This window comes from Pezoporus occidentalis, unplaced genomic scaffold (assembly GCF_034315485.1).
Source record: "Pezoporus occidentalis ecotype Australia unplaced genomic scaffold, CSIRO_AGI_Poc_V1 ctg99, whole genome shotgun sequence".
Lineage (NCBI taxonomy): Eukaryota > Metazoa > Chordata > Aves > Psittaciformes > Psittacidae > Pezoporus > Pezoporus occidentalis.
Window position 1 is genome coordinate 2,074,616 of NW_026916358.1, and position 140,644 is coordinate 2,215,259.

General features: G+C 42.2%; 2 protein-coding genes across 5 annotated transcripts; one reads left to right on the plus strand and one right to left on the minus strand.

Annotated features, from left to right (window-relative positions):
- The first annotated feature begins 5,455 nt into the window (after positions 1 to 5,455).
- On the plus strand, positions 5,456 to 66,007 carry UXS1 (UDP-glucuronate decarboxylase 1). 3 transcript variants are annotated; one of them, XM_062606989.1, is made up of 15 exons: positions 5,457 to 5,630; positions 19,574 to 19,601; positions 22,376 to 22,424; positions 23,888 to 23,931; positions 28,500 to 28,560; positions 33,453 to 33,633; positions 41,653 to 41,757; positions 43,104 to 43,163; positions 45,211 to 45,332; positions 55,007 to 55,126; positions 57,090 to 57,133; positions 58,483 to 58,543; positions 59,868 to 59,925; positions 63,565 to 63,668; positions 65,694 to 66,007. In XM_062606989.1, the coding sequence occupies exons 1-15, from the start codon at positions 5,534 to 5,536 to the stop codon at positions 65,823 to 65,825; spliced, it is 1,266 nt and encodes a 421-aa protein (XP_062462973.1). In that variant the 5' UTR covers positions 5,457 to 5,533; the 3' UTR covers positions 65,826 to 66,007. The 3 variants fall into 3 exon arrangements, with proteins under 3 accessions (XP_062462974.1, XP_062462973.1, XP_062462975.1); XM_062606990.1 differs by lacking the exon at positions 28,500 to 28,560 and having other exon boundaries at positions 5,456 to 5,630; positions 33,551 to 33,633; XM_062606991.1 differs by lacking the exons at positions 5,457 to 5,630; positions 19,574 to 19,601; positions 22,376 to 22,424; positions 23,888 to 23,931 and having other exon boundaries at positions 28,527 to 28,560; positions 33,394 to 33,633.
- Positions 66,008 to 72,580: 6,573 nt separating this feature from the next.
- On the minus strand, positions 72,581 to 91,390 carry ECRG4 (ECRG4 augurin precursor). 2 transcript variants are annotated; one of them, XM_062606993.1, is made up of 5 exons: positions 91,188 to 91,390; positions 78,905 to 79,010; positions 78,151 to 78,198; positions 75,207 to 75,364; positions 72,581 to 72,954 (listed from the first exon to the last, which is right to left on the minus strand). In XM_062606993.1, exons 2-5 carry the CDS (start codon positions 78,987 to 78,989, stop codon positions 72,793 to 72,795), a joined length of 453 nt encoding a protein of 150 aa, XP_062462977.1. In that variant the 5' UTR covers positions 78,990 to 79,010; positions 91,188 to 91,390; the 3' UTR covers positions 72,581 to 72,792. The 2 variants fall into 2 exon arrangements, with proteins under 2 accessions (XP_062462977.1, XP_062462976.1); XM_062606992.1 differs by lacking the exon at positions 91,188 to 91,390 and having other exon boundaries at positions 78,905 to 79,325.
- Positions 91,391 to 140,644: the final 49,254 nt, after the last annotated feature.

Genomic DNA, 140,644 nt, shown 5'->3' on the forward strand with positions numbered 1-140,644 from the left:
TGGGTGATAAGCAAACTTCTACTTTATTTGTGATGCAGTTCACATATATATAGGAGTGGTATTCAGCCACTCCTCCTTCTTGGCACAACAGTATTGCTTAGCCCCACACAGCTTCCTCCACGTTCTCCTCCCATGTCCGGTCTCCAGTTACCTGTGGGGGCCACCCCCTGCCTTGCTCGCACAGTCCTCCAGGGCTCTATGGTCCTGCTCTTAGAGTCATTCTGCAACACAAACCCAAAACAGTTCCATTCAAAGTCACTGTTTCCCAAGTGCTATATAGTGGCACAATGCCAATTAAAAATTTCCAAGGGGTTTGGAGAAATTATGAAATGTAAAACAGCAGTGAAAAAACAACTTGCTCACCTAGCCTAAAAACCCCCAAAACAGTTCCATTCAAAGTCACTGCTTCCCAAGTGCTGTATGGTGGCACGATGCCAATTAAAAATTTCCAAGGGGGTTGGAGAAATTATGAAATGTAAAACAGCAGTGAAAAAACAACTTGCTCACCTAGCCTAAAAAACCCCCTCTAGATTCTGTGATGGATGATAAAAGAACTTTGAGGAACTCACTGTTCACAAGTTTTGATAATCAGTAATTTAGCCACTATCTCTGCTATTTCATTCTGACCTATTACCAGAGGATCTTGCACATGGACTTCTGTGCTTTCAGAATAGGTGGAGCATCTACTGAGAGATAAGTAGAGCATCTCTTCTGAACTTTGAAAATGTACAAGGCAGTCTTCAGCTACTGCAGCAAAAAAATGCCTCATGAAGAACAAGTACTTTATGTAGGTAATGCTACCTACCAGTCAGTTTAGAAATGTTGTTTGACATTTTTTTAACCTAGTCAGTATATCAATTTCAAGCCTGGAGCCTGAATCAACTTAGTTCTAAGTAGCATTCTATGTTCTATGTTGTGTTTCTATGTGCCTGACGTAAAAAGAAACCCTGACTTTTACAGAATTAAATCTTGGGACTACTCCCACATGATACTTCATGAAACTGGCTAACAGAATAGATGGATTCCACTGTAGTTTATAATACAATCATTTTATTATATGTTATAATTTATTCTTTGCAAATATCTATGTAAATCATTAAATGATTCAGCTAATTTCTGAAAATCTGTATTTAAGTGGTTGTTTTTCATACTATGCTTTGACACCTGCTTGTTCGTTTGTTCACATTCCCTGGGTGATCTGTCTCTTAATTTGTATGTTTTCAAGGTCTGGGATTGTCTCAATTTTGCATTCATATAATAGGACAGTTGTGATCCAGTTGTACTTGACACTGTTTATTGCCACCACCATCCAAATAATAAATAATAACTGTCTGAGGCACTTAGCAGCTTTCTTTTTCTTTTGAGACGCTAATATTAAAATAATTGACTCTGTTCCCAGAACTGCATGTTCTCTTTTCATTAGTATTATAAAACAAAACACACAACCCTTCAAAATTCTAACTTTCCCTGAAAAGAAACACTGCTAGTTTTAACTCATTTTTGTCTGAGTTCCCTTTCCTCACGATGATCTGTCCTGAAAAGTAGAATTAACAGCAACAACAAAAAAGATCCACATTCCAATGTTTTTAGAACATTTTTACTATCCGTGCATATGTGCATACATGAATGCCCTTAGTTTTTCAAGATTAGCTAGGGCTTTGTATGACTGAGTTGCTGTGCCTAGGCAGCACAACAGTGTTACTCCACAGAATCACCTGTAGATTTACTAAAGGAGAATGGTATCAGAACAGTTCCTCCCAGGTAAGCATCACTAGCTGTAAAGTGCAGGAGGAGTGGCCACCGAACGGAGGAAGGGCATGTGTACAACTCTTGGTTACATCCAAACTTAACTAACTTAGAGACGAAAGTTACAACAGATGATAGTAATGGTAATGGCTTGGGTTTACTTTTGCATTTTTTTCAGTGCTTTTCAACTCATTTCCTTCTTTCATACACAGCAGTTGTCTCTGGTTGGGTCTCAGTGTTCAGGATCTACAGCCTCCCATATGATACAGTGGAGTGTCATCTCTGCGGATAAGATCATCCCTGTATTTTTCCACTTGCAGAAAAGTCTCCCTCATGCAGGATCAGGTTGAATTCATGCAAGTTGTGGCAGTTGTTTGTTGGGGGATTTTTTCCCGGTTTTGGAACAACAGTTAGGTAATTGCGTGGTTCCAATACAGTATCAAGGAAAAGTACACTGCAGGGGTGCTGTGAATTCTAAGTTTATAGTGATTGTTCAGGTAGATACACCTGCACATTCATATTTTTAATAATTAAAAAGAGTCATTAAAAAAGTCCGTAATTTAAAAACTTCCATCTTTTTACAGGCTGTGGTTCAGTGAAAAAAAAAAATAAAATATCAAAATGATCTCATAAAGCATTTTGAGAACTAAAGATGAAAACTGTAGTACAGGAGACACGGTATATTGCCTGCAAACTAGCCCAGAGAGGATTACATTAGCTGAGGTCACACAGTCTGATTAAGATAATGACCCGAAGGCAGACAGATGTTAGCTTCCTGATCTATAGCACACTCCTAAAAGTCAGCACTCAAAACTGTATCATTCCTCAGTCTCTCTCTTGGCACATTTAGCAGCCACTACATACCAGAACCTCTGCTCTTGGTGCCATAGCATAAGGTTGTGAATGTGACCAGATATATCTTGAAATGTGTCCCTGCTGTTGGCCACCATGTGACAACATAGTACTTACAAGATACATGCCTATAGTTACAGTTCAGATATAATGGGGGACTTACACTTACCCCCCATTAAGTTAAATTAGATAGGTTCCATCTCACTTGGAGAGATACATTAACACAGCTGGCCCCAGTGTCATGCATGACAAACAGCTGGCCCTGCAGAGAGCATGGTCAGGCTGCTTCCCACAGGGTTCGAGTCTTCACCCTAAAGTTCCATATAGGATCGTGCTCCTTTGCTCTCATCTTCATGGATTACAGCCTGTGTCAACAAGTTTCTGCAGCAAAATTGGCCTCAACACTCAGCATGGAGCCAAGCAAGGTGTCTTATGTGGGCAACTTGCTAAAGTCATGGATTGTGCAGCCTAGCTTAGGGCAGGGCAACTGTTAAAAGTGTCTTGCCTACCCCTAAAGGCTTGTGGAATTAGTATTGTGCATGCAGATACCAGTATGGAAAATCCTAACTGAAAACAATGGGAGTTAGAGGTGCAGGGTGGGGATAATACTCTTGTAATACTGTCTAGCTTTCCTGCAATGCTGTTCAGCTATAGATTTTTGAAGGCCAAATTTACTCCTTCTATAAAAACTCTTACTATTTGAGTGATTACTACGCAGATAAATTTGGTGCTAGATTGTGTTTTAGATGGTGATATGTTTATTCCCTTTTCTCCACATAGCTACAAGCAGTGGAATTAACAGGCAAGTAAAGTATATCGGATACAAAGCAGAGGAAACAAAAGTCAAGAGGAAAGGAGTGGCCTTATAATCAAAGCACAGGGTTAGGCATGAGGAAACTTCAATTATTAAGGCTTCCTGAATAAAGTCACTTCACCTTGCTGGGCCACAGGGGGATATTCTTAATCACTCTGTACAGCACCTTCCTGCACTTACCCTTCTAAGACTCACACATTTGACTGACTTTACCCCTCCTAAGAAGGGTGGGTTAACTCTTATCAACTGGATGAGTCTCTGTTTGGCCAAGGTCACAGTTTCTGTGGTGTAAACAAGCTGTGTTTCTATACTGAAATTAAATGATTGAATCTAGTCATTTAATTCAAGAACCCTTGTTCTTGCAGTCTTCTCCTGTGGAAGATGAGTATGAGAAAGAATACCCCTTAGAAATTGTGTGAAGGCCATACGACTCAGAGGGAAGGTTGTGTTGTGGAAGAAAGAGCTCTCTTCAGATTAAGTGGGTGTATTTTTCTGGCAGGGGAACATGCTTTGGCATGTGAGCAAGGTGCCTACCGTTCCAGGCAAATATGAGCCTGCAGTTTGCAACAGGCCACAGGAACTTTGGGTGGAAGTTACAGTAGAAATTTAAATCATTTTAAAGTAACTGCAATCTTGTTATCCTAAACAGAGGCAAATTCATGAACTTTAGGGCAAAAAAAAATAAATCTCCAATTCTTCATTTAAAATTCAAGATTTTCATTTCATTAGGGCCACACAGATGATTACAGGTCTGGAGCACCTCTCTTATGAGGAGAGACGGTGGGAGCTGTCTCCTAGTCTAGAGAAGAGAAGACTGAGAGGGGATCTCATTAACGCATATAAATATCTCAAAGGTGGGTGCCAGGAGGCTGGTGCCCAGCGACAGGACAAGGAGAAACAGCCATCAACTAAAATGCAAGAAGTGTGAGGAAGAACTTCTTTACACTGAGGATGGCAGAGCACTGGAACAGGTGGACAAGGGGGGTTGTGGAGCCTCCCTCGTTGGAGACATTCAAAACCGACCTGGATACATTCCTGTGTAACCTGCTCTAGGTAGCCCTGCCTTGCTACTGCTACTGGATACTACCTTGCTTCCTCGGACTGGATGATCGGCAGAGGTCTCTTTCAACCCTAACGATTATAAGTCATTTGAAAGTAACTGCAATCTTGTTATACTAAACACACGCAAATTCATGAACTTCAGCGGACAAAATAACCCTGTTCTTCATTTATCATGGCAAAGAACCGCGTGCAGCATGGAAAGCACATTTAGGATGTGGCAAACGGCGCTTTCAACATACCGAGCACAGAAGGTGACACCGTGACACACACTGTACCCACACGTGTGCCCCTGCCTGCGTCTCGGTCCCGGTAGGTCACCACCCTAGGAGTGGTGAGCACGCCGGGAGGCAACAGGTGACCAAGCCCTCCGAAGCACCCTGAAAGACGAGGCCAGGGTTAGGGAGCGGCAGCGGCTCCGCTTCCCGCTCCTCAGACACACTCTGTGGGAAGAGGCCTCCAACCAAAACCCCAGCAAAACAGACAGACACACAGACACACACACAGACACACAGACACAGACACACACACACACACACACAGACACACACACACACAGACACACACAGACACACACAGACACACACAGACACACACACACACACACACACACCCACACCCACACACACCCACACACCCACACACACACACACACCCACACACCCACACACCCACACCCACACACACACACACACACACACACACACACACACACACACCCACACCCACACCCACACACACACACACACACACACACACACCCCCCTAACGCCTCACCCCCCCCCGGGCACCGCCCCCTGGTGGCGCTCACACCACTCCCCATATCGCCCCGCGCATGCGTCGTCGGCCGCATCGACGGCGTGGGGGAAGGCGGTGGAGGAGGAGGAGAAGAGAGGGAGAGCGGGCGGACGAGCGAGCGGGCGCTGTTGCGCCTGCGCGGGTTGTTCCCGGGCAACCCGGGCCGGGGGAGGCGAGCGGAGCCGAGCCGAGCGGTGGGTGGCCTCCCGCGTGCGCGAGCCCGGTGGCGCGTCCGACGGGCGGTGCGTGCCGCTGCGGCGGGGCATGGTGAGCAAGGGGCCGGTGCTGCGCCTGTTGACCGCCATCAACCGCAGGAGGATGAAGCTGCTCATGGGGATCGCCTTCATCGCCTATGTCGCTTGTGAGTGAGCACCGGGGGCTGGGGACGGGTATGGCCCCGCCATTCATTGCCCATTGGCCCGGTACCCTCCGCTCCCCGTGTCCTCTGCCGCTCGCGGGGAAGAGGAGGAGGAGATTGTGGTGGATCCCCGTTGAGTTGCCCGGTTGCGAGGCGCCGCAGCGTGGCTGCTCTGACCCGGGCGGGGAAGGGGGCTCCCCGCGCCCCGGGCTGCCGGCTCCGTTCCTCCCGTCGCCTCCCCGCCCTGCTGAAACTTTCCCGAGTGTGGCGAGCAGGCGGCTAGGCCGTGGCGGAGGGCGCCCGGGGCAGCCGGGTCGGCCGGGCACCCTGCCAGGCATCTTTCCCCTGCCCCGGCCCGATGGCTTGTGAGGGGAAGACCTGCCTCCCCCTCCTGCCCCCTCAGCGGCCGTTGCGGGAAGCGGTGGCTTTCGCTCTGCGGGCGGCCTCCTCCGGCTTCCCCTCTGTGCCTCACGGGCAGGGGCGACCGGGGCCCGCCGGCGCCTTGCGGCAGGCAGCCGGCCTTTGGGCCGAGCCCCGGGCGGTGAGGCCGGGGGGAGCCGTGTGAGCGAGACGTGGCTCAAGGAGTCAGCGTTTCCGTAGCCGCTCCCCAGAGCACGCGTAGCCCGCGTTAATCGTAACCAGGTAGCTGCGTGAGGTGAGCCGGCGAGGAAGTTTTCCAGGGCAGGCCTCGTGTCTGGTTATTGCAAAGAAAAAAAGATATCCTTCGGTGTCCTTTGGAGGCTAAATAAATAGGGGTTTGTTTTGTTTATTATCTCAGCACGTAGCTGGAGTCTTAAAGAGGCTGAAGAGAGGCACAAAGGTGTTTGTGAAGAATAACCACTGACAGGGATGTTTATGGCTTCAATTATTAGGAATGAGTCAGATGGAGTCTAGGATTTATAATGCCATTCTGTCACCTCTCTTCCCTTTCTTGTCCAGGTTTTTCTGTTACATTTTTTCATATTTAGTTTACGTTAGCCTGGCTTATTTTTAGACTTGGATAGATTTTATGTAGATGACACATCATGAGGAAGGATCTTGGATGCTTTGTCAGCTTAGCTAGGGACAAGTGATTCTCTTGATGCTTCACAACACATATAGGTGAGCTAGCTTTGGTGATGGGTGCGTGCATTGGATTTAGGATCCTCCCTTTGCGTTTGGGAGGTACAGCTGAAGTAATCGGCAGAAGGGGTGGTGTTTCCTACCCCACAAACACAACATAGGAATTCCCTTTACTACCATATTTACTGCGTTTGCAGGACCTCATTACTAAGTACTGCTGTTATCACTGAAGTTGTGTGCCAGCTCTGACTCTTAGGACAGTTTGTCCAGGTGACTTCAGGTTCCATGTGTACTGAAGCAGGGACAGCTTAATGTATTTTCTTATTTTTAAAGATTTTGCTGTTTTGCCAAAAATAATACTTAATTTTGAAAATAAAGTTAATAGGCTGCTGTGGAAATACGGGAATTGAGTGGCAGTTGACATGGTCATTAGGACCTGGCTATTTATTACATTCTGTGTACGGTAGTTGGTGCTTGCTTTCTAGCTTTATGAGTAAAAGCCTTAAGAAAGAAAAAAAAAAGCACCATGTGATTTTTGTTGTTTGCGCTGTAAGTCATAGAAGTCTTCTCACTGCTTGTTCCTGGTTGTTCTTTGGGATTCAGGAAAGAAAAATGGAGGAGAGGGACTGCAGAGCAATGTGGCAAAAAGTAGCTTGAAAAGGGAAGAGGTTGGTGTCTGATGTGAGTAAGGTTTTTGCAAATCTAATGTGTCAGATTGAAAACCACAGCAATCTTTTGACTAGTGGGCAAAAGTAATGGAATCATTAGTTATGGCTCTGGCATCTTCAATAAAGTATGTTAGCAGATGCTGATGATATAATAGATTCTAGAGAGACTGGTTTTTGTTTTCTGTGGAAGAGATTATGATCCATCCCCCTATCCTAAAAGTGTACTCCTTGCAATATTACTGAATCATCCCTCTGCTCTGGTTGCAGTCAGATAATGCCAGACTAAAATAGCACAGCATCTGAGAAAACTGAGCTGCTGGTGTAGGTGTATGTGCTGGCACTTCTTACATTCCTTCTATCTCAAATACTCTCCAAGTGACTAAGTGTTTTTAGGCTGTGCACCTTCTTGCCATGAATTTCCATTCAGTGTTAGTGCAGGGGGAATTGGGTTTGGAGCACATTATGTTACGGGGAATGAAATAGTTGGCAAGTACATTACTTTTTTATGAACTGGAAGACAGGACTTTTTTGATAGTGCCATTTTGTCAGGTTATCTGTGAAACCCTGAGAGAATGTTTAGGGAACATCTTTTTAGAAAAAGTGTTTTATTTCATAAAAAGCTTCTGCCTTTGAATACAAATTTGTTACAAATGTGCCTAAAGAATCTCTCTGTGAGAGTCTGCAAACTAAAGGAAGAGCTTACAGTCAATTGAAAGGCACTCAGCTGTCTTGCTCTTAAGACTCATTGAGTGACTCTCTTGGTAGTTTCACAGTGCATGGTGTTAGATGGCCAGGCTGGTTTAGGTATCCCTGCTTCACATCCTCCATTTCCCACCAGCATCCGGCATGTACAAAGACTTAAATTTCTGTGATATGTAAAGGAACTGGTGTGGACTAAGGTTGTAATTTAGGTTATAACCATTTGACAGTGTGGGCATTCAGAAAGCTGTTTTGGTGCAACTGAGGAGGTGGTGCAGTGATGAAATGGTCAGCTGTGAGTGCTATTGGCAACATTGCTGTCATGTGCTTTGCAGGTCTACAGTGCTTGTCTCTCACCTAAGGAGTCTTGTTGACTTGGGTTAAAGTACCACCCTGACATGAGGTGCACAGTCAGGTTCGTGGTACTTAGAACTCTTTTTATGGATTTGCTGGTTTCTTTAGGGAATAAGAAGGATCCTTACTTTACATTTGGGTTTGAGATAAAGTAATATTTCTTATTTCTTTAAGTATTATTATTAATAATATTTACTTAATTATTAAGTAAAAAAAATTGTTCACTTGAAACTGTGTACTATGCATAGTTTGTGTATATAAAAATAGAACTCAAAATGAGCATTTCTATGCAGGAGGAAGTTAAAAGCAGTTGTAACTTTAGCAGTTGTTCGCTGGCAGAATTGAAGTGACAGAGTTTATCTGTAGGCCCTGAGTGAAAGGGGTGATTTTGTTCCCCATCACCCAGATCAGTGAGTCTAGAGATAATGCAGCTAGCAAGCTGTCTGAATTGCTCTGAATCTAGTGTGGTAGAATGCTACTTTATTTTATTCTCAGGATGAGCTTGGTTGATTCACTTGCATTGCTATATCCTTCTGTAGATGTTACAAGGCTATACTGTGCCACCTATACTGGGAAGCCCTGGCCAAAGGTTGAATTTTTGTTGCACTTTTTAAAGGGACAGAGTCTTCTGCCACAGTGTTTTTTCTGATTTAACCACCAGCAAGATACTGCAGGAGTGCTAGTGCTTTAAAAAGGAGGTGGGGGTTATGTGGAGGTGGATTGAAACAAATCCTTTCAGTCATGGGCTGCACTTGCATCATCTGGAAGCCGTTGTGAAACCACAGCTTAAGAACGTGAGGTGATTATAAATACAAGTGAAGTAGATTTAATTGATTTTTGTTGTCTGTAGTGAGAAATGTGGACATATCATAACAGCAATCAATTAAATAGATATTGTTAAAAAAAATCAGTGTCACTGCAGTATGAGTAACAGAGATGCAGGCTGAAAGTTTTTTTTTTTTTAAAACCCACCTGTTTGTGGGTTTGTATAACAGATACCTTAAACTCATTCCCTTTGAAGATTTAAATGTTTATTCAGCTTTATATGGATATACTGAGATGCTTTGGTGCAGCTGGCATTGTAGAATCAGGACTTTATTGAAGTTGGAAGTAACACTGTAAAATCTTCTAGCTGGGATTTAAAAACCAGAGCTCATCAATCTGCATAGTTTGTTTTAATCTTGATGCTACTGTAAATAGTCTACTGATGTCCTGGTATAACAAGGGAGTTGCATGCTCTTAATGAAAATAAAGAGCTAGTAAAGTAGAACAGTTCTGTTCGCTCGTATGTAGATCCCAGCATTGAACCATTGAATGATTTTGATTGGAAAGGACCTTAAGATCAACTAGTTCCAGCCCATCTGCCACGGGCAGGGACACCTACTAGATGAGGTTGCTCAAAGCCCTGTCCAACCCGGCCTTGAAACACTGCCAGGGATGGAACATTTAGCACTTGTTTGGGCAACCTGTTCCAGTGTCTCACTACCCTCACAGTAAAGAACTTCTTCCTTATATCTAACCTGAACTTCCCCTGTTTAACTTTTAACCCATTACCCCTTGTCCTATCACTGCAGTCCCTGATGAGGAGACCCTCTTGAGCATCCTTGTTGGCCCCCTTCAGATACTGGAAGGCTGCTGTGAGGTCTCCACACAGCCTTCTCTTCTCCAAGCTGAACAGCCACAATTTTCTCAGCCTTTGTATGGGAGGTACTCCAGTCCCTTGATCATCCTTGTGGCCTCCTCTGGACTTGCTCCAACAGCACCATGTCCTTTTTATGTTGAGGACACCAGAACTGTATGCAGTACTCCAAATGGGGTCTCGGCAGAGTAGAGGGGCAGGATCACCTCCTTTGACCTGCTGGTCACGTTCCTTTTGATGCAGCTCAGGATACAGTTGGCTTTCTGGGCTGTGCGCACACACTGAAGCAGGCTCATGTTCAGTTTCTCATTGACCAACACTCCCAAGTCCTTCTCCACAGGGCTGCTCTGAATCTCTTCTCTGCCCAACCTGTAGATGTGCCTGGGATTTCCCTGATGCAGGTGTAGGACCTTGCACTTGGCATGGTTAAACTTCCTGAGGCTGGCATCAGCCCACCTCACAAGAGTGTCAAGGTCCCTCTGGATGGCATTCCTTCCCTCCAGCGTATCAACCGAACCACACAGCTTGGTATCATTGGCAAACTTGCTGAGGGTGCACTCAATCCCACTGTCCATGTGACAAAGATTTTGAACAGGATTGGTCCCAAGACTGACCCATTAGGGACACTGCTTGTCACTGGCGTCCACATTGACATTGAGCCATTGACTGCAACTCTTTGTGGGCAGCCACCCAGCCAATTTTTTATCCACTGGGAGGTCTATCCATCAAGTGTATGTGTCTCCAGTTTAGAGACAAGGGTGTCATGTGGGACAGTGTCAAATGCCTTGCACAAATCCAGGTCGATGATGTCGGCTGCTCTTCCTCTATCCCTCAGTTCTGTAGTCCCATCATAGAAGGCCGACAAATTAGCCAGGCATGATTTGCACTTAGTGAAGCCATGCTGGCTGTCACCAATCACCTCATTTTTCATAGTTCTCTGGAAGTATGTCAGTAGTCTTGTGCCTTTTCCAAGGCAAGAAAGAAGGAATAATAGGGTGTTGTCATGAGATCTGGGATTAAGACCTTGGTACCTTGTTATGATAAACTGCAGCACAGCTACTGAAACAACTTAAAATGTCAAAATAATGTGAGGGAAATACTTCCTGCAGTGTACTGGTTTGATTTATCCCAGCATTATTGGTTTCCATGGCTTTTATCCTTTGTTTTACAAGGTTAGCCATTTTTTTTTTGTCAAATTTCCATCAGGCAGGAACAATGTAATGTGTTCTTCTCAGTATGTGTAGGTGTGAGTAAGCTTTTCAGTTTGAATCTTACCAGCCCCTTGCATGTTGCTTGTCTTGCATGTGCTCAAAGGCTAAATGCTACTTAAAGTTGTGTTCTGATAAGCTTTTACTTTCACTTTTCATAATAGAAAAATAAATGCAAATTTGGTCCTGTCCTATTGATTCAGGCTAGCTGTCTGAAAGTTATTCAGCACTGTTGTGGAGGATACCAGAAATCTTTCTTCCGCTGTTTTTTTCCAACTTGACAGAAGGATTGACTGACCATGGAAGAGTTAGAAGTGGTCTGATGTGACATCAGGGTTGCCTGCTTTTTGTGTTAACATGCCATGAATTCTCCACAAAAAAAAAAAAAAACAAACCAAAAATATTTGCTTGCTGTCTTCATGTCCTGCAGAGCTGCCTTTCATCTGTGGGTTTATGCAGATAGGTTTGCTGTCTTCAACAGCTTCCAGTTCTCTGCTTGTCAGACTTCCAACTTGCCAAAGCCTTGTAGCTTAGGAAAATTTGTTCAGGATTCAGTTGAGTTTGTCAGGAATAGATGGACTCCAGCTCTGCTTTGCTAGCCATTTCCACCCTTACAGTTCCCAGCTTATCTCCATTTAATATTTGTCTTTGGTATTTGTCTTTAATATTTTATATCCACTTAGTATTTGTATTCTCTGTTGCATGTGCAGGAGCTGATGCTGTCATCATTCTACTCAAGCACAAAGAGACTCTTAGAGCTTTCATCTTCTTTCCCCTCTGTTTTTACAAAGTGGGAAATGCTTCTCCATCATTTCTATTTTTGTTGCTTTTCTGTAAAAAAAGAGTTCAACTAACTCTGCCGAAGTAGAGTTTAGTTGCAGCTGGTGGTTTTCAACTTATCATTTGTGTATCCTGGGGAGAGAGGAGTGGATTGCATTCTGTTTTTTTTTTTTGTGTTGTAAATACTGGATTTTTTTTGTTTTGTTTGTAGTAATTAACAATTGGAGTGCATTACTTATATGTGGCAAAATATGATGAATCGAGAAAAAATGGATGAGTAGTGGTAAAGGATGATGTGCTAAAGATATGAGATGTGAAGGAGTAGAAACACTGAACAGAGAACTGGAAAAAGTACTTCACAGTAGATTTGGAAAAAATTCGCCATTTGGGAAACGAAGAACAGAGTTCAGTCATGAAGTGATGATGCTGTCTGAAATTTTAGAGTAAGTATTCATGATTAGCTTCCCATCCAGTATGAAGGTCCATTAACTCTTGTAAAGAAAGAAAATTTGCATAATGTTATATCTCACAGCTGTAGGAGTGTATCAGCTTGCCAAAGCTTAAGTGTTCCTTCTTCAGAGAAGGTATAAAAGCATGCTGGTAACTATACTGCCTCTGCTTTGCTAGGTGATGACTAGCTGAGGACTTGACATAGAGTGATGTTCTCCAAGTTGAAGAGAGAGCATCTTCACCTTCAGAAAGCCATGTATCCTTGTATCTAGGGTACTTTTCATGTAGGAAAAGCTACAGTTCTTATCTGTTGTTTTTGATTTGGAGCAGGAACTTTACTTTTGAAGACATCAGTTCCGGAAATACAACAGGAAGAACTGCTTGCCATACAGAAATCTATATAGACATAGCAAAGGAGTAGATTTTTTTTTTAATATTCAAGTTATTGTACATTCCCCAAAGGCATAATCATAAGCTTCACCCAGGAAGGTGACAGTCTGTAATGTAAAGTCATGATTAGTAGTTGTATGTTTTTATTTCCATTAATATTGCAACATGCTGTCATCAGTATAATAATTTTCTAAAGCAAATTAACAAATTACTGGAAGTACAGATAGGATACAGTTGTTTTTTTTTTTTATTATTATGGAATCTAGACTACAAAATGCAGTTTGAAATGCATTGGCCAAGTCATAGAATGGATTGGATTGTAAGGGACCTTTAATGATCATCTAGTTCCAGTGCCCTGCTGTGGACAGGGACATCTTTCACTAGATGAGGTTGCTCCTTGAACACTCCCAGGGATGGGGCATCCAAAACTTCTCTGGGCAACCTGTGCCGTGTCTCACCACCCTCATAGTAAAGAATTGCTTTCTTGTGTATAATTTAAGTCTGCTGTCTTCCAACATCGTTACTCCTTGTGCTATCCCTACAGGCCGTGGTAAAAAGTTTCTCTTTCTTGTTCTTATAAACCCCCTTTAAGTACTGAAAGGCTCCAGTAAGTCTCCTCAGAGCCTTGTCTTCTCCAGGCTGATCAACCCCAACTCTCTCAGCCTGTCTCCGTAGCAGAGATGATCCAGCCATCTGACCATCTTTGTGGCCTCCCTTTGGACCCACTCCAACAGGTCCATGTTCTTGTACTGGGTTCCTCAGAGCTGAAGACAGTACTGCAGGTAGGGTCTCACAAGAGTGGAGTGGCAGAATCACTTCCCTTGGTCAGGTGGCCATGCTTCTGTTGATGCAGCCCAGGCTGTGGTTGGCTTTCTAGGCTATAAACTCACATTGCCACTTCATGTTTAATTTTTCCTCCACCGGTATCTTCAGGCCCTTCTCTGCAGGGTGCCCTCAGTCCATTTGTAACCTAGTCTGTACTGATATGATTGCCCTCCTGATGCAGGTGCAGAATCTTGTGCTTGGCCTCATTGAACTTCATGAGGTTCATATTTGCCCACTCAGCTCAGTATCATCTGCAGATTTGCTGAGGGTGTACTTAATCCCACTGGGTCATTAATAAAGATACTGAACAGTACCAGTCATGGTACAGACTCCTGAGGGATGCCACTTATGATTGATATGCCTTTGGACATTGAACCACTGACTGCAACTCTTTTCATGCAGCCAACTCAGCAACAAGGATGTTGTTTGGGAAATAATAGCTTCTTAAAGAAAACTGTTTTTTTTCTTTAATTACAGATCTGATTGAGATCTGCAAATCAAATTAAGAATTTAATGCATCTGTAGTAATAAACGTTCTGAGTTCCCTTCGCCTACTTTTCTTTTGTCAAGTTTTCCTCTGGAAGCTTATTTCTACGAGGAGATTGAAGCTGCTGAGTGACAGTGGAGAGTCAGATTTAAGGAAAAAGCCCTGTTTTGAATGATACTGCATCCCTCTGAAATAGGAAGTTTGGCTGAAGCAATTCACTTTGGACATTCAGAGCTTACAATTTTACTCTAGAAATTCAGGTTACAGCTGCATTTCAGTTCATGCTGTTTCTGTTGATAGTAAGCTCTGTTTGAAATGAGTATCATTTTGTATTCTTTTTATTCTTATGATCAGCAGAGTAAGGAGGGTGATACAAGGAAAAAATCCTGTGTTTTCAGCTATATCTACTTAGATAAAAGTTTGTATAAAAATTTCTTTAACCGACTGTCTTGAAAATGCAAACAACAAAGCCATTGGGAAAGAAAATTAGTTTAAAAGAGATTGCATTGATGTTTTGGTACAGTTGTATTTCAGTGGGCATCATGAGCTCTCTTTTTAACACATCTGTTTTAAAATGTATGTGATGATGAAACGAATATTGTCACTAATAATTTCAGATCATGACTGTTTATTATTGTCGCTGCCATAAAGTCTGTGACTTTATCTTAATGTCATTTAAAGAGACCTAGAGAAAAAAGACTTATCCTTTGAGATTCTCTTTTTTTTTTTTTTTTTTCCTCTACAGATTGCAATAGTGTTATTTTTCTGGTTCCCCAGTCCATTGTGGATTACTTAATTAGAGCATGCAAGGTTCTCAGAGTAGTAATCTGTGTTTTATAGAAAACTCTGCAGTAAGTATTATTGCAGATTACAGACTCAAAAGACATCCAGGTAAAAGCATACATCTTGTCCTTATATTCTGAAGAAGAATAACCCTTGCCTGCAATTAAGTGCAGCTGGTCAGAGCTAAAGGTCTGGCTGTGATAGATAGGGAAGTGTCCATTTAATAGTGCATCCTCAACAGCAAACTGCTTGGGATTTCTGTTGTACCTTTTTGAGTATGACTTAACAGATGGGGGTCAGTGTTTGGGTTCTTTTTTTAGACTTCATGTAGGCAGGGTTGACTTGTGTCCAAAGGATAACTCTTGGGATATTCCTTTCCTGAAAACAGCCTATCACTGTACTGCTCTGCATCCAGCATGATCTCAGAAAGGGTCTTCTCTAGAAAAACTGAACAGACCTTTCTGTTTCTAGGAATAGAAATGTATTCATTAGAAAGAAATCCATTCATCACCTGGCTGTGACTGACTGGCTCTTGTTTAAGGTTGTTCTGAGAAGTCTGGGAAGTCTTCAGCAATTCTGCTGTAGGGTTGTGCTTGCCAAATAGTTACAGCTTTATCTCTCAGAGGCTGGAGGGGAAAGAAAACAAGCAACAAACCAAACAAAAAAGAGGATTGGGGTTTTCTGAAAACATGGGTGATTAATGTTAGTTGGCAAAATGTAAATACCTCTTTAATAACAATACTTTGATTAAGGCTTTAAGAAATAAATCTCCTCTTCTAAAAGTACAGCTCTTTATTGCTTCATCCAAGGCATGTCATTCTTCTCTGGAAGCTGTCACTTTAAAGTGTAACATCTGTGGGAGTGATTAATGTCTCTGATGTATCTTCACTGTACTTGAAATTAATCCTTGCAAAAATGTGGCAATAAAAATGATTGCTCCCAGTATTTTATGGAAGGGATGCAGAGGGAAAAACCCAACCCAGAACATAGAGTCAAAATAGGACTATACCTTTTCTTACAGGTTATTAAACCAGGCTTTCATGTGTCTTAAAACAACCCAGATAATTCTGATATCTTATCTAATGGCAATTTACCACTGCCTTAATCAGTCATTGGGTAAGGTTTGCAAATAGTCTTTGAGGGAATAAAGAGAACTTCTGTTTCTTCTCTCTTGTTAGGTGAGTGTCTTAATTGTTTGGTTACAGGTCATGCTTCTGCCTCTCTAGTCCCAGTAAATCATGGATTATTCCCTTGCAGTAGATGGCAGGAAGATGCTCTGCCCAGGAATGCTCTCTAGTTGAATGAATAGAAAGTTCTTCATGGACTATGTACTGTGTGTGGCCGTGGAAGATGAGGGTTTTAAATCTCTACTGTTTGAGAATTGGCATAGAGCTGTTAATCCTGGATGAATACCTTTTGCTTACAAGATTTGGCCTTAGAGTTGGATTTTTTTTTTAAATTGTATTTTTTTTTTGTTTTTTTGTTTTGTTTGAGACTGGCTTTTGCATTGAGGTGCTCAGTTATATTAGTATTTGCTCAAACTGGATTTATGAAGAGTCTGATGCTTTTAAAACCTGGGTTTATGTGTAGTGCCTGATCATTGACCTCGCTGATATGGAAGCTTTATTTAACCATTCACGTCTGCAGCTTTTGGTGCCGAACTTGGTGCCTGTGAGGGTTTTCAGGTCGGATTTAGGCTTGTAATTCTCATCATTCTGCTTGTGGGTTTGGGCCCGCTTGCTTTAATGTGTTTTCATCATTCTGGCTGAAATGTCACAGTGGCCTTGGCATAACCTTTGGGGCAAGGAAGTGACAAATGAAGGAAATCCTCTTTAAGCCATAGAGTCATGTACTGCTGGTTCTGCAGCTGTGTAAGCCCATTATATAAACAATTGTGATGTGCATTTAGGGAAAAAAAACACAAAGCAAACCAACAAAAACTTAATTACACCTCGCCTTAGGGCAAGGTGCAAAACTTTGCCTCATCCCTTCAACCTTGACATAAGCTGTATGTGAACACAAAGTAATATTAGAGATCCTCCTTAGCATTGTGCGTTCAGAATCCTTTGTGAGGGCAGTATGTTCAAGAGAGTTTCTGCAGCATCTCTGGATGTGAGAGATACTTTGGGGTTCTTCAGATTCCTCCATGTGGTATTTCCTATGTACTTCATTTTGCAGTTTCATTCTTTTTTTGCAATGGTACAAAAAGATGCTTCCTGGAAGCTTAATGGAAGGTCATTTACTCCCGTAGAACTGGAATATCAAGCACAGTGTTTCTGGAAGTACACAGATGCCTTTCTTACCTCCCCTACTCTGCTGTGAACGCTAGGCACACACAATTAACATGTTTCCTTAGGAAGCCAGTTTCCTGTATGAAATGTAGCTGCACTGTCTCTGCAACAAAACTGTCAGGGTGGTATATGTGGTGCAGCTGGCAGCACATTTTTCATCAATTCCTGTTTCACCACCTAAGCCCAGATGTTTCCTGCCACCGTGTAACTAATACACTGCTCTTTGTAGGGGTTTCTGCAGCCCTGAAAAATAACTGATTTTAAGGATTGCTGAGTAATGTTTAACTTAAGAATTCTGTACCTGTAGTTGCCAGATGGTCATCATTGCCTGGAAAAAAAAATTAAAATTATTTCCATTAATGTTATCAGAAATAATTCTAGTATCCTACCCAGAGGGTAAATAACTTGAATTCAGTTCAGTGCTCAACTCTGTATCCTTTCTTCCTAAAGAATTTATCTATTTAACATAAAATCCACAGTGTTCTTTAAATTCAGTTGGATTTTATTTATCATCCGTTCTAATATAAAACCTCCTTATCTTGTCCCAGAAGATCACAGAAGTTTTATGGTACACCCACAAATACCACAGTGCCCTCCACAGTTTGTTTAATAGTCTGTCATGGGTTCATTTAAGTAACTATTTGAATAACTCAGTAGTTAAAGACAGTTCAGTAGCTTTGCCATCCCCTAAAGAGTGGGACAGTGACTGCATTACTGCATCATCGCTTGTCTTCCCTGGATATGTTTCCTTTCTTGTCTTGCCTGGGAGGTGCCAGTGGCTGTAGCAGCATTTTTTTGTTCTCTTGTTTCTGCAACGCCTCATCTGTCTGCTTGAGATCAATAATAATCATGAAAGGGTATGTGCAAAGCCTAAATCTAGGCACAATACTTCATTAGCTGCTACTTGAGACCTGAAGCACAGCTTACCAAAACTGAGAACACTTCAGAATTTTTCTATATGTATGTTAGTACTGCGTATAAGCTACTCATCCTCCTTAAGACTCAGAGTACTTTGGATCCTTAGGTTGGGTCTTATCTCTTAAAAAGCAATTACAGAATGATTTTTCTGGAGATATTTGGGGTATATTTCCTGTATCAGTTACTGTTGCAGAGTCCCTTATGTAACTGTTCCAATATTAACCTTGTTCGTCTTCACAGTCTGAAGTTGTCAACTCTGTAGTGTAGCTTGTTTGTCTTATTTTTCCACTTTAAACCATGTTCTGTGTCCTAGTTGAAAGTTAAAAGGAAAATCGGTGTTCTAATGGTCTGTGTAATCACTTAACTCCTGAACAGTTTCAAAAGTTTGTTTTTTTTTCCTAGTAGAAAATAAATTATAGAGTCAGAGAATACCAGATTGGAAGGGACCTCAAGGATCATCTGTTCCAACATTTCAGGCAAAGTATGACCTAGACTAGACGTTCTAGCAGCCCGTTCAGCTGAATCTTAAAAGTGTCTACGTGGATCTTATAAGTATCCAGAATTGGGCAGATGAAGTTTTTTCATAAACACACATAAACCAATGATACATGTTTGCTGCTTAAAATTTTATACTGCAGTTTGTCTTCCTTAACATTCTTTTCCTATGCAAGCAGTTTAGTAAGTGAGCTTGTCTTACTTAGTGAGGCATTTGGTTATATTGCTTAGGTACCTTTTGTGTCTGCATCACAATACATATTTAGAGAGAGAATGCATATGCACACAAACCTTTGCTACTTTTAGTGCAGGACTCTTGTGGCACCTCTTGAGACTATTGCCTGTAGCATGCAGTTCTTTACTGCTGTCAGTCTGTAGTTTCCAGCTTGTGTAGTTCAGGTCTATGGGACTCTCTTCTTGCTCTTGCCAGTTTTTGGGTGGTTTTGGGTGTTTGTTTTTTTTTTTCAATAGCCCTAATAAACAAATTCAAAGTTCTGTTTTCTTTAATCTGTGTGCAATGGCAAATTATATTTCAGAGAAGTCTTGTGTGTTTTGTGTATGTAATATACTGTGGGGGTAATGATCAGAGAAGTGTATCTGCTGTTTTACTGTGGTCAGATAATTCCCGGTGTGTACTAGAATAGTCTAGTTTTTTTTTATTTAATTATTGTATGTTCCTACGATTTTATAATCTCACATAATTTCATCAGAATTCCTCCTATACTCTTAAACTGTGTTCTAGTCACTTCGTGTCTGTACATAGATATCTAACTTGCTTAGATAATTTGTGATTAGCATGCTTAATATTGTTTTAAATTCCTTCTAATGATGATAGAAAAAAACGACCTCATGTACTGTTTTATGATATTCTAATGTTCTTTCTCTTCTTATTTCCAGCTGTATGGGGAAACTTTGTCAATATGAGGTAATGTATATCACTTTTGTATTGTATTTCCTTGTGTGAAAAAAAAAAACAAAACCTCGAACAACTAACTTACCTTTCCCATCAATACGTATTGCTGTATATCAAATAGGGAAAACAGAACATCAGCTCACAGTGTTGTTTGGATGGTTGCTAAGCAGCTGATACCATTTTTAAAATATAAGGTGTTCAGTCTCAAAAAGGGCTTGTATATCTGCTGCAAATATTGACCAGGATCTTACTTGCACTTCAGCATCTGCCCTTCTTTACACAAATTCATCTTCTGATCTTTTGATTTTTCAGACAGGGTGGTTGGCATAGCTGGGCCACATAGGTTTGGATTCTGCTTTTCCTCAGTACAGATCTGGCCATGTCTCAGTGACAATACAGGCTTAAATACTAAACAGCAGCAGATTCTCCGCTGCTTGTCATAACTGTGTTTCTGTATCTAGATTTAGAAATGCGGTTTTGAGGGTTTTTCCTCCTCCACAATTAATTGGGAAAGAATCTGATAGTTTAACTGCCAAAAAGCAAAAATATTCTGAAATGTCCCCTAGAATTTTGCCTTTAGAAATAGAAGGGCATAACATATGCATGCAAACCATGCAGATTTTCACAGCATTTCTTTTTGCATGTGAGTGTTTGTCTTGTGGGAAAATTCATCAGGAAGGCACAACTAAAAAGAAAGTGAAGAGAAAACTGGGACAGTCTGTTCCCTACAACGGAGTCTTTGTGCATAGAAGACAAAATATTTCATGCTGTTTTGCTGGTAAAGGGTTTTGCTAATGTGTTGTTATGCTTAGCAGCACAGAGTAAAGAAAGTTTGAAGCAAAGTAAGAAAAATAATGCGTCTTCTGTGAGTTCTGATTCATCCAGGACTGCTTACCCTGGAATCTGTTCTTGTCCAAGGCTGACCACTTTAGTCCTCTTGGAGTTTCCCATCCTTGCTACAGAGTGTGTTCAGCTGTTAGCTGCAGCAGCTCAACAGCTGTTTATCTTGCAGATGGAGGTATCATTTAGATTGTGTTACTGTGACCAGCAGGCTATGGCAGCTTAACATCTGTTATGTGAGCAGCTGAGCACATCCAAAGGAAGGATGAGAAACTCGGAGATGAGTTTGGGCAGCATGTTCATTCCCTCATAAGCTGTCCTTCCAAAACCTGCCATTAGCTGTATCTGATGTCTTGTTTGAGATGCTCTGTATAGAGCTATCAAGAGGGAAAACTGTTTCTGAAAGTCTGATGTTGCAAGCCATTAAGATTGTTAGGAGGAAGAAAGAGCTTATGAAAAACTAGACTACAGAGTGCCAGTTCTTAAGTTTCCCAGATTTGTGAATAAACAATAGTAGGAACTATTTCTGAGGAGACTTTTTAATATTCTGAGGGGTTTTCCAAATTCTTTGCTCATTTAACAGAGAGGAAAGTCTATGTATTCCACAGATTGTTCAAGTAGCTTCTTGTAAAGTTCTGTTACTTGGGAAAACCTTTTCAAAATTCACATGAATTATTTCATATTGTTTCCTTGTAGTATACTGTATAAACTGGAGGGGTTTTGTTTGCCACTGTTACAATCAATTACAGTTTGTTTTGAAGAGATAGTTCAGGATCTGTATGTTTTAGTGTAGGAATTTACTGCACTCTACTGATACAACAAGGTGAATCTGTTCAATAAGGTTTTTGTCCCAGTAGTAGACTGAACTGACTTTTTAGTAAGAGAGCTTTACAGAGGAATATGAAGGGAATCATTGCTCTAACTTCTACTAGTATGACATATATATATATATATCTGCTGAACAAAGGATCTTCTGTTTCCTTAGGTGTAATGACTTTAGATCCCAAGTAAAGGAGCTCTGTTTTATTTGAACAAGCTCCATTTTATGTTGGATACCGTTGAATCCTCTAGTATGCAAAAACTTACTTCTGTAAGAGAAATAATTCCCCTTTCAGGAGTTTTATAAAAAAAAAAAAAGGCAAATTGAAGGAAAATTGTGTAGATTAGATGTAAGAGGTAAAATTTAAAAGTATATATATTCTACACTTTTAGAAGTTAAAAAATGAACAGAACTAATAGAGGTAATTTACACAATTAAGTGATAAGTAAGACCAAGATTTGTGCAAAACACCACCTTCTTGAGACAGTGCTATATTTTCACCTTCATCCTTTGCTTCATTTCAAATGAGTAACATTTGTGTGAGAAGTCAGTATTGCCCATCAGATGGTCACTTAGGACAAGTTTTAGGTTTTGGTTTGGGTTTTTTTTTTTTCTTTCTGTTTTTTTTTCCTTGGGTTTGGAAAAGTTCAAATTCAAAGCTAGCTACTACATATGCCTTTCTCTCTTTTTGATGGATACTACAGGTACAGTTGTGGCATTAAGGGAAAATGTTTTGTTAGCATACTTGTAGCATACAGTAAACAGAGACCCTCAAAGAGGCATCTTAGGCATTTGCATAGTAAAGATGCACTCAAAAACATTTCTGCTGACCGTACTTTAGTGCAGTGATTAGACAATTTTCTGCAGTTAATTTTCTCTGTTAAATGAATGTCAATTTATTACTCTTTCCTGTGGCTTTTGTTCAGCTTCTGCCAAATTCGGTGACAAGACCAGTTGATTTCAGTGGAAACTGGGACATCTGCTTTCATTTGCTCTGTATGTCTTTGAAATAATACCAGCTGGGGATGCTTGGAAGACAGTGTTTTAGCAGGAAAAGCATGATGCAAGTGCAGTGGAACAGCTGTTGCTTAGGTGTGGATTATGTTTTTTCTTTTCTTGCCAACAGGTCTCTTCAAGAAAACGGGGATCAAAAGGTGGAAAGTAAAATAGAGGAGGTTAGTTTGCTAATAGTTGCAGTCTGTCTTGTTTTGAGGACCCCGTTTCACTTATGTTTAATAAAAAATTTAGTCCTATTTTATTATTCTCAATTCTACTAAAACCATTCAAAGCACCGGATTTGTGCCTGGTCACAAGTTTTTGAACTGTCCTTCACAAAAGGTGGAGTCTAACATAGATCTGTAAGATGGTTTTTTTGTTTTATCTTTTCCCCTCTAAATCTTTCTTGAAAGTAATAGCTCTACCATCTCATTTGCTGCAGAGGTTATGGCAGAGTTATCCTGAGAACTGCTTTTTGTTACAGAATGAAGGAGATACACAGGTTCTTCCCCCGTCACCCTTACAAAATGTTAAATGTATGTATGTTTAGTAGAAATTCAAACCCTTCCAAAAATGCTTTGTTCTTAACTAATAAACAAAGGTAGTGGTGTCTGTGATCCAGGATGGTGTGCAGTAGAATGCTTTAAGCACAAGTCCCGCAATTTCTGAATATGTTCAATATGTATTGAACACACTGGTGGTACTGTACTTCTGTACCCATACCTCTGAATTTCCATTTCAGCCTCAGTTTGTGAAATATCAAGAATGTGTACAACGGATCTTTCTCCAAGTGTTTTTAGACTTCCAGTCTAATAACAGTAAAACTAATAATTTAATGATACAAAAGTCTTTGCGGTCCGTACAATTTCAAGTGGTAACTATGATTGTATATGGTGACAGAGTTTTAGTGAACTATAAAAACGAGTTCAGGGACTTGTTGAAATCTGGCACAACTGTTAGAAATTTGGGTCCTCTGATAAAGTACCTGAAACTGATGCAGACTTCAGTGATTCTCTCCTTCAAAACAGTGAAAATGCAAACAGAAGTCTTGGTAGGTGAATTATGTTTTCTAACAAAACTTTCATTATTTTTAAAAAGCTTAATAAATACCCTCAAATTATGATGTAAAACATATCTTGGATTTTTTAACATGTTTCTTTAAATTTACATACCATGTTCTGAGGGAATTGTAGCCTTTGCACTGGAGCCAATGCCTCTGTGTAGTCTTAGGTATGTGTTTCTACTTTAAATAGGTTTTACTGATTGTCCTATTGTGCTGTTGCTCAATATAGATTGCCTTTGACAACCTCAGACAAGTCACTTGTGACTTCACTTTGCCAAATAGAAATTATAAGATTGGGTATTCTTATCACCAAGGCTATGGTACTCAGCCTTGAAGTGTTTTCAGTGGTAAGGGATTTCCCATTGTAATGGGTGATATGGTTTTTGGTGAAAAAGGTTCAAGGATTTTTTGACATAAAATATGCTTTAAGATGCAAGTTTCTTGGAGTATCTTCAATGAAACTTTTCACAGGAGACTATTTACCATGATTTTTGCTCTAAAATAACTTCCTACATGCATGTTTTGTGATAAGAATCTAGTTCTATTCTTCAGAGATTAAAAGTTATTCCTTTATTTCAGGCTGTTGCACCTCTAAGGGAGAAAATCAAAGACCTAGAAAAAAGGTACGTCTTGCTAAATTTGGGAAACAGTTGAAAAGCACAGTCTCTGCTCTGTGGTGGTCAATTCTGTAGTTGTAAGTTTGAGAAATGTTTTGTGTATACCCTCAGTACCCTTGAATTTTTATCATATCTAGGTGAGGATGGGACCTTGGATGCTGTAAAACATTAACCCATTAAGGTGTTTAGGTTGATTAATCGTTCTAAAGTAAACCAGGAGTGCTGGATTTTTGTGAAGTTCAAATCACTTGGAGGAATTTGCCAGTTTGAGTTCAAGCTGGTGATGAGATTAGTTGGAACAGACCATGGTTTACTAAGTCCAGCGCAGGTGTGTGCTAAAACATATTGGTTTCAACTTCAAGACTGAAAATACATTTTCCCACATTTCCCACCTGTCATGGTTTAAATCCAGTCAGGCAACTCGTTCGCTCACTCCCCCCCCCCTTCTTTCCCTCCCCCTACTCCTGGAGGGACGGAGAGGAGAATCGAAAAGAATGCAACTCCCACGGGTTGAGATAAGAACAGTTCAGTAACTAAGGTATAACACAAATCACTACTGCTACCACCAATAATAACAACAATAAAGGAAATAACAAGGGAAGAGACTACAACACCTCAGCACCAGCCAACCGATAACTCGCCCCCCCCCCAGCTCGACCAAGCTCCGACCCATACCTCCTCCAGCCCTGCAGTCCCCCAGCCCTTCCAGGGCACTCCCAGTTACCCCCCCACCCTGGGCATGACGTGCTGTGGTATGGAATACCTCTTTGGCTAGCTTGGGTCAGGTGTCCTGTCTCTCCTTCCTCCCGGCTTCCCCTCCTCCCTGGCAGAGCATGAGGCTCACAAACTCCTTGGCCAAACCAAAACATCCTTGTTATCAGCTCTGTTACCAGGCCGAAAGTCAAAACACTGCACTGCACCAGCTACCAAGAAGGAGAAAAATGACTGCTACTGCTGAACCCAGGACACCACCCTTTTCATCAGTTACCGTAATTCAGCTAATGTACAGATTTGCTTGTGAATCTTTGTGCATGTGTTTTGGATGGGCCTGACTGACTTGCTCCTCTCAGTATTTGTGAGTGAACGTGTTACTGTGGATTAAACTAGATGATGCAATTGAGGAAAAGCAGACAACCTTTTGATGAGCTGCAGATACTGAATATCTACTGTAGTTCCACAAGCACCTTAAATTGACGTAGTTGCTTAAAAATAAAAATCCAAGCCTGTTCCATTTCTCCCTGGCTGCTTGTGTCCTCCCTGCAACATGTTTTCCTCACTTTTATGCCAGCAGAATCATGTGAGTGCTGATAGTAAGCTAGCTGGGAAAACCAGACATTTCATTCTCTTTGTTTTTCCTCCCTTCCCAGCTTGGTTACCTTTCCACCAGATCAGTTCTCCCATCTGAGTGTCCTCATGGGCAAGTGCTTTTCATTACAGAATAAGCTCTGGAATAGGGGTGGGAATTTTCCATACGGGCAAGGACACTTGCTTTTAACAGTGACGCTTTCACAGGTGGCACTGTTGATGTCCCAGGCAAACAGCTAGCCAACAAAGCCACAGTACAAAGAGCTGAGTTTGGACTTATACAGGCAGTACCAGTAAGCTTGGATGGTTATGTATGCCATACTGGTGGTTGTATGTTGACCCAGTGGATGGGGGGCAGAATCCCATTGCTCTTAGAGGTATGCTCAGTGCCCACAGTGTTTTGAGTTTTGTTTGTCAGCGAGCAGTTGCCCCTCTTCCTCCCACCTCCTATGCTATAAAAAAAAAGAAAGAGGAAAAACACAGTTGTGAATTCTGTGGGGGTTTTTTGGTGGTTTTTTTTTCGGTGTTTTTTTCCAATTGATTTGAATGATTCAGTGACCTGCCACATGCAATTCATTGCAGTGAGAATACCGATCTGATTGTTCATCCCTTTATAAGCACGCAGACTTCATGGGTTGAACTAGGTGATGTGTTTGCAACACAAACCAAATTGCAGACTGCGTCACCTGTAGTAGTTGCATGTGATGCTACCATACAGATTATAGCAGTCAAATTATAAAGAGTTTATGTGCAAATGAAAGTTTTTATGTACTGTCTGTTCAGTTGACTGACTTAATCTTTTTTGACAGGCCAGTATGTTTTCAGCTTAAGTTGTTAGTAATTCGGGTTATTTCCTTCTGCCATTCACAAAGGACCTTTGTGGAAGGGTATCCTGACTGGCTCTTTTATTTTTTACAGCTGTTATTTTTTTCCAAACGAGCAGTGAGTTGTTGGGTGGAACCACTAAGTTGAAACTTCTCCCAGGAGCCATCTAACTGCTCTTTTCTTTTTGAGTCGTGTTTGCACTGCATTGACGAGTCTTGTTTCAGGTATCTGTTAATAAAGAGAAAGAATGAGAATATTTTTCTGCCTCTGTGTGAGCCAATCTGGGAATTATGCTTTCACAAAATGTAGGCTTTGGGCTCTTTTGGTCCATATCAAAATACAGGCTCTTGTTGTTGGTTGTTTTTTTTTTTTCCAAATAGTGTAGGCATTCACCTGTGCTGGCTCAACTGCATATGGGTTGTTGCAGTTAGTAATTTTTTTAATTTATATCTGAGTAAAGTGACAAAAAATATCTACTCACTATCAGGTGCCTGAAGTCTGATCCAGCTTGCAAAGCTTATTCTCTTGTGTCAGTATGTGTTTGTTTTTTTTTTTACCTCGTAAGATGATAAAACCTGAAAGAAAGCCATCATTATGCTTTTGGGAAACAAGAAAGACAAGGATTCCTTAATGCGAGTCTCATGATGAGATTGATTAACTGAAGCTGAAGTTGGGAAGTTCTTATTAATAATTTGCATAGCAAAAGCATTGTGGTGTAGTTGTCAAAGCAAGCGTTAGGTCAAGATAAACTCAGTGTTGTTGCCAGATGAACATTCAGCTGCATCAGTTCCAGACTCCTACCCAAGCTCTAAGCTAGTACTGGTGAAATGGTAGGAGCAAAAATGGTGTCTCTTTGGCTGCAGGATGATACCATGCTGGGCTAATGTGACCTTAAAATAGTGGTCTTAAAAATGGAAAAGACTGACTTTTACCTTGCATCAAATTATTTGGCGCTTAATTATTTTTTTTCTCCCATAACTCCATAAACCTCATTATTGGTGGATTTGCCTTTCTCTCATTGGAAGGTGGTTTGTTGCATGTCTGCATTACACTTGCACACTGCTGTTTCTCATTGGTTTACCTTAAGTCAAAGAAATAGGGTTACCACTGGTGACCCATGTAGCTATACAAGGCAAATGTAGGTAAATTCTTATTTCAGTCTTCCTGCATGGGTAACATTGGGAGATTCTGTTGCCATATTTCTCCTGTCCAGGAAACTAAAAACAGCTTTTGCTCTGGAATTAAAAGTTGACACAAGTAGAGAAGCATTTGTGCTTTGCCTCTGAAGAATTTCTGTTGAGCCAGTACTGCAAGTTAGAAGCAGAGGAGGTGCTTCAAGGTCAGAAGTGATGGGGTCAGTTTTGTCAGTTTGTGTAAATCAAAAAGTAATCTCAGTGTGAACTCTTGGCATGTATGCCTCCAGCATGCTACCTCCAATTGCATCTCTGGCATGTGGACTTACTGGAGGAGAAGAACAACCATAGTTTGATTTCTGTCCAGTGTTACACTGATATTTAGTTAAGAAAAACTTGAGCTATTAAAATATCACAAAGACTGCAGTGTTACACGCTGAGATGAATAAAACTAAGTTCACACCTTTCACATCTTCCTTTGAAGGAGTTTGTTGCTTTACACAGAATGCATGCCAGTAGGGGGAGAAAGAAGTGATAGAGGCCGTGTCCATGAAATCATCTAAGGTTCTCAGCATCAAGAGCTTAGGAGGGCACCTGAGATCCATGTATCACAGTTTTGTTTTAGAATGTTTTAGTTTTTAAGTTCCTGTAAAGAATAAAGGGCAAAAAAATTAAAGTGACCATCAAAACAATGGTAGTCTAGCTATTTCTGAGAAGAAAATTAAGATTAGCTTTCATACTGAATAAGCTTTCTGGTAAAAGTTGTTGAATATCTTAAGAGTTTCTTCAACATTCTGATTGTAAACTTTCCAATTACTGATTGCTGTGAAACTTTGAGGAGAATTTAAGCTTTATATTGTAAACTTCACATTGAAACGTTGAAAAGTGTTTGAAGTCAATGTGGTAAGTCAACACAAGCTGCTTTCTTTTCTAGTACTTTTAAGAAGGTGGTTTACTTTTTTAAAACATAAAAGAAAAAATAAATAATCCCAGTGACTTGTGATGCCATTCCTGCTCTCAGAATATAGAAGTCAGTTGATCCATTCTGGAAAATCTGTTAAGCAGAAATACTCAAAGCACTTTTTACAGATCAATTTTGATATTTCTCACAGAGCTTTTACTAAACATAGACAATTTCTCATGTTGGCCCAGATCCTTCTTTATTAAAAAAGACTAAACATACCTGTAGCAGAACTTTAAGAATGGGAAGTTGTCAGAGCAGATTTTCGTATTTTGAAGACAGATATGTGAAAGAAGCAGCAAGGCTGAAACTTACATAGTTCCTCTTCTTTGTCTTTAAATGTTCTGTAGTTTCACCCAGAAATACCCACCGGTGAAATTTTTATCAGAAAAGGATCGTAAAAGAATCCTGGTAAGTTGGTATTTATTCAAGGGTTGTTTTGGGGAAATAAAAAGTAAAAGTCTGTGGAATATAATTAGTCTTGTAGGATTAATTAAAGACATGAGTAAATAAGTAAATTACCTTGAATATTGTATGTTGCCCAGGGTTAAGAGTAGTGCTTCACTTAATCTGTGTTGATGCTCTCAAACTCAGCATTTGGATAATAGACTTGGCGCTGGTTTGGTGATTTGACATGCCAATTAAGCTACTGCTCTCTGCTTGCAACATCTCAGGATTGTGTTGCCAAAAGGCCTTTGTGTGTGCTCCCAGATGACTTAAACTTGCAGAGAAACTGGGAAACTTTTTAGGCACTTCTTGACCCAAAGCTTGGGCAAAATCAGGTCATAAGGCTAGAAGAGCAGCTGCTCTGCAGCCCTGTTAAGAAGGACCAGTTAATTAGACCGAGGAAGTGTTCATCTCTTCTCTTCTTTGTTGGTTTTGATATTTTGAAACTTCATAGGTTTTTGGGGTGGAAGAGGAGGGCTGGTTAAGTCAATACAAGTACTTATCCAAGGCATTCTTATATTCAGCAAATTGTGCTGTAACGTCAGCTTCACAGTTTTGTCTACAAACACTTTTGAAATTAGTTGTGTCCTAAATTCTCCCTTGTTTCTGTCTGTCCTGGGGGAAGAAACACGTCTCCCTGATGTTGAAGAAGCAGAGAAAGTATAGCTACTTGAGATGTGCAAATACAGATTATGAACTTCTGCCTCTGTAGTAGAAGGCAAAGACTGGGACAAATCGCTGCTAAAGTGCCTTTCTTGTCTGGTGTTCTTGTTTGCTCTGATTTCAAAATTTTGAAGAAAACCACTGAAAAGATGCAAATAAAAACAAATTTTGTTTCTACTGCTTTATTAAACAGTAGTCTTTATTGCTATTGCAAAACTTCATAAAGAATGTGCTGTCGAATGAATTTAGTTCTGCAATGTTATTCTGTTGTGACAGTCTGAAGGAGATAGACCTCCTGTTCCCTTGTTGAGTTCCTGTTCCCTGCTACTCTGTTCCCTTGTTGAGTATGGAAGATACACTGAGGAAAATAGCAGAGAGAAGCTTAAGTCTAAAAATTCCTAAATTATGTGCTCAGGTGTGCAAGGGTAATGAAGTTACCTTAGTGTTACGTTTTCTGTGTAAGCGAGAAGGTGCTTTCAAGTAAAGTATCATGCAAGCTGTTAATAGGCTATTGAGCTCTTAATGCTAAGTTTTAGGCTTTGCCTCTGAAAAATACTGGATATTTTGTGGAAATCTATTGCTTCAACAGTGATGGCAAGTAGTTGGAGTATTTTCTGCTGACCTGTAGGTCTATAGGGTTTTTTGTGTCCATGTGTTTTGTAGAGTCTAAATTACTAAAAGGAAAGCTGGCCAAAAGGATGAGGGAGTTGTTCAGTTATTTCTTCTCTGTCATGGCTGGGGACTAGTTCAGTGTGAACTCAGATGAGCATTCACGAGCCTCCTGCCAATGTGGGCAAGTCATGATATGACGGTGTTGCTGTCATAATCCTACAGGAAATAACAATCCATGTTCTTTTCAGTAGCTGAAGACAGCATATAAAGAACTCCTGTAGACCTTTCGTGACACTTGGAAATGTCTCAAGAATTGGCAAGCCAAGTGAGCTTTGGTAGATAATGAACTCCATATTTTGTTGATATTGCATCTTTTCCTAGAATCCATTCTATATTCTGACATTTTTTCCTCTGTGTACAGTCTCCAGCTAAAACCCAGAGATACCCACAGCATTGACCTGACCAGTGACAGTTTTAGAAATTATTTTTCATTACACTGCATCTGTTTTGAGGTGACTGCTAGTAGGGGTGGTGTTTCAGCTGAGACTAGATGCTCTGGTACTCTCATTAGAAGAGCTCAGGTTTTCAGCCTGTTGTGCATGATTTCTCTATTTTATCAGTTCTCTGAAGTGGCTAGGCCACAGGCTTTTGTATGCAAGAGAAGAAATTCTGTTAATATTATGGACGATAGTGTTGATATTGGTTCAGTCTGTGGGTTTTTTTTTCCTGAATTCAATATGGTAGACAGGTGAAACCATAAAATAAAATATTTCCTTATTAGACAATAGTTATCTTGAATCTGACTGCAGACAGCAAAAATCAATCTGTGTAATGAATACACAAACTTTTCAGTGCTTCTAGCTGAGGAAATGATCAGTAGTCATACTTGCAACTTTTAGTAGATGATAAAGTTACCATGCATATTGGCACTACTAAGTAATTAAATATTTTTATTAGCGATGTCTTATCAAAGAATGCCTAGTTAAACCTCAGGTGCTGGTGCTTCAATTCTGATACGAAAATGATTCATGTATATGATTTTGTAGATTAATATGTCTTTGTGATTTGCAGGAAGTCATTTAGAAATGAAGTATATTGACCTTGCTTTGAGTGATTACAGGAAGGTTATACAGAGAGCTTCAGTGATAAATCATCTTTTCTTTTTTAATGTAGCCTCAAGTAATGATAAAAACATAATTTACATTTGTTTACTATTCCAGGGGAAATTCAGCTCCTTTTCCAAATAGATCTTTATGTAATACCTGTGGAAGTGATATGTTAATAAAGCTAGATCTATCATAAAACTATTTATGGTTTTAAAGTAATTAGAAACTTCTTTCCAAACAGAATTGGTTTGTGCTTTTTTCTGCATTTTTTTGCTTGCATATAGCATAGCAGTGTGCTGTAAGCAGTGCTTGGTTTTGTTTGGCATTTTCCAAAAGGGAGATCAGGAAGAAGAAACTTTCTTACACTGCAGCAAAGACATATCACAAGCATTGAGCTTCTCTTCTCTGGAATCTTGGAAATAGAAGTAGCAGCAAGAGATTTCCTTGGGCCTCAGCTGAAGGAATAGGTTCGAAAAAAATTTTGTCCTGGTTACCACAGAAAAGCAAACCCCTTGTACCATTCTGCAAGGCTGCAGCTTGCTTCCAGGTCAGAATAAGCTTATGGTGGTAGGTTTTCCATGCATGTTATTTTTCCCTTGGTAAGTGGTGGCACCTGGCAGAGGGCTGTGCTCCCTCAGTTACTGCTCTTCTTTCCTTGTTCACAGCATTCTGTCAGAAACCTGTTCTTCTCTCCTTTCTGTTCCAGGGTAGTAGGAGCCATGAAATTCTTTCTGTCTTTCAAAGAGAGTTCTCCTAAGCCCTCTTTCTCCTTCAGGTTTGTCAAGGAACTGAATCACATACTAAATCTGTTACAAGGAAGTCCTGACAAATCCAGAAGAATACTAAATAGGCCAACTAAATTGTTCTTTTATTAACTGGTAGTTACAGCGTCTTTGACACAGTGGTGACCCTGAATTTTAAATAAGAAAAGCAAGTGTGAGAATGCAAGATGTGGGCATTCAAGTTTTTACAGAAGAAAACAGATGGGGTTTTTTTGGTTGTTTTTTTTTGTTTTTTTTTTTTCCATTTTCTGATAGCTTTTGCTTTGACTTTGTATCTTTTCTAGGCCTGATTGGTTTTGGGTTTGTTTTTGTTGGTGGGTTTTTGTTTGTTTGAGTTTTTTAATCTACTAATCTGACTTTTTTTCAGTAGTAGATGATGGAGGGGTGGACAGGATAAATGTTTAGGGTTTGGCTAGCCCAAAGTGCATCTTCAGGCATCCACATCCTTTTCAACACAGTACTTTGTCATTGTAGCACACCATCTATTCTTGCTTGACAATCATACCTTGTCCTTTTGTTGCTTAGTTAGTTGTCACTGCATGTTACTGCAGTTGAATGGAGATCAAGAGCTGAATCACTTTCAAAATGTGAATTTGATCATGCAGTCATGTAATGTAACTAATGCCACACAGGGCTTTTACAAGTCCATTTATTCTTTGCGAGTGGTGATCTGTTATGAGTGCGTTCTTGAAAACAGCTTGTGAAATGCAGAGAAAATAATTGCTTCCTTGGGTATGTCTGGCTAGATGTGTCGCACAGCTTTCAGTTCTGCTTACTTTGTTGACTGCTTCAATACAGAGTTAGTGATTTATGGTTTTTTTTTAGTTTGCTGTTAAAGTCTGAGGTCCAGAAAGGGAAAAGCGTAATGAACTTCCTCACTGCTTCTGCATTTGCAATGGGACAAGAGTACAAGGTTTTAAATATTTAATTTCTGCTTATTTTTTTGCAGTAAAGCATCCTAAAGCTCCAAGATAGGCAAATGCTGGATAGCAGAGCCAGTGGTGTAGCATAGAATATTTTCAGTTGGAGAGGACCTACTACGATCATCTAGACCAACTGCCTGACCACTTCAGGCCAGAATGATGTGGGATATGGATGCATTAAAGCACAAAAAGAGGAATTTTGGTTTTAGCAGATACCTCAAATGAGAGGTCTTCAAAGAATATACTTCCTTTCATCTTTTTTCCTGAAGGGTGAATGTAGCACTTGGAACAACCAATGTTCTTCCATTTAAACTGGATAAAAGCTGGATTTGACATGTTTGATACTATAAATCTTGCATGAAAATAATGTGGCATTCTGTCATCTTTCTTCTGAGAAATAAGAATTGCAGAAAATTCTCCTCTTACCTTTTTGGGTCTTTTTAGGCCTTGATCCTGCATAAAAGGGCACAATCCAATTTGTAGGGAAAAAAAAAAAAGAAAATAATCTAATCTGAAAAAGGGATAGGCTTTTTTTAGGTGAATGGTTAGCTGAACTTCTAGCCCAACAGTGATGAAACATGTCAAGCATGTCTCTTGAAATTTTAAATGCTGTAAATATCAGGGAAAAAAAATGAGCATGGAAATGGAGTTATTTCCCCTGGAGTAAGCAAAGATCTGAAAGCTACTGTTCTTCTGTCTTCATGTTTGTAGACTTTGTCTGGTGTTTCTGTAAAAAGAAAAAGAAATTTATACCAACTGTCCTAACGCAGATAACTGGAGGAGCAGGGTTTGTGGGTTCTCATCTTACTGACAAACTAATGATGGATGGCCATGAGGTTACAGTTGTGGACAACTTCTTTACGGGCAGGAAAAGAAATGTGGAGCACTGGATTGGTCATGAGAACTTCGAACTGATAAATCATGATGTTGTTGAGCCCCTGTACATTGAGGGTGAGTAGTCTCTGTTTGGTATCTGCACTTTATGGTGCTTTATCCTCCTAAGTATGTATGTCTATAAAGGAATGAAATTTATGAGCTGACTTTGGAATTCATCTAATACCAATATGCTTTGGGTTTTGTTAGCCTATTTTCTGTGACCAGTGTGGAGTGGGAGGTTCAGACAAATTTTGTCTTTGAAATCAGTTCTTTTCTGAGCAGACAGGAGGAAGAGAATCTTAAAAACTTCCTAATGTGACTGGTTCTGAGAAGGCAAAATGACAATCAGTCAGTCTGTCTATCCCATCCATTGTGCCGTGTCCCTGTGTGCCTGCATGAGCTTATGCACACTGTCTGTGGTCTGGATACATCATGAACTGAGAAATTTTAATTCAGGGCTGCAGCTGTGTGTGGTCAGTTGAGAGGAGACTAAGCTCTTTCAGAAGGCAAATCATCTCACTTTGCTTAGTTGCCTTAAGTGTCTTCTGTGAGAAACATTGCTCCTACTTTAGGTACAGGCATTGCACAGCCTCTAGAATAGGAAAAGAGCAGCATTGAATTTCCCCAATTTTCAACCAAAAAAAAACCCAAGAACTCAGACTGTTATGCCAGATTGTAAAACAGCATAACATAGCTGCATTTGAAAGAGACATGCATTTATAAACTTCTTTGAGAGTATGTAAGTGTATAGTGAATCAATAAAGATGTTACTCAAATTACACTGCAGTTCTGGTGGGTTTGCTCCATCCCTTTAAAACTTTGTTGCGATATAGGTGTTGGATTTTTTTAAACAAACAGTAAAGTATCTGGGGTTGTATTTTGGGGGGATTTTATTTTTTTTTTTAAATTCTTGCTGAATTCTAGTAGGTGGAATTTCACAGGGAAAACCTCTAGCAATTGCATCTCTTGTATTATAGTGCTTGTGATGAATTGCTGACACCAGTACTGAAACAGTCCTGCAAATACATCCTCCTCTGCTCTGACAGTGCACTGGTTCAGTTATTGCATGTTATTTTGCTAAAGACTTGTTCCTTCACTGACAGGATAATGGGGCTAGGATCTTATTAATTGCCTCCAGGTGCTGGTAGCTTATACCTCAGCCAGTTCATTTTGTCAGCTTTCCTAATCTTTCCCGTGTTACCTTCTTGCTGACTGATCACATTTGGGACCTTCTCAGGGAATTATCATCATTGCTAATTCTGTTGCCCAGTTATTAGGCACTAATGAATGGGAATTCTGACATCCTTCAGCTACCTCTCCCATGTTCTATGTAATTAAGACACCACTTCCCCATTTTCTACTGACAATTTATAACATGTTATTCAGTGGGTAGTTTATTGAATATCTTCTCATCCTCCAACAGTGTAGATTAAAGCTGGTGCAGCTAAATGTTAAAAAAAAAATAACTCTGATATACTAGTGTATATATATGTACATGATAAAACTTCATTTTGTTGCAGAGTTTATAGTCCATCTGGGGGGGTGGCAGAAATTAGGCAGTGAAACATAGTTATTGTAACAGATTAAGAAGTTGGCATATGCATCAATACATTTTAGTTCTAGTTTCTCCTTTTTACTTGTAAATAGAAGTTGGAATGACTGTTATGACAAAAGGAGGTTTGTATCTAAAGAATTCCTGTTTATTTGCTGTCCTTTTAAAACAAGGTCATATAAGGTTGTTTGACACTTAAATTTCAGAGAGAATAATTGGTGCTTTAGTTGTGAGAGACTTCATTCCTGATTTAGAAAAAACAATGCTTGCACTTCTGATATGGAAAGTGAGTTTAGTCTCAAGACACATAGCTTCCACTAAATCTCTCGATGTATTTTTCTTTTTAGCTTCACAGTGGTGCCTACGCACAATCTGCCATGTCTGAGTCATTATCTTTGATCCATTACATGACATGGCACTCAGCATTCTTGGATCTTAATCTAGATTGGCCAGAGACAGTAATAAATCACCTAAACACACATTTATTATTCCTGCGATAACTGTAGTTGACTATAGTGCTGAATGACTTTCTCCTCCACCACCAGGATTTCCTTTGCTTCAGCATTCGTAGATGATGTCAGTAGAAAATGCACAAGAGCATAGCTTTCACTTAAGTTTTTTCAAGTGGAAAAACAAAGGTCGCGAATTCTTTAATGGAATGAAAGTAATTTAGGAGTCTTGAAAGACAGAAAAGGGGGGGGGGGGAGGGATTAGTTTGCATAATAGTCATATTAACCCTATTAAACCTAGTGGTGTATAAAAGAATCTTTTATTACTCTATATTATCAATGAAAAAGTATGGAAGTCCACCTTACCTTATTCTCGGCCCCATTCTCTACATTCAAGATTACAAGCTCCTTAAGATGGTTACTTCAGAACACTGTGGCTCGTGTTCCTGCAAACCGTAGTATAAAGACACAAAGGTGCTAGTCGGAGAACAAATGAGAATGAATACTTGATCTGGTGTTACTGTGATTTACCCCACTTCAGGGTAATAGATATGATTACAACTGAATTTTAAAGCCACCAAATTATGAATTTCTTTTGTGAAATATGTTTATAATATGTTTATGCTTGAATATGTGTGGATATAAAAAAATCCCCAAAACAACAAAAAAAAACCCTGAACAAAACCCAACACCAACCCCCATCCCAAAAAAAACTTTTCTTTTTTTTTTTCCTCCTACTGCTTTCACAAATTTGAAAAAAAACAGGCCTGAAGATGCTGCAGAGGAAATGAACAAGGAAAACAGTTGGCTCAGTTGTACTGACTTAATTTTCCTAATCAGAAATGCACAGGATGTTCTGAATGCTTTTGTCATTGTATAAAAAATGTAGTTTAAAGATTTTCTTCTCCTGGAAAGATGTTCATTGTAGTCCTCAAGAAATAGCTTTTAGACATAAGGCTTCTAGAGCCTTATCCTTATCTAGAGATTATCCTTTTTCTTTCCAGTTTAATTGGATCACACTGTCCACTTTGGTTTTGAACCAAAGGAGCACAGTTGCAGGAATTTTGTTGATAGCCTCCAATGTTTCACTTTTTAAAGAGGAGCTCTTGGTAAAATATCAGTACAGTATTTCTAAACCTGCAGTCAGTGGCAGCTGGAGGCAAAATAGGTAATTTCTTTTTGTAAAGAACAGTTCCTTTCTCATGCTCAAAGACTGACTTGTTAAAAGCAAGTACACTGCTGAACTAATGTAACATGATGTGAAAGAAGAAGTGTTTGTTAGTAGTAGGTAAGGTTGACCCTTCCATCACTTATGTCCTGAGATTAATTGTAATAATTGATGTGAAGGTCAGTCAAAGCTGTTTGGTTTTGGTCTTGTTTTTTTGTTTTTCTTTATTAATACTAGCAGTCCAGTTTCTGGCAAAACATTCCTTAAATGCTGGCTTTATTTCCAGTGGCTGTTGTGAATGCAAAGGTAGTTTAGGATTTCCTGACTTTCACTGAAAAGCTTACAAAATGGTAGAATAAAACATATTTTGTGAATTGAGAGAAGTGCTGTGAGCATGTGGCATACATAGTCACAAGGAGATGGGCTTTCAGTTTTCAAAAGGTATGAAGCTGTTAGTAACAGGCACATAGGTATATGAAATAACATTATTTATAGAACTTTTAGTAGATCATTGGCTTGACTGGGACTGAAAATGCTTTTTTTTCTTAAGGATTTTGCTGGATTTGGGTCTGAGTTGCCTTTAAGGCTAAAACCAACAGTCTGACAAAATTGGCCAAAAGAATAAGCTATAGCCTTCTTGTGTGTAACAGCCTTCCAGAAGTCAAAATTATAACATTTTAGTAAACACTGTTTTACAGCATCACAGAATTGTTCAGTCTCCAAGTCATTTCACAGGTAACTTAAGGCACGTACAAATACAGCTTCTAATTTTTTATGTGAATGCCTTCAGTACATTGCTTTTCTTTTGCTTCAGTACCTCCATCCCAGATTTTTATTTCCCTAGTCTTCATTCCCTCTGACAGATACTTAATACATTCAACTTGAAGGATTTAAACTGTACGTTTAGGCAAAGTCATGGCAAGGCAGAAGATATGCTACTTAATTTTGTTTTTCTGGAGCCAAGTGCAGTGGTGCCTAGGTCTCTTCTGAAGCTCTTCAAAACTGCTCCAGTACAATCAATATGGTAAACCTTCATGATTTTTTTCTAGTTTGCCTTAAGTTATAGGCAACACTTTTAACATAAGGAAATTAATTTGGATTTGTAGTCTTTTTTCTTTTTTTTTAGCTCAGTGCAATAGAAATGTCTTGCTTCACTGTGTCACCTTCTCTGGCCTGACCTACAGTAATGGAATTGGCATAGCTATTCGTCACAAGAAAAGTCCATATTTTTAAGCCATAGAAACTTGTTCGTATGCTTCTGATCAAAGCTTTTCTGCTTGGTACTTCCTGACTAGTAAGTACAATGATGGATGCAGGTGGTTAGTGGACTTAGTGACCTGTTTAGTCTTTTGTGGTACCATGACACATGTTAAAGGCAGAAATTGAAGACTAAGGCCATTTCTTCACAGAAAGGAATGCAATTTCCTGTTGTAGGAAAGGTGATAGACTCTGCCTCTATTATTCACTTAGGAAGCATTCAGAACCCATGCAGTGATATAGTTGAAAATCAGAGATGAATGACATGAAGGAAGGTAGTTTTATTGCAATGTTTTGTAAAAGTGAGGTGTTACACTGAACGTATTTGTTTAGCATTAAGGAAAACACAAGACCTAACATTTGTGTCTGGATTTGGGTATTACACATTCCATTACAGGGATTTTTGGTTTTGGGGGTTTTTGTTTGATTGGGGTTTTTTTAGCTTTTCACATAGAAAAGGGTACAACTGACAAATTCTAGTTGCTCTTGATCCTGCAATATGTTACTAAAACTTTATGTTAATAATAGATTTCCTGATGGCTTGAATGCTCATGCCATGTCTGTGCTATTTTGAAACTAATTACTTTTCTTCTTTCAGCAAAATTGTAACCTGAAAAAATTATTTCATATTTATCACTAATCTGCCGTCCTGTGCTTGATAAACTACTTGCTGCTGCATTCACAGTGGCTTATAAAGTTCTAGCCCCTGATATGCGTTACATGCAGAACTTGCAGAATTTTATTGTTTGTTCTTTTCTGGTCCTTACATATCTACTTTGCACAACCTTCCACACAGTTATTTTCAACTAATTGCACGCAAGGTTGTCAGCCAGACAAGGTGGGTGGCTTTGTCTGGCATGTCTGGTTGGCCTGCTGAAATCTTGAGACAAAAAAAAAAAAAGGGATTTTTTAGACCTTACAGTTAAAAGAGGGAAGATGCAAGGAGAAATAATTGTACTTCCCTTGACATCTTCAGCTTGATGGCTCAAATGTGACCAGTCTGGGGCAGAAACTTAGTCTTTCCACCCTTCTGAAATGTCCGGTGTTCCCTAAATATTTTGGAAAGCTAGTGATGTTTTTAGTTGGTCTGACGCTTGATACCCTAAAGATTCCTGCCTGGGCAAGAGGGTAAGGTCCTGGAGCTGCCTGGCTCCCTGTCCTTTTGACCCAGAAGACGTCTGTCTGACACTTGCCAAATGCCCCGTCTTCTGTCTATCTGATAGTTCTGCTCTGGCTGAACCTTTTATCACATAGAATCATAGAATAGTTAGGGTTGGAAAGGACCTTAAGATCATCTAGTTCCAACCCCCCTGCCATGGGCAGGGACACCTCACACTAAACCATATCACCCAAGGCCTCATCCAACCTGGTCTTGAACACTGCCAGGGATGGAGCATTCACAACCTCCTGGGCAACCCATTCCAGTGCCTCACCACCCTAACAGGAAAGAATTTCCTCCTTATATCCAATCTAAACTTTCCCTGTTTAAGTTTGAACCCATTACCCCTTGTCCTGTCACTACAGTCCCTAATGCAGAGTCCCTCCCCACCATCCCTATAGGCCCCCTTCAGATACTAGAAGGCTGCTATGAGGTCTCCATGCAGCCTTCTCTTCTTCAGGCTGAACAACCCCAACTTTCTCAGTCCGTCTTCATACGGGAGGTGCTCCAGTCCCCTCATCATCCTCGTGGCCCTTCCCTGGACTTGTTCCAGCAGTTCCATGTCCTTTTTATGTTGAGGACACCAGAACTGCACACAATACTCCAGGTGAGGTTTCACAAGAGCAGAGTGGAGGGGCAGGATCACCTCCTTCGACCTGCAGGGGTCCATTTTTGCCTTTGTGCATATGAGAAAAAGTACATTGAGGCAAACCACAAAGGCAAGACTGTAGTCCTTGCTTACAGACAAGGAAAACCATCTTCTTCACCCAGCTCCTTCTCTTTGCTTCATTTAAAAGCAGTTGCCAGGTGGTAAACAAAAGGAGGAAGAATGACTTGGAGGAGGAGAGTGCTTCCTGTTTGTGTTTTTGCTTTCTTTTTTTTTTTTTTTTGAGGACTCTTCATTACACTTGGTTTCTTATTTAAAGATAAATAAATAAATTTGAAGGTCATAAGGAACCTTTGGTGTTTTGTTTGCCTTTGTTTCTAGCTAACAATTATATCACCACTTGAATAAACACAGGCCTAACTGTATTCAACAAAAATGGAAGATTTTTTGTGTGTATGCCATGTGCCATTAGGGGAGCTGCTGCTGTAGGAGCTGCTGTGTGTAAAATACAGCAGATACTTAAAATGCAACAAAAACCAAGTGCATGGATGGGGAGGAAGGAAAGTGTTCACTTTGCTTTGACAGGCTAGGTTTGGGCAACGAATTACTGACAGGCCACAGTGCTTTTGAAGCGACATTTTTCACTCTGCAAAAATTGCACCACAGCTTGTTGAAAATGAGATTTAGAAAGGGTTGTGTAGGAATAGGTAGAAAGAAATGGCATAAAGCTCAGGTCAGAGTTCAACTCTTGAGTTGGCTGCAGGTGACTTCAGGTATTGCTTTGTTCATTTTTTTGAGCCACTGTGCTTAAATTACCTGTTACCTGCAAGCAGCAGTCAGCAGCTTCTCTGAATGTTTCTTTTATCAGCTTCCAGTCTACCCCTTTTCTTTGATTTCATGACAGTATCATGCTATGAGAAGGGGCCTCTCATGTTCAGAGGCATAATATGAGGCAGTCGGGGCTTATCTGTAAGAGGCATGTCAAAGTTCAGTAGCCAAATTAAACTGTACTCCATGCTGTGTCCTTTGCATTATTGCCCCAACGCAAGAAATCCTATAAAATAATGTGTTAAATTTTATTCACTGCTTAAGTCTACAGTGTCAACAATGACCAAAGTAAGGACAAATTATTCCATGTCACACATAACAATTAACTATCTTCATGTTGCAGACAAAATCCTAAAAGTTTCAGTTGCATTAGCAATGCAGGCAGGGCTTTGGATCGAGCCTGAGCTGGGAGCTCACTTCCTCCAGCACTTGCTGTGTGAGGCTGTTACAACACCCAACAGAGAACTGTTATTGCTGTCATTTGCAACTGCTTGTTAGTTAAAAAAACACCTCAGAAGATAGTTGAAAATGTTTGAGTGTACCACTTGAACAATGGTGTCCTGTTCTAGGCAAGACAGCCTTGTGCCATGCAGTATTGTTTTCTGTCAGAATAGCAGCTAGCCTTGACTTCTCCAGGTTCTTTCAGGTTTTGGTGTCAAGTCTTTTTAAAAAAACAAACTTCCTTTTGTAACACAAAGAAGGAATTTCCCTTTCTTCCATCCTGTAATTCTAATTCTTACCTCACCTTTTCACTAATTTTCTTGGGTTGACCTTGGTGCAGGGGATTTGTTCTTTCTTAAGCATCACGCTCTTTCATTGGATCTTAGCTGTAAATTTTTTTGGCATTTGCTTATGCATGGTTTGGGGTTCATCTGGTGTTTTTTGTTTGGGTTTTGTTTTTTTTTTAGTAGTTCTTGCTAACTTTGATTCATGTTACATCCATAGGTAGCAAGTTCTGAGTTCTGATGCTTGGAAATGCAGAAGGAAGTACTTGTTTCTCGATTATAATACTCTCTCATTTAATATATTACATGGGAAAATAACAACACTTTCTTCCCCCCCGGTTTTCTGTAGTGGACCAGATCTATCATCTAGCATCTCCTGCTTCTCCTCCAAATTACATGTATAATCCTATAAAAACATTGAAGACCAACACTATTGGAACATTAAACATGTTGGGTAAGTAGAAATCTTTTTTTCTTACTTAACTTGGTTAGACATAATATAACCTGGACAGAGTTACTGAGGAGTGGGGAGGATGGCACATGTGAGTTGTACATTTCAAAAAAATGGTTCTTTAAGAAATATAAGGCAGGGGGTGTCCCTCTTTGTAGACTTTTGTACTTCTTTAAATATATCTACAGATGAACTCTGACAACATGCAAGCTTGGCTGTCAAAGAAAAAGAAATTCCTGCCTGTAACTTGGCTATGGAGTGTGCTGTAATTATAGAAGTCATAGGAACAGGTAAAAGCATGGGATTTTTATAGCAAAGTTGTGTTCAGGACAGCACTTCTCACTTCGATAAAGTGGAACATTCCCACATATACCATGAGTGACTCTTTCTGTCCATCACAGCAAACACTGAACTAGGTCAAACATCATTGGCTCTGTAAACCCTGAACATCAAGAGTACTGTACGCTCTTGTTCATGCCTTGGCTAGCAAATTCTGCAAGAATGTTTAATGTCTGGCTTTGTGCTAGGTAAATTCAAGGCAGCATTTTCAGCTTTGTCTGTTGGTTTGAATGCTGGGGATGGGCCTACTAGTCTTCCTTACTTTTATTTCCTATCTTTTCTCCTATCCGTTTGGCATATCCTGAAACTTGAACTGGTTGTCAGTGATCCTAAGAGTTGTTATGAGGCAAAAAAATGCCTAGACATTAGGTCAGCTGAGTTTCTCGTTTGAGTGGTACTCAACTGAATACAATTCAGAGAATTAAGTGAGTTAGAAGCTACTGAGGTACCAGACAGTTGTACAGCGTAGGTGAGAGATTTCTTTGGTTGGCCATGCCAACTTGAAGGCCAGAAATGGAGTGCAGAATAATCTTGAGTAATGGGTAGGATTATCCAGGCAGTTTAAAGGGGCATAAGAAAGGGAAAATGATTGATTTTTGTCCTATAACGTGTTATTCTGTATGATTTTCTTTATGTAGCTTATCTTTAAGCGTTGGTTATCATAATATATTGTGATGATTTTAAGATCTGGATTTCCTAACTGGAATGATTTATGCTTCCTTGGCCTTTATTTAGGGTGTAATATATTAAGTCCTTGGATCTTGGTTCACTGTAATTTAGTCCCAGAAGTAAACACATCTTATTCTGGGTGCTGCTCCGCTGTTTCTCAAGTTTCCTAGCTTTTGAGTGGGAGCTATGGATGTGATTTACAGGTAGATTTATCTAGTGAGAGAAATTAAATTATCTTTAAAAATATGTAAAATAGAATTGCACTGAAGCAGTTAACATGACTGAAAAATACCTGCACTTGTTCTAATTATGTTGTTCTTTCCCTGGTGCCCAAAATTTAGGGTTAGCTAAACGTGTTGGAGCACGGTTGCTGCTGGCCTCTACATCAGAGGTATATGGAGGTAAGAAGGATAAAAGAGTGTTTAGAGCTCCTGAAATGTGGCTGTGTGAAAGAGTATTTACAAACCATTTGTCAGATGATAGAATGATGAATTTTCATCACTGTCTTAGCCTGATTTCTTTATCAGGTGTACTTCTGTTTAAAATGTAGGCATTAGTACTTGCATTAAATTTCTAGTCAGAGTGGTGGAAGTAGACTTGGACTGTTGTATATAACTTTCCTATGTCTTTCTTTATTTTTTCCAAAGGTCTTGTGCGGGACTTTGAGTGTTGAACTCTTAATTAAAATCAGGATGCCATAATTAAAACCTGTGAAGAAAGAGAATTTCATTAGTAAATCTGCATCTCTCTTTCCATTCATTTATGAACTGTATTGTTACGATTTAGCAATCACTCTGGTGTGTAAAGAGATAAGGACATAACCTCCAAGCCAAGAAAACAGTCATTGTGCTTGCAGGCTCCTGTAGTGTCTTTTAAAATGTAATATTCAGCAATACTACCATATCTTTACATCTTTTACTGTTAGTAAGAAGTTAATTAGTGAGAAAATGACTGATAGAACTGCTAGCTGGGTGCAGGAAGAATCTGAAGAACTTCCTTTGGGCATGTAACAGACTGTGTGCCTACTAGAGAAACTTCCTGCTGTTGTGAACTCTTGCCTAATTGATAACAACAGTGTTGCAAGATTAATGAAGGTATGCAGGCAGAGTCCCCCAGCTCAGCATCAGTAGTTGCAAGAGTCTAGTCTTTAAACCGCATCCAATCAAACAAAAAAATACTGATCTTTGTAACAAAACACAAAGCTTTGTGAGGAGAAAGTGGGGAAGGGCAAAGAACATACCTCAAGGAATGTACTTGCTGTGGATTAAGTTCAGTCAAGAAGATTGAAAGCAAATACCTAAGCAAGAGATCACCAAGATGACCAGCCAACCAAATAAGCAGCTTGAGCCTGTGCAGCATTCCTACTGCCTTCTTTGCCTTTGATTGTCTATAGTCAGCCTACACAGAATAAAATGGTATACCCAAGGACTGCTCTATGAGCAGACTCCATTCTGGAACAGAGCACCAACAGGCAAAAAAGAGCTTGAGTTTTGGAGTCTCTTTGCTCTGCTGCAATCTGTCTGCTGAAGTGGAAACCTGGAAATTTCCGTTATCGGGCTTTGTTGTGTCAATAAATTCAGTGTAGCAGGGGAAGTCTACTTACATTATACTCTGACTAAAAGGGCAAAGTAATTTTGCTGAGAAATGAAGGACAGAAAATACAGTCAGAAAATACGTTAGCTGTTTCCACAGGAGTTCTCAAAGCAGTATTGTATAGAGAGTTTCCATGTGCTTTGTAGAGCTGCCTTTGCCAGAAAGGAGAGAGAAACTGAAGTGGCTTCCAGATTACAACACCTTTTGGGGCCCTATTAAGAATGTTGTATGCTTTTATAATCACATAAAACTTCTCTGCATTTACCATTGCTCTGTGGCTCTCAGCCAGAATTCATCTGTAATCATGTCTCTAAGCAGCGTATGCTTAGGATAAACCAGAAGAGATATAGCAAGTACATTGTGGTACATTTCTTCATTCTTTAAGAAATGCAATACTTCTTTTTTTCCATTTTTATTTCCTTGTTTCTTGTTTTATAAAACTTGAAAATGCTTTACAGTTTTTTCCAAATACAGTAAAAAATGCTGCCTGCATTATCTGTAATATTTCTTCTGGATTACGTTAGATAAGAGTCGTGTTTGTGTCCTTGAAATTGTCTGGTTTTGCAGAGGAGTTAAATTTAATCGTCTGTTCACACACAGACGATTTTTTTTTAGGGGAAAGCAGGTGATGGCTGTTGTTTGCTTGTATTCAGTTATCTCGCTTGCCATGTCTTCTTTAAGTGTCACTTTCATGCTTCCAGTGCTTTAAAGGAATAGTGTTGAAACATATTTTTTTTAAATACATAGTTCAGAGAGAAGCTGTTGAATTATATAGCATTGATGATCTACTGGAAGATTATATATAGTCACCTTTTTGCTAGAAGGTCATTTAAGGTGTTTTATTTTTTCCCATAGATCCTGAAGTTCACCCTCAAAATGAGGATTACTGGGGCCATGTAAATCCAATAGGTCCAAGAGCTTGCTATGACGAAGGAAAGAGGGTTGCAGAGACCATGTGCTATGCATACATGAAGCAGGTATTAAAATTGTATGAGATTCAATGGGTTCTCTGTAATTAATGAAGGTTAAATGTATGGTAAAACTGGAATATGTGCATTTTAGGTGGAAGAGGAGAAATGAGAATGTCTTCACTAGGAAAACTCATACTGTAGTTGCAAAATCCATTTTCTTTAATACAAAAGTTTTATAGCATCCATCTATTGTGTTTTTTTCAGATGAGCAGTGTTCTACAAGAAAATGTGCTTTATTCTTCTTATTAGATGTGTCTTTCAGTATCATAGTTTTTAGACAGGTTAAACTGAGGTGACCTTCCTAGTTTTGGGAGCTAGAGAAGAGTTGTTTCAAGTTGGACCTGTACGGAGAAGGGCTTTGCTGAATAGGGCTATTACTGATAAATGTAGAATGCTTAATGGCATAATTGAAATCAGAATATACAGATAACAATTAGGAACTTCTTCTGTGAGTACCTACATAAGAGCAAAATATTTTAAATCACCTTAGAAATGTTTTTAAATTATGTAAGGATAAATACAGACCTTAATAGAAGATACGATGAATTCTTAGCTATATAATGCACTTTTTCAGACAAATACAATAACCTAAGGTAGAAATACAATTTAAAATATTTGTAAAATTATACATGCCACTTTCTCTGGGTTTCATAATTAACAAGTAGAATCTCATCACTTATTAACCTGGCATCCACTCTTTACCTGTATGTGAGTCATATTTAATTGCTGTCTCTGTGTGTCAAACTAAAGTCATATCACTGTTTCTCAGTGTTTGTAACCTTAATGTACAAAGATACTAATCAAATGTAGTATATTCTGTAGAATAGAAATGATGAAATACTAAGTGCTTTTAAAAACCTTGAATATAGAATTAAATTTAATTGTTAAGACTGTAGGGATAGTGCTTTAGTACAGAGGTGGTAGTAAATTTTCTCTTCTCTTCTGCCAGACAGAGAAGGCAGAGGTTTGTGTCTCCTTTGCTCTCTCTTAAATCGTTTAAGGTCCAGCATGGTGGCACTGCTTTTGTTCAGGATGATCTTCTGTACTTCACTGTAGCAAAATATTCATCATAGGCCTGAATATTGTATTTTTTATGAGACATTATTGTCCTGTAGGGTGTATTTTTTTTGCAAGTTAATGGTACACACTACAGTATTATTTTAGAAAGGCAAGACTGTAGGTCATTTTGAAAATCGTGGACTGTATCTTAAAGCCACAAGATGAGTCATGATACTATACCATAAATTTTATGCAGGATTTACAGGGGACAGTAAAGGTTTGTAAGGTGGAACTGTGGTGCACACATGCATTAAGTGAAAACTCATGATGCAAATGAGCTATGTGTCTTAGAGGCAGCTCTAAGAGTCATTTCTTGTACTTCATTATAGGTTAGTGAAGTTTGCCCAAACATGTCCCGTATTCATATATATTCTGAAACACTGTTGAGCTGGTTTGGGGGGGGTTCTTTTTTTTTTTTTTTTTTTTTTCAGTTTAGATGTTACACTGTTATTAACGGAGGAAACTTTAGGAGGAAAGGTCTGACTTCTATGAAAATAAGTATTACATTTTTAAGAGGATTTTCAGATCGGAGTGACTTGGCCCAAACTAATTGGATTTACATGATTTCAGGCTAAAATATTTCCAGGGTCTTCTCAGCTTCAAAAAGAGAAGAAACAAACAAACTTCTCTCTGTGTTTTGTTGTTGTCGTTTCTTCAAAAGATTTCAATCATCACACACATTCCTATGTACTTTAAATACCTAATCATCTTCCCAAAAAATATAAAATAAAATTTGACTTCTGTATTATAGTTCCAGGCAGGCTGTTTGAATCAGAACAGTTCTTGAATCTAGTCAAAGATGACTCCTTATTCACAGCTGTTAGAATTCCTCAGTAGCTTTTCCGACCAAGACCTTTCTGGTGCACTCTTTTTTGCTGGCAACATTGTTCTTTTCACTTATTTTGACCCTGTGAATTAAGTATTTCTTGACTTCATCTCCTCTTTACACTGCTCTCTCTAAACAAGCCCAGCAGTACTTCCTTATCAAAGAGTCCAAGGGCAGTAGTAGCATTCAGTGCTATGTAGGCATCTGCTTGAAATGAGAGCTGGGGAGTGAAATATTTGCTGAAGAAAAGCAGGGCTCATAAATTCAAAGCACGTACACAAGTTCACCTCATCCCACGTGAGGCACCTGAGTGTGTGGGTTGAGAGAGATATTTGCCATAGGCTGTTGGGAACAGCTCTTCCTCCATAAATTCACAGGAGAGCATAGGTGAGCATGTTCCTTAATGTGAATGGAAGTACCTCCTTCTGGAACTTTTCTCAAGCTACAGGCCGCTTTAGTTCCTTGCCCTTTTCATCGAGGAACAGACTTGCATCCTCTGGTTCAGACCTATTCATAATTCCCTTCTCTTCGTCTCTTTTTCAGTGCTTGCTAAGCACTCTCTCCTGGAAAGCCATTTCCAGTTCACTAAGTGCCTTAATTCAAATGCAAAACTTTGCCACTCAATGCAAAACTATATTTTAACAAGATGCAAGGCATAGTTTTGAAACTCTTATAATAACAGCTTGTCAATCTGTTTGCTTGCTTCTTTCAGTACTCTTATCTTTATTACTATTCTGCCTATCTTTTTCCCTGTCCTCCTGAAGGACATTTTTTGCATAAACTTCATATACAGATGTGTGACTTGCTAAAGATGTGATACCATCACACAGCTAGTAATTTTTCTCCTTCATAGAACTTCTGTTTTACTAGATAAGGTAATACCATCATTTTCCAAAATGAACAGCATTTTCCAAATGTAAGTAAAGTCTTCCTGGGCATGTCCAGGTGGAGAAAATGGGGTGTGTGTGGTAGAGAGATTAAAAGGTAGGAGGGGAGTTTCAGCACATAGTTCTGCAGTGTGAATTTTGTGCCTTGTTCATGAGTTGCCATTCAGTATACATTTAACTTTTTTTAAAATATTGGTTGGAATTATAGAGCTACCTGGAAATCAGAATATTCATGTACCCTCCGTCTCTGGCTTGATTTAAATACTAGTCAGAATCTGACACTTCCTTCATGGCAGGGATCTGGTACTTTTACTTAGGTGTGTTGTAAATACAAATACACAGCACTTTAAACACATAGCATATAAAGGGTGTTTTGTGAACTAGTTTTAATTTCTTATACCATTGATCTGTAAGGAAATTCCCCAGAGCTGAAGCAACAGTTCAGGTCACTGTGGAATGTTGCAGTCAAATCGTTCATCTCCTTCCACTTTCTTCATCTTTTTTTCATATCATCCGTGTGACTGCAAGTGTCAGGGGGAGCAAATGGGCTTAGTCGTACATGTGCTAGTTTTCAAATTGTCTTAGAATGGCTTAGATCTTCCAATTAAGTGTCCACTGGATACAAGCATATAGAAGTGACTCGAGCTATCACAATCAAACATTAATTATAACCTTCTTTTAGTGGAAAAGTGTTATGGTCTGCATTATAGAATGTTTTGTAACCAGGACTGTGGAGGTTCAAGGTGCCAAAAAATTTTAATAGGCAAGAACCTCTAACATGTTAGAATTGAAGTATATTATATTAATGTGAGAGATTAACACATGCAAACTGAAGCTGAATTTTGTTAAATATTGAAGTGCATTGCAACTGCAACAGAAGGGTGATTTTCTGTTCTATATTAACTTGTACTTTCCCCCTAATCTTTAATTCACAAATTGAGTTGGTTGCAGCAATCATAAAAAGCCTTGATGTAAATGTAAGGGTAATGAAAGCTGTTGATTAAATTGCAACTGAAAAGGCATTGAGTAGTGAATGAGATAGATACTGAGTAATAAGATAGAAAGCATATAGCTATGTTGAATTAAAGCAGTTTGCTTTAACGTCTTGCAGGAGTTTATCCTGTATTTCCTAATCATTGCTTGTTGTTTTCTTTCCTTAATATTCAACATAGAGTATATTTAAGCACACAGCACTATTTTTTGGTGTTGTCACATGAAGTTTGCTAGCACTTTGCTTAAGAAAAGCTGCAGAATTGATGTTTTTTGTGGAAAAATGAAATTGAATTGTTTGTGGGTTTGACAGCACAGGAGGAGAAGAGGAAGCATTGCACCTCCTCAGGGCAATGGTCAAAAGCCTAGACAACAGTCCTTTAATGACACAGATGGTAGCTACTGTTGGATGTGTACCAGGCCACAGCTAAATTACAGTGATAAGAGCTGTCATGGAACCCTCTAGCTTTTTAGAAGCCATGAAGAGGGTTTTCATATCCAGAAGCATTATTGAACAAAGGGTGGAGAGGGGAGTCTATAAGATGCTGCAGGCAGTCAGCAACCATGGGCACTGCCTGTGTTGAGTTGAGGTGCTGCAGACCCTCTCACTGCTGACTGAGAGGGCATTGACACCCCTGAAGTGCAGCACCACAACCAGTGTCCCATCCGAGTTGTTACATACAAAGTCGGGGAAATTTAGAAAGGAGTTGTCCACAGTTCCATTCTGCTGCAGTCTGAGATCACACACTCATAATTATATTAGTGTTCTCAATAAATGTGGCAGTTCCATTGAAAATTTCAAGTACTGTTTGTGGTTAGTTGCTTTTATCTTCCTGATTAGCTGGCTCCACTTTGAAAGGGGAAACAGTGCTGCTTTCAACCATTGTAAGTGCATGGTTCACAAATAGGCTTTTATACTTTGGAAAAAAAGAAACCACAGATAAAAATCCTTCATCATAGTTCAATAAAGTTAAATAATTTAGGAATTAAAATCTAGGCTTGTTCCGGTTATGCTTGTACAGTCCTTCTGGTAGTCCTCCCTTTTTCTAAAATCTGCTGCTGTTTTCTCTGCACTATTGGACTAATAGTTCTGCACTCTTTCTAATGAATAATTAGAGCTGTTAAAATTTATTTTGCTGTGTAGGAGCTCTGTGTGTGAACCAGAACATTGTGTTTAGTCCTGTACAAATGCAGAAGTAGCATAGTTTTCCAAAGCTACCTGTGGTAACATTCAGTTGGAGTAATTGAGGTGAAAAGCAGAGAACACTGCAGTAACTGAGACAGTATTCTGAAAATGCAAACTGATGTTTTACTGGGGCATTAGTAATAGGAGTCATTCTCTAAGTGGAGTTTCATTATTTAAGTATCTGTTTCTAAATAGTATTGTTTTACCTGAGTTGTCAGAACTTGCTAATACAGACATAGCATGGATATAATTTAAGGCTTTTTTTTCTGGCAGTGAAACAACACTTTCTAAATTATATGAAAATAAAGCAGGACAAAAGTGTTGGATCCTCAGACCCGTACTCAGACACAGTGGTGTTGCTAGTGCTTTAGTATCTTTGCTGTTTCTATATGCTCTGTACTGTTAACAATTGAAAAGTAACCTTCAACCCCAGATGAGGTGGGAAGATTGTATTGCAGTGATTATCAAAGCTGTGGACTGAACAAATACAGGCAGTCAGCGTGCTGGTGGAAGAGGCCTGTGGCTGTTTACATTGGCCATGTACAGTACATACAAGAGGTCTGTGAACTGAGGCAAGTGTTAGAAATAGGATGTATTTTTAGCAGGGAGGTATAAATAATGGTATGAAGAGACCTCAAAGAGAAGGTGTAGCTTCTCTAATCTGGAAAGCATTGAACTTATAAGCATAGTAGTATTTCAGCCATAAGGTGAGAGTACGGGAGGTATGCCTTGTTTGTGTTCAGAGACTTGCATTATGCCACAATAAGAGTTCAGGTCACTGTGTTTGTCCTTCCTAGCTTGTTTAGGGGCTTTACTGCTTATGAAATTCAGATCTCAGCCTTACTGTTTTTGCAAAACAGTTTTAAAAATCTATTGGTAACCAAAATCTTATTTTGCTAATACAATAGGCAGTACATATGTACTTTGGACCAAGCCTCAGTGTGGAGTATTGTAGCTTAACCACATCGCAGATGGATATTGCTGAATACTGTGCTAGTATGTCTGCTGTGGTTACAATTCAGGGTTTTGGGAACAATCTTGCAAGTTAATTGATGATCTCAGAAGCATGGGAAAGTATGTGAATCAGTAAAAAAGTGACTAAGAAGGCAAGAGATGGCAGCAATCGTAGTAATTCAATAGATTTTTAGCAGGTCAAGGTGATATCCATGCAACTGTCTGGGCTTTCCCTGCTAGGTATTTTGAACCCAGTTGTCTGCTGTAGAAGAGACATTTGCAGCTTTCCCTTTCCTGATATTTTTATGCAGGGCAATCTAGTTCATTCTTGCTGTTCAGATAGGTCCATAGACTTTACAAAAAGTATGGTTAATTAGCAAGAGACTCTTGCCTGATATCCTTATGAATTACAGCTGCAGCTATGTTTGAGCTGTTGCAGTTAAAAGAGCCTCTTGATATTTGAGTTGTAGTCTGTATTGGTATGTTTTCTGGGACAGTCAACATGAGGAGATACCTTTTCTTAAAAGGCTCATAAAATTAAAATGTCTTTTCCAATTAAGGTGATGTTACAGCATCCGTGATGCTTCTGGAGCAGGGACCTGTAGAGCTAAGTGGCAAAGAATCATGCTGAAGACCAGGGGAGACTGGATAATTAATGCTAGTTTTTGACTGACAGCTGTAGAATAGTATTATTCAGAGGAGCTATCTGTGTAAGATATTCTGTAAGTATTCCTTGCATCTTTTCTGTCTTCTCTCTCCATCGCTACAGGTACAGTGTCTGTGAACATGTCCATATTTTAAATGATAGTGAGCTGAAGCATTTTGCTATCCCACAGTGCTGCATTTTATTAACATGTTTTCGGGCTCTTTTTTTGATTGCTCAAGGAATTGCTGTAATTAATTTGCTATAAGAAGGCATAGCCTTAAACCATGGGGACAAAAACCAGTTGATCACTTTTGATCTTAGTGTCAGGGATTACTCACGCTGTCTTTTGTTTAGCAGTATAAATGTGGGACAAAGAAGTTTTTCTTTCTCATATTGTATGTGAATTACTGCTGCAAATCTGAGGAAGTAACTGGCTTCACTAGTGGGACTATGGTGGAGGTGTTCAGTCATGATTAACGTCTTCTTGATATACAGAATGACAGGACATAGGTAAGAGTGTGCCATAAGTATTTGTAGGCAGTTAATACAAAAAGGGGTAAAGTTAATTAGCATGAAAAAAGGATCACTTCAAAAGAGATATTCACAAAATGGTGAAAGAAAACTTAGGGCAATTTTCAAGTTGTTATCTCCAAAGTCTGTCCGTAGAAGAGGGGTTTTGGTTGGGTTTTGTTTTTGTTTTTTTTTAATAAGTAGACAGATCCCACTTTGGCAAGCACAAGTGAAAATTCAGCTGCACAGAAAATAGATTTTTCCAAGCAGTAGGATGCAGAGAAAAGCTTTGCTAGATGACACTATAAATAAAAAGTTCTTCATTTTAAAAGACAACATTACAGTGGGGGAAGGGGAATAAATAGAAGGGAGAAGAAATGCTGGATTCACTGTGGCTGTGAGTAAGTGCCTGTAGAGAATGTGTTGTTTCTCTTTTCTAGATCCCTTGCTAGTTTCCAGCCAGTACTGGAAAACAAGGCTGCTGCTGTAGCTTCTGTAGTACCAGAGAGGCTTTTTTGTCAGCATTGTTTAATGAGCTATTTTTAACTTGAGTACTAGCTTCCAAATGCCTCATTTTCTGTACTTGTTATTAATGGCAGTATCTGGAAAACCCACATGGAACACATTCCCTCCCTGAAGGAGCCAGTGTCCTTTTTAAGATAGAATGCTGGGCAAAAGGAAAAAAGCAGCAACTCTGTCAGAGTATGTATTTCCAGGTACTTGGAAGGCATTGGGAATGGCTCTGCTTCATGCTGCTGGAATTATGTTTGACATGTTACATTGCTGTGCTTTTTTAGCTAACAGGAAATAAAGAATATGTTCACAGCTGATGAATTTTGTGTGGGAAGGGACTCCTGCTCCTTTCAGGGCCTCTCAGCAGGGCCAGGTGGATGTTGTGAGGTGATTTTTTTTGGCTATGTTGTGGACACAAGTTGCTTGTGTAATAAAGACCCAAGACTGTAGCGTTTCCTATGGCACAATAGTTACCTTTCTGGTTACTGTTAGCTTACAATTTAGTTGCAAATATAAACATTTGAAAGCGGCAACTAAAACCTTACCTGCAGTTAAACAGAACTGGATGTTGTTTGGCCTTCTGCATACTAGGAAGTGTTGGGCTTTAAGTATACTACTTGGTATTTCCCATTTCTCAACACCAGTAGCCAAAGTGTTAATGTGCCTTTTGCTTCTCTTTCTCTCATTTGTAAAAAGCTAATGATATTGCTTTCACAAAACTTCTTTGAGGTTTCATGTGTTCATGAATCACTTAGAGACCCAAGAGAGAAGATCAGATTTTCCTGCAGGTTTCTTTTGTACTTCTGAAGTGTGTTTACTTTGAAGAAAAATATGTTTCCAGATTTCTCTTGAATGAAGTGCACGAGCTGCAGCCTTCAGGCACAGATGGACAAACAGTACACTTCTTCCACACACACTCTTGTTGTCCAAGAAAATGGCAAGCATTGGTCTAAGCCTTATTAAAATACCTTAGTAAAAGGCATTGAAAATACAAGATGTTCTGTGAATCCTCCAAAGGAGTAACTGGCTGTTTGCAACTCCAGAGCATTGTGTTTTATGACTTCAGTTTCCTCAGTTGAATCAGAAGCACAAAGTTTGCTTCAGATAAAAAGTGTTTCCTGCGACTGATGCAAAGATGGCTTTTTCTGAGAGGGTGGAGGACGGGGAGTATGAGGAAGATGCATAGGCCTGAGCTGAGGTTGACACCTTTCTCCCTGCCTTGTGGTTATCACTCTTGGATGATAGCATCTATCTGTTTATAGCATACCACACTGCTCTGAACTCATTGGGAGCCAAATGCATGCTTCAGCACACAAAGGCCAAACATCCTTCTTGGAGGCTTTATTGTGAGCTGCGGCTTGTCCAAATGAGTGTTAGTAAACAGAAAATGCCTAGAGAGATTACTTCAGTCCGCAGTCTCTCAGTGTTAAAATGTTTTGACCAGTCAAGTTTTCCAGTTTCACGTATTTGTTGTATTTTGCTTTGAAAAATTGCAGAATATTCTGCAGGAAGGGCTTCTGGAGTGATAGATATGTTTCTTGGAAAAAACTAAGCCATTGAAGAGACCTGGACTGTAATGTGTGCATTTATACAGCCTACGAAGTATCAGGGAGCTAAGAAACATTGTAGCAGTGGTCACAAAGCCCCTTATTTTATGGCACTCATGAAGATACTTATCTGACATGGTCAACTTTTCTGATCTTCAGAAGTGCTACCTTGGTCTGGTGATTGTGAGACTTCACTTATGTGCAAAATATATAGATAAGTACCAGGTGAAATAAGCTGTTGGAAGGGTACTATTGGAAAGTCTTTACGTTCTTGCTGGCTGGAAGAAAATGCACATGCTGAGATCATCAGCTGTTCTAGCACAGATTTAGAATTTGCATTACAAATACTGAGAACCAGTATAAATTACCTTGCTGTACCCACTACTACAACCAGTAGCATTGAGGGGAGTTTAGAAGTTGAAAACAGGTGAGAAAACAATGCTTGTTAAAGCTGTAAGAGGGATTCTTAAGAAGGCTTTTGGAGAGGGAGAATTAATTTGCACTTTTAGGACAAAAAGCACTTTCATTAAGGTAATAACAATTCTGTTTTCTTTGCCTGCAGGAAGGAGTTGAAGTGAGGGTTGCCAGAATATTCAATACCTTTGGTCCTCGAATGCATATGAATGATGGTAGAGTTGTCAGTAATTTTATCCTACAAGCTCTGCAGGGAGAACCACTAACAGTAAGTAATGGCCATTCAGTGATATGAAGAACTGTTTGTCTTTATATCCTATCCTCATGTGCTCTGAAGCAAAATGGATTTTGGAAAACACTGAGGTTTCTTGCCCCCAGACTCACAGAAGTCTGGAGTCAGTGCTGTTCTGTGGGAGGCAATATTGAGAGCTTTTTTTATTACTGCAACCACCATGCTGTCTAGACTTTATCAAGAATGCAATAGAGGATAAAATAGAATATTTTGCACAACATCACCATTTTGTAGGAAGTAACTGTCTGACGTTGAAAATTACTGAATATAACGAAAGGACTAAGGGGAGAGTTTTTTAGCTGCTCAGGTCAAGTAAAATGAATTATCAGCAATAAGCAGTAGTTGCGAGGAAAAAAAAAATAAATCCCCTTTTGTATCATCACAGAACTTGGCTGACAGGAGTATCAAGTGTCCACCTTTCTAGAAACTGAATGAACTCAATCTCTTTGTTTTCTCAAGAGATTATTTACTCCATTTGAACCATCTCTTTAATTTGAAGATATTCTAGCCTATGCAAACACACCCATTTATGCTTTGTATTATTGTAAAGGAAGGGTTTATTAAGAAAAATAAGGAGATACCAAAACAAATTGGGAGGAGGAGGAAACTACACTGTATTTTCTAGCCATTGCCTGCAAATAAGAAAGGTAGCCACATAGATGATTTTGCAGAAATCATGCACAAATGACTTAGTTCTGTAAAACTGACCCTACAAGCTAAAAGAAAACAAGCAGAAAGCTCTATTTATGTACATAAAATCTGCGTCCTGTTTGCGTTGGGAGTCCATCAGGCCATCAGTGTGCTTTCCTGGTGCATTCCTCTCAGAATCAGTTACTGGGCAAACTCTCAAACCCCTGATCTTACCCAATACCTGCTAAAATGTGAACACCTGATTCTGTATCTGCCTCAGAGAGCAGCAGGTTTACCAAGTGACGAACGATGATGTGTATACTAATTGTATTGTCTTTCCTGTCCCCTGGGAAGACAGAAATGCCTTCTGTCCTGTCCTTCGAAAAACCTTCTTTGCTGTAGCAGGTTGATAAGATGTGTGTCCCCCCAGTTAACCTTCAGTGCTTTCACCACTTAAATGTCCCTGTTAATAGCCTTCACAATCTTCAGTATTCATGTTCTAGGGACTTTAGTACAGCAGGCTGGAACTGCTTCCACAAACAGTGGAAAAAAAATAATGTTATCTGATACCATTATGTACACTGCAAGTATACTTTAATGTCTGGTTGAACTTCAGCATGTTTCTTGCTCCAAAGTGCCAGTGCATAACCTGAGAAACCTTTTTATTTTTTTTCCCTCTTAAGATTTTGGTATGAGTCTGTAGAGGTGACTTTGGGAGTCTCATCCTGTAGAAATTATTCTACCTCCCATTTCCCCAAATAATACTGTTTAGAGCCAGGCGATCCCCCCTCCCCTCCCCTGATTGCTTTAAATGCTTACAGTATTGTGGGGGGTTTTTTTACTTTTTTTTTAGAGACCACTAATATTTGGTAGTCTCTGAAGTTGGCTGTTGTTAAGAGCAAATAAAAATTGCTAATCATAACCACTTCTTAGTAGTCTGAGTTTGCTTTAAACATTTGGCTCTCTTTTCTGGCTGCGTGTATGCTGCAGCTTCTTCCAGTATTTCAGGAGAGGACAAACCATGCCTCTGTCCTACATCCCTGAGTATGTTTCCTACATGCAGAGTTCTGGTTAATAAAATGCCTACAGATCTGTTTACTGGAGCCATGTCTGAGAGGAGGAAGACCTTCAAAGAACTGATACTTTGCCAAAGGCTCTGCAGGCACATCTTTTTCCATTCCTGTAACATTGAGCTTGTGTCTCGGGTGTTTGTCCTTGGGACATTTTTCTAGAGTGGTGAGGAAAAGGTAATTGGTCAACAGAGAACTTCTGTGTTGATGTAACTTTTTTAATTTTCATCTGGTTTTAGGTCTATGGACCTGGAACTCAGACGAGAGCTTTCCAGTATGTCAGGTAAGCCTTGTTTGTAACTGTGTGATATTTACTTTACTTGATGGTTCTTTGAGCTTGGCCAGCTTTGCATGCATGTACATTTTAGTCAAAGAAATTTTGTTTATTCTTAGGCCAGATTTACTTTCAGAAGGGAGACACAGAAGCTTTTAAAAGTACCAAGAAACAAAACGTTAGCTGGTTTAGAACTTTGAATTGAGATATTAATGTGTTCTTCCTGTCAAGAGACAGCCAGTTAATGGGTAGGTAAGCTTTTCATGCTGAGCAGTTTGCCACTCCTTGCGTTTTAATGCAATACTGCCACCTCGTGTCTTTGGGGGTGTTGTGATCAGTGTGTACGGTACATTCACATGTCCCCATCCTGGGAACAGAACCTTCTGAGGGGGTATTTGTGGTGTTAGCAGTACTGCAATGTACTTTGATACGAAAAAGAGAATCTGTTCCTCAGAATCTTCTGTCATGCTAACTAAAAATCCATGCCAGGCTTCTGGGTTGGTTTAATGATTCTCTGCTTAAGACTGTTCTTTCCCTCTGCTGAAAGTAATAACAGCCAGTAACAGACATTGTGGAAACTCCGTCAGTTCGAAGTAGCCACTTTGTTCCTGATTATAAGTCATAACGAAAGGGATCTGGATTTGTATGTCCGGGAGCAAGTTGCTAAGCTTGTTGCTGATAATCCAAAATAATTTTGGATTATTTTGCTGGAGGGAGGTAACACCAAATGCTCCATCCTTTCAGTGTTCAAGGCCAGTTTGGAGAGGGCCTTGAGCAACCTGATCTGGTGTGAGGTGTCCCTGCGCATGATGGGGGGAATTGGAACTAGATGATCTTAAGGTCCCTTCCAACCGAAACCAGTCCATGATTCTGTGAAATACTGTTTTTTAACAAAATTGGTTTAAGAACTTATGAAACAAGTAGACAATTCAAACAACAAACTGCAAGGAAAGGGAAGGGGAGTGTGTCATGTTCCTCTGTATTACAATTTGTTCTGTTTGAAATGTGTTGGAAATGGCCCTTCTAAATATGCTTGGATGCTGGAGGAAAGAAGAAGTTTTAATTGTGTTTTGGTAATTTGATTTTATTTTTTTTTTCAGTTGTCTTTGATATGGTCAGGTGAACTATAGACACTTCATCCCAATGATAATTACCCTTTCAGACTAACCTCCAGTTCAGTACATCAGCAGGGACTGTGGAACAAACAAGAAAGCATGCACCCATTGAAATATACACTGTATATACACTGCTGCCTGATCTGCTTTATTGGAGCTCTGAGGAGGCAGCTCTCTTTTTAGACAAGAATATTATTTATAGGGAAGTGGAAATTGCCTCAATCTGTTCTTCCCATTTTATAGCGATCTTGTGAACGGGTTGGTGGCATTGATGAACAGCAATGTCAGCAGTCCTGTCAACTTGGTGAGTATGAGACCTCCACTCTACTGTGTTTACTGTGCAGTGGCCAACATCACCTCTGTTTCTCTCCTTGTCACTGTTGCTGATTTCTAGAAGAAATAAATGGAGCAAAAAGGTTCTTTCCATTAGGAATAATATATTCTTCCATGTATTCTCTTTATAAGTAAGTCCCTAGATGTTGTGACTTTACAGTTCCAAGAAAAGGCTAAATGGATACATTTTCTAGAATTTTTCATTTGTTTTAGCAAAAGATTTATGTAATTAGAATAATAAAAAAAAATAATGGAAAAAACAGCAAACAAAAAAAAACCAAAACATGGGGGACATGCAGAATACACTAAGAATTGTGTGGTATAATTTTCTAACATTGATTAAGGCTACTTAGAACTTAACTTTTCTAATAAAATTTTTGTTCTCTCACCTTACTCTCAGCAGTGGATACAAGAATAGAAAAAGGATGCATATGCTTGGTCATTTCTGTGTAGGCCAACTTTTGCCAGGTCAGACATTCAACTCTGCAAGGCAGTTAGTTGTTCACTAGATTTCCTTTTTTACTGTGGTCAGGAATTCATTTCTGTATTTCCATCCAATCAAACCCCATCACATTTTGTCTCCAGAAAACTCAGTGTTTAAATCTATGTGTACCTAGATATTCAGCTGTAAGTCAAACAAGATATAGTAAAGAAGAGTTTTACAACAAGAAAAGCTAAGGATGGAGGGAATTAGTTTTGATGAAGGTGAGCTAATGCGAACAGTAAGCTTTTCATTTAGTGTTTTGTTCTGAAATGTTGATCTGGAGTTCACATGCAAGTTGTTTAGAGAAAAAAATAAGGAATATTGTATAGGCAAGCAAGTAGTCCTTATACATACTGATACGTAAGCTGTAGGAAATGTGGAAGCAATTGTTAGCGGCTAAATTAGTTTGGTTTCCTAACTTTGGATGAAGTGAGAATTTAGCATACTTCATTATATCATCTGTCCTCCACTCAGCAAAGTCCTTGAATCCAGATTTCAAACTGTGATGTAGTTGTGTAGGCTGCTGAGTGGTATATGCCTTTACTGTGATGGAAGTGCATTTGCCCATTCTTTACAGCCTGATTTTCTTTGGATGCCCCCCCCCCCCCCCCCATACATTGAATTAGCAAGGCAAATGTAATGGAAGGCAACTTTTCTAAGTATGGAGCTTGTCAAAGTTAATTTTTATTTTTTCATCAGAGTAGGAATAAAGCATAATGTTTACCTCTTTCACAGTTTTACATGACCCTGTTGGAATCATGTCAGAAATTAAGTTAATTGTTATTGTCATGAGTATCCCTTCTATTTCCAGGGAAACCCAGAAGAGCACACTATCTTAGAATTTGCTCAGTTAATTAAAAAGCTTGTTGGTGAGTATGATAAGTAATTCTTGGTAAAGCATATGAAGTACTTATTGTTGTTAGATGATTATTACTTGATTAGTGTGTGTAATATGTGGATTGGTCTTTGTAATATATGTAATTGGTCTTTGGATTAATAATTAATAATTTTATCAAAGGCATGTAATTGTATCCCAATCATATAATTAAATATTACTAAAATAATCCAGATCCTCTCGATTAGGTGTAAAATATTGTATGAGCAGTAGGATTAATACATTCTTTCCTGTGTATCTGTGCAATCTATACAAATCATTTTGTATAATGTTTATGCATTTTATCTTTGTTTTGGTACAAGGACATACCTAAATGAAATGTAAAATACATGAATGAAAATGTCTTGCATAATATCTCAGCTGAAATACAGATATTCCAGCAAGGTGGTTCTTCACAATTATGTAGGCTGTTCTCAAACTACTACTAAAAACCTCATGAGGGTGTCAGCACCTTTCTGGTATGTGTCTGGGAAGAAAACACTGGATTTCTCTTCATTCCCGCTCTGATATCTGTAGCAAATCAGAGCTCTCAAGAATGGAAGTGAATGGCTATGTTTAGTCTTTTAATGTGGCTTCCTAATGAGATGAAACATACTGATTAGCCAAGGATTTTCAGTCTGTAGATTCCAGAACTGCTTCTGAGGGATCTGAAAAAGACAAGTTCAGACATACAGAACAGAAGCTGCTGCATGTGATGTTTCTAATAGCAGATTGTCCCCTCTGGAAAACTTCTATGAATCCACAGATCAGGGAAGGAAGTTGAAAACCACAGCGCCAAACCCATCAGGCACGTAGAATAATTGTTGTCTCTTTGTTGGCAAACAGCTTGATCTGCTTCATTCTGCTCAGAGAGGTGACTTTGGAGAAGGCTCTGAGGTTCTTAATGACTTTTGTCTCCATCTTCACTGGCAAATGCTCTGACCACACCACCCAAGCCTTGGAAGGCAGACGCAGGGACTGTGAGAATGAAGACCCTAGGCCCACTGTAGGAGAGGATCTGGTTTGAGACTGTCTTAAGAACCTGAACGTACACAAGTCCATGAGACTTGACGGAATCCATCCACAGGTCCTGAAGGAGCTGGCAAATGAAGTTGCTAAGCCACTGGCCATCATATTTGAGAAACCATAGCAGTCAGGTGAAGTTCCCGATGACTGGAAAAAGGGAAATGTAACCCCCATTTTCAAGAAGGGGAAAATGGATGAGCCAGGGAATTACAGACCAGTCAGTCTCACCTCTGTGCCTGGCAAAATCTTGGAGCAGATTCTCCTGGAAGGCATGCTAAGGCACAAGAAAATCAACAAGGTGCTTGGTGACAGCCAGCATGGCTTCACTAAGGGGAAGTCCTGTGTGACCAATGTGGTGGCCTTCTATGATGGGGCTACAGAACTGATGGACGGGGTAGAGCAGTTGATGTCATCTACCTGGACTTGTGCAAAGCGTTCAACGCTGTCCCACACAACATCCTTGTCTCTAAACTGGGGAGACATCAATTTGATGGATGGACCGCTCGGTGGATAAAGAACTGGCTGGATGGCTGCACACAAAGAGTTGTGGTCAATGGCTCAGTGTCCGGCTGGAGACCAGTAATGAGTGGTGTCCCTCAGGGATCGGTGTTGGGACCGGTCTTGTTCAACATCTTTGTCACTGACATGGACAGTGGGATTGAGTGTGCCCTCACCAAGTTTGCCGATGATACCAAGCTGTGTGGTTCGGTTGATACCCTGGAGGGAAGGAATGCCATCCAGAGGGACCTTGACATGCTTGTGAGGTGGGCTGATGCCAACCTCATGAAGTTTAACCATGCCAAGTGCAAGGTTCTACACCTGGGTCGGAGCAATCCCAGGCACAGCTACAGGTTGGGCAGAGAAGAGATTCAGAGCAGCCCTGTGGAGAAGGACTTGGGGGTGTTGGTTGGTGAGAAAATGAACATGGGCCAGCTTCAGTGTGTGCTCGCAGCCCAGAAAGCCAACCGTATCCTGGGCTGCATCAAAAGGAGCGTGACCAGCAGGTCAAAGGAGGTGATCCTGCCCCTCTACTCTGCTCTTGTGAGACCTCACCTGGAGTATTGTGTGCAGTTCTGGTGTCCTCAACATACAAAGGACTTGGAACTGTTGGAAGAAGTCCAGAGGAGGGCCATGAGGATGACCAGGGGACTGGAGCACCTCCCGTATGAAGACAGGCTGAGAAAGTTGGGGCTGTTCAGCCTGGAGAAGAGAAGGCTGCGTGGAGACCTCATAGCAGCCTTCCAGTATCTGAAAGGGGCCTATAGGGATGCTGGAGAGGAACTCTTCATTATAGACTGTAGTGATAGGACAAGGGGTAACGGGTTCAAACTTAAACAGGAGAGGGTTTGGTTGGATATAAGAAGGAAATTCTTACCTGTTAGGGTGATGAGGCACTGGAATGGGTTGCCCAGGGAAGTTGTGAATACTCCATCCCTGGTGGTATTCAAGGCCAGGTTGGACAGAGCCTTGGGTTGACATGGTTTGGTGTGAGGTGTCCCTGCCCGTGGCAGAGGAGGTGGAACTAGATGATCTTAAGGTCTTTTCCAACCCTAAGTATTCTATGATTCTTAGTTCTACATCCATAAAATCCCATGGTAATATGGCATATAAACTATTTGCTAGATCTGGTTAGAGAAATAGGTCTGTTTCTGTGTATTGTCATGAGGAAAGGCAAGTACTGTGTTGGCTGAGGCTAGAGAGTATGGGCAAAGAGGAGGTGAAGTCCTACAGTGCAGAAGTGCTAACAGTCACAGAATTGTTGAGGTTGGGAGGAACCTCTGAAGATCATTTGGTCCCAACCCTTCTGCTCAATCCAGGCCAACTACAGTCAGCGGTGGCTCAGAATCATGTCCGGACTCCATCTGAGTATCTCCAAGAATGGAGACTCCACATCCTCACTGGGCAACTTGTGCCACTGCTTGGTCACCCTCACTAAAACAGCATTTCCTGATGTTCAGGGGAGGCCTCATTTTGTGCTCATTGCCTCTGGTCCTGTCACTGAGTATCACTGAAAAGAGCCTGGCTCCTTCTTCTCTACTCCTCCTGTCAGGTATTTTCCACATGGATAAAAGTCCCCTGATCCTTCTCTTCTCCAGACTGAACAGTCCCAGCTCTCTCAGCCTGTCCTCACAGGATAGGGGCTCCAGTCCCTTCATCTTCATGGACCTTTGTTGGACTTTCTACAGTATGTCCATGTCTCTCTTGTACTGGGGAGCCCAGAACTGGTGTCAGCACTTCAGGTATATCACACTAGTGCTGAGTAGAAGGCAAAGGCACATGGCTGGCTAACATGCAAGTTAGTGTCCACCTAGGACCTACCTGAGCAGTCATTTTGTCATAGAAGGTTATTTGACTGGTCAAGCATAACTTCCTTTCTGTGAATCCATGTGGAAATCTGTGTGAAATGCTTTGTGAATCCATGTTGCTGTGGAACAACTGATTCACCCAGCTGTTGCATGCAGTGCAGCTATATCTGTGGAAAGCAGTGCAGTGGTAGAATTACGAAGGAGAAAGCTGCAGAAAGACCTGATGCTCCAATAGGTAGGAAAGATGTAAATGTAAAGCATAGTGAATTGCAGATGATAACACATAGTCTCTTGTTTAATAGGCAGTGGGAGTGAAATCCAGTTTCTCTCAGAAGCACAGGATGACCCTCAGAAACGAAAACCTGACATCAGAAAAGCCAAGTTATTGCTTGGCTGGGAACCTGTGGTACGTACAGCTGTATTACTGTTGTGTGCAGAAACACAGGGTGGCAGAGGGGGATGGAGGACTACATTATTATGATACATTTTGGTTATCAGGATATCTGCTTAACACAATCTCCAGGACAGTTGTTCAAAGGGCTGTCTCTCATATCTTGCCCTAGCTCATGATTCAGGAGCTGCTGGGCAAGATTCTATGGCTTGTGCCATGCAGAAGAGCAGATCAGCATTAGCATTTGTAATATATTTAAGTAGGAAGAAAACATTATATAGATAACCGTTTTAACTTTTTCACATGCATGATATGAAGTGTCTGCCTTTCTGTAAGCCAGTTGAATCCTTTGAAATACGTGGTACACAGTTATGGGAGATAATGAGTTTGCTGCTGTTTTGCTGTCATCCTCATTCCTGTTTTGCTGTGGTAACATGCCTTATGGAAGGGGAAAATTGCATTTATTTAATTAAAATATTTTTTTTTACTTTTTTGGAGTAAGACCATTTTTAAGATTACCCATAACAACATTACAACCAAAAAAAGTTTTATTTGGATTGATAGGGAGAAATATGAGCACCAGAAAAATCTTGTGGCTTTTAGAATCTGTTTAAAGGGAAATATGTGGAGCTCAAGCAAAACAGAAGCTAGCCATGGAGATGACACTTACTATTATTTATTTTTTTATTCTGTTGGACTGAAGTAAACCCAAATAAGAAGCCCTTATTTTGGACTACAAGTATCACATGTAGAGGCTTGTTCTGAATGTTGGTCAGCTTGAAATATGCTCATGATTAGCCTAACATCTCACCACCCACAATAATGTCTGTCCACCTCTAGAGCTTCGTTACCAGCCACCTGAGGTGATGTTAAGATTGTGGTGGTTCTGCATAGCTAATACGCAAGATACGCAAAACACCCATGGTTGCTGGTTTTTCCTTTCTCAGTCTTTTTGGTGAAGTTAACTGTATATAACCAGGCATAGCGGATGATAAGAGCTGGTTTCTTTGAGGAAGCAAGGTCTACTTAATTCCCAGAAAAGGTGTGACTTTCTTAGTTCCCTTCCTAGCTAGCACAGTGGTTTTGTAGTCTTTTTTAGATTTGCAGGCAAAATTCTTTCCAGGAAACGTGAACCTATCTAGTAAATGTAAGGCTATCAACAGAAAAAGGCAACTCCAGACCATTCTGAAAAAGGATTCACACAGGTACCTGTTATAAATAGACTGTGCCTGAAAGCACAAGGACCAATGGCAAGTGTTCCAATCACAACAGGTTTAAAACAGTTAACATTTTACTTCTGATCTTCTGTGTTTGGCACAGTCAGTAACAAAACTTACTCTGAAATAGCAGTTGCAGTGTTGGTACATCAAGGCAAGTAGTTCTTGTGCTGTTATTTTATCCTCCTGTATTGATGATATCAGTGGGCATGTCACAGCATATGGCTCCTGAGAAAAGTGGGTAGTATTTCTGTTGTTCCCATATGTAAATCATAGTGTGTAAATTACAGACATAGAATATGAAGAATTGCAATTATTTGTATAGGATTTAAGGACACCAAATGAGATACTGGATGATAATTTATATCTCTTTTTCTGTATATCAGTGGAGCACTGAAGAAGTAAAAACAAAAATTAAAAACAAAAACCAAACAAAACCCACCACCTTTATAACCAGTCTGAGATTCTGTGAAAGAGGATCTTCAGTCATTAATAACAGAAGGGGCTTAAATTTCTGCATGCTTGTCTCTTTCAGTGCATTAGGAATTGAAGGTAGAATTATGTGTAAACAGATCAATCATAACCACTGATGGAGATCTAAATTTGTTGGAGATTTTTACTATGTCAGAAAATATATCTGACTTTTAAAAGCTAACACGCATCAGCATTGCCAAGAAGTAACCAGAATGTGGTGCTGTTAATACATTGCCAGAGAATGAGACTTCTAGCAGTCTTTTGATAGCTGTATTAAAAAAGATGCTGTTGTGAAAAGGGCTGATGTGAACTCAGAGTGATATGATTCTCTCCTTGCTTTTGGGAACAGGTCCCACTGGAAGAAGGTTTGAATAAAGCAATTCATTACTTCCGTAAAGAACTTGAGTATCAGGCAAACAATCAGTATATTCCCAAACCAAAACCCGCAAGGATGAAAAAAGGAAGAACAAGACATAACTGAAGGCTCTTGGTTGGACAGGAAATTCCTTGCTTGACATTTGACAGATGTAATTTTTTGTTTCTTCTTTTATTTTTTTTATTTTTTTTTATTTGAGAGACTTTGAAACACAGGTATCATGAAGAACAAACTGGAATTTCATTCTGAAGCTTGCTTTAAAGAAGTGGATGTGCCTAAAAATAACAGATATTCCCCTCCCCCCTGCAAATCTTGCCTTGCACTTTTTAAATCTGTCTTTTTATGTAAAATAGAGTAGAAGCATCTTTTAGTATCTTCAAGTTTTATATCTTGCTGTGAGATCATTTTGTTGTGACTGTCCTTGACAGTTTTATTTACTGGTTTCTTTGTGAAGCTGAAGATAAACACAAATGGGATGGAAAATGCCAATTTATTTATAAAATGGGTACTATAAAATATGAGATGTTCTACTATGCATAAGAAAAAAGGTAGTGGTATTGTCAGGTGAGAGACACTGATGTCTACATATAGAGGAATTTAAAAGAATTCTGTATGAGAGCTTTATGTATTCTTTAAAGGAGAGATTTTTTTCAAAGGTTTAGTTTTAGTTGTACACTCGAATTTGAGATATTTTCATTGATTACCATGGATAAGGATATTTTGAATCACTACTGTGTTGTGCGTACTCTGGGAATAAAGTTAATGTATAATTGGTTACAGTGGTTGAATATGCTATTTTAATAAAATATTGAAACTTCTCTTTACTGGTTTCGGGGTTTCACTGTGGGCACTTCTCTAGCATTACACATCTGTGCATTCATTGTGTATTAATTAGAAAGTAAGTCTGTAAATAATTAGCTCAAAGTTAGTAACTTCAGGTTTTCATTGCTTGTCTCTCAACAGATACACAGGAAGGGCTGCAGGATCTCTGTTGAAATAGATTGGCCAAAACCATTGTGATTTATTCCAAATCAGGTAGTTGATAGTGATGCAGGAGTATAGGACTTTCTTTAAACTGTAGAGTCTAAGTGCAGCCTCTCTATCTGAGGAACTGTTTTCATGTTAAGCAATTACTGAATTGCCAGTAAATGCTTTCAAACAAAAAAAAAAAGCAAGCAAATAACAACCAAAAAAAACCAAACCCCCACCAACCAAAAAGATCCAGTTCCTTTTATTTTTAATAGTTCCTCTTTATTTTTAATCTAGGAGGGGGGATTGGTAGACAGTTTCTAAAAGGTATTTTGGCTTAGTGCCACTTCAAAATCCTAAATTGTAGCAAGCAAAGTGATTTGACTTTATCTCATTGAAGTTTGATGTTTTATTAGCTTTTGATTATCTTTAGAGTGATTGTCAAAGTGGGAGTTACCTGTAGTGCTGATGTGATGCCCTGACCTAGGGAAGACTCTACAAGCAGTGTGGTGTTTAGGCCCCACTGTTTGAGCACGTCATGAGTCAGAGCCTCCTGGTGCTTGCAAGGCTTGGAGTCCCATCCAGTCTGTCTGGTAAAGTTCCCCAAGGACTCCAGCAATGATGGGCCTGCCAAGTTTGTTTGTGTGCCCTGTCTGGGTTGGGTCTGCGGCAAACCTTTCAAGACAAAAGTTTCTTCCCTGCTTATGTGCACAAGTTTTCTTCTGGTGGAAGTGTTGCGATGTAACTAAGATGGGGAGCCAAGCACCATTTTTCTGTCTGGACTCAGAGGTAGAATTTAGACATTACACATTGCCTTCATCTTTTCCATAGCTGAGCAGCTTGAAGTCTGCTTTTTTGTTTTAAGCCTTTTTCTAGGTACTACTTGATCTGGACATTTATTCCATATTAAATTGCCTGAAAACTACACCGTGGTGTGCATACTCCAAATGTGCCTATAAACTGCCATTACTGATACACAGTGCACAAAGCACAGCCTCTCCTTATACTCAAAACTACAGCTGTATATATGTGCAAGTAGTGCCCACTTCACTAGTTCTGTGTTGAGAATTGTTCATCTGCTCCCAGCACGGTGGTTTTAACCCTTAAGATCATGTCTAGGAGAAGGTGCTTTTTCTCCTTGTGTTTTACTCATGCAAATCGTGCCATTGGATGCCAAAGCATCTCTGAAGAGGTGGTGGACAAGGTTAGACTAGTCTGACATTTAGAGCAGCCATTGAGAATAAATGGGAGCTGTGTTTACTAGCTGTTACTTCCAGAGCTGGTTTTCGTTTGATGACATCTTCAGTGCAAAATACATACACTGTACTGGAACAAGTATGCTTCTCAAGATGCCTTACAAAGTCTGAATGTTTGGATGCTACAGAGGAATTTAAAAGCTTTTTAGGTTACTTTACAGCCTGACTTCCTTCATAAAAAAGCAAGTCAGAGAGAGGGCAAATGGCTGATACCAATGCAACTGATCTGTAAGTGTGTGACATGCATCCCACTGGGCCTGAGCAGCAGGCTGTATCGATTTGCTACTCTCCTTGTACTGTTTCTAGCTTTTGTTTCAGAAGCTCTTGGTTCAGTTCACATCTTCATTTTAAATTGTGTCTTCCAGAAACAGCAGCTGAGGCATCTGTTGCTGCTCTTCATATCTGAAGCCAGTGACCAGCCTAGCTGATTCGAAAGGCATGAATTGTGGCTATTAAAACAGACTCCTCAGGTGCTTAAGACTGAAAGTCTGGGGTAACTTCAAATTTTGTCTGGTCTGAATTGAGCCTTTAAGAAGGCAGATACTCTCTGCTCCCATCTGGGGTTATACATCTCAGTAGGAGAAGGAAGTAATCATGTTTGCAGGGAACCACAGGTAACAAACAGCGGCTGCCTTGCCAGAAGAGGCACTTCTGTTGGACAGCAGTTGAATACAGCACTGAAAGCTTGGAAGCATAGGAGTTGGGAGTAAATGAAGCTGAGACGTGTTCTCATTTCTGTGCCAGAACACAATGTATTGTAATTGGGGTTTTTTTCAGGAAATCTGAGAATTGGGATTTTCTGCTGACACCTGGGCAAGTTAAAACTAACGTGACATATAAATGGATGCATTGAAGTGCCTATTTAGTCATAGTGATCTGCATGAACAGGCTGCTCAGCTGGTGTGAGATGCATGTCCTCCTCTCTTAGTACAGAATATGCAGTGTAGCAGAGGTCTCTGGTGAAATGGCAAGCTTGGTGCTGGCGAGTGAGATCAGCCTTCTAGATGTATGCAAGGCATCCAGCACTGTGGGTTGCTTGAACCTCATAAGAAGGACTACTCTTGCTGCTGGAAGTTACCATAGTGTGAGACCCACAGTTGGATTTTATAATTTTTTTAAAACATGATGTCCTGTTGCTTTATTTCTACATGTAGGCTGCTCAGGAGCACTGTAAAACACATTGCTGGTCTACATACAAGCTATAGTGGGGCTTGAAGACCAAATTTATTTCAAGTAGTTCCATGAATACATGGAGTCTCGTGTCTATCTTTATGTTAGATTTTTTGCTGTATGGGGAAATCATGATCATGATCTGATCTGACAGTCTTCCTGTGTCTAGGGTGGTTGCAGTTCTAATGTATATGGACACGGCTGGTTTTGTAGCCAGTGAGCTCATTGCCCTCTGGCATTTATGAATGTCTCTGTCATCTATTTTTTAATGCATTTCCAGGAATATAATATATTTGAAAAAAAACTTTCACTTCAGTCAGTGTTAGAATTGAGTTTCAGAGTTGAGAGAAAGAGGCAAGGGAAAAAGGGGAAGGCGCACAGTTGCGTAAATTCATTAGCCTTAGAGAACAGGATAACAGAGGACAAACCAGAGCTTTGATTAGTGTGATAGATTGAGCTAGTCCCCAGTCTTCCTAGTATTGAGTTAACGCTGCTTGAGGCCAAGAAGTCCTTGAGGATTGTTAGGGCCTGATCAGAGAAGACCCATAAACGGGAAGAAGTGCTTTGTTACTAGCAGGGGAAGCGTGTACTCAGCATTGCTGGTCCATCTGTACAACCCCTCCCAGAAATCAGTGGGAATGCACCCACTACAAATCTGTAGTTGCTCTATTGCGAATGTATCCCTGTGCTTGGATCAAAAGTGGCAGCAGAAGAGAATGCCCTGTTTGAGGCTCTAACTCAGAGCTACCAGGAACAGCAGCAATTGCTCTGGAGAAAAACATGGTTCCTCTTGTATGGCAAGGGGGTTCCCAAATGTGATTCCGTAACAGGGAGGTTTTTCTGAAATAACACTTCATATTTCTTGCAAAAAAAAACAAAAAAACGGACCGGTTCTCTAGTCCTTTTCCTATTCCCTTTCCCCACTCTCACTTGCCTATCCCATAATAACAAATGTGGCAACAACTTCTCGTCCACCTTGTTTTGTTTCCATTTACAGGCTGGAACAGGCATCAGCTGGTCCATGCTTGCTTTTTTCCCTAGTTTCTGACACGCTTCTCTGTAGTGAGAGGGATCCTCTGAATCCCTTGGCCATGCCATGGCTGAAGCAGCTGAAAGGTCCAAATCATGAAGCCACAGGGAACTTTGGGGTGGCCTGAAGTGCTATCAAAGCCAAGGGCAGCAATCTGGGCTCTGCCCCACTGCAGAGAAAGCTGCTTTGAGCAAGGAAACCTGCATCTTCCCCCTGGAAAGCAGTCCTGTGAATAAAGCGCCCGGTCCCTCACCCTCAACATTTTTGTGTTACAAATAGGAACTTAAGGGGAATTAAGACCTTTCCCACCGTGGGATGGCTGGGGATAATGATGATGCGAAGCACTCTGTGCTGTCTTGCACAGCATAGTGGAGAGGCTGTGAGGGGATGCACAGTTTTTGTCTGTGTTTTGGGGCAGAAAAAAAGTTGACAGGAAATTAACTTTGTTAATGTAGTTAACTTAGGAGCACTCCAGCATACTGCCAGACTTTGCTTTCTAATGATCTTCCTCCTTTTGCCCAAACCTGTGACAGATCGCACTTGCTTTCTCTGTAACTTATTGCATGTGCTTTTGCATCATCACCACTGCTGCATCGCACTGCAGGTGCACCCCTCTGCAAGAAGGTGGGTGCCCTCTCCTCAGAAGAGAGAGATCGTAGCTTTGTGAGCCTGCAAATCACAGAGAGCTGCTGGGCTTGAGTCAGTCTGCAGGAACAGACACAGCTTGCAAAGGCCTTGGAAGAGCTGGTGTTTATTTACAGCACTTTATTTTTCCCTGTTCAGCAGGTCTGTATTCCCAATCATCGTAAATTCTGGGAAATGATGGAAATGATCAGCATGGTTCAAATGGCACCAAATTCCACGCATTTTTCTGCTAAGACACAAAAATTAAAGTATTCTTCTAGGAATAGGTGTTTTCCAACTGTGCAAAAGAGTGCGTGCTTGACTCAGAATGAGATATTCTGTATTTGGAATAAAGGCTCTTCTACCAAGGAAATACACCAGTTTTAAAGTGATTAAACTGGCAAGGACTCTGCTAAGAGCAAGCCCTCCAAAACCTCGGGGAAGCTGAGGTTTTGGAGCATGTAACTCCAGCGTGTATCTGTACGTGCAGAGTAGAAGTGACTAACATGTTTGTTCAGTTTGGATCCCTCAGCAAAGAGCTGTCTCCCTGGAAGCGGTCCTGCAGGGAGCTGAATGTTGCTGGGCTGCCTGTCCTAGACACCACTCCATCACACAGTGGTGGCTTTAAGAGGAAGATTAGGAAGTACACTCGGTTAAGAAACAAGTGAAGTGTAAAGAATGGTGTTACTGTGATCCTTGCTTTGGAAATTCCTGGTAAGCTTTAGATGACAGACAGCTGAAACACCCCTGCTGTCCTTTCTGCCAGCTGGCATTTGCAGTACTCATTTCATCTCTCTTTATCCTGATGTTTCAGCTCCAGAAGCTGTGGAAAAGCCACCCTTTCTCACCTGCCCAATCTCTTTCCTCCACCAAGCTCCTCCTGAAGCCCCTGACAGTTGAAATCTCCCTCCTGGATTTCATGAGGACTTCACAGTAACGAGGGAAGCAGCAGTGTGGCTGATGTTGCTGTGGTAGAAAAGCTGGTTGTATTTGGGGGATCTTAACCCCACTAACCACCCCTCCCTCTAATCCCCACTACACTTCATTGACAAATGCCCAGGCTCTGATGCATTTTGGTAATGTATAGACTCCAGTTTGAATTGAGGATAGAGGGAACTAGGTAAGAATTGTGCTTGGGGACTGTGTTGGATGCTATCTGTTGCTAACCTCATTTTAAATAGGTTAGTTAGTTATTGTATTCCGTTTTGAGCTAGCCTGGAAGCTTGTAGCTCAGTGGAAAGGACACAAAGGGGAGTATTCATCAAAGATAACCTTCAGGTTATCGTGCCTGGGAGGGGTTGGGGCCGCTCAGGCTAAATGCTGTGCATCTCAGCAATTGCTTCTGAAGTCAGATTCCTGCATTGAGCCCCTTCCCTGGAGGATCCTTTCCTTTCACAGGTTGTGCAGGTAGGGGAGCTCCTCCACGCTGAATTAGCTTTTGTGAACATCTGTCCTTGCCCCAACAGGAGCTGCAGAAGTGCCATGTCACACCAGTCTGAAGGGCTGTGTGTGGTAGGTACAGAAACAGCAGAGCACTTCAAGTGCAGCAAGGCAGCACTTCAGCTGAGAGGAACGTTTGGGTGTTTTTTCTTATCCCCCCGAGGGCAACTGGATTTATTTGTTGGCACAGATCTGAATGAACTGGCACATCTGAAATGCATTGGCTTATATTGTGCCAAACTAGATGATATAATGTAATTTTGTGATTGATTGCAGGAGAACAAATGAAAGAGCCCTTTAAAAAGGAATCTGTAGTAATACAGTTGGAATGAAACATGGTGCTACAAACTGTACTAAATAATGACAACCTCTTTATCAAAAAAGCTTTATTTCTATAACACTTTATATAAAGCGTGCTACTAAGTAACAATAATTAAAAAAGTCGTGTTGCTTTTGTCTTAGTCTGGCAGCTCCTTTGCTCTTGCTGTTTTACATGAATGGAAGGAAAGCAAGGCTGAGGGAGGAGGACTCAGCCTCATGCAGTGCAGCTGTGTAGGCACCAGCTATAGCAGGGTAAATGGCATTAATAATCATCATAGTTGACACCTGCTCCATGCCTGAAAGTGTGTGGATTTCGTGGACCAATCGGTGCATCTTCATCATAGTGGTGTTGGTAGTACCCACCGTAGTATTCATTGCGAGCACGCCCTAAGCTGGTCCAGTAGGACATGTCATCCTCAAATTTCTGCGGAAAAAAAGAGAATACTTTCCTAACCTAAACTTCGCAACAAAGAGAGAGAAACAGAAATGGTGCAACAGGTTCATTTTGCCTCTTTCAGAAATTCAGATCCTTTGTGTGCTTGTCGAAATGAAATCTTTAGCTCTGTGGGGTCTGTGACTTGTACCTACCTTCTCTATGGGATTTATCAGGGTCCTAAGTGCAGGAATTGTCCAGCCCACGTGGGACTCAGCCCAACACCCACTGCCCCCTGTAAAGTGCTTAAACTGAGACACTCACTGAGCACCTTTAGTATTTCAATTACTTTCTCCATGGTGGACAATGAAAACCTTTCAATGTTTTGCACTTAAAAATCTAAAGGTTTGGTTCCCCACTGTCCCACGCCTTTAATCAAAATGTCACTGACTGCAGAGTGGGTGCAACGGGCTTTTGCTTTATGCCTGTGATCTTTTGGTTCTCTTTTACATGGGTAAAAATGAAGGTACAGTGCAGCCTTCTAGCTATGGAAATGCAATAAGCAGTTCAATTCTGCTCACAACAGCAGAGGAAAAACTGTGTGCAAGGATATCAAATACTTGCCAAGCCAAAGCCTTTCCATCTGAATGACTCTTTGGAAATATTTTTGGCTGAGATTTGGAAAAAAAGTTTTGCAAAATACACAATGGGTAAGCATGGCCCAAGTCCTTTGCTTGGAACAAACAGTTATTTCATTGTTAAAACTGTGTCTTAATGCTCAAGAAAACCTACTAAGCAGATTCATTGTATCCCACAACAGGCCTCATTTCAGTCTTCAAAATGCACACAGGAGCACAGAGGAGAATTTGTCTTATCTACATGGTTTGTCCTTATTACTTCTTGGTATTTGCCCTCAGTCTTTAGTTTCTGATGCATAAAATCACTTTGCCTATTTTTCCTATTCCTACTGGGGGAGGGTGCTATAGCCCTAATGTTAAAAAGTCACTTTTATCTGCATAATGCCCAGGGGATAAAACAGAAAAGTATCCTTCATCATTTCAGTCCAAGCAAAGGATTATTTTTCTAATTGTTCCAGCTTTGAAAATGAGTGCATTCATCTTCTAAGCAATCCACATAGCATGAAGGTCCAAAATGTTCTCCAGCTTGCCCGTGCCAATGCAATCTCATTAAACACATTCATGCAGCTAACAGAAGCCAAAACTTCCGCATCTATAACTGTTTTTACCTCCTATTAACATAGAAATTATTCTACATGTGAGACTGCAATAAATGCACATTTTTCACCCTATTTCAGCATCTGTTTACTAAAGCTTTGTGCAGAGCTGTGAACACTTGATTCCACTCCAGTGTTTTTACAAATTAACTGGGTTAATTATCCTTCCACATCTGAAGGGGGCCTACAAGGATGCTGGAGAGGAACTCTTCATTAGGAACTGTAGTGACAGGACAAGGGGTAATGGGTTCAGACAAACAGGGGAAGTTCAGGTTAGATATAAGGAAGAAATTCTTTACTGTTAGGGCGGTGAGGCACTGGAATGGGTTGCCCAGGGAAGTTGTGAAAGCTCCATCCCTGGCGGTGTTCAAGGCCAGGCTGGACAGAGCCTTGGGTGAGATGGTTTGGTGTGAGCTGCCCCTGCCCATGGCAGGGGGGCTGGGACTTGATGATCTTCAGGTCGTCCTCGACCCAAACCATTCTGTGATTCTCATTTGAAGGGAGGTTGGCTGCACATTATCAAATGGTTTTCTTTTCATGTTTAGAGTCAAGGCACAGCAGCCAGTGCTCACAATGCAGTCAGGAGCTGCCTGCACCATGGAGGCCCAGGCATGCAGTAGGTATATATTGTTAGTGCAATTTCACTGAGGAATGCCAATCATGACAAGCTTGGTGTGAATTTATCAGAGTGTTTAAAAGTAAATTGATAAGGTTGAGGCTGCCAAATTAATTTCCTGAAATATGATTGATTGCTTTGGGTCTCACCGCCTATTTCTCAAAGCAAGCTTTGTTTATACATCCATTTGCAATTTATTAAGCTACGTTCAGTCACAGCCAAGACCTCCACACAAAATTCGAATGTCAATTTTTTCTATTAACAAAATAAGAAAGAATTCTCTAACAAATAACAGAGCTTACATTTCCATGCAACATTTGCTACTTTACAAACAGAAACCGCAGTATCTGTGACCAGAAGTGGGGCAGCTTCTCTCTCTGGTTGCCCCCATGGCTGTGCACTCATAGCCACACACCCTGAAGCTCTACTGGCCCTGGAAAGCTTTTTACTCACCGCCTCATCAAATCCCAGGTACAGGAACTGCTGGTACCACTGCTGTACATCAGGCTGGCTCCTGTCCCACAGCTGGCGCCTCTGGCGTCTCAGGCTGTTTAGGAATGCCTTGGCTGTTGTTTCTTTCACTGACAGCTCAGGCTTCGTGGCAACAGGGGCTGAAATTAATCCCCCCCACCCCCAAAAGACATGCCAGGAAATTTTTAGTCATCCTGAGGCTTGCAGCAAGTAAGAAAATGCTTCTCACATCGTGCCATCACCTTTGTGCTTGGCAGCACGATGTGTGTGACAGCAGTAGCAGTAATAAACTCAGCAACCATCGATGCAATAGGATTCCTCAGCTACACCCATCCACTTGGACTTTGAAAAGCTGTTCTGAGCTCAAAGACAGAAGCTAAGTGAGGAATTTAAATAAATAAACCCAAACTCAAAGAGCATATACACAATGGGTTTGTGCTTTGAGGAGAGGAGACTGGCATCTGTCCTGCTGTTGCAGAAATGGGAATGGAGATGCGAGGTGAAGTTAAAAAGCCTGAGGAGCCTGGAGAAACGTTAACTTACTAGGGTGAAGGGAGGCACACATAAAAAGGTAGATTTTTGAATCTGCTGTTTAAAATGTAGCTTTTAAATACCGAATACTACTAAATGCTCTGTATGCCTGAAAATAAAACCCTATCAGGCTTCCATAGGACACTGCTTGGTGGATGCATGGGAATGCCCTCAACCTGCTAGACCCAGATGTGCCATCTGGCTTGCCCCATGCCTAAGGGCTGGCAGTTTTCTATGGCTGCTAGACGAAATTATGTACCTCTGAAAGGTGTGTATGTGAGGACGGGCTAGCCCCCTGCCATGCATGGAAACGATGAAACATGGCATGATGTTTTGTCTTCCCCGTGAAAGAAGAAGCACGTATATGAATCGGAGGAACGTCTTGCCTTTAGGTTTGCTGCAATGAGGGAGAGACCCAGGAACTTGGATAGGAATTTTTGGAGGATGCGAGGGAAGAGGCTGGGGCAGACAGGAAAGTCAGATGGAGATGTGAAAACCATTGAAGCAGAAGGTGGGCAGACCCATGGTGGGCGGTGAGGGACTGCAGGGGGAAAGGAGATTCAAGAGGTAAAAGTGATTGATAGATGAGTTGTCACAGGAAGAGTGGGAAGCAGCAGGCTGCCCTGCAGTGATGGGTTGGAAACTGATAACTCCCCGTGCACTCAACCTGGGTGTTATGACTGAGAAGCAGGACTGCTGAACAAATGCCATGTCAATGAGCCCTGCACAAGGGACACTGCCAGGGAGGGAACCAACACTGTGCACTTAGCCTGCTCGCTTTGGCGCTGCAGAAGGGGGTGAGGCAGGAATTAAGGGGCTACATATTCCGTCCATCATCAGTGCAAGACTTTGGGGTTTTCCCTGGTCTAGGCCATGATGCTTGTGTGCTGCAAAAGCCTTCCTTTGGGAGGTCCCTCCCAGCAGGGGACCTGAACAGACAAGTGGATTGCTACTGGGGCACAGGGAGGGTTGCTGTGGCAAGCAGTCACTCCTATCTGCATGCAAGCACTGCAGAATGGTAAGGCAGGGAACCCATGTGGAAGGCAAACATCTGTGGATGGGACACATGTTTTGGGGCTGGCAAAGAGGTGGTGGGTGAGTCCAGGAAAAACCCAGTGGGAAGTTCAGCAGCCTTGCAAAAAGGATTCTGCTCTGTGGGGGATGTAAATTCTTTGCCTTAGACATGGAGCAGGCTGAGGGGAGGACACCAGAACTTCTAGGCCACTTCAGCCTGCCCCCATCTGCTGCAGTGCTGCTTGTCCCCAGCCAGCTCTGTTTCCAGTCCTTTCCCTCAACCAGCGAGCCATTCAGTGCATCTGCCCACTGGGCCCTTGGCCGTCATCTCTCCTGTAGAGAAGCAGTCTTCCAAGAAGGAAGAACACACGGGGCCCGAAGGACAAAGGGAACAAGTCAAGGTGTCATGAGCAAGCCCAGTTTGCACATTTTATTCACTGCACCTGAGCCAGCAGTATTTCTATGTGTTGCAGTTCCTTGGAAAAGGTTGTGACTTCCCAGAATAAACCAGCTAAACGCCACATCTGCCATGTGTACACTGGAAAAGGTAGATGCTATACACTGCGCAGAGCAAAATGCCAGCATACTGCATGGGGCAGGGAACCCTGGTTTTCAGAGGGGGCTCTGATGAGCTGAGCCTCCAGCCTTGCCAATACCACATCCCAAACAGACATAAGACCCCACCTGGAGTACTGCATGCAGATCTGGGGAACCCCAGCATAAAAAGGACATGGACCTATTGGAACAAGTCCAGAGAAGGGTTACAAAGATGACCAGAGGGCTGAAGCACCTCTGCTATGAAGACAGGCTGAGACAGTTCATCCTGGAGAAGAGAAGGCTTCAGGCACACTTTATAGAAGCTTTCCAGTACCTGAAGGGGGCCTTTAGAAGAGGCTGGAGAGGGGCTTTTTGCAAGGGTGTGACAGAACAAGAGAGAATGGCTTTAAACTGAAAGAGGGGAGATTTAGATTAGGTATTAGAAAGAAGCTCTTCCCTGCGAGGGTGGTGAGGCCCTGGCACAGGTTTCCCAGAGAAGCTGTGGCTGCCCCATCCCTGGCAGTGTTCAAGGCCAGGCTGGGCAGGGCTTTGAGCAACCTGGTCTAGTGGAAGGTGTCCCTGCCTATGGCAGGGGGGTGGAACTAGGTAATCATTAAGACCCCTTCCAACCCAAACCATTCTGTGATTCTAGCTGGGTGGCTTTTGGTACGGCATGCAGAGAGAGCAGCTGTGTGCTACCAGCTTTGAACCGGGCACTTGTCCACTGTTCCTCTGGCTGTCTGCCTTGAGCTGTAAATTCAGTGGCAACATGTTGGCAGCTTTGACTGACATCAACTGACTAAAGGAAAAATAAGGGGAAGCACTTCACTGTCTCTTCACTTACCTTCTTGTTTCTGAAACATCTCTTTAAGCTTATTCCCCCTTGACACATCTAGACAAGTAAAAATAAAACACATACATTTACTAAGAAGGAAAAGGAAAAAAAAAAAAAGTTTGCATCTCAGAGAATACTGAAAGTATTTTTGTCATAGCTCCAGACCAAGAGCCAGAACTCTGTGGCAAGTTGCTCCCATTGCCTCCCTTTGCTCCCGTTTCTACAATCCAGCGCAACATACATTGCAGGGAAGCTTCTAACATCCTCTCCCCAGCTTTTCTTGGCAAGAAAACCCCGATAGTGGCCTCTTCACCAATTAAATCATATTTTTCAGCAGAAGACTGTAGCCAGTGCCAGTATTGTGACACAGCGTACAGCCAGCACTGTAACCCTGGGAGCCCCAGGTCACTGAGCGAGGGGCATGCCAATGACCTGGCTACTTCAGAACTGTGCCTGGCAGCCTGTCACAAAGCACACCAAAGCTGTTCTTACTGAAGCCCTTTCTCAGAAGGGATCCAAGGCTTTAGCCCGCTGCCGGGCAATGCAACAGGTCTGACCTGCAAGGGCTCTGCTCTGGAAAAACGAGCTCTTTAAAAAAGAAATGTTCAATTTGCACAAGTTTTGGCGTGACCGAAGGCGTTCACTCATGCAGGACACCAGGGGAAGGCTCCTTCCTCTCCCCAGGACGCGTCGGGTTGTGTTTTCTCTCCCCGCATCCCGCATCCATCCCCGCACCCCGTCCCGGCCGCGGGAGCTCACTCACCGGGGGCTGCGCAGAGCAGAGGAAAAAGGAGGAGGAAGAGGAGGGAGGCACCGGGCAGGACTCCTCGGGGACACGGCGGCAGCATGGCAGCGGCGAGACACCTGGGCTGGAGGAGAAGGGAGGATGAGGATGGGGATGGGGATGGAGACGGAGCGGAGGGAAGGGGCGCTCCTGCCCGCCCCGGCCCGACGCCACGGGGAGGGGCGGAGAGGCGGCAGAGGTGAGTGGGGGGAGCGAGGACAGCCGCGGTGCGCTGCAGGTCGGGGAGCACCCGGTAGCCAGCGGCGGGTTTGCCAGTTCCCAGCAGTGATTTTGTTTTGGGGTTACACATAATCCAGCTCAATCGGTAAAGACCTTTCATTCATGCAGGGTTTTCTCACAGGGAATTAAAACACAGCGGTAGCACATCATTTAGCATTTCTGTATGCATGAAACCAGTTTGTCACTTGGCTGGAACAGCAGAGGGAAATTCAGAGGTTGTCTTGGTGGAAAAATGATTCAGAATCAACCAAAGGTGACCCAGTTCAAGGTTTTTTCTCTCTCCCTTCCTCCCACTCCACCAAATCCCCCTTCCAAGTCCGCAGTGTACATCAATGCATTTTAACTGGTCAGCTCTAAAAATAATTCTGATTTCTTTTTCTGCATATAGACAGGCTTAGCTTATAGCAAAAATTCAGGGACCAAAAGCTAAACTCACAAACTACATAAAACTCCTTGTCCAGCAGTATCATAACTGTAATGGTGCATAAACTTAACTCTGTCTCTTCCTAATTCAGACTTAAGTTTCTCTCTGTGAATTCACTGTCTCTCTGCTTCAGAAACAGCCCAGATGAGACAAAGCATAGTGAAATCCTTGCCCATGCTCGGACACAAGCCTCTCTCTTCCATCGCAGCACTGACTCACAATACTCAGGGGATAGTTATGGGCATCTCGCCTGCTGCTGAAGCTGTGCCAGGGTACAGAGGCACACAGGAGGGATACAGGGGGTAGGCCAGGGTGAGCAGGGGTGAGCTGGGCTCTCTCTGTAACCTACTTGTGGGAAACCTGGCAAGCACAGAGGCCTTGGCTCCCTGATCCAAGGACTGCTTCCAGATTGGGTACAGATGAGGATATACACACACACTGTATCTATTGTAATTCTATAGAAATATCTGTATTGAATATGTGTGTGTATATATACATATATGTGCATGTGTGGTGAGGGGGCCATGCACTGGCATGGCAACTCCCTGTGATGAGATGTGGAGCCTGTCAGTGTTATTTCAGGCACAGCTGATTGTGGTGGTGGGACAAGACCCTATGCCTGACTTTATCACCCACAGTAAAGTACAGAAGGAACACCAGCAAGGGCTGATCTCTCAGCAGTGTCCCAGCCACAGCCTGATCATTGCTTCAGGTGACTGCTTCTGACTGCCCCACGCATCTTTTTCCTTGTGAAAAAGTACTTGGAGCTGCACCCAAAGTGTTCCCTCTTCTCCCTTCCATCCCCCAGCACCCTCAGGGTTATGCTCAGGCCTCTCTGCCCATCACAGTTGAAGCAGCACCAGCAACAGCTTGAAAAAGCAACACAGTCACTCCGGCCCAAGTGCCCTTTGCTCTCTGTGAGAGCCACAGCTTTGGGGGGCAGAGCAGGAGGCATCAGCCCCTTCCAGGCTCCTGTCTGCGATGGAAGCACTCCCATAGGAGGCTTCAGTTCAGTGCAAATGGGAATCAAAACCAGCTTGCCCTTTCTGTCACTGCTTTTGAGTGGTTTCTCTCCACAGCTCCATGTATAAAGTGTCAGCAGATTTAATGGCATGTGTTGGAGCAAACACCCCTTCTTCTGAATCAATACACTCTTTCATCAGCTTAACGTTGACAGCCTCTTTACTAAAGCCACCTGAGGTTTCTGAATGACTAGTTGCAGAATATAGCTAGAAGGGACAGCAGTGAAGAGCACATATACAAGGCTACATGAAACAGCCATGATGTAGATAATTTAGAAAGCCAAGGTGATAACACATTAATGTTTATGTTCTACTGCTATACTGGTAGTGGCAGAGGGTGTTGTTTTCACCTGGCTAGTTTGTAACAAGCCTTTTGTGGAAACTGGGGCTCTGCAGAACTTCAGGTACTTGGTGCCTCTGAGCCAAAAGAATACAAAACACAAAACCTCCTCTGGATACCAAATATAACACCATGACTCAAGAAATTACAGATATAAAATGTTATCTGGTGAAACCCAGGGAACAGATTTGACTCAAGTGCAAGGTTATTGTAGAAAATCATTGCTCTAGTGGTGGAAGAAGTGCTTGGTAGAAGAATATAATGCTCAGGGTTAAACTGAGTGCAGCATCTTCCCAGAAGAGGTCACTTTGTCAGTTCAGGGGATGAAAGTTTAGGCATAAAGAAAGAAGCTGAGTAAAAATATAACACCACTTCTTTTCAAAGGCAGCGGTGAAAAGGAGATGATATTTTTCCAGTAACAATCTTTATTTGTGTTCCAGCTTGTTTTAAGGACTGAGGCAGTGTTGCCCTCCTGTTGCAGTAAGACATTTCTTTCTGCTGAGCTTGCAACTGCTGCATCATGATCGGAAGGAAGTGTTTACCTTCAAGTGAGTATCCGTGTTTATTGGCACACCTGCAGCACCCCTTTCTGCTATTTGTCATGTAAAAACACAGCCTCTGTGCGTGTGACTTGGGTGCTGCAGTGTTTTGCTGGGATCTCTCCATCAGCAGTGACATCACTCTAAAACATCCCCTTCTTTAGCATGGAGGGGTTTAATGCTTGTCTTAGGGCTTAGTTTGCCTCCGCTGGCACACCAGCGCTGGGAGCTCTCTGCCAGCACGACTGTGCAACACCCCCTAAGGGCTCTAGGTAAGCAAGTCTGCACTAATGACATAATTTGCTTAAATGTCTTTCATCACCACTGATGACAATGGTAGACTCTTGGTGTTGAAGTGTTATCGAAAGATGTTAACTAATGTTTCCAGCAGGAGTGCTCCCCAGACAGCTTGAGGACAAGTGGTGAGCAGGGCATGGTATAAAGTTCCATTAAGCCCCTTAGCGTAATGGGGACCACTAGTTGGAGGGATGCTGTAGCAGGATAACAGGATGGAGCTGGTGGGTTTCATTGCTTCCCCAGCATGGGGCTTGACAATGGTCCAAAGCTTGGGGCAGAAAACTGGGAGCAATCCAACAGTCACTCTAAACCTGACTTTGAGAGAAAAAGTGGGCAGGAACCAGGCAAGTAACTCACTGGAGCCAGAGAAATCCCGATTGCTGAGCCTACTGCTGGCCAGCATTGTTTTTGGAGCCTGCAGGACCTCGTGTGTGTTATCTGGGATAAGCAAAGAAGATCCAAGCTGATTTAGTAAATATTTCTGCAACTCACTGAGTGTTTGGTGACTGCTCAGCTGACCCCATTTCATCTGTGTGATCTCTGAGCTCATGCTTAGTGGTTTTAAACCCAGTGGCTTCTACAGGTAGATAAAATGGGCATGTGTGGCCGTTTAACTGATCTGAATTAGATGAGGGGTGGGGAAGTCTCTGCCTCAAAACATCACTGAATTTTTCTTTGATTTTTTTTAATTATTATTGTACATTTTGCCCAAAATTAAGTACTGAGAGATGCCTGAATAGCAGAAACACCTCTGCTTTTGCATCTCATCACAGTAGCTGTTGAGAGAACTGTGGTGTACTCATAAAAAGGTAAGAGATAGTATCCGTAATGGACATTCAAGGATATTCAGTAATTCAGAGCACAAAAAAATTGTATTGAAAAGATTGATCTTAGTTACTTCCCTTCTTTTAGTAGGCTTCACAATTTCAAGCATTTCAAAGCAATAATATTCTTAAATGCAGAGTAGATTAAATATTTATACAATCACAGGAGTCCCAAAGCTGGATTTTCAAGGAAAAAAACACAAGACATGATAAAATATTACAACCTGGCACCAGCATAATTTTGTAGGCAAATAGGTAAATTGGAAATCAGCCAGGGACTGCAGGAGATGACACTTCATCTTCTCACAATGAAGCACCATGAATATTTTAATGATCCACTAAAACAACCCATTTGATCAGGAATGCGGCAGCACTGAGCAGCACTCCCAACACCCAGAAAATGACTGTTTTGTGCTACATGAGTTTTTTACAGACTCTCCGAGCCATATGAGCCCAGTCGCAAGCCTTAGGACAGAGGCACTTGGCATTCCAGATTGTTTTCTGCAGCCTCTTCCAACTGCAGGAGTCATGTTTTCCTTCCAAACAGAAGTCATCAGTCAGTTCTTCACAAAACATTTTGAGTTTCATACTATTTTTTCCACTGCCCTAGGGACCTCCTGATAGTGACAGGTTCAGCCCCAAGTCCTAGGGCAAACGCCTTTCCTTTAGGTAAAGTTTAATTTTTGCTTGCTATGAGTCTTGTTGGCCTCGACACATGGCTGGGACACATTTCATCTGTTGTGTCTCAACTGGTTGCACCACTACTTTGGTCCATGTTAGCAACAAATATTAGTGTTTATATTTTCCATAGAAAACCCCTTAAAACACATCTTTCTTTTTTTTCCCTCTGTGTTTGGCTACTGAAAATATATTTTGCACCTTCTGGCTGACCCTGTCAGATAAGAAATGGTTTCTCTTGGTCTGTCCATCCTCCTCCCTTCACTAACTGACAGGACTTTTCTGCCCACACTACAGAATTAACCTCTCGTGAGAAGCACAGTGAGAAGCAGATCAGCTGGGCAACATTTTCTGATCATGGCTGCTTCCTTTTGGCAAAGGGATCAAAAAGTTCTCTAAGAAATCCTTCCCCTTTTTCACTGCATCCAGTGTATCCTTAGGATAAACCTGGAAGTATATAGCAAGTCTGCAATTCAGATCTAACAGGAAGGGAGGTGGAGACAGACTGTAGGACATTACAACCTGTCTTTTTATCGTGGCCTGATTTTATTCAAATCACTCTTTCTTTTACTGCTCTCTCCTGGGACTCTTTATGCTTCAAAACATTTTTTATGAACACTAATTCCTGAGCTATTTCTGACTTGTTTTTATTCCCTCACTGTCCAACACTCACTTTGTTATTCACATCCAGAATGCACGCATGCTAGTTAAAAACAAACAAACCAACAAGCAAAAAGACCTCAAAACAACAAAAGCCCCAAACACATCAAATGAGTTGCAAATACTCAAAGATTAGTAAATGCAAAGTCTTAAAAATATTAAATTTAACAATCTGGTTTTAGCATCCCTCTTCCTACGCATTACTGCTGTCTTAATGGTTTGTACACAGTTCTTTCCCCAAAACTCTGGGCTTACTCATGGAGTAGGTGCCATTCATATAATAAAATAAAGCGATCTGGATACTACATTGTGTCATCAGTGACCGCTGCTGTTCAGGGATCAAGCCCTTTCCTGAAGAGTGTCCCATACCACCACCCACTGGCACAGTTTCCCTGTCTTCCCAGGTCCCCAAGTCTTCATCACAGGAACAGTATTTCCTCCCTTGTGCTTCACCAGAGAGCTGGTTTGCACCATCACGTCAGAAACTGCAAGACCAGGGGAAGCTGTGAAGAGCTTCTTGCAAGCCCAGTCACCTTCAAACACTTGGGCACCTTCATCATGGCTGGAAAAATACATCTCTCCTCACCCCTGCAGCTCTAAACCCCTTCGTAGAACTGTGCACATGAGTGTCTTCCTTTGTGAAGAACATTACCAGAGAAGCCAGCCTTTCCAACACCCAGTTCAGTACCTTATGACAAATCCAGCACAAACTGGAGGGTGGTTGGAAACCAGGTTGTGCTTCCTGAGGCAGCTGCCTTACCCTTAAGAGCTTAAGAAGTCAATGTGGTGGCTTGCTACCACCAAGATGGCAAAGTCTCTGCCCCTTGCTACCTCATCCTCCCCTCTCTTACAAGCACTGACTCTAATACTTTTTGGAGCCAATTCAGTTTGATAAAAAGGCAGACCCAGTTTACTTTTGCTGTGTTAGTTATCTTAAGGACTAGTGAGACGTGATGGCTCAGGTAGGCGATTTGCAAGAGCTGAGGCCAAGAAGGAGGTGGGAGAGTACGGCCACAGTGGGAATGTGGTGGAACTGGTAAAACAGAACTTCTTTGTTTGGCAGAGGAGGGTATTATGTCTACCACATCCTAAGGAATAGCTCTATTTGGGCTCACTTGATGCTTCTTAAACATTATCCCCAGAGCAGGGCACTGTGGAGAGAGGGGCAACCTGAATTCACACTGACCCCATCCCACCTGAGCAGCCCAGTCAGATCGCTTCCTCCTCCTGTCTCACATTTGAGGCCTTTAGCAGTGCCTACAACAGGTCCTTGCAGGCCAGCCTGGTGTCTTCATGACTCCTTAGTGATGACTCGGATGCCTGTTAAATCTGGGCATGGTTCACAGTGTATTTCTGCCGGTGCAGGGTAGCTTGCTAGCAGAACACATTTGCATGCCAAGGAGCAAAGGGCTCGAGACAGTAACAGGACAGTTCTACCCAAGGTTTTCTTTCCTGTACCTCTGTCCCTTCGGCCCCAGCAGCAATATATGACAGCTTGGGTGGCAGGGCAAGCCCTAGACACTTCTGCTGCAATCTCACCATTGTGGACGTAAACCTCAGAGACCTGCAGGGACACAGCCCACATGCATGTGCTTTAAAACTAATTTGTTTTTAATTGGCAATGGGAGAAAGTGGGTGCATTTTCATGGGAAGGAAAAGGGGAGCATCCCCAGCTACTGCTGCTGTTGATCAGTCTGAAGCCTGTTTCAAAGCACAGGAGCCAGCACATCACCTGAAGGCTGCCAGGCTTTCTCAGTATAAACAGAACAAACTGCTTTCCCCGGCCTGCCTTCTCAGACAGGTAGGAACCACATGGGCTGAAACTTCCAGCAGCACTGCCAGCCTGCCCGAGGCAGGACCCTGGTACACAGACTATCTGCCCAAATGGTTGAAATATGGCAAAGTCACCTGCAGAGGAGGGCAGGTGATTGCTCACTCCTCAGGTCGAACACAAGCCTTTGGGAGCCTTAATAACATGTAGCACGTCCCAGCTTGGAGCACAATTCTCAGGTTATCAGAGCAGAAACCTCACTTGTCTTCCTGACGTTATCATGTGTGACTTTACACCTCTCTTGATCTGCTCTGTGGCTGCTCTCGCTGGCTCTGCTTTATACCTGGGCTTTCCCATTTCACCAGTGCCCTGCCTGAGCCCTGCCTGTGAACAAGCCCGTGCCTCCTCTTGTCTGGTGTTGGATTACCTTTCTGATTTACAGTTCGGTTTCTTTCCAGGAGAATGCACTTTCTGTAGTCTCTTTGTGCTGGTGCTGCTTGCTGCTGCTCAGTAACACCTTTAATCTTCCTGTGTGAAGCCTCACTGCACCCGGCTGTCTTTGGATGCCAGTGACTTCAAAGGGCGTGTGTACTAACCTAGCATCACAATGGCTGAGGGGAACAGAGATTTGAGGGGATGTTTTTTGCTTGATGCGATCATTTAGGTGTGTATCCCGCAAGCACCCATGCACACATATATTTTTAATCACAAAAGCCCTACAGAATCCCATTTGTCTCTGAAAGATTAAATACCAGTCTGCTGTTGCTATGCCTGGATCTTGCAAAATGCCATCATACAGACGCTCCCCTGGAAAAGTAGGGGCTTCATCCCTGGCTCTTTGCTCTCCTAGAGCTGTGTTTGTTGGTTGGCAGAGGAACACTGCTGGGCTCTGATCCCAAAGCCTGGCACAGAACCTGACCCATGTCACAGCAGGGCCCATTAGCTCTGTGTTAATAGGGCTTTATGACTTCTGAACTCACACTGGCTGTTCTTCACCCAAGCAGAAGAACCTGCCTGCATTTGTTGATGTAGACAGGCCTCTGAAGTCCCTGCTAGTTCCTCTAGGCATTGACATAATTGCTTTTACATCCTGGAGCTCTTGCCATAAGGGATGGCTGTGGCGCAGAGGAGCTAATATGCTACTGTCCGTCTCCAACGTTGTTTCCTCTGCACCAGAAATGACCTGGTGGGCAAAACAGCCCTGTTTTGAGCCAGATCACTCAGTTTGGGACCAAACCAAATACAGACTTTAACAAGAAAGTTTATCTGCTTCAGAAATAGGGATTCTGAAGCTCCATTAACTCAAGGTGGGGGTGAGAAATTTAATCTCTTACGTCTGCCAAAACTAAAGTCTTTTGCCTCCTCCTTTCTGAAGATCTGCCATTATAAACCTTTGTGACCAACCCCTTGTTTTTAAAGAAGACAGCAATTATTTTTGCTTTAAAGAACGTTTTCCTGCTTTAACATCTCTTCACACCCTGCATGGCAGATGTGTAGTACTCTTCATAAGGGAAGGACAGTGACTGCCTATTAGCTAACTACTAAACCATGTCCCTAAGCACCACACCTACGAGCCTTTCAAGTACCACCAGAGGTGGTGACTCCACCACTTCTCTGGGCAGCAGGGAGGAGATGGGTGCAGATAGGAGGCTTGCTGCCTTTTTTCAACAAAGAGAAAACTGAGGCAGCACAGATACTTTGAAGCAAGCAGTAACCAATATATGAGCACATTTTCCAGAGACCTAGGAGGCCCGCTGCTGTGAGCAAACAAACAAGAAGAATCCTGGTGCTGCTGCTTCAAATACAACAACTGTCCCTGGGTTTAGTAAAGTCAACACTTTAACGTTGATTCTTTGATACGGAATTTCTGCCATGGGGTTCGGGTTAGCCGTGTTTCACTTAACAATAAAAAGCAAGCCCAGTATAACCAAATCACGGAATCGTTACAAAGCCACTACATATGCCCATAGAAAAGCTTTCACATACTGCTAACTTCACACGACTTCATAATTTATTTTGTAATTTAAACAAGCCAAACTGAAATGTTTAGAGAGGAAGAAGAGAAAAACACAGGAAAAAAATGAGAAGAGAAACATGCAGCAGAAAGAAGAGAGAAATACATAGCATAAACAGGACCTTTTATCTAAAAAAAAAAAAAGAGCAAATGTTATAAGGTATCTGTTTTAGTAAAGAAGCCAAAGCCCTCAAATCCGCACTACTGTCACCATTTCTACACAGCTCATCGAACCTACAGTCTTAATATGTGAATCAATCCATCAGTCTCCTCTAGCTATGGAGGGATCCCACTGCCCAAAGCACAGATTAATTTCCCTGCAAGTGCACAGATGACTCTAGGCTAGGCTAAAAAAAAAAGAAACTAAAACAAAGGCTGACAGAATATGTTCATTTTGGTCTCATTATGGACAAATTCCACCTCTTCTTACTTCATCAGAGGTTGCTCTCTCATATTCATCTCTTGTTTCCATTTAAACATCATATATTTCCATTTAAAAAAAAGCTCTCACACACAGAGATCTAAACTCTATCATGTGAATAAACAATACCAACCAGGAATATGATCCAAAGATCTATGCATATTCTCTTCATAGCATTACATCAAAAAATGTATCTGCCTTTTCTCTTCCCAGATTATGTAAGCTGTTTCAGGAATAAATTATCCAAAATGATCTGAGTGATCTGGGGCTGAATGTGTGACAAGAACAATTACAGTTATGAAATGTATTTTGTTTACTAATATTTAGATTATGTGTATGGGTGATGCACATGCAGGTAGTGGAGCAGCCTCCCTTCTGGAGTGCTTGTGTCCAAGTGGATGTGTAATGGGCTCAGAGTCAAACTTCTGAGGGGAAATACCAGATGGGTGTTAACAAGCATATGGAAGGTATAAGACACTTCTCTTGGACAACACTGGAACAACTTCAGAAGGATTGTCTTGGACTATGTGGATCTTTCTTAATCAAGGGTAGAGGATTTTTTCCTAGCTAAAAGACAGTCTCTGTCACAAGTACTCTTCTTGATCCAGAAACATGAGTTTATATAGGGATGTCAGAGGATCTGAATTATGCAAGTGATCAGGCCAGAGTGATGTCTTCTAGCCTTAAAATCAATGCATCACTCATGGATGTGAAAGGAAGGAAAAGTCAGGTGGAGTTTGTACATTTACAAATCACCTATGAAATTGATTGCTCTGAGTTTATACAAAAATGTCAGCTGAAGCCAACTTTCCTTCAACCTAACAGTTACTATTTTCCCATCAATTGCACAGCAGTGGCTTCAGGCAATATCTGAAGGTCGATGGGTGACAACAGTGCTACAAGGAGAGGAGGAGCTGCAGGTAAGCAACAGAGCAGGCAAAGGCTGATGGTGTAACAGATCGGAAAGAATAAGGTGCAAGAGCAGGACCCAATTCTGCAAATTACATTGACTCCCAGAAGTTAAAAACTTGTGCTTGTGCCTCCTGCTGAGTATGAAAGCTGTGTGGTGAGTGGTAAGAATATTCTCTGTAAGCACAGCCTTCACAAAGCAGAGTAACAAAGATGTGCATTTTCCCATCACTGCACTGAGACCCACCCATCAGACTGGTTGACTGGCATAGGGACAGACTGATATAATGGCTTATCCTTCCTATAACTGAAAATCCAGGCTCCATCCACACTCTGTTAACTGTTCAGCTCCAAAGGTTTCAGCATCATTTCTCAGTAGCCACACTTGGTGATCAATATCCTCAGAGGCTGTTGACACAGCCTTAAAGGCATCCAATTTGTGTCTGATCTCCACATACCCACATTAGCATTCACAGAGAATGAAGCCATATTAAAAAAAGACATTTAAGCATGAGACCTGTAAATAATACTTGAATAGATATATCCATAGACAGAGTATCAGTGTGTTGCAGTACCCAAATGAACATTCAGGAAAGAAGCCCTGGGAAATATCAGACACCTCACAGTTTCTTCCAGACAACCCTTCTGTGCATCATTAAGTCTTGTCTATAGTAAGTCAAGCCAAACGTAGCATGCAAAAATTCCTGTATTCCAGCCTGTGATCAATAAGTGTTTTTTTTTATATTGTTTTTTAATGACAGATGTTGCCTTTTGAATCTTTTTGTACTAACATAAGTCATTCTACTGTCACCTTAAAATTCTGCACGTGTGCATGAGTGCGGGTGAATAAACTGCAATGGTCAAACATATAGACAAGTGAATAGACACCTGCATGACAATTATTTTTGAAAACAGTGTCTGTCCATCACTGTTCCCTCTACTTGTTAAGAGACAACGTTCTTCCACCATACCCTTATATTAAGAACTTTCTTAACCAGCTAGATTCCTAAAACTGCTAAGACTCAGACTTATTTTCGGAGAGTGTATTAGGCATTTGTTTGAGGCCAACAACATAACTTGGCCTAAAACAAGACTTTGGCAGGTCTTGGCAAGAGTACAGTTCAAAGAGTTTAGGAGAAGTCCGTACCTGATTTAACCATATGCTTCCAAACGGCAAACACAAAGCAGGCTGCCTTGTCCCCAGTTCCCCTGCCCAGCCTGCCAGCACAGCACTTGCCTGCACAGCTGCGTTAGTCGGAGAAGTGATGAATTGTCACCTCTGACCATTTCAATCAGACCAACCAGTGGAATGCCACAGCTGGGCTGGGACACACGTGCCCTGGGGCCACTACAGCTACAACTGCAGTGCTCTTCTGGCAAAGCACAGCTCCTGCAGCTCTGGCTGAAGTCCTCAGGCTATATCTCTAGACTATGAGCTGGTAAAAAACAGTCTTGGAGGGGTGCAACCTAGTTTTTACAAACATATTAACTGATGATCAGATTTGCTTGCTTTCAGGAGTCACAGTGAAGCTGAGCTACTCAACTGTCAAGTTTGTTTCCTTAAAAATACTTCCCTTAACTCCCCAAGCATGGCATTCTTAATTGCACCTATAAATTATTTCTCCAGTCCTCTTGTGAAGCAGCATGAAAGGCAAGTTTTGAAACAGAATCTGGCAAATCTGCAGAAGTACATAAACCATAACACATCTGTGCTACAAACTGCAGCCTTCACTGAAGTAGTCATTTTTAGTGATTCCTTGTTGGTCAGCTGCAATAAAGAAAATATTAAGAAGCAAACAAATAGCATTACCAGAGAATCTGCTGATATCCCTCTACGTCTACTTACTTCTAATATTTTCAACCATTGCCTCTGCTACGGAGTGTGCATTCACATCCCCGTGAGCACACACACGCATGCATGGACAGACAAAGAGAATCCTTCCAGCAAGGAAAATACCCTGCATGGATCTATGGACCACTGAGGGCTAAAACATTTCTTTACAACACCTTGCAGCTCTTTTCAGGGCAGGGGTAAGACACCACAATAACTTTTTCTAAAGAACGCTGACATGTTTCTGACATTCCTCCCCTTCCTCCAGCAAACAAATATTTTATCGGTTTACCTTTAAAATAATACGCTTCCTGTCTCCTTCCCAAAAGCCTGGCCAGAAGAAATGACCTTTCCTGCCACAGAACAAGTTTCTCTTTATTTCAGTGTGTCTTGCCTCCTGCAAGCAGGGCAAGAAGTGACCAAGGCTGCGAGCGCAGGAGCCACAGGACTGCTGGGGATGCTGGGCGTGAAAGGCGCATTTATTCTGCTTCTCCCGAATCCCAGCCCCTTGGCTGCGGGTGTCTGCCAAGCACTCCTTGGACCATGTGTGGAGAATCACATTTCTGCTTAATCAGGCTAGCTGCCTGGAGAAAGATGATTACAAGCAGATGTACCCGTGTTCTCATGTGAAAGGAATTTGGGCTTTTGTGCTGGCTGTACGATGAGCGACTGGCCACATGGAGTATTTTAGTGCTCTTTAATTTCTTACAGGTGTTGGGAGCCCATATGTGCTGGTACAGCAGAGCATCCAGGAGGTGCGTGGAGGGGTGGCTCACCTAGGGTCAGCAGGAGAGCCTGAGGAAGAAGACACGGCCACAGGCTCACCTTACTGCAGGAAACAAGGCTCCAGGTAAATGACAGTCATGCTCAAAACTGCACAGCAAAAAACTGTTTTATTCCAGGTGCAGTGTTTTCTCCTGTTATTATGGATAATCCAAGAGGAATAAACAAGATGGACATCAGTAATACCAAAATAATTTCTCTGAATCCATAACTAGTCAGGGACAGGCATCAAGCATGGCATCTGCATATTAAAAACTTCTGCTTTTCAGTGGGACATCCCAGTAACGTTACAAAGGGCCTAAAGAAATCACAATTGATTTAAAGAAACTTTTGATGCAGTTACAGCCATATTTTGGAGGTACATTATATATTTTTAGCACCAGAACACCTAAGAGAAGATACATACCCAGGCATTCAGCGGAAATGAATGTACCTTTTAGATCATACCTCAGGACATCTGGCCCCATGACAGTGAATATCCATGGCCATGGTACATATCTGGATGTACAGTGACAAAGCAGCTCTTTGCAGTTACAGACTTCAAAGGGCTCAATTACTCCACAGGGACTCAACTACAGGCAACCGGCCACACGTCTGCATTCATGCAGGAGTACTGAGAAATGAGTCTGTACTTACTGCTGCCACTTGGAAGTAACATGATCGTGCAGACCTCAGAAATACCATTACTGTGGCTTGCTGCTTACTGTGCAAAACCCAATCCACCTAGCATGGGCATTTAAACCTAAAGGAACAGGACCTGGAAGCTTCTAAAATCTTCTTTTTGCTTTGCTGACTCCACAGGAAACATCCATACTGACTAGAAGAGATGCCCTCTTAGAAAACTAAAATTTAGCTTCAGGTCTGGTCCTTGAGGCTCTGCTGAGTAAACATTTCAACATCAGAGATGGGTTAAGCAACCCCTGCCCTGCCTTTCTCCACAATATTATGTCAGTCTACACAGCTCTTCATATGCAGCAATCTGGATCAGGAAGGGGCTTTGGCTGCAAGTACCCCAAAGGGTAAAAGAGAAACTTTTATTACTTGCTCTCCTAATCCACCTTGTCACTGACTGAATGAGCCCCAGCACAGTGGTCAGGAGGGCGTCATGCAGGGATGAGAACTAAGTTAGATGAGACTGAGACTCTCTGATGTCTCACCAGCATGAACACCCTCTCTTCTCCCTTCATCGCTTCCAGGAGCTGCTCTCACTGCTTATGCCACCCAGGCTCCAACAGTGCATCTCTTCGCCTAGCCAGTTTAGCTCACTAATGCGGCAGAAGTATAACGTAGCAGAAGACTAACACAGCAGCAACAGAGCTGGTCTGCTCTCCTAGCTGGCTTTGTGAGCAGAGCACAATGACATGCCCAACAAGCGTATGACATAGGACATGGGAAAACATGGATAATGGGCAGCTGAACTTGAGCAATGGGGATCTCCTCTGAACAGCAGCAACGGGTGAGATTGTTCCAGCCAACTGACAGAGTATTATCCCGAGGAAAAGAGGTGACTTAGGAATCATTGCCACCCAGAATGGTGGTGTGCCCATGGCGGTGACCACCAACAGTGAAATCAGACTGTCTAGATTAATCCCTGATTTAATTGTGCAGCGGCAGCAGGCAAATCCTTCATGACAAGGGCTGTGCAAACACGCAGGGATGCACAATGCCTCTTGCTCAAAGGTATTCTTAAAGAGGCTCTTATGACTCTTCTGCCTGGTTTTCTGGCAGGTAAAGAAGCCTCTGCAGAGACACCTGCTCAAAAGCAAGGGCTTTAAAACCTCTGGCCCTCTATTCTGCTCAAAGGTCTTGTCCTTGCAAGTCATTTCGCTACAGTAGGTGAAGGGCTGCCAACTAGAGCAGTCTGGGGAGAGAAATCCAGTCCATGGGAGTTTTCTTGGCTGGGAGAAGGAGGACAAATGTGCGAGCAGTATCAATCTTACAGCAACAGGAACAAAAAGGGTCTCCAGTGGCTTTTATTATCTTGCTAACTCTGATTTTTGCAGCAAGAAGATAGTACACATCCCTGTGTATCTTTATGCAGGTTTCTGTCTGCACTCACCTTATTGGGTATTTAGAGATTGAGGCATACGCCAAGGGGTTACCTTTGTGGTACATTATGGCAGCATACAGAAGACACCCGTCTGTGTGTCCGCACAGATGGGGCTTCATGCAACTCTCTTCTGCTGTATGCACCTGGCTCATAGTGCCCCAACCCTTACTGTCCATGTACCACAGAGCAGGGGATGCTGAGGGCATGCCGTAGGTCCTCATGGATAACTGGTTATGCTGATGTGGCTGAAGACCACCCGAGAGGGAGCTTCATTGCCTAGCTAGAGCAGCCTGATGGCGTCTAAGCATGCCATAGCCAGAGGAGGCAGTGGGACAGCTTGTGGGGCGCAGCTACATTGGAAAGACACCACAGCAAAGCTCACAAGCAAGAAGAATCTCGGAGTATGGCCTGATCCAGGCTCCTTGCATGGGCTGATTTCCCAGCCTGAACATTTGGCATGTGGATGATGCAACAAGTCATCTATCAAACAGAAACCAATTCCTTGCCTGTCTGGATAAAACACTGATAGGTAGCAGCTCTGGGAGAAGCCTTCCATAAAGGAATAACTGAAATATCAACTAAGTGAAAACTCTGTCTAAAAGGATTTCTGATAGTCACCTTTCCTACAGTCTGTGACTATAAGTCTGCATTTTGCATTATCAAAACTTTCCTCCAGAGGTTCAGCATCGGGGAGAACAGCTCTGAAGGAATAGCCAAATTCACAGGCACAAATCTTTGAAAGCTACAACCAGGTTTTGGGGTTCTTTTTAATAACTAACAAAATAAGGATTATGAAAACAGCCACGAGACAAATCAAGTAGGACTGGGTGAGAATTGTACCTCAGTAGATAGCCTTGTGTTATTAAACCAGTAACTGGAGCAGAAAGCTACTTCTAGACAGATGCAAAAGGAAGAATTAAGGACAAAAAAGGGTGTTGACGAGTCATTAGTCTGAATTACTGGAGAAGGGGCAGCAAAGTGACAGGTAGCTTCCAGCAAATTTCTATGCAAAGGTTTTGTAGACCCTTCCCAACCAAAGCTTTGAGAGGAATTTCATTTCTGATCACTAAGAAAGGATTAGACAGTAGCCTGAGGAAGCTTTGATATTTAGAAATCTGATGGGGAAATGTCAGCAGAAGGAGGATGCTTTTAGCAGCATGGGAGACAGACAAGATGGGAGGAACACAAGTCCTGTTCATGAAGATATTTTACTTCAGATTTCTTGACCCATATTATTTAAATAGCACGTCAGCCCAAATCAGGGAGAGAGACAGTTTCTTCTGTTGCATGTGTGATTTTGCCTCGTGTTGCCCATAATACCAGTAAACAAATCCTGCAGTTACTGAGCTATACAGTAACTAAATCAGCTATTTTGGGGAAATTCTTCCCGTTCTCCTGCGGACTCTGCCTGTTTTGGCTGGTCCCCCGGCCTCCTCACATTCCAGCCATGGCTCTGTTTATACGCCTGTATTTCACAGTACCAGGAACTCAGACTGGAACGCATTTGTACCTCTGACCATACTATGAATGGTCCCTTCTTGTGAGGACATGTGTGAGCTCTCAGAGCTGAGCAGCATTTTGTTGAAGGCACCAGCACACAGGTACCCTGCTGCCAGCTTTATTCCATAAATAACTGCAGCAGCATTTCTTTTCTGGGGGGAAGAGAATACCCACAGCACTCTCCATCCCAGTTAAATGAGTGAATTCCACCAAAATCCTTCTCTCTTCAGACTTCAATACTTGTCTAAAGCAGATGGCCCATTAATAATACATCCTAGGAAACCCTATCAGCTACCTCTGGGATATGCTCGAGCTCCTGTCTCTCATCATATCATCACTAGATTAGCTCTGGGAATTCTTTTAATTGAATCCTTTTAACAGGTCATGTGCACAAGAAGCGGTGACTGGGAAATTAGATGTGTTCGGTTGGGCTACATCATCGGTAATCTGCAGCTGGCAGGTCCCTGTTCGCTGCTTTCGGCGGTGTTTGCTGCTGCACTTGGCTGCTGACCCCTTGCTGCCTGAGCCTGAGGCAAGGGAGCCCAGGGTTGATGTGGCTGAACATGGTGAAACTGGGAAAGAAGAGCCAGGGGACAGAGTATCTGAGCAGTGCAGTCACATGCAGCCAGAGCGTTAAGCAGGGAACACAGTTCTTCAAGCAAGGAGGCACTTGCTGTCTTCTCAGGGAGTTGAAAATGTAATTTCTTTTAGGGTGCAAGACAAACCTTTGTCTTTAGTACCCCCTGCTTTTTCAAATTACTGAATTTTAGCAGTTGTTCAGAGAGATCCCATAGGATTTATTCTCACCATCGCCCAACCTCACTCCAGGCATGTGGGCAGAAATACCAAGTACCAATGATCATAGCATCATAGAATCACAGAATCACATAATAGTTTGATAGGAAGGGACCTTCAAAGGTCATCTAGTCCAATCCCCTGCAATGAGCAGCGACATTTTCAACTAGGTCAGCTTGCTCAGAACCACAACCAGGCTGGCCTTCAATGTCTCCAGGGATGGCGCATCCACCACCTCTCTGGGCAACCTGTGCCAGTGCTTTACTACCCTCATTGCAGAGAATTTATTCCTCACGTCCAGCCTGAATCTCCCCTCTTTTAGTTTAAAAACATTGCCCCTTGTCTTATCACAAATGTCTCTCCCCATCTTTCTTATAGGCCTCTTTTAAGAACCGATAAATGACTTCAGTAAAGTCACTCCGGAGTCTTCCCTTCTAATGGGGTGGGTCATTGTTACAGTTACATCCATGGTAACATCAGCCTCAGGGTTTTTCATCCTCTTCATACAGGTTTAGCTCTACACACATTGGCAAATTGGCATCAGGGCAGTCCCTGCTTTGCTGGTCAGGTCCTTTACAAGCTCAATTTCATCTGCCCAACCTCCACTGTGCTGGGAAACATGTTTACAGAGCTGCTCTGTGAATAGCTTCACCAAAATGACCCCAACTAAAAAAAACTAAACCTTCCTCAAAGCAAAGCAAACAAAGAAAAACCTCTGTTTGCTATTGGTAAGCTGGATCTTCCTGTATTTTCCCAAGGACTTGGTGGACAGAGCTGCTGCCATTTTTCATTCACACAGTTCAGGCAGCAGCAAACTGTGATGCAGAGGATGGAGAAATGGGACCCTTCTGCGTGATTTCCCTGCCAAGAAAATAGCATTGCAGACTTACACCCTGACACTGCAGTCCAGGCACGCAGCTTATGAGTGCATGGGAACCACAGAACAGCCCCCTCCCCTCAACTTCCCCTTGTCACTCATTCCTTCTCCCCTGGCTCCTCCCAGGCACCTGTGGAGGGTGAAGCTGAAGCCCTGGCCAGGTTTGTGTTACCTTCATTGCACGCATCCAGAAGGATGGATGTGTGGGAGGAAGCTGGGGATGAACTGCGTCTGTACCTTTGGGTGAGAAGGGCAAGAGCAGGGCCTGCTTTTCATACCTCCATGTCTGCGGAGACACAGCCTGGTCCCTGCCATCACAGGCTGCAACGTGCAAAGACCCGTTTCCAAAGGGGTTGGAAACCACTCTGCTTCTTTAAAAAAATTGGGACCAGAAAAGAAAAGCTGGGCTTGAGTCCTTGGCTGGAAATGCCTGCAGGGTGCAAGTATTTGAAAGTAGCACTGCTAAACCAGAATGGCTTTTAAATCATAACAAATCATATCTTGCATTTCTGTAATGCCTTTCATCCTATGTTCTCTTCACAAACATAAACACATGGAGTTCAACAACACATCTGGCAAAGTATTGTGCTGTGTGGGAGCTTTCGCATCCCAGCTGGGTAGATGAGCAGACATGTGGAGTCAGTAGTGACCCCCTGTCTGTGTCAGACAGGATATCTGAGGCAGCAGCTGGAATATGACCAAGATCTCCTGACCACCAGCCTTATGGTCGACTTGGGAGATATCTTTCCCTGTTATCCCTGTGGATTTAATTGTCAAGAGAAAGAGTCACAGATCCACAAAAATAAAATTTTGAGGGGGGAAGACTGCAGGGACAGAACAAACTCAACTTTTCCAGCAGTCTTTTTTGAGCTGCAGAGTGTCTATCCAGTACATTGGCAATGCAGAGATGTCACCCCATTTAGGTTTCTGTCTCTTGCATGCCCGGTTGGTATCCTACTGGAAAGTGATTATCAAGAGATGCATTTACTGTGTGGCAAATCAGAATTTGTTATTATCACCACCCCATTAATTTCCACACACATCTGCTGGAGTACTTGTTTCTGCCTGTGTCTCACATTTATCTTCATTTAATCCTCTTTTTACTGCCCTTGTCTTAGTGCCAGTAACTATCATGAGGCGCTGTAAACACTTGTTAGTTAACCATTTGTGATCACCAGCTCTTCAAACTCCACATTATGCTAGTCATTGGGGTTTAGTGGGTTCACTTTCTGCAGTATCATGATTATTTATGCAATAACTCATAAGTAAGCATCCCGAGCCGGTCTCAGCCCTGCAGGGACAGGAGGGGAGAGGAAGTTTGGGATTTTCAAGGAGGTGCAGGAACTAAGGAGCCCAGTTCTTCCTGGATGTTGGTGGGGCTGGGCTGTACTTGGCCTGTGCCAGCTTACTCTAGAATGATCAGCTTACATCCTTTGATAAGCAAATAAGTCAGGAGGCTTCGCATGTCCTAAGCCTTCTTCAGGTCCAACGCCAGCCTAAACGTGCCCCGGCAGCCTCCACCATGCTGGGTGCTGCCACCCCTCCGATGAGCAGGAAGGTGGAGTGCTGTTGGCTGATATGAAACCTCAGCCTCAGCAGCTTTCATCTCCTCTTTCAGCCATTGTCGAAATAAGACACATCCCCAGCAAAAGGGAAATGCTGCTGAGAAGACAACACATCCCATTCTCAGACATGCCAGCTTCCTATCTGTGCCTACCACCTACAGGGAACCCCAGGTGAAAATGTTTTCTGCTGAATCGAAGATAATTTCTCACAGACTACCTGACAGCCTCTTTCCCTCTATCAAATGTAATTAGCTTTCCGCAATTAAAGGGCTGCAGCCAGGCTCAGCAGGAAGGTGAAGGAGCTCCGTGCTCAACCAACAGCTTTTCATTTCTGCTCAGCGTCCAGGCAGACAACAGCCAGGAAGCCCACATTGAACTCTTCCATAGGACCACATTGTGTTGGGCATTTCTCGTTTGGAGACATGAGAAGAGCCAAGGCTGCAGCAGCTAAGGAGGCTGTGCTGTTGTCAGGCGGGGGTGAGCAGCAAGAGGCAGTGCATGCAGAGCCTGCAGGACACCATGATAGCGGGTGGTCTGTGCTCCACTGAGTGGACACCAGCAGATGTTACCCACAAGGGTTCTTCAGGTCTAATTCTATATCCATTAATGGGATAAAAAGAACATAAAAGAAGTCTTGATACCATTTCCCAGCACCAAATTGCCTTGGTGTGCTGTGATCTGACCTGCTCAGATTTATTGTGCCCACTTGGAGTTAAACTTCTTTCTGCCTGCATCTGCAATACATATCTAGTAGTCATGCATTGATAGGACAAAAATAATCACCCCCCTCAGGCCCCCTTGGGCAACTGCACAAAGCCTGGATGCAAGGAGGTTCGTTGCACTAAAGGCCTTAGCAACACATGCTAGCACTACCCATCCACAGAGCACTTCCCAGCCTCTCTGTGGAGCAAGGAGACAGAAACCAGGGGGAATCATCATATTTTCATCCGTACAGCCATCTGCAGCAGTGCAAATAATAATATGCATGTGCCTGTGCCAGAATCTCCTCTGTCCCAATTTCCCCTCTGCACTGATTCCCTACAGCTTGCTCCCTCTTGCCTGCTTGCCCCTCCATGACTTTGTACAGATTATGTGCAGTTGATTTTAAGAGAGCAGCATTTTGTAAAGGGCATGTCTTACCGTAAACTGATAGAGGTGCCTAGTGTGACTGTGAAATGGAGCCCGCCTCCTCCCCTATTCAGGCACTCCAACATCCCATTAACTTCAGTAGTAGGAAATTACATCTTGTGTCAAGGTTGAATTCATCTGACTCCAATTTCTTCCTGCCGGCTCCTGTTATCCCCTTGTCTGCAACTTCATACCACCCCACCATGCCCTTATCAGATAGATTTTTCTGTGGGTAAGAACGCTAAGTCACCGTTCAGCTTCCTCCTCAGTGAGAAAGCCAGCCTTTTTATCTGAAGTCACACCTTCAAGGCTGGGTCTCTAGGATGAGGGTCACCCTCACTGTCCTCCTGTGGACTCCCCTCAGTATTTCCTCACCCTCCATGCAGCATGGCCCCATAACTGGGCATCCCACTCAAGAAGTTGTCTCATGCACGCTGCATAGAAGCACAGCAATGTGCTTGCTTCTGTTTGATGCTCCTCTTCTTGTGCAGCATTGCCCTGGGAAGTTGTGTTGAGGAGGTTATTCATAACCATTCTCACAGCCTTCCTGAGACAGACTCTCCTGTCTTACAGATACTCCTTATATTTTCCAAGCTGTCATTTTCCTCTACTTAGGACTATTCAAACATTCTTTGGATGGTGATTATTAACTATACACTGTTCTTTCTCAGTAGCCTGTCCTTATCACTGTAGATTTGACCACTTACTTTCCCACAGTGCATTTTGTTTTACAGTGCAGGTTGATAGTAGCACTTAATGATTTAAATATTAGATGAAATCTTGCTGGTTAAAATTCTTGAGTGTTTTTATTTCCACAGGTATTCTTGACTACAGTTAAATATGGGTCTCTTCCTCTTAAAATCCGTTTCTGGTGGTGACTTAGACTATAATGCTGCCTGTCATAATGATACTCCAGACTCTTGTAGTGTAGAAGACAAGAAGACTGTTGATCTCCATGCCAAAGCTAAACCCCAGCAGCTTATTTAGAAGCAATTTAGCTTGTAAAGTTAAAGTTTAATTGCTAAAGTACCTGAACATTTACCAGGTTAATTAGACAGGATCAGCAAAATCTCATTCAGGTGTAGTGGTTTCCTTATTTCCATTCAGATATGGATCTCTTTCAGCTTCGATGGATTCTGCTGTGAACCTTCATATCCAAGTCAGCAAAAATGCCTGCAGCCTTTTTTCTCTTCTCACTTGCATTCTTTTTTTCCCTTTCCAATTTTTGTCAGTGTTGATTACATAGTGGTACTCTGCTTCACTCTGAATGCTTAGTTCTATCTGAAACTCACTGAAGCTGATGAAAGTCCTTCCATTGGTCTCAGAAGGACCCAACTGAGGCTCATAATCTATGCATTACCTTGGCTTTAAGCATCTGAGGCACGTAAAGAATATAATCTCTTTCTATCATGTCTTCTTTTTGTTCCTTTTTTTTTTAATAAATGCCATACAAGCTGTTAATGGAGCAAATGACATGGAAACATAATCTGTATTCCTGCAGGTTTTGTGGCTCTGCTTGCTGCTTATTCCTTATCACCCAAAGCGATAAAGCCATGTTGGTGATACCATAATTGAGTTTAGTGGAAGTAATTTATCAGGATGCTAACAGAGAATGAAAACTTGTGGGGGGGGGGGGGGCGGAAGGCAAGCAGCAGGAGAATATTAACTTTTCAGAAACAAGAATCTTGTTTTTTATGCAAATGGTTATGTTAATGAGAACCAAAGGGAAAAAAAAACCATAGTCACAACAATTTTGCTTACAGAGCAGATGATAGCTTATCTAAGGAAAAAAGATTTCAAAGTTCTTCCTGAGATGTCATCTGGGTTTCATTAACTCTCTGATAATGCCTGGTGTGTAGGATGTGTTCTTCACTCCTTGCTGTTAACTGATGAATAATAAGTCTGTAATTCTTGATTATGCAGAGAAAACGTGGAAGAGCCCTATACAAGAACAACATATTTTTAGTGTTTTTTCCCTGGAAAACCCAAACTTTTCTCAAGAGCTAAATCAAAGTCCTAATAGGCTCAAAAGAAAGGCCTCACTGATTTCAACAGAGTTTGAACCAAGCTTTTGCATAGTTTATTTTTCTATTCATACTTCTATGAATTACTATGTAATATTTGCATTGTAGGAGCACTCAAAAGCCCCAAACTCTAGGCCTATTGTGCTGAGCTCCAGATAAGCATAGAATCATAGAATGATAGAACAGTTTGGGTTGGAAGGGACCTTAAGATCATCTAGTTCCACCTCCTGCCCTGGGCAGGGTCAGCTCACACCAGACCAGGTTGCCCAAGGTCCCATCCAGCCTGGTCTTGAATACTGCCAGCAACGGGGCATTCACATCTTCCTTGGGCAGCTTGCTTAGTATCTCATCACTCTCATAGTAAAGAATGTTTTCCTTATATCTAACCTGAACTTCCCCTGTGTAAGTTTAATCCCTTTACCCCTTGTCCTGTCACTACAGTCCCTGGTGAAGAGTCCCTCACAAGCATCCTTGCAGGTCCCCTTCGGTCTCCATGCAGCTTCTCTTCTTCAGGCTGAACAACCCCAAATTTCTTAGTCTGTCTTTATACAGGAGGTGCTCCAGCTCCATTACCAAGACATCAGGCTTTGTAAATGAGTGCATGCCCAATGGCTAAGTTGTGGAACCTACTGCTAAAGTATCCAAGAACTATGAATGAGTTCAAAGAAGGGATACGCAAATTCACAGAAGTCCATTGATGACAAAGAGAAATTAAATGTTCCAGAAACCCTTACTGGCGCGAGGTGTTTCCAGGAGAGAAAATGCAGTATCCAGGGTCCCTCACCAAGCCCAAAACAAATGCATTATCACAATAGATTCAATCTTATTTGGCTGGGGAAGTATTGTTTTTGAGAAATTCTCCCTTTTGTTTCATTAATTGTTTTGTTTTCCTCTCTAAAGGTAGAGGAACTGTGAAATAGCCCTTGAAATTCTTAAAATCAAGAATTTCTAATTTTGATAAATTAATCATCTCCCTGTAGTGTGACCAATTATAGGCAACGCTGGGGAAAGCACTTGCATGTTTCAGAAGGTCTCAAATTCATTAGCTATTCTACTTGAGTTACGAGTTAGTGAGCAAAATAAAGAAAATGACTTTGGAATAACCCCTTGCAGGTCCTGTGTTTTTAAAGAGGCAGCTAACAATTTAGCATCTCCGCCTTTTCAGTTGTTTGCTTTATTTAAACTAAAGGAGTGATTAAAATTTAATTAAGTTTATAAACCTTATTAAACCAAAGTTGCTGGGGGAGGGGAACCTCAACCTACAATCCATCCCATTCCTACCAGTTTGATGCCAGTGCCAGTGAGATGCCCAGATCCTGAAGAGCACCTTAAGAGCAGCATAAAGGAATTCCAGCCACTCCAACAAGTCAGCTTCACTGGGGGCCCAACTTAAATGCCTCTGTGCAAATGTGTGTAGCATGGGGAATAAACATAAGGAGTTAGAGATGTGCACATACGTGCAAGGCTACAATCTTATGGGCATTATGAAGACATGGTGGGATGACTCCAGTGACTGGAGTGCTGGAATTGAAGGATACAGGCTCTTCAGGAAGGACAGGCAGGAGAGACAAGAGGAGAGCATTGCCCTGTGTGTCAGTAACCAGCTGCAGCTCATGGAGCTCTGCCTGTGGATGGAGGAGGACTCGACTGACAACTGATAGGTCAGGATTAAAGGGAGGGCAGGGGCAGGTGACAGTGGGGGTCTGTTACCGTCCACCTGACCAGGGCTATCATGTGGGTGAGGCCCTCAAAAAACAGACAGGAACAGTGTCCCCTTCACAAGCCCTGGTCTTCATAGGTGACTTCAACCATTGCAATATCTATTGCAGGGCATAAGCAATCCAGAATGTTCCTGAAATGCGTTGATGACAACCTCATTCTCCAAGTTATAGAGGAGTCAATGAGAAAAGGTTCTATGCTGGACCTTGTTCTCACCAACACGGTGGGGACTGTGAAACTCAAGGGCAGCCTGGGCTGCAGTAACCAGTGATTTTAAGGTCCCTTCCAATCCAAACCATTCTGTGGTTTCTCGATTTTTCATATGAAAGAGAATGTAATCAGCTTTCCCTGATCTCCAGAAAGAGGAGGAACACCAGGCATGGCATCTTGTCCACACCTTCCCTAAACCCCACAGCTAAACTGAGCATTGAGGGAAGACACGATATGCTCTGGGCCCTCAAAGAACCATCAGGAGCATGGAATTAATTAATCTTTATCCCACCTCGGCAGGAGTTACAGTCAATGGAGCATTTTGCCAGGGAATCTGTGTTTGAGGATCTAGTTGTGTTTTTGTAATTAACCTTGATTTGAAAGTTTAAATCTTGGGCCATTGTTGATCATCTCACATTGAAACATGAAAGCTCTGGGAAGTCACACATGCAAGCAAGGAACATGGTAGGTAGGAGGCCTGTTGCCTGCCAAGTTAATTTATTCAGGGAAACACAGTTCAAGTCAGAGTTTAAGTAAGTAAAAAGTAAAAATCAGGGCACCTTTAAAAGTTTTTCATCTCCTGCTGTTATTTTTCCTTCATGATGTCATGGCCTCCTAGTTTTCAGATGGCAAACTATTCCACAGCAATGACTTTGATGTCACAAACAGAAAACAATGATTCCAGGAGAGGGATGAATCAGAAGCAGATGACCTCTTTAAAAGTAATAATAATAAAAATAATCTCCTTTTTCTGCAAACACCTTGGGCATTAAAAAGCTAAAAGAAGAGAAATAAAAAAAATGAAGTGATATACAAGTCCCAGAGCTGTCGCTGAAGACTGTGGTTTGTTTTAAAGCCTCCAAACAAGACGTAAGTGGGTCTTTTACCCTGTAGCTATTGCTGCCTCCAAAAAAGCCAAAACAAGATAAATATGTTCCTCCTTCTACTGTGGAATTCTGAGCAGAACATGGTCTTAAGCAGCACATCAGTGCAGTTCCCACAGCAGACAAGGTCAGAGTTTGACCCTTCACTTTATTTTTAAACACACTTTTTTGCATTTGGAAGTGTAAGAAGTAGTAGTTTAAGGGGGGCAAAAAAAAAAAGGTCCTGATTCTAAATGAAATGTCAGCAAGGAATCAGTTGTTTCTGCTTCAGTCAATGCATTTAATGTCCTCACTGCAAGGGTAGACAAGCACAGTTCACTTTCAGAGGGACGAGTGCGCCCCAATAGATACATTATTTCATGAGGGTAGAATAAATGCCTGAGAAAATGTCAGAATTGAAAGAAAAGGGAAAACAAAACCAACAGATCATAAATTAGGGCAAATTCATGATCTGCCTCTACTCAAGAGAATACACAGGCTAAATCAGGGGGGATAGAAGAATGATATATGCAGTTCTGAAGGTGGGCAAGAGAAGACTTTCATTGAAGTTCCTTGAAAGAAAGAAGACGTTGGAAAGAAAAGCTTCTTAAACATCAAAAGATAAAGGACACCAATCAGGCTTAGCAAGTTAGTCTTTGAAATGCGGTACCAACTTCCAAGTCAGCAAAACGTGCATAGATGTAAGTATAACAGCACATTGTTCTCTTCTACTTCTGAAAAGTTACTTTTGTAAATGAGACTGCATGCCTCTATTAACAGAATTTCTTTTTCTACAGTCTGAGTGTCCAAAAATAAACCAGTAAAGCAGAAAATCCTCATGTTGACAGAAATTAAGACTAAGCTGCCTATTGAAAATCTTTCCCAAAGTTGGATGCATCCCCTTGCTTATATATGCTAGGGCACATTTAATTCCTGCAGATAACAACCCAACTGCAGTATATAAGTCAGATGCTTTTGCAGCCCAGATTGAGTACATTGGGTTAAACATGGAGCACCTTCCCACCATTGCTTTCAGCCTCCTGTTATTTTAGCACTAAAATGGCAGAGTGCAGTTCAAGGAGCAAGGGGAGAACAGCTGATGTGCTGGTTTTCTTGCTCAGCTGCTGAGTCTACAGCAACCAAAGTGGTGACGCATTTAAAACAACCACACCTATCCAGGTACACACACACACACACACACACACACACACACACACACACACACACACACACACACACACACGTCTGTGTTTTCAGCTTCCAGGAGATAAAGGGAGAGAAAAAAGGTATGGTTTCACTTCCAGCCTGAAGGAGATGATTGCAGACAACTTGGAGAACAGGACCGCTGAAGTGAAGAAGCACAATTTCCAAAGGCCCTGCCATGCAGGCAGCAGAAAGAAAACCACACTGAACTTTGTAAGAGGAGCTGGAGAGCATATATTGTACCATATGTATATCACTGCATAAATGCAATCCCTGAAAGACTTCCCTCTGCTTCAGCAGGAAAGTTACCAGCAGCCCTGTGCTGCATATGAGGCGACGGAGAGGAGTGCTTCCTCAAGCTGCCCCATGGGATAGGACAAGCGTGGCTGCCTTCCCCTTTTGGGAAGATTCTCAGAGAAAAAAATCCACAAATCCAAGGGAGCAGGACACAGAGGCCTGTTCTCTATAGAAAAAAAAACCAAAACATTATCATTTTGTTCTGGTACTTCTATGAAGCCTGAATAACGGATCAGCAGAAGGAAGATATTTAGCTATTAAAAATAAATGATTCATACATGAATTTTTGAAGCTTGCACCATATGGCTGGAAAGCTTCTCTGGGAAAAAGAAAAACCCTCCTGAGACTGAGTTTGGTTTTGATAGCAACTTGAGCAAGGGTGTGCTCGCTGGGAGCCTCTAAACACTCTTTGTCAAAGCAGATGCCTGGCTGCTTACCTATGACAACGACACATGGCTTTTCCTTTCATCAGAGATTTGGTTAATGTTTGAGTGGCTCTGTTTATAGCTCTTCAAGGACTTTAAAATACATGACTTGTCGGTTCTCTTCCTATGCACCGCTCTTTCAAGAAAAGACTAGACAGCATGCAAACCACATGCTAAGTAACATTTAAACACATGTTGTCTTTAGTACCCCGCAGCTTGGGAGGCAGCTTGGTGCCAGGGTGACCTCCACAAGGTGCTTTGGTAGGAAAGAGGGAAAGAAAGGCTGCAGGCACCACACTACCGGTATCCCAGGGAGAGCATCGACTGTCTCCCTCACTAAAACCTTCATCTCTCCACCACACTCGGGATCAGGCAGTACATTGAAGCAGAGGGGCCCTTTTACTCCATCCTTTGACTTGCATTTTGGATGTGGAGAGCTGCAGCAGGGCACACCAAGGGAGCTGGGAGGAACAAAATCTCAGACCTGCATGGGGTTTTGGCTCAGACATCACACTGATGTTTTATCATCTCGGCGGTGAGGTAGAGAGTGGAGAAGGGAGGCACATGGGAGGCAACATGCTGAGGAGAGAGGGAGAGAGGATTTCTGCTATCCCATCCTGCAAAGAATGGGTAAAAAGCATGTGACAGACAAGGTCACATATGCTTTTTCATTATGTGTCATTTACTGCATGAATCCTAAGTTGTTAGGGTCCTGATCGGGCAAAGGGACTGCAGAATAACAAAGGGAAAAATAATACCTTTGGGAGAAGGCTGTAGGACTTAGCTGAGGTGAGTGCTGGGGAAGAGGCTACAGCCCCTGTATGTCAGTGATACATGGGGTGGGGGCGCAGGATGTAATGCAGCTGATGCAGGTCTGTCATGGAAAGACCAGCTACTGTGCAGTAGCTGTTCCAGCCTTCGGAGGGGCTGTACACACCCCCTGTGGTGCTCTTTGGCCTTCTGCCTGTCACTCCTAGAGAGGCTCACGGAGCTGAAAGCCAGCTAATGGCTTTTCAAAGACAGCTAAGCCTGGGGTGAAGGGGGGCAGCATGAAGCTCTCTGGCCACACGATGTGGTTATACCCCAATTCTTTAGAAAGAGATAGATGAGAGGTCTCAGCCCAGGTCAAGCTATCTTAACACAGTCTCTTGGGGATGGCAATTAAGCAGTGATTGGCACACATACACACGAAAAGGCCATAGGTGGTGGGGGATGGGAGATCATCCCTGTGGACTCAGATCTATCCCTGTTCCATGCTCCCCTCCCCGGATGCAAGACGTGCAGCCGTGCCAGATCCCCAGCCATCCTCAAACCCCGGACAAGCTTCGGGCTGCACAGCTTTTGTTCACAGGAGCGGCTCCCCCCCGCTCGCCGCAGGAGCCTGGGGGATTTCAGCACGATGTTACATCTCTTGGCTGCTTTCCCTGCCCCCAGCCTGCTGCTGCTGCTTTTTAAGGCAGTTTCTGAAAGGGGGATCCATCCCCCCGGATGGCTGGTGCATTCCCAGGAGTGGTATTACTGCTTGGATGGCAAGATGCCATGTCCTGGGGGTATGGGCACAGCCCCGCAGCACAAGGACACGTGGCAAGCTGTGGGACCTGGATACTTCTGTTGAGTGTTTTTCTATGTGTTATACAAAGCTGTACATACAGCACGGGTGGACACGTCCCATCATGCGATGCTTAGCTCTCTCCTGCTGCCCCAAAAGCCCAATCTTGCTGCGATTTCCAGCAACAGGACAACAGGGCCTTTTGTCTGGGTTTGCTTTGCACAGCTGGGGCTTTGAAATATGAATGCATGTATTTTCCCTTCTTCCTTCTCCTTCTCCCTTTCTCAGTAGGCTTAGCTGAATTGCTCTCATAACAGATTGCTCCTCTGCAATTGGGGCATTTGTGCCCCTTTCTCTGCTTTTCTCCTAAGACAACTTCATTCCTCCCCCCCCCCATGCCAGGGTGACTCTGCTTTGTCATCACAGATCTGCAGGCAGAACCAGACTGTCTGAGGCAGTGATTGCGGGTTACGAAGTAATACCTGCATCTCATCATTGTTTTATTCGACATGTGGTGATCGGGTAGCTGTCACCACCTCTCTTGCTCTCCCTGTGGCAGATGACAGATGTATCTGTGTTCCCAGTGCCGTCAGGCCCTGCCGCTGCCTGTATCTGCCGCTGAGTTTTTCAGGTGACACTTTCCATTTTCTTCTGCTTCTATCAGCAAAAGCATTAATGTTTCTTTTGCTGCTCCTTCCCTTCACTTCCTCTGCTTTTCTGCCAATGCGTATTTGCCACACTGGTCTCTCCTTGCACCCCCAAATGACAAACTATGTTAGTAAAGATCCAGCTGCAAGCAAACCCCAGTGCTGCAGAACCTGTAATGGGGCCTTTTGCACTTACCCTGATTATTACAAGGTATTAGTCAAGTACCTGAATGTATTGAGTTGTGCAGAAAGATCATGGCTTTGTTTTCTATTTGCCTTTTCTCCTGTGCAAGCTTTCTTGCACAGCACTCAGATGCCAAACTCCTACCCATGCATTTAATTTTCAGTATAGATGCCTAGCAAGCAAGAAGCTAGATTGGAAACCCTTCTTCACTGCCTCATCTGGTAAACATTATCAGCTAGGGGTCTGCGAGCTTTGATTCAGGTCAGCTGGCATCAAAGGAGGCTCAGGAGTGTTTGCTTTCAATTCCAAGGGTGAACAAAATAATCTCTTCTAAAGCTCAGGTCTCCGCCTGCCCTTCATTAGGGGTCACTTCGCATGGGGGGGGGGAATAGAGAGAGGAAAAATGGTGTGCTGAGCAAAAGGCTCAGCTTTGTTCCTCTGTGTGAAGCGAGGCATCCGCAGACCTCTGATGGAGGGAGGCAACCACGCTGCCACTCGTGCAAATATGTTGAATAATAAAGGTGTTAGTTTAATAAATGTCCTGGAGGAGGAGGAGTTGCCCTACTTCAGCATTCTCCGCTTTGAGCCTGAAGTAGCTGTGACTGGTGGTTTGTGATCTGAGAGCACGGGCAAAGGGGAGATGGGGATGAAGATTTAGCTTTTGTAAGAGGTTTCGTTTGGTTTTGCTTTTGGACATGATAGTCACTATTGCCATTTCTTCCCCATCTGCTGCTTCCTTAAACACCAAGTGGCAATGTGCAAAGCCGGAAACAAATCACTTTCCCAGCCCAGACTCCACTTTGTCCCAGCCATTTACCTTCCTGATGAGGCAGACTCTGCATCTGGAAATGCTGATCATTTTCAGCACATTTGCATATTCTTTCCTTCTCATCATTTCCCCACATTTTAAATTTATTTTGTGCAAAGGGAATTATTCACCCTGATTTTTGAGCATCAGCTGTGCTGTCGCCTAAGCAGAGCTGAACAGGCTGTAACCCTTCATTCTTGGTTCTGATGGAGAGGAAGAAGAAGGGTCTTGCAGGGGTAGCAGGCTATGACTCCAGTTATCCAAGTTTCCTTCCTCAGTGTCCTTCTGCCTCACTTGCGGAGAGCAGGGCCAGCAGATCTCCTGCCCTTTCAGAGGTGCAAGAGGCAAAACTGATCAGAAAAGTGGTCAGATCCCAATGTGATCCATGCAGCTATCAACAGTAAATTCTTCCTTTTCTCCTTCTTCTCCTTCTTCTTGTTATTGTTGTTATTATTATTATTATTGCCTTATGTTTGCTTTTTTTCTCTAGGCAAGTGACTACTCAAGCAAAGTGGAGCAGCTTCAACAAAAAGGTTGAGAGACGCTCCCAGGGAGCCCAAGGCAGAGAAGAGGAAGCTAACCCGTATCTTCCATATTCTGCATTAATGCTGGTGCTTTCTGAGAGGACAAGGCCCTCTTCTTCCTCCTGCTGTACTTTTTGAGAAAGTAATGCTTAGTAAATACATTTGATCCAATGCATCCCCCTCAGGCAAAGGGACCCTAAGCTGCAGAACAGGGAATGCAACAAGGCTCTGCCCTGACACTGAATGCAAACCCCACTCAGAGAAATCAGGGGAACCAATGGCCACTTATTCCTGGAAGGGTAAAACCTACCTTCATGCAGTCAGCCATTTCCAGGCTCATGAGATTTCCTTGGGCTTTCTGAATGTCACCCAAATGCTCTCACTAGAGAGGACCATCATTTAAAAGCACGTTTTCAGCTTGTCACGTGAGTGGCAGACATACATGTCCTTCATGCCTCCTGCTGAAAGTGCACTTCAGAAGCTTCCTAACAAATGTAATGCCACAGGACAAAAGGACCTCTAGAAGTTCACCTGACTTCTGTGCTGAGAATAGGCATGTTGCTTTTTGTGGATATATAACCTCATAAACTCAGCCTCTTTTCTAGTCTAGAAAAAAACCTTCCTCAGCTTAGTTCGGTCCTGTGAGTAGGTTGTGATCTTCTGTAAGCTTCTGCAAATGCTGTTAGACAAAATACATCACAATAACAACTGGCAAACTGTTACTTCTGCTTCCTTATCTGTTTCTCTCTTCTTTGCATGACCACAGGTTTGACAGCATCAGTGTAAGGCCACCTGAAGCCCTCACTCCAACCTGCCCATTCACATCACCTCAACACACATTAGCTCTTTTTAGCTCTTTTTATTTTTTTCCCTTAGCTGCTTCTTTCATGTTCTGATCTGGTGGCACAGCCCCATCCCCAGGGACAGGGGACCTCTGTCCTGTATCACTGGTGCTCCATCAGATCACAGCCTACTTGTTAATTCACTTACGTCACATGACAAAGTGAAAAGCTCAGGAACAAATAACATATCTTGCTCCAAAGTGTTATTTCTACTAAAATGCAGCACATTTCAGGATACAACAGTTTGATGAATAAGCCTTCTGTCTCCGACCTAGTGAGCAAATGAAATGGTCAGCACTGAAGATTTACGGCTTTCTGATACGCTGCCAACTGCTTCACCCGTGTGTCCACTCCACCATTCATTCCCCCCCTCAGCACCCTCCCTGTTGCTGTCTCCTACAGCTGGAGAGCCTGTTGGCAATTCCAGCCTTGCCAAACTCTTCCTTAGACCCTGCTTCTTCCAGGCTGCCTGTTAAGTTGCATAACAACGGCTCCACAGTGTGAACAGCTTAGCTTTGGTGTGCTGTGCCAAGGGTAGCTCTTCCACCTTTAGCTCACCCTACCTTTCCCCTGTTCTGCTACGTGAGGATCTATGTATCCCTCTGGCTCTTGGCTTCAAGGAGCTGGAAAGAGGAGCATGCAGTGAAACAAAGCTTGTCTTCTTAAAATTCTGATGCATGGATTGATTTGGATTTTTTTAGTTATTTACCCTACCCTTAGGTAAAGAGTTGTGATTTACAGCCAGTGTCATCACAATGGTATCAGACTTTGTGTGGGTCATGGTGGTATTAGCTTGGAGCTCTTCTCGTCCCTGTAGCCTTCTCTGCTGACGTGTGGGAACCAGGAACCAGGTCCCATTTGTGTAACTGCATCCAGTTACAGAGGGCTGTCCTGATATAATTGTTACAGATGGAGTTAAGGCACTGCCAAAAACATTTAGGTAAGTCCTTGCATAGCAGAGCTTTTCCTGTTGAATGAGGATGCTCAGTGTAATCTATTACTTTCCACCCTGCAATAACCCACACGTAAGACTTGGGCAGTTACTATTCATCACAACTTGACCTTGTATTCACCTATGGAAATCCTTAATACAGCAATTGTCTTTTATATCAGTGACTCCATTTCCCCTCCAACTTTCAGTCATCCTCCCATCGTGGACTCATATCTTCAAGCTTTCTGAAAAAGCAACTGCACATGCTTCAAGTTTACCTTGATTTTCATTGCAATAATCTAAATTCAATCCTAAAGCTTTGCATTGTGGTTCAGATTAGGGACTTACAGTCTTAGATGCAGCTGGGCTGATCTCAAGAAGCATGTTTACTTGGTTTGTTAAGGATCTGAGAAGCTACAGGAGATAACCCTCAAGGTCAAGGGGCCATGTGAAATACACACCACAGGGTAAGTATCTGTTAACATTCACTGATTTTCCAAACACATGGCTCATTCCTTTTCCTGATGGAAAATATTTGTCTTGCTGCTTACTTTCTCCAGCTGGTTACCCAGCACAACCTCCCTGTGTCTTTTTATTCAGGATGATAGGTATCACCTCACACCCCCAGAGTCTGAGCTTGGGAATATATGACACTGCTTGCTTCCTCCACAGCATGGAAGAAAGCAGCATTCTCAGGACGAGAGGCAATGTTTTTATACTAAAAAAGAGGAGATTCAGGCTGGACGTGAGAAAAAAATTCTTTACAATGTGGTTGGTACAGTACTGGCACAGGTTGCCCACAGAGGTCATGGATGCACCATCCCTGGAGATGTTCAAAGCCAGGTTGGACGGGGCTCTGAGCAACCTGATCTAGTTGAAGATGTCCCTGCCCATTGCAGGGGGTTGGACTAGATGACCTTTGAATATCCCTTCCAATTCAAACTATTCTACAATTCTATGAAGTCATAAGCAGACCTGCTGGGGTTGACAGCTAATGCCTACCAGTGTGCTCCACCTCAGAAAGGCCCAAAATCCTCCACAGTTCCGGTATCTCTATCAGCACAGGGGTGATTTTGGTGTGTGTTTAAGAATATCATGTGGTATAAGCTCTCCCACATGGACGTGATGGGTATAGTTTTGGGGCAGATGGGTGCTGAGGTTTCTGTATGTGCCCTGGGAGTGGACGCCCCAGCTTTCCCAGAATTAAAGCACAACAAAGGAGATCTAGAGGCCACCAGTTGGTCTTCTGTGACTTGAACATAAGGGAACATGTTGTACCAGGAGCTACAAAAAATAATTTCTCGTAATATGGGAAGCCTTTTATGTTATTATTATTATTAAGTTAATTTCCAGCATGGGCACACAGAGATGGAAAGGTGGAAAGGGAAATAGCTTGCAGGATTCAGATGGTGTGGATCCATGGCTTGCTCCAGCTGATGGGTGGGAGACACTACATGACAATAAATATGCAGTCTTCCTCTCAGCTCTATTGGCAGGAACAGCAAGAGCCGGATGCAAAGAACAGGGAGCTGGTTTGATCCTTCTGTTCTGCCCAGCTGGATGCTGGGGTACAGTCTTCAAGAGGTGGGGGGGCGGAAATGGTGCCTGCCCTGCGCCAGAACAAGCAGGAAGATACTTGGTGTCTGGAGTCCATGTTATCACCACCTTATCACACAGCCATACCATTCCACATTGGTTAGTGGATAAATGCACCCATTTCACAAGGGTGTCACCCATCCACACCGTGGTTAATCACAGGCACAACAGTGCTTCCTGGAAAAGGATTATTATTTTGTTTTCTTTTAATTAGAGAGGAAAACCCCTAAATAGTGCTCACAAACACACCAGCAGCACGTGGCTATGTTAATAATTGTGCTATGCCCAGCTGTGGAAGGAAAACAGGAGTCACAAGGAAAACAGGCCTTAAAGAATAGAAGTCAGTCACTATAGCTAGAAGGAAGACTGGAGACTGACAACATCTCTGCGCTGTAATAACCCAGTTAACTTTTGCATAGTCCAGTTTAGGGATAGGGTTAAAGTTTATAATCCAGGTTGCAGTAACATTAATGGTTGAAGAAAAGCCTAAAGCTCCAGCAGGCACTGGACTGCCAAAGCAATGTGTAGGCTATAAAAACAAGTATCCTCTGACAGCTTTTTCCTCTGGGCCACAGATGCAGGCCTTTGGCTGTAGATGACCTAAGGTAAGAGTCTGGGGAATGGTTAAGGTTGGAACAGGAAAAGGGGGGAGAGTTGAGAGAGGAGCTCTGGGTGGCATAGGGCTGCCAAGGGGCTTCCAAAGTAAGGGGGGAGCAGCAAAAATGTTTCTTCCCAGGTAATTTTTCACTTAAATGATGGCTCCAGGCTCATTCCACAGTTAATGTTAGGGTTAAGGTATGGGTTACCTGGAAGCTTGTTCCTCTGACATCTTTATAGGGACCATGGCTGGTTGTCCCTAACTATAGTTAAGGCCAGGCTTTAGCTTTAGCCAGGAAAGAAGCCCTGAAGCTTCAGTCAGTGTTGCATTTCCCACAGGCTGCCAGAAGAAGTAGCAGTCTCCTAAAAGATCATTCCTTTGATAACTCCTTGATTTGGGCTTGGCAAAGGGTTCATCATATTCACAGTGTTACAATTGGATTTAGCGTTGGCAAAGAGACAAAGCCTAAAGCTCCAGTTAGCACTGCACTGCTGAGGGGCTTCCGAAGGAAAGAGTAGGCCACAGAAAGACTTCTTCTGTGATCATTTTTTCATCTGGATTACTGCTCTGTGTGCCTGGCTGAGGATCAGTGCTCAGACTTTAGGGCTAGGGATGGAAGAGGGACAAAAGCTAGAGCTCCACCTGGCATGAGCCTGCAAAAGGTTTGGAAAAGGCTGGAATGAACAGCAAAAAAAAATACCCCCTGCTGAATCTTTTATCTCAGCCATGGCTGAGTGTTCTTATCTATGGAGCAGCCCTAACCCTACAGCTTACAGTTACAGTAAGGACACTTACAGGTCCTGTAGCTGCGCTGACTTGGGGCTGTTAATGCATTGCCAAAGGAAAGCAGAGGCTGCAAAGAATTTTCTCCCCTCACAACCACTTTATCTTGGCCATGGCTTGGTCTCTTTGGCAAATGCTCAGCTCACACACATGGTTTAGGGTTAGGCTCAGGAGAACATGAAAGCCTAGAGCTCCATATGGTGTGCAGCTGCCAAGTTGCTCCCTCAGAGAGGGACCAGTTTCATTAGGGTTTTACCTCTGGAAACTTCATCATTGGTGTGGCTTGTGCTACATGGTGATAGCTCAGCCAAGGTCAGTGCTCTCTGCTAGGGTTAGGAGAGGGAAAATCCCAAATTCCAGTTGGATTCTGGCTGAAAAGGAAGAGTGCAAAAATATTTCTTCTCTGATAGCTTCTTGATTTCTTCTGCAGCTTGTGGTCCTTGGAAAAAGGGTCAGCCCATGCCTATGCTTAGGGTTTGGGTTAGGAGAGGGAAAAAGTTTAGAGCTTCCATCAGTTTGGGGCTGCAAAAGGGAAGGAAAGGCTGCAAAAACACATCTCTAGGAACTTCTTCATCTGGACCCATGGCTTAGTGTCCTTGATTATGCCTCACTCCAGTCCATTTGTCAAGGGATGTCAGTTGATGCTTTTCTCTCTAAGTCACTGCAAGTTGGATCATGCCTGTTTGTTGTATTTTCCTCCTCAGGGTTCAAATCAAACCTAATTCAGATGTTACATAGAAGTCCTTTGAAATCAAACCACCCAAATCTCACAAACTTGGCTGTATCCAGAGGCTGCTCACAGTGCTCCCAAGGAGAAAAGTATCATTGAGAAGGCTGCGTGGAGGCCTCATAGCAGCCTTCCAGTATCTGAAGGGGGCCTATAGGGATGCTGGGGACTTCTTCATCAGGGACTGTAGTGATGGGAAGAGGGGTAATGGGTTAAAACTTACACAGGGGAGTTTAGACTGGGTATAAGGAGGAAGTTCTTTACTGTGCGGGTGGTGAGGCACTGGAATGGGTTGCCCAAAGAAGTTGTGAAAGCTCCATCCCTGGCGGTGTTCAAGGCCAGGTTGGACAGAGCCCTGGGTGAGATGGTTTAGTGTGAGGTGTCCCTGCCCATGGCAGGGGGGTTGGAACTGGATGATCTTAAGGTCCTTTCCAACCCTAATTATTCTGATTCTATGATTGATGCGAGGGAGAGACCATAAGTAAACCCATGGAACTGATGCTTCTTGGCTGTGCAAACCAGAGGATAAGACATACAGACAAATCCATCAGTTTCCTAAGGTGGACAGAAGTGTACCAGAATTTGCTCATGAGCAGATTCTGCTCATAACTTCACACTTGCAAGGCTGTTGGCATTTTCACTTAAGCAGCATCAAGTAAGTCCCTCCTGGGGCATGGCCAGTTCTATACTGTATTGCCACAACAACTGAGCTCTTCAGTGGACAGTCATGCATGCAAGAGGTTCAGCCAGACAAGTTACAGTACGCACGCTTGGCCAGGACAAGAAAATATCAAGCCTTCGGTTTTCCTCTTATGCTCAACAGAATCAGTGAGAGGGTTGACTAGTGCCCAGACCTGGACAATACCTACTAAGTGTGTTTCTTCAACCAGGGAGTGGAAGGAAGTAAAGTAATGGTATACTTTTACAACCTGGCTCTGCTAAGAAGGTGATGGGGTGATGCAGAGCTCACTTTGAGGTGCTGCAATCTGAGTAAAACAATAAATCAACAAAGCACTTGAAGATAAGTAAATTTTTCCTGGAAGAAAAATTTCTATTAAGGAGAAATGGGAATAAAAGAAGGGTGAAATTAGGAAAAAAGGTATCTGTGGGGAAAGAGAAGGCCAACAGGTCCTGCTAAGGGGAAAGGGTAGTGATCAGAGCGAGCATGAGATGCAGGAGACCCTTCAAAGCTACCTCTTGTCTACATCTGCAACAGTAAAGGGGTCAAGGATCAAGATTCTCAAGCTAATGGTCAATGGGTCAGGAGAGTGAGTGGCCTAGTGGGATGACAAAGGATGCTCATGCACTGTCACTTGCCTGAGGCAGGATGGAGGCAGAAATATACTTGAAATCTCACACGAGTTTGCAGGTATCAAAGCCACCAGCTAATAGGCATGCCTAGAGAGCAGGGAAAAATATGATTCATAGGAAACCCTGTGGAAAACACGAGCAGCTGCCACTGACAACTTGCACAGTGCAGATCACCGACAGTGCAAGTGGTGGGGGTGGCCTTGCACAACCAGCCAACCTGTGCTCAGGTGTCCTGGGTTCAGCAGTAGCAGTCATGTTTCTCCTCCTTGGTAGCTGGTGCAGTGCAGTGTTTTGACTTTCAGCTCGGGAACAGAGCTGATAACAAGAATGTTTTGGTTTGGCCAAGGACTTTGTGAGCCTCATGCTCTGACAGGGAGGAGGGGGAGCCGGGGGGAAGCAGAGACAGGACACCTGACCCAAACTGACCAAAGAGGTATTCCATACCACAGCACGTCATGCCCAGGATGTAACTGGGAGTTAGCCGGAAGGGCTGGGAGACTGCAGGGTTGGAGGAGGTATCGGTCGGAGCTTGGTCGGGCTTGGGGGGCGAGTTATCGGTCGGCTGGTGGTGAGATGATGTATTCTCTTCCCTTGTTATTTCCTTTATCATTATTATCATTGGTGGTAGCAGTAGTGATTTGTGTTATACCTTAGTTACTAAACTGTTCTTATCTCAACCCGTGGGAGTTGCATTCTTTTCGATTCTCCTCTCCGTCCCTCCGGGAGCAGGGGGAGGGCAAGAAAGGGGGGGAAGTGAGTGAACGAATTACCTGACTGAGTTTAAACCACGACATCAGGCAATGATGTTCATGGAGCAAAGAGACCCAGGAACAGCCTGTTGCACAGCCCAGCTGCCACATCAAGCACCCAGCAAAACCACTCTCATGGATGAAGCGCCACAGGTAGTTAAGTGACAGGAGCAAACCCCTCTTTGAAGGTCAGACAGAGCAATGCAGGGACTTGTACCTTAATTTGGTATTTCCTGGTTTGCCACCATGGGCTTGATGCTTTGGAAAGATGTTTGTACTCAGCCCTAACAAAAGCTGGGCTGGCAGGCACTGAGGTTGTTTTTCATTGAAAATCCAGCTTAGCACACAGCAAGATGTGCTAGTAGGTCCCATCAGGTGCTTGCACCTGCACGCAGTTAAATGGCTTGTTGGATCAAGGCCACAAGGAAAACATTTGCTGGAATGTAAGAAGAGAAGAACAAAAAATACAAGATCAAAACAATCCACTTGAGACTAGGATCAGGAACCTGTTTTTGTGCCACAAGGATCTCAGCTCTTCCCAAAGGCATACAGGGCTCAGGGTGCAACCCATTTCTGATCAAGCTGCAATCTCAGCCACATTACAGGTCTGCAAGTGCCAGAGCCAGCTTCAGTTTTCAGAAGCATGGATGCAAAGCTAACGTGAACCAAAAGTAAGTTGTTTATGCCCCCCTTGAAAATATGACATTCAAATCCTATTCAGAATTAGCTCTACAAAAATGAAGCAAACTTAATAGCTTATATCAAAGTTGGCCTCACTTCAGGAAAATTTCTGTTGCCTTTGTAAACACAGCTGAGCCTCCATTTTTCCCCTTCCTATTGGCAACGTACTTCACTTGCTTAAATAAAGATATCTAAACAATCTCTCTTTGTACAATAATTTTTATGCTTTGCCCATCAGTCTATTTCAGTCAGCTGCCCCTACTCTGTGCAGTACAGTGCAAAGCAGCACTCAGAGCATGCATGACAGCGGTTGCGGCTTTGGTCAAGATAACAACAGAAAAAAAACGTTTTCTGTGTGTAAGTGCAGGGTGAAAGCAAGCCCATCTTCCAGCATGGCTGTCTATGAGACTATGTCCTGCTACTGTTTCCGTTACAAAAATCTCATTTTTCTGGACAGAACTAATGGCACCAATTTACTCCAGCATAAAATCTGCTGTTCAGAATCTGCCAAAAATCTTTTCCATTTGTAAAATATTTCTCTGTTTTATATCCTAAAATCACTACTGCTCAAACCCCATCAGTTATGTCTGCAACACAAACACTCACTTCATAAAGAAATTGCTTTTATTTTTGCCTGTACTCCCTGTAACTAATTTCCATTCATCCCCACCCCCAGAGGGGAGTGATCCTGTGCAGAAACATCTGCTGAGGGAGAACTGGAAACTGACAGCTTTTTCTGCCCAGCTATTTCAGATGTTATGCCAACGAGCAGAAATCACGGTTCAGCAGACTGACTAAAAGCCTTATCAGGTGTTTGGGCTGAGGGCAATCCCGGCAGCAGTCACTCAGCCCAGGAAGTTCTCTGAAGCAATTTGCCAGCTTCTCCAGCAACCCAACAGCCCACAACAGTGTGTAACAATGGTATGCTAGGAAAAAAAAATGTTAGAAAATATTAGGGATATTAGGATGAAGTTCTTCCCTGTGAGGGTGCTGAGGTGCTGGCACAGGTTGCCCAGAGAAGCTGTGGCTGCCCCATCCCTGGCAGTGTTCAAGGCCAGGTTGGATGGGGCTTTGAGCAACCTGGTCTAGTGGAAGGTGTCCCTGACATGGCAGGGGCATTGGAACTAGGTAATCACTAAGACCCCTTCTAAACCAAACCATTCTGTGATTCTATGATACCTAACAAAGTATGAAACTTCTCTCTGCACCTCCAGATGCAAAGGGCAGCGTTTCTGCACCCATCCTGAATTTCTGCCAGGTACTATCCTAAAAAGCAAGAGCAGCATTAGCTCTGAATGTGGGTAGGTTAGACCAGATGCTTCGTGCAGTCCAGCCTTAGTCTAGTGATTTCCCATGTGTCAAACCAACCCCAGATTTTCCCTAAAGATCATCCTTAGATGAGGAGAAACCCCTGTGAAACAAATTGTTATGCTGCTGGTGTAGCCTGGTCGCCATTAAAATGAAATGAGGGATGATGTTGGGAGGGCACACACATTGCTAGATTAAGAGGGAAGAAAACTGTGTGCTTACTAATGATATCACCTGAACAGCTGCACGGGCTCTGCAATTGATACATGACATTTTAAGCATGCGTAAGTCCTTCTCGCGTGCTGCAGGGGAAAAGCAGCTCCCCTGAGACTTGGGAAGAAGGGTTTATTTGTCGCCCTATGCCTCAGCTCCATTAGCTTGGTTTTAAATGACTGAAGACAGCACACAGTTACCATCCAGTCTACACAAATACATGATTTGGTTAAAAAAACCCCAAGCCATTGTCACTTCCATCTGAGAACGAGTGCTCCTCACTTCACCAGCTGCACAGGCAGACCTTTGTTACATAACCCCTACGCGCATTTTCAGGGACCACCCCAGAGGGACAGATTGTCCCTGACAGAGAGAGGATGGATGTGGAGAGCATCCCCCTGGTGTGCCAGCCCACTGCCTAACCACCGTCAGGATTTGGGGCAGAGAAACCGTGCAGGTCTGTGTGAGCTGACAGATTTCCTTAAAGGAGGATGGTTTTCCCTACCCCTGAAGTTAGACCAAGTTTTGGCCCCCAGTGAATGTGCTGTGTTGGCAGTCATTACCCAGCCGTTGCAAGGCTTGTAATTCAGTTCCATGCTGCGATCATTGCGAAAGAGGTGAGAGAGAAAAGCTGCCTACAGAGGAACATTGATTTTTAAATGGCATTTTGTTTCACAGCAATTCTCAATTAGAAAAGATTGGAACATCTCCCATTAGGCCTTTGGGAAAGGAACCTCCCCTGGGTTTGATAGCACCAGGCACAGGCAAGGGCTTTTCACTCCAGCACTTCATGTCATCCAATGTGAGGGGCAGCCCTCACCAGTTCCCACCAGGGACTGGTATGAGATGGGAATCTCCCACAGAAACTGCTCATTCTGCAGGCTGGGGCTGGGATGAGCTCCTTAGGTCCTGCACAGAAGAGATGGCTGTGCTCTGTCTCCAGCCCTGTGCACAGTAGTCTTGATCCTTATGCTAGACATATGCCATTGTCTCCATGTTTCAACAGAGAAGACAGTAAGCATCAGGATAGAAGAAGGACAAAGGTCTGGCTGATTTTGTGTACCATGCTCAGTTTCCAAAGGGTATCAGAAAGGCTTTTTTTCCCCATGAGAAGATAGAAAGAGCCTAGAAATAAGCACCAGTTATTGGCTCCATCGGCACTCATGTTGCCGGAAATAATTCTGAATTACAAATGTACTAAGGTCACCTTGTGCTTTTGCTGAAGCAGCACCACCCATGGAGTCATTCAAAAGGAAAAGGTTTTGGTTTAGCCTTCAAGTTGCACTCACTGCTTAAATAGCCTCTCTTAGGATCCAAGCCCCCACCATCCCCCTTTTTTTTCTAATGCAAATAAGAAGAAAATCCATAAAAACGCACAAAGTTTAAGATTAGACAACAGGAATTTTCCTCAGCAGACATTTTACTGAAGCCCAGCAGATACAGAAAATAAGAAACCTGCTAGGAACAGGGGTAAAAAGGCAGGGTTTTATAACCACTGAGGACAGGGATGGAAGAACAGCAATACCACACCACCAGTCAGTGCACTTCAGTCAGCAGCATAACTTCTGCATTATAAAAGTTCATGCTTGTACTGAAAATACAACTGCTAACTCCCTCCACCGGCATGAAAGTTTCTTCAGATCAGATCAGTGGTGCTCAAGTAAAATTAAACTAGCAATTGTGCTGCTGTACAGTGCTTGCTTCGATCACAATGCTGATTTTACACAAAAGTAGAATGGCTCTAGAAATGAAACAGAACAACGTCCTTTTCTGGTCTTTTTCTGGCTCTTCTAGTTGCATTAGACATGCAAATTGCACACATTTGCTTTTCCAAACAAACACATGGGAGACAATGAAGCAATCTTGTCCATGGCAGGTGCTGGGTGCCTATTAACATGTTTTACTGAGCTTCCCCAGAGAGCCTTTCAGCTGAGCCAGCAGAGAAGACATGGTACCAGGCCCAGGTTCATGAACTATGGCTGATGCCACCGCGACAGATGCTCTGTGACACCAGAACCTGGGTGCTCGCTGTTCAGCTCTCCTCTCAGCAGAGCAGGGACAATCATGAGCGCTGACAATCCATGTGGAAGCAGTGGGTGTCTGCCAGCAGGGGCAGTTCCTCCAGTTCTTGCCATGCCTATGGTACAGAAACTCGGGCACTCAGAGTGAGATGTGCTTTTGCAGCACACCATGAGAAGGGCTTTTAGCTGCAGACTTGCTTAAAGGTTTAAAGACTTCAGAGCAAGAAGAAAGACAGATTGAAGTTGACTTTGCAGGCTTGGGGTGGGGGGGAGCTGGAGTTGAGGAAGAGAGGGAAGAAGATCTCAGACTTCCCAAAACATCTCAGACCTTGGACTACAGAGAGAAGAGACAACCATAGAAAGGAAATTGATACAAGCGCATCAGCAATTTCTGCCTCAGACTGTGTTTTGAGTGCTTGTCAAGTAATAAAAAAAGAGCTGTTTTCAGAAAGCCTTCCCAACTGGCTGGTCAATAACTCGACAACAACCCTGTGTTCGTGAGGTTGACCTGGCTGTGCACGGAGCAGCTCCACACACAGCTATGAGAAAGCCATGAGCTTTCAGCAAAAGCACTCTCAAAGGTGATGCTCTCCTTCTCCTCCCTCTCCAAAAGCTTTTCCAAGGCTCCCCAGAGTCATAATGTACCACCCTGTTAATAGACACCAATCTGACTATGCTTGGTTTTACTTCCAAAATGTCCTCACAGAATGACTCAATTCCTGCTATTAGCACTTGATGTGATTGACTGGTTTTCTCAACACAACTGCAGCTCCACACAGGGCTCAGGCAATCCCCAAAGAGAAATCCTGAGATGTTCCTGCAGGTCAGCCACACCTGGGCAAGCTGTGTCTCACCTCTGGATCTGGATCATTACCAGAGCTGTCTATTGATCTGTAAGGATCAATACCAGTGACTGGAAGATGTATGGTGCTCCCACGTAGCAACCGTGAAACGAGCCAGCTCCCAAAACTGTTGGCACCTGTCTGCTCACCCATCACACATGTATTAGCTTTCTCACTGCTGGCTGCTGGGATGATCCAGATCTAAAAGGCTCCACTGCTGCACTGTACATCTTAAATTATACATGCAGAACTCTGCCACAGGAGAAGAGCAATCAAAGTGATTTATTTCTGGGTGAGCAGAAAGCATCCCCTTTGTCTCAAAACAGTAATTACCGCAGGCCACATTCCAATGCTAGCTAGTCTTAGTCAGGGCAGAAGTTTCTAGAGCAGAGATTATTTGTGGAGCAAGGTATTCCTCAGCAGGTATCAGAATGTTGGTTTTCAGCCCTAAAACATCTACGTGAAATACCACATCTTTAATTATTTCAATTTATCTTTAATCAAAAGATGTGTAGCTGCAGTGCCTCCCTTTCTCTTTGCCGATAGCTGCTCCCATAGATACACAGAGAAGCAATTAATTACTGTAAATTTTAGAACAGAAATAGCTGTGCAGATATCCTTGAAGATGGGAAAAATGTCAGGAGAAAAGCAAGATAAATGACAAAGTTATTAAAAAATAAACATTTGCTTAATGCAACATTTACCTAAATGTTTGCCAGGAAAACAGTAAATACAGAATATAAAGCCTGATGCAGCACAATTACATAGGGAGGCTCAGAGGGTAAACTCCACCCCTGCACTGAAAGGCAGCCTGAGATGCAAATCTCCTTCCAAGCCTTGATATCATCTGGGCTAGCCCGCTGCACAAAACTGGATTTTATCCAACATACAGTGACTTCTTAAACAACCCACTTCCTTTTACCAATACTGAGCTTAGTTTCCTTCCACATCCACAACGATGCCTTATCGAACCCCACACCCTGGCAGAGTGCCAGGATTTAGACTCCCTTTTCCATTCATCAGGGCATTGCCATTGCTGCTCTGCAGGACCAAAGCCTCAGGCCTCTGCAAGACCTGAGCTCTAAATACAAGCCTCTGTACGGGGCAAACAATAAATGAGCATTTCTTACATTCTCCCAGTTTATCAAATAATGCAGGGGGCTCTTCCAGAGAGGCGAGTTATCCGTCACCTCAGCAGTCCCCAGCCTGTCTGCATATCTACAAACATTATCAGTAATGATTTTATGTTTCTAGCAAGCTACTGATACAAGTGTTAAACAGTGAAAGGCCAGCAAATGATCCCTGAGGAACCCCACTGTACACACACCAGCTCAGAGATGATTCCCTCCATCCATCTCCATTTGGAAAGCTGTCAATGTCAAAACCATTTTCTGTTGGACATCGTTCATTTTCTCTCTGGATCAAGACGTGAAGGAGACCCACTCAGAAGACTGCTGCATCTTTTATCAGGCACGCTTGTAACCTTGGTAAAGTAAAACACATCAAACTGATTTGACAAGATCCGTTTTCCTTACACTCAGGTAGATGGATACTAACAAAAAGGTCCTCCCTTAATTTGTTATTAAAGGAGCCCTGTTTCAGTTGTTCCATTGTTTTGCTTCCTATCAATGTGAAGCTGACAGACCTATACTTACTTGATTTTCATAACATGCTTTTTTCCACTCACTGACTAAAAAGCAGCATTCAGAGGTCAACAGAGCTCTCTCCCCAGGTCTTTAAAAAATCTCAAATACGAATTTCTTGGATTTAATGATTCTGAAATGCTCAGACTCAGCAGCTGTCCCTCATAACCTTCTCTAGCTGATGTCTCACTGGAAAATACTTCAATTTCATCTTCATGATAGCTCTGCATCTTCTATTTGCTAGGCCATGTAAAACTGCGCATCAGCACTGGCTTGAACACGAATCTCAGCAGAAAACAGCAGAATTGAGCCAGTCTCCAGGTTGAACGTTCAAAGCTTCCACCTGAAAAGCTCCTGGAAGGTAGTTTCAGCTCTGCACAAACTCATCCTCTCAGCTCCATGAGAATAAGTTATTTTCTAGAACATCTTTAAGTATTTCTGGTTGAGCTATAACAATTTCTTTGATGCTTGTGTGATGGACTAGGAGGGAGTACAGAGGGCTTCATGCCAGAGTTAAACCTCTTCTAAACTAGAATGAAGTAAAAGCTTTGTTCTACCTAATTTGGGTTATGAACAAGGCCTTGGATCACCGCCTAATTCAGCCAGCCTGCTTTACTCCCCCCAGGAAGCCTTGCTGGAAGCAATCACCCCAACACCAGGGTGACGCTCAACTTCACATGCACTGCAAGAACAGTGACAGAAACCAGCAAATGTCCTCACATGCACTGGCAGCTTTTAAACCTGCAGGGGTTGGACTGCCTGACAGGGGGAGAGCTGGGACCCTGACACTGTTCAGACTAATAAGCACATGGTTGACTGCAGTTCGAACAGCAGCCATAATTGCCACCTGCATTATTTTCCTCCACTGTGTACAAACAGTGGCAGGCCCACATTTCAAGGAGGAGAATATTCAAGGAGGAAGTTTGAGATGGTGATATTCCTCCCCTCACAGGCTGGGGGGGTCTCAGTACCCAGCCCACGTTACCCATTCTTTTTCACATGCCAAACCACCCTTGTTGCATCACTTCTGACAAAGTAATGCCCCAGCTTCGTCTTCTGTGGTTTCCAGCAAGTTGTGAAAACTTATCTTGCAGACCATAAAGGTTGCATTTGCATAGCCTAGATATTATCAGCTAATATAAAAACATAATATCCCTTCTTAGTATCCCAGTAATATCTAACCCATCCTAATTTCCTGTTGTTTCTTTCAAGAGACAGCACATCAGAACAGCTGTGGTGGCAAATTCAGCTGCAGATGTTGCACGGAGTGCTCCTGCACTCACATCACAGGAGTTTTCAGGGAATGGCTTCCATTAGATGCCTATTAGCAATCCTTCCCTTTGCACGGGTTCAGACGCTTGATGCAGAACAATAGCAATGGTCTATAGCTAGATTCGATTAAACAATGTAGTTCTGCTTAAGGAGAAGTTTGCACTGTCAGAGATCCAACTCTTCATCCTTTTCACAGGAAAGCCACTAATGTTTTAAAAATCCATTGCAGAATTTACTGGGAGCAGTACCACTGACAGCAGCCACGCTGTCAGTATGAAAGATGAAGCTGCAACGTAACACAGAATGAATGTCCACTTTTGTGCAAAAACACAGTCCTAGAAAGCTACAAAAACATTTGGAAACAACAGCCCTTTCACTTGGCCGTAATACTGCCCTCACGCTGAATCCAGTTCACCAAATAAAGAAGACAGCCCCGTATCATTAAAGATGATCTCATCAAAAAGCAGCTCCTAGGAAGTTTTCTCACATAGGAGGCTTTAGCGGCCAGCCCTGATGCAGCCTGACTAGGAGCGGCGTTTGCTCAGCACATTCTGGTGGGTTCGGAGACAAAGCCAGCATTCCCAAGGCTAGAGGTAATCAAGCAGATGAAGTCATGCACTCCGGATGCTCCAGAAAGAGAAATGGATTGGGGGGGGGGAAGGGGACAGGATGGACACACACACACCACATTTAACGTTACTGCATGGAAAAGGAGACAGGAAGAATGTTCCCTTTTCAATGATTCTGTATGTGACAAACTGGCATTACCAACAAAATAGGGTTTGAAAGGATGAACCATTTAATGCCAGGAGAAGTCAGACTTCACAGGCAGTCCATCTAAATGCAGGCACTATAATGGAGCATCTAGGCCTACGTGCTCTCCCAAAGATCTTTGGCAGCTACAGAGGGAGCCTAAAGCCAGTGACTTATTTTAGGGATTTCAGTTAAGTGTCACCTCGTTATCATCCCCATCTCTTTCTAGGAAAGATGCTGCTAGTCAACGACACATAGAAATAAAAGGTGAACCACATGCTTACAACAAACCCTTCCATTTTGAAGCCTGTTTAAGGAGCAGGCTAGAGCAGAGGAGGAGCACAGAGCAGCTCTCAGTAGTGATACTTCAAAGGCAGCCTGAGGTCAGAAAGCAGGCCAGGATTAGATATTGATAACCGCAAACATTTCTGAAAGCAACTGGGGTTTTAAGAGCCCTTGGGTTTTGGAGTTCAACTCCAACTGCTTAAGGGAAATAGATTTTCAACCCCTTCTAGAAAATCCTGTACTAGTTGCTTAAAAACTGAAATCATTGTATTGACCCATCCCTGAACTCCTGTGCCTTCTTTTTATATTCATCTCTGCCTGCAGGCCCTCCAGGGAGGGATCTGGCCTCATACTGCAGCATATTTCTGGGGCTTACATTGCAATTATTATAATGGACAGCTTTCTTTTCAGATTGGGGCAGAGTCTGGTGAAAATCCTTTCCATTCGCATGTGTTTTCAATCATTTTTTCCTCCTTCTTACGCACACACACACATATCTCTTTCCAATTGAAAAATACATCATTTCCCTGCAGATAGCACAGTTGGATGAGTAAAAGCTCATTACTTTCATAGAAGTTTCTTTTCTTCCAAATGCCTTCTTTTTATTTTAACTCTTGCTTTATGCTTTCTTCTAGCTGGGTTTGGATTATAGGCATAGTGTCTGCTGCTGGATGGAAGTGTACCATATTCCATTGATCTGCTGCATATAAGATAAAGCTACCTCTGGGTAAACTGGTAAACTCCCCTGGGGATTGTTTATGGAAGGAAAACTCATGCCAGGTGCCATGCCAGAATTTCTCTCCATATGAGACAGGCAGCTGTGGTCAGGCTCAATTCACTCCTATTGCCACTGAAATGGCAGCAAGAAACCTCAACAGAGAAAACAGTTCGCACTTCGGCATTCCAGACACAGATAAAATACAGCTGGCATCTCTGTTGCCAAACATCCCGCTGTCTCTCACCACACTGATTTCACTTCATGCTGAGTTTAGTGGCAAAATCCCAGTGCTAATGAAGTTAACGCGAGTTTCACCATTGGATTCAAGAGGGCTGGGATTTCACACAGACTCTTCAGTCATAAAATTCTTTCTACTCACCCCTGAGCTTAAAGACTGTGCCCGTTACGCCCTGCACAGAGGATCTGGGGCTGATCCAATATCCTTTTAAGTTAACAGAAAGACTCCCACTAACTTTAATGAGGACTGAGATAGATGGTTAGTGGATAAGAACATTTTCTTTGAGAGAGGAAGATGTTGTTCTACAGCCACTTACATCAGCTTTTAACCCCTCACACACTTCTTTTGTGTTTCTCTTACCCTCCACCATGTCAATCTCAGTTGTTGCCAAATAATGATTTTGCAAGAGCTGGGGAAAGGATTCTCCCATCATAATCATTCAAGTCTTTATTCCTCCCTCTTCCTACCATTTAATGTGAGAAGTAACAATTGAGGAAGTCAGAGTATCAGCAGAAGCATTCAGGAGTGAAAAACATAAAGATGTAAAAATGCACTAGAAAAAATAAACTGGGTAACCGTGGTTGAGAACATGGCATGGCATCAGTCATGCCTGCAGCTTACAGCAACCCCTCTGCATCAAAGCAATGTTAAAAAGGGAGGAGACTTCGGTAACCAAAGAGCTGTGACAGCAGAGTTGTGCGTAAGGGAAATCTATTACTTTTGTACCAATGCCAATCAACAGATCTGAATCAATGTTCTTCCCTTTCTGTGTGAGTAACGGTGGAGACTCATTCCTCCTCCTGATCTTTCCTGTCACCCCCTCTATCCTTCTTGCTGCATCAAACCTCACACCTGCGTACCTTGGCTTTCTCTCGTTCTACCCCACACTCAAGTTTTCCAAATTCCATTCTACAGGGCACCTCCTTAAAAAGGGCTTACTCATACCTCTGACTACTGGCCGTTTGTTTTAAATGGGAGGCAGTTTCTTTTATCCTGGATGAAGAAAGACACAAAGATAATCCAGGTAAACTACTTCTGATCCAAGTCTCTCAGCCTGTGGGAAAATTCTGAGTGTCAGTGAGAGCTGGATGACACCGAAGCCCATGTGAACATTGTGCAAGCCTTCACTGCGTTTTGCCCCAAACACTGGCATGAAATAGGGCTTTTCTTAGTACCTCATACCTTTATTTTTACTGCTCTCTTTAAGTCCTATCCTTGGTAGTACACCATGCTTGAAAACTGAGCAGGAAGTCACAGGGCCATGTGCAGGGCTGAAATGACAGTCACAGTTACCTGAAGCATCAGCCATGGGGTTTTAGTTCCATGCCATTAGAGGGAAACATTCCAGCCCTGGCCTTCCCACCCTCAAGCCCCACATGCCCATTTTTTAATGTTTTTTTTTTGATCCTAAATGTATTCTCAGAGCAATGTATTCAAATGGAAATGAATAATCACCAGCTCAACAAAAGTCATTAATCCCCCCCTAAGCACATTTCTGCATGAATCTATTAATTCTCATTCCCAAGTTTTCAGAATTAAAGCAAGTGTTTGATATACGTGCTACCTCATCTCTTTAATTAAACAACCTCCCACTGCTGGAGTGGGTGAAGTATTTAATCAGTCAACAGCAAGCACAGCCCTCATGGAAAAAGTTTCCGGGCTTGCCTGACACACAGTAAAACACTGAACATCAGCTCAAATTTCTCAGCTCACATTAAATCCCATTTGTGGCAGGAGCAGCAAGGGAATTAATTTCCTGGCATCTTTATGACATGTACCTTAAGAGAGTATTCCATGGTTCAGACTTATATTGAATAGACTCTGCACCCTTCTTCACAGGCTGAAGTGTGGCTCAGATGAACACCAAAAGAACACGATGAATAACATCCCTAAGCACCTGACTGACAGCAAATCAGTGACCTATAGGAAGCAGGTTTGCAGCACCAATGCAATTTCAGGTAATAAATGTCCATTCACTAGTGTGATTTGCCACTTGGCAACTCTGGCAGGGAATTTGAGCTACAGAGTGATATGCTGTCTAAGCAGTGCTGAAAAAGGAAGAAAATAGCTGTGTTTATACTTCTCAGTGCTGCAAAGCATGTGGAAGAAATCAGAGATCTAACAAGCTGGTGGCAGAAGATACACAGTACCATTCATTTTAATTAGTTTTATAATTCCCTCTTTTTTAGGAGGGAGGGGTAGGAGTTGTCTACAAAAGAGTGTATACAGCATGCACTACCCTTGTGATAGTTTGTGATTTGTTATTGTTCTCATAAACGGAAAATGGAAACATACCTATCTGTCAAGAGGGTGGACTTCGACACATCTGAGACAAGCAAAAGTCTCTAAAGGCTTTTCAATGGTGTCTCATAACCAGGCCCCAAGGATGTACTTTCAATTCTATGTGTGATTGAGAAATCTCACATCCTAAGCACAAGTACAAGTGAAAGCATCAGGGCAGTACAGACATTGGGTGTTCATGTGAGATCGTGACCTTGCTTGCACAGGGTAATTTAGGACTAGAGGAGAGCTGAGCATGGAGCAAGCAGACTTGCCTAAAAGACCTCGGGCACTTCAGTAGCTCATGTCTTGGGGCTCAGAACTGGAAACTGGAAATTGCTTTGAGACTCTTAAGCTTTTAGGTCAATTTGAACAAGCTTCTCTTAAGTGTGTGCAATGTAAACCACCCCAAAAGTCCCAGAGGCCTAACGCTATCCCATCCCCTTGATGGAATCAGATTACAAGGAAAACTTGGGTCATCCAAGAAACATCATCTAATAACAAAGTCATCTCTGGCAGTCCCAGTGGGCCGCAGTGTAGGAGGCTGTGAATCACTGAAGACGTGGGAAAATGGCAGCAAGAGAAAGAAAAAGACCGGCTTTCAGCAGATAAACAGGTGTAACCTCACTAAAGGCTTCTGCAGGCAGTTGTCAGAACCTGATCCCTGCCTGGAAACTCGCTCCTCTCTTCTTTAAGTAGCCAAGCTCTGATACTCAACATCCTATAATGAATTCCAGGGTAATTGCTGCAATATTGAGCTTGTGAATTTAACCAGCTCTAGCCATAGAGAAGAAAGAAACATCATTAAGCAGCAAGGACTGAGAAGCTGAAACAAACAGAACACGAGAGGAATGAACTGCCAAACTTTAGCTAAAGTTTATGTGATGTCACTATGCCATCACGAACATAAACATCAAAAACCATGAGATGAACAAATTGAAACCAACCATTCGTAACCTACCCTTTGAGATCATTCATATAAAGTTTTTACTACAGTGACACAATGTCCGTGTTAAAACCAAGTCCCAAAAGTGGGACTATGCAGGGGGACTGCCTGCTCTGTAATTCCAGAATGCCAAGTGAAAGTATGCTTCCAGAGCCAGCTCATTTTTTAATACTGAGTTATTATAGATGAACAAAATGCACAAAATCCCTATGGGATGGGAATGTAAGGTCCGAGAGCACAGGCACAGCAATACCACAGTGTACTTTGGAGAGCTGGAACACTATTCAAAAGGTGTAATAAACCAAATAAGAAAGCAATAGCATCCTTTTCTTCCCCAGCCTGAGGTTTCTAAGTCCAGAAAAAGCATAATATTTTTGAATTTCTAATAGTGAGAAGGTTTTGTCCATTAAAAATATATTTAGCACTTAAACCACTTTCCTCTAACTAGGGTAAAATAACATTAGGAAAGGGAACTCTGGCATTGGAGCTGAATTTTAATAACCAGAAAATCTGGGGAAAGCCATTGTGATTCTATAGCAGAAAACCTAGGAAATCAAGTTCAGTTAAATAACAGCACAATAGTTGATACCAAAGTAAGCAGGAAATCCTCTTTCATATGATATTTTCTCTGCAGATTTGGCACCATGTCCACTTTTTATCTTTTTTGCAAGATTGGCAAAGTAAATATGCTTCGCCTATGATAGTTTAGAAAAAACACAGATGTATAATTCATTCAGTAACTCTGGAACAGAAGTTACCATTTCTGATCCCCTCTATCCTCTGAAATTAGGTCTCTTAAAATCATAAGGGTAAGTGCTTTAATGCTTTCTGATATCAAACAAAAGTCAGTAAGAAATAAATTGTATTAGAGTTTGATCCAAAGCCAAGTCTAGTCACTTTGATCTTTCCATTAAATTTCAGCCTGCCTTGGTATAAGCCCTTAGAAAACATCCAAAGTAAATGTTGATGCTCTTTGTGGTTATTGCGTAACGTCGCAAGGCTCTTTGCAAATGATCTTCTCCTTCTGTGTCTCAGCTCATGGCCACTGGGCATTAAAAGCCGAAGCATTATCAAAGTAACAATCAGGGTGCCAAATAAAGAATATGAATCTGCAAGCAGTATCTCGCTATGGAAAGTAGCCATGTACGCAAAAGACCAGCTAGAAGTCTATGATAACATGTAAAAAACTGAGTAAGCACTAGCATGTTCCAACACCTAAAAGAAAAATGTTAAAAGTGTATATATATATATGCAGAGCTACATGTGCCTTTACTTGGCAGCATCACTGAGGGTCAGCAATTTTGTGTCTGTGCTTGCATAATTACACAAGAATCTTGCTGAAGGATGTTAACAAGTCTGTATATTCCACACAAGTGGCGGGTGTAAGTTTTAAGCATTTACCAGAAGACAGTACCAAGACTGGCCAGTTTCCTGAGCTCAAGGGCAAGAAATTAGGAGGAAGGAAGTACTGTCAAACTTCCCTATGTGCTGGGAAGGCCAAGGCTTACAGGAAAGGTGAAAGATGTTAAGAAAGAAGCATCCTCATTAACTCCTCCTATTTTTGCAGTACCTTGCTATTTGTCATCTTAGATGAGCATGAAAATCTCTAGCTGTCTAAGTTCACAATTTATCATAGCTTAATTTCAAAAGACTGTTCTTCTGCTGATACAAATCCAAGCTTTTGGGAAAGTATCTCTGCTTTCTTTTTCAGGTCACTAAATGATGGATGTGGTTTTCATCACTGGCAAGCACAGCAGTCCAAAGCGCAGGGAAGGCTTATTTCCGAGCCCAGCTAAAAGTTCCTAAGTCACTTCTAGCCATTCCACCTGGGAGGAGATGGGTCCTATCCAGAAGTCAGAAGGCCCCACAAGAACTGATGGAGAGCCAGCAAAGAGCCCGAGTCAGTCAATAGTGTTAACAACAGTGTATTTTACTCCAGATCACTGCTTTTGCAACAGTTATGTTCACCTGCTTTAGAAACAGAAGCACCACAATGGATTTCAGTGTTTTTCATGCTTTGCATCACCCTAATGTGTTTATTGGTAAGTCTGCTATTTCAACTGTACAGTTACAGGAGGGCCAGCACAGCCATTAAGACCTCTGCATTGAAAAGAACAAATTCAGAACAGACATGCAGCATATTTTACCTCTTGTCATTAAGTTTTACACATCATCAGCTCCTGATCCAACTCATATCCATGTGGATGTGGAATCACATAGGCTCAACATAGAGCCTCATACTACTCTTCCACTGGTGATGGAGCACTCCTGCTATTTTCTGGATGCTGCTGGTGGGCAACATGTTCATCTGGTTATGGCAGTGGACAACCAGCTTCCTGGCTGGCATGTGTACAGCTACACAAGTGCAGCTGTTTTTCATATTCAGCAGGAAAGTCTGGTGTGAGGAGAAGTAGGCTTAAGAGGTTTTTTTCCAATTATCAGACTTAAAGGTGAGATAAAAATCTGAATAAGTATCAGGGCTGCAAAACAGATTGCAGAAGCCAAAGAGATATGTGTAACCAAGCAGTCTGCATGGTGGGCAAGGCGGGAGAGTAGAGGACTTTTAATGCAATCATGGGCACAACTAAATGGTTCAAACACTGGCTTTCCCTTCAGAGATCACTGAGCTCATCAAGTATTAGTCACCCATGGGCAGTCCAGGGCAAGTCTGCACTCGTGTTCAAATGTCATTAAACCTTTTCCTGGCGATCACCCCGCTGCAGGAAGGTGTGCACTGATTCTGAAAGGATAAGCGAGTTAGTTCTGGAACAAATCAAATTTGAAGAAATCTTTTAAATGGAAAGTAAATATGTGCACACACACATCTATTGGGGACAAAAGGGATTCCTTAGATGTCTTCATTTCCTGCTGCAGAAGCAGAGGCTGATGGCTTATTCAAGCCCACTGCTATTTATACCCAGTCTCTGCATCTTGAGAGAAAAAGCAAAACCACTTCAGAACAAAATTGAAGTTCCTCCAGCCTGGGCTTGCCAAGCCCGGTCCCTTAGCAAACGCCTTGTGCAATCATTCTGAACTTCCCTCCTGCTCACTGGTGCCAACATATGTATCATTGCATTTGTGTGGGTGAACGCACTCCTAATAGCATTATCTGTCACCAGTCCTTTTATGATGCTTCATTTCCATGGCTCCTCAGTGTATGCTCTTCGTCTGCTCTCCATCATCATTGTACAGTACACAGCAATTATTCTGGCTGTTCTTTTCAGTTTGAGCTGTTCCTTCCTTTTGTACGTGGGCTGGGGGTATTCTTTTTCTTTAATTAAAAAGATGTTGTTTACAGTATCAGCTTTTTGAATGAAGATTTATAGCAGAGCCCATAATAGCCCCAATAAACAGTGTGAAATGTCACCTACAGCTACAACACAGTGTTATAATTATATTCAGCAGTAACATCTCCACTACATCCTAACTATGTATTAATACACTTCAAGCAAAACTGCTACTGCTGAACTGTAACTCTCTTAGAGGAATCTTGATATTCTCTCTCTCCAGCACTGAAAAATACCATCCAGTAGGTCAAGGAGAAGAAAATTCAGCAAGCAGGAAAGGAAGGGTGGGCAATCCACCCCAAATACCAAAACAAGAATTTCACTGTCCCTGTTTTTATGAGCATGCTGTGTGACACTTTCAGTAAATACATGGAAATACTGACCATATCGTTCTCTCCTCCCCATTTCAGAGTTGCAGATGCTTAGTCTGTTTGAGCACCAAGCCTTCAACAGTAAGAATACGTGCACTGAAGCCATAAAGTCAAGCTGCTGGCTAAGGCTGGGATTGTATCATCCAACAAACCACCTCTGTGAATGGTAAGAGCAGTTCCTTGCTGTGCTCACAGCACAAATACAGGCGCACCTGAGGAAGTGGGGCTTCTCTGCAACCTGGATGTATAAAGGAGAAATATGAAGTACAGCAATTTTTCCTGTTCATTAGATGGGCTTTGAATATTAAAGGTTGAAAATGGACAGAGAGTAGAGACAACTGAAGAAAAGAAGAAGGAACTGAAAAAACCTGAGAAGCTTTAGGCCACAAGAGAAAACAGGAAAAAAAGGCAGAGTAGAAAACTCAGTGCAAATGGGGCAGGAAGGCACTGCACAACAAAGCACAGGACAAGTAGGATTCCTGGAAACTCAACAAGCTCGAATGGAAGCAATGCCAGACCACATGCAATTGCACTAGAAAACACACAAGAAAAAAAAAAATCAATCACAGGTCATCATGAAGTAAAATTGTTGCAGTTAACAGTGCTGGATGACTGCACAGTGCCCTATCCTCAGAGGTCCAGAACTGTATTTGTTATGCACAGCTTCGTTTCGGGTATGTTTCTGAAGGTGGTTGGGTTTGTTTTACAAAAATTCAATGAGTATTCCAGAATTAACGTTGTGCTAATGCTGAGGAAAGCAGTATCCTCCTCCCACTGGTAACTAAAGTAGTTCCGGGCACTGCACTATATAATGAGCTTCTACCTTCTTACAGCTTTAAAATGATTTGCGAGCATTTACAGAATGATTTTATTTGAACCAAAACTGTAACCTGTTCCCTTTATTTGTTTCTTTTTAAAGACTGGCCAGAGTTCATTCCATTAGCACAAAAGTGCTTCCAAGAACTATTATAACGTTGGAAAGCACCTTCAATTCTTATATACCCAACACAGGATCCTACAATTCATCAAGAATGGTATTATTTCCTACTAAGCCAACACTGGATGGAAAAGCTGTTGTTCCCAAATGGTCCACAGAGTTTCAGAATGGCAGCCAAAAAGACTTTCTGAGAAGTAACAGGACTGCCAAAGACAAATGTGCGCGCATTTCTGAAGAAAAGGTGGACGGGAAAAAGAACCCAAAACCCAAACAGGAAGAAACATAAGAAAAAAGACAAATCTGATATTAATTTAGGGAGACAAGTCTCAAAGACCACCATTAAAAGCCATGAGATATTGCCATCAAAGGGCCCATGATTGGTAATCTAAGACTTACCACATGGCAAAGGATTTAGCTGAGATTGCTAACTTCTGAAACATGCTCAGACTTCTTATTTTTGCAGAACAGGTTACACTAAAGAGCATCAGAAGGCTGACAACACAGGTGCGCTATATCCTGTATCAGAAATGCCAGCTAAAAAGAAATTACATAGTTTCTCTTAAACTATCCTGAATTTCACAGCAGAATGATTTCAGAGAGACAAGCCAGAGAAGTGGCACACCTGATCAGTTACCTGTTAGCACAAGAAACATCTTTGTGCCTTATTAACATAGAACATCAAACACTGATAATGTCAGCACCCACTGCTGAATTAGTAAAGGCAAAGGACAAAAATAACTTCATTAAAAGAGTTCTTTGTAGCATCCATCCATTACTGGTGAACACTCATTCAACGACTTGCTCTTCTCTTCACACTGAACTCTTGTGCTTAGCCCAAGCCAGTTGCACAAGAGCCTTGACTACGTTATGGAAATGTCCCCTAACATAATCACAGTCACCCTGTCTTCAGCAGAGACAGGTTATGCCAGCACAAAGTCAGGCTGACACCAGTGCAAAACCAAGTAAAACAGAGGAGTATCTCACTTTTCACTGGAATAGAAACTTGGGACGACTTTCAGCAGGAAAGCTACCAACAAACACCAGTACCCTTCGTTTTTCTTAGCAACTCAACATCCATTTTCCCTCATGCAGTGCTAATTCCTTGAATTTACTTTGTACTAAGCAGACTGTGCACCAAAAAAGGGTTAAGTTTCACTTTCACAAATCAGCTATGCATATTCAAATGAAAACAAACACCCTAATTCTCCAAAGAGAAACCATCAGATACTTGTTTCATGATCCCAGGAGCCTGTTCTCTCTGCCTTTCTGCTGGTGCCCTTACCCATGAATCTGTGGCTGTATTATCATCATCATCTGTGGACTTAGTATTCCAAACATACCAGCCTCCCACAACTGAAGGGCTTCTTTGCATTACCAATTATAATTGCACTGAATGCATTACTGGTTCTGTGACACAAAAAGGAACAACAACAACAAAAAAAAATCAAAATAAAAATCATCAGGCTTATTTTACCTTGACAGAGTTGAACCCAGGTGAAAAGCTAAATCAGTAACCCACAAACCCACTAATTAATTACCATAGAGATGTATGTACCCAACCTAATGGAGATCAAAATTAGGAAAAAAAAAAGTAACCCATTATTCACCATCACAGTTTCAATTACAGCTGGAAGAACAATTCCTGTGAATATATTCTCTGTGGCCTGGCTCACACCCAAAGAGATGCTTCTCAGCAAGAAGCTCAGAAGTGAGATTTGGCTTAGAAACCGGAGCAAAGAACCTCTTTTGAAGTCTTCCTTCAAAACTCAGAACAGAAAACCCCCGCTACCAAAAAAGTCCCCACAAATCACAGTTCTCCCCTTTGAAGAGTACTATTTCCTAGAGCAGGGCATTGGGATTAACAATTTTATCCATCCATTCCTTCATTAAGATGGACCAAGTCAGCATTAATTTGTTAACCTTTGTAACACTTCATGCACTAGTGCTGTATGATGCCAAGTTAAATTCCAAACTAAATCTACTTAAGAAAATACAAAACATTTCTTACCTGTTACTTTTTCCTTGTAACTGTGAACTCCCACTGCTGAAGATAATCTGTCAAGTTAAATTGATTTTTTTTTTTAACCTCCCACTCCTAAAACATTTAATATTACCACATATGAAAGAAAATGCAAGGGAAAACTTGTCTAATCTGTCAATGGTTACATGCCACTTCTGTTAGTCAGCTTCGGTATGAGCTTGGGTAGATATTTCAAATAACAACAGAGGACACAATCCATTTTATAACAAGAAACACAGAATATGCCAGAAAAACTTGATTTTAAAATACAAAAGTAGCATAGGGTTCCAGAGGCATGTAAGGGACCAGAAAAATATAGTTTCATGTATATTATATATAGGCTATATTTCACGTTAAGTCAATACAGGTCAAAAAATGTTCTGTGCATTGGTTTCTCCAACAAACTATCACTATGTGCAACATCTCCAGATATAAATACTGACCTAAAGTAGAGAAGATAACAAGCTACTGCTTTTGCAAGACACCAGCACAAGAAAATACACTTATTAGGTATTGTTATCGTATACCAAAGTTGGTGCACATTTGGGTTGCAATTGCAGCATGCTTTCTAGAATAGCATTACACAACTAATCTACTTGTTACTTTAAAAACCTACTCAACCTAGAAGCAAGTAGCGAATGAACAGCAGCATTTACCTGTATCCCCCTTTTACTCTGAAACCTTTCATTCATGTGGTCCAGGTGATCTGTAACACTATTCAAGACACTGCACTCTGTACTCTTGCTCGTTTACACTTTTCCACTTCTTGAAAAAAAGGCACTGAATTTTGGATGTACTGAAGAGAAACAAGTTGAAAGATCCACGGTTTCTGGTGCATTTTAAGAGCTCAGATACTTTAGCAATACACCTTTCACAGCTTATCAGTATAAATATGTTAACAAGTGCCCGTTTAAAAATGAGTCATCCCACACCACTGGAGTAAGGAAACAGAGCTTGTCAGATTCAGGTTCTGGAGATTGCACATGTTTCATTTACCTCTAAGTCCCTGAATCAAACTAGCTTAACACTAAGAAGGAACAAAAGCCCTCACAGTTATTTAGCAGCTTTCAACATGGAAATTGTCAGACCTAATCCAAAAGTGTGATCCTTTTTCTAGTTTTTTATTTATTGTTTAGACAAAATATGACTTATTTTTATAAGTAAAATTGTATAGTGGTATTTTAAAAGTACTTCAACTTTGTGTTGTAACAAGAATTATTCTAAGTGTGGAAGACCTCTATTTCCCCTGAGTGAAACCATTAAATGAGGCAGCAAACTTTACAGTATAGAAGAGCTACAATAAAGGCTTGGAAGAACAGCTGTAAACTGTAAGGATTTCACATAAATTCATGAGAAAAATACCTGAATAGAGAACACTAAACAGAATCATTCAACAGTGGGACTTTACAGTCCATTCATACAGTCACATTAATTACCCAACTGTACATCTTTATTGCCTCTTGTCTCTTCTCCCCAAAAGCAAAGACTAAGCAAACCCGTTGCTTTTATAATACAGTAGATCCACATGAGCTTACCTGGCATGCTCTCAATTAATTCTTAGATTAACCCTTTAATAATTTGTCCCCACCTCATACGTGACTACCCCCAATACTAAATCAGGTCAGCTGTGGCTACCTGGTACCCAACTGTGCAGTATTTTGCTGACAGATGCTCCAAACCATCTGAACACTATACAGCTGTATTAAGTTTTGCTTGTACTTCTCTGCAAGATTCAGGCTGAGACTCAGCACTATGCCATAGGTTCATGGCTAGCAGCTGCCTGGCTTGGAACCTGTGCAAAAGTGTGTGTGCATTTATCTGTGAACCACTGTAATACTTGAAGCTCTCTGAATATTTTTGGCCAAATACCACCATCAGCAACAGTAGTGTGTCAGTGTAAGCACTTGTACAAAGAGCAGCAGTTCCCAGTTAGCATTGGGCTATACACCACTCTGGAGTGGCTGGTATAACACCCCTTGGAAAATGCCTCATATACACATACTTTCATAAGACTAAACAGCATAAAAGCTGGGACCAAGGACTACACTGTAGATATTTATGAAGAATAGCTACCACAGCATCCTTTAAACAAAACATCTTCAGAAGAGAAGTGCTACAGAATAGAGGTGCTATGATGTCTATGACAGGATTTTGACAAGGTGAGGCTATTTGGTGATACTACAAAGGGTTGAGATAACTGGAAGAGGGAGCTCGTCAACAAGCTCTCAGAGCTAGAAGTGAAAACATGAATCTCAGACTCCTGCCACTGCATGGAAAGTACAGCAACTGCTATAGATTCAGACAACTCATTCACATTCCTATAAAAACACCAGCATGGCAAGAAAACATTAACAGCTGTACAGGAATAATACTTAAAAGTACAACTTATGCACCTACACAAACCAGGCATGATGGGAAAAGTGAGACTGAATACTATAAAGAAAAATCACCACTTCTACTCCATCAGAAATTATTCGAGCCTTTAATTAAAACTGCAGGTGAAGAAGCTCAGATCACCACAATTCCTCTCATCTTGAAAAAAATTCCATAGTCCCCCAGCTCCAAGCTTTAACAAAGAGGCTTTAACTAATCAAAAATCAAGGGTGAGGTTTTGCCAAACAATAGGAAGGTACATAGAAAATAGGGAAATAAAAATAAAATGCATGCCTACTGTCCCTTTATTAAGCAGTTAGTATTGGAGACTGTTAATGCTTATGCCTAATCCAGCAAATGAGGTCAAAAAGGCAGCAAGGCTTGCAGAATCTTATCTCAGTAAAGATGGAAACAATTGAAGAACTATTAATGAGCTTGTTGAATGGAGAGAATGTTGATTAAATACAGCATGGGCAAGACCAAGATGAGAGCTGCTGGGTCATAAATTCATTAACTGCTTCCAAAACAAAATACTTTCAGCAACTCACACCTCAATACTCTGAAGCTGTTTGCAGAGGATGAAGTAACAAAGAATAAATAAATAAGTAAATAAAAAGGCACATGGTAAAAACTTCATTTATACATCTACTTGATTTAGCTTTATGCTGCTAAAACTAGAAAGGGGTTAGAGACTTAGAGAGCTTGTAAAAAGGGACTATAAGAAAAAAAGTGGAAAAAAAAGGATTGCAAGAGGCATAGGAAGGCTCCTGGAACAGGAAACATAGGGAACATTTCAGAAAAATGAACAAGGGGCATGAAAGAGTAATTGCAGGAGTCAGTTTACTAAAAAGGAAAACCATTCCCATATATTTT

Bases quoted from the DNA above. Each gene is read 5' to 3' on its own strand.
- UXS1 (XM_062606989.1), top strand. From the start codon at position 5,534: ATGGTGAGCAAGGGGCCGGTGCTGCGCCTGTTGACCGCCATCAACCGC. The intron at 33,634-41,652 runs GTGAGTAGTCTC...GGTTTTCTGTAG, and splicing joins TGAGCCCCTGTACATTGAGG to TGGACCAGATCTATCATCTA. The intron at 63,669-65,693 runs GTACGTACAGCT...TTTTGGGAACAG, and splicing joins TGCTTGGCTGGGAACCTGTG to GTCCCACTGGAAGAAGGTTT.
- ECRG4 (XM_062606992.1), bottom strand. From the start codon at position 79,265: ATGAAAGGTCTTTACCGATTGAGCTGGATTATGTGTAACCCCAAAACA. The intron at 78,199-78,904 runs GTGAGTGAGCTC...TTACTTGTCTAG, and splicing joins TCTGCTCTGCGCAGCCCCCG to ATGTGTCAAGGGGGAATAAG. The intron at 75,365-78,150 runs GTAAGTGAAGAG...GATTAATTTCAG, and splicing joins GATGTTTCAGAAACAAGAAG to CCCCTGTTGCCACGAAGCCT.